The sequence below is a fragment of the Telmatherina bonti genome (assembly GCF_933228915.1).
Source record: "Telmatherina bonti genome assembly, chromosome: 6".
NCBI lineage: Eukaryota > Metazoa > Chordata > Actinopteri > Atheriniformes > Telmatherinidae > Telmatherina > Telmatherina bonti.
In genome coordinates, this window is record NC_136624.1 from 19,371,631 (window position 1) to 19,505,277 (window position 133,647).

Genomic DNA, 133,647 nt, shown 5'->3' on the forward strand with positions numbered 1-133,647 from the left:
CTTGCCGCCAAGGAGCTTTTTGACCACCTCAGCGACTTCAGCCCCAGAGATAGGAGAGTCCACCCCTGAGTCCACCAGCTCTGCTCCCTCATGGGAAGACGTGTATGGTAGGATTGAGGAGGTCTTAGAAGTGTTCCCTCCACCGACCCACAACGTCCCGAGTTGAGGTCAGCAGCTCCCCACCTCCACTGTACACAGCATTGATGGAGCACTGCTTCCCCCTCCTGAGCCGCCGGATGGTGGACCAGAATCTCCTCGAAGCCGTCCGGAAGTCTTTCTCCATGGCCTCGCCAAACTCCTCCCATGCCCGAATTTTTGCCTCAGCAACAGCCGAAGCCGCATGCCGCTTAGCCCGCCGGTACCCATCAGCTGCCTCCAGAGTCCCACAGGCCAAGAAGGCTCGATAGGACTCCTTCTTCAGCTTGACGGCATCCCTCACTGCTGGTGTCCACCAACGAGTCCTGGGATTACCGCCACGACAGGCACCAACTACCTTACAGCCACAGCTCCGGCCGGCCGCCTCAGCAATAGAGGCACAGAACACAGCCCATTCGGACTCAATGTCCCCCGCCTCACTCGGGACATGTTCGAAGCTCTGCTGAAGGTGGGAGTTGAAGCTCGCTCTGACAGGGGACTCAGCCAGACGTTCCCAGCAGACCCTCACAACACGTTTGGGCCTGCCAGCTTTTTTTTCTTCCTTTCTTTATTTTTTCCCCCTGCAGTCAGCGTGGCTCTGCATGACAGTTTAACCCACTGGTCAGGAAGGAACTTGTTTCACAGTCGTAGGACTTCCGAAATGGAAAAGAATACAGGTGTTGCAATGGTTCAGTCCAGGCCTCAAAAGGTTGGTTTGGGGAAAATTAAGAGAGCTGTTCATAAACAAATGCCCATAAATCTAAATGAAAAGATGCAACCATAGTGAACATAACCGGCCAAAATTTCTCTTTAGTGATGAGACAGACTGATAATGCCATGAAAAAAAAAAACATTATCTGAAGCTTTTGTTTAATAAAAATAGCTCTACAAACTACAAAATTATTAAAAATTAAGGTTTTACAGTTTGATTGTAGTGTTGAAACCAAGACTGACTGAAGTTGATCCACTTTTCCCAAATAAAAGCAGGAAATTATTCTTTTTAATAACACAACCATTTTTGACAAAAACATCAATGTTTGCTATTATTTTTGATAAAGACAAAATAGCTGACATATATAAAGTGCAAGCACTTGCACACCTTTTAAAATGCTCTGAAATGTTTAAACGCATATGACCTTTGTTCCTGTCAGCAGCAGTGGGAATGACTGAATAAACTCCCACATATTTACATCTTGTCAACAAAGCATTTTTCAGGAATCATATGTACCAATCGTTACGGAAGACTGATTTTACATTCCTTATTTTTGCCATAACTTCCATAAATCTAGCTACGTGCTTTAGGCAGGAACCTGTCAGACACATTATGCAGCCAAACTACAGATGAAGCGCAAAACTTGACGACACAAACGTACGGCAATCATTAACATTCACATTATATTGACCTGTGTGATATAAACAAACAGGTAAAACCTACCTGGTAGTGCTTGGTAGCAACAGGCTAGCTTATCTTCGTTTGCTTTATAAGACTCTCACACAACCAGACACGAATTCATGAACCATCCTGAAATCCTCACCTCAAAGTCAGATCTCCCGTTGTAGTGAAGAGTCTCTCATTTCTCCCTGTCCCTGAAATCAAAAGTATTTTCCCCCAAAATAAGGAAGTACAGTGCGATATTGCTCCTGTGTTGCTGCTGTTTCTTCTACTTCTCAGGTGTTATTGGTTGTTTGTGCATTACACAACCTTTATGACCCAATACCGCCACCAACTGGTACGGAGTGTTAAGCTGCTCTGCTCTATTGGGAATCCATCTAGGCAGCTGTGTTTTATCCTATCTTTATATACAGTCTATGGTTTTATCCAGTCGTTTTGCAAAAACACTCCATAAAAACTTTTTTACGAACAGCACAACCATTCAGAATAGGTAAATTAGTTTAATTTACTCCATAGGGTTACTAAATGGAGAGCTATAGTAGCCATCTGGGCAAGGCCGGATTATCCAGTGGGCATTATAGGCACAGGCCCAGGGGCCCACCCCCACTTGGGGCCCATGTAGGACAAACACCAGTATTTTGGGCATGAAACAAAATGGACATAAAAGTCAAATAGTCACACCACAGTGTCTAGTGTATTGCTACTGGTACCATTAGTTGACAAATGTGAGAAATGTTGTTTCACAGTGTATCATTTCCACTTTTCACATTGTTGGGGTGGGGAAGGGGGCCAATGGAACATTCTGGGCCCAGAAGCCTGTGCATTTTTAATCCGGCCCTGCACCTGGGAGATGTAATAGTCGGCTCTTCTAAAGGAAATAAACCCCATATATTGAATATTTGAAAAAGCCAGTGATCTCATAGTTTGGCATATCCTTGGTTAAAGTGCATGGGTAACACAAACAACTTGCAAATAAACCTCATCAGCTCAGCACACCTCTTGCTGCACAGCCAACCGTGAAGCCTCAGCTGTTTCTGTGTCTAACTCCAAATTCAGGGCAGATTACTCAAACACATCTCTTATATGACTAAAGCGCAAGGAAAATTCATATAACCCAGAGGAAGCGCATGACACTGTACTTATACTGCAGTTTTCTGTTAATTTTCTTTGCAAGTGAGATGTTGTTTAAACATACTTTAATATTTACTTATTAACATCTAGTGCCTTCTCCCAAACTGTGTGAGACTGTAATGTAAACCTTTGAAATTACTGTTGCAAAATTAAATACTAAATATCAGAATAACCCAATATCAAAACAGAATATCTCTTCATAAACTGTAATCGGTGTATTTTACCTACAAGAACTGCGTAAATAAATTGCTGAATTCCGTCATTCCCATGTCATTCATCTCTGCAGAGGCCTGGGAATAAGACATTCATTAGGTTCAGGTGTGTTGGAAAAGTAATGCATCAAACTTGCAGGAGGTAGATGACTGGATTTGAGCATCCGGTATCTAGAGGAAGACTGGACAGATCTTATATGATCACACGTTTGTATTTAATTAAATTACGAAAAAACTCTTTATCCCGCCCCCAACTGGACCAAAACAATGAAGCTCGGCCTATGAGAGCGCACGATGTTCACCGGAAGTTGCGCTCCCTGCTTCCGATTATTGTGCAAGCATGAAAAAGCGTCGACATTGCTCAGTGTCAAGTTACACAATGTTTGAACAGCCGTGAGGTCGAAACAGGAAATTAAAACAGTAAAACAGAAAAATGTCCTGCGTAACGAGAGAAAAACAAGACAACTGAACCTCCAAATTTTATTTAAATAGTCATTGCCACTAGTTTTCATGGATAAACTCTACTTATGTTTTTTTTTCGAGCATATTATTCGATGTGTCTACATTTATGCCCAGCCAACCTTTGTTGAGTGTAGATTTTAGGATTGTTTTTTTCTGTTTGTGACAAATTCAACTTCAAGTACTTGATTAACTTTGATTAACGAGAAATAACTATATCCATGTTTCATCAAAGCATTTTAACCAATTACTTTAAAAATTACGTGATCATTTGTGCTTTTAAAAAAACGAATTGCTGTTTTTTTTTTTTTAAAGTCTTTTCTTCTGAAAGTCAATTCCAGAAAAGAGTACTGTTGCGTGAAAATTGACATTTGCTGACTGCTGCATCCTGTACGTAACAACCCATCACATTAACACATCAGAAAAGAAACTTCACTCGTGTCCAACTTTCCTTTAACACTGTGCATTTTATTAGATTTGATCCACTAGCTCTTAGCAGGTTTACCTGGACACATCGGCGTACGCTGGTGTTCTGGTTGCTGTCAACGTGTTCCTGTTGACGGAGGTCAGTCTTCAGCTGAAATCAGCCTACCGACCAGATGCTTTCCCCGGGAAGGACTGTCTCCTCCCGGCTGCTGAGGCCCGCCTCGTGGCTTCCCCCACGACTGGGCTCTGAGCGGACAGCTACCAGCTCTCCACAGAAAGGTAAACAGCAGCCCGGAGCTAATTACACAGTTTATTTCCTTTTGAGTGCTTAGCACACAGCTAATCCCAAAGTGACGCAGTTTAGTGTGGTGACAGTAAACTTCATTACTCCTATAAACTGATTAAAAATAATATTATTTTATGTATGTACGTATGTGTATGTATGTATAAAAACATAACTGGCTGATTTGCTCAAGCAAAATTTTAGCTTTAGTTCTTCACATTATATTGTGTTGTAAAATCAATGTCAATGTATGTCAATGTATGTATGTTTGTATGTAGGCTACCATTCAACAGTTTGGAGACGTTTTGGACACATTGGATTTAATGGAAAAGTGTGTCCAAACTTTTCACTGTAAATTTGGTTGTCTGGTTAATTTTGGTTTCGTTTTGCTATTTCTAATTTTACATAATGATGGTATACAGCTCTGGCTCAATTGCAAGAAAGAAATTGTTGATTTTTTTTTTTTGGCACTATACTAACTAAACGGAAAAAAAAAGTTAGCAATTTCTGCTAATGAAAGTGTTAGTTAAAAGTGAGGTGGATATAAAATCTGTTTTATTTGATTAAATGTATAAAAGAAATATACTTGAATCAGTGTTCATTTGTCTGTGTGATAGTTTGACCATACACAGCTGATAAATGGTTCAACAGCTATTGAGCTGCCTTCTGCACATTTCTGTTCCCGGGGCGTTGAGCCCTCAATCTTGGAGACCTGGATAAACTCTTTGATGAAAATGCCTGAATGATGTAATTTTTTTTTTTTAGTCTAATAGTGAGTTTTGCAGAATTTCGAATCAAATGAAATTAAATTAATTTCCTGTTTTGTTTTGTTTGTTTTTTTTCATGTTTTTTTTTTTTTTTTTTTTTTTTTGTAACTTGACTCCTTTTCTCTTCAGGCTTTACTTGGTTTTTATACTTTATTTATATTTAACAATAGCATGAATGACATACATTCCATGAGTTGCCGTACATTTTCAATAATTAGATGTATGAATGAACTTAAACATGGCTGAAATTCTATTTTCTTTTTCCTGCAGAGTTGATCAAGAAACGTGAATTGGAGAAAGATGAGCTCCGCCCCCTCTACATGGACTTCCAAGCTACCACACCGATGGTAGACATGATTGATATCTTTGCCTTGTTTTTGATTATGTTAAGTCTTGACTCTGCATTTGGTGTTAAGAGCTGTGTGTTGCAGACTTTAATGATTAGATAATGTGGTGATATTTGCCTCCTGTGAAGGTAGCAATTCTGTCATGCTGTCTACAAGGTACTTACTTCTGGTTAACATCATGTAAACAGCTAAATTTATTACCCTACAACTACTTTAATGTTTCTTTTTAATGTTTCTTTTTAATGTGGTCAACTTCTTTTTTGCATATGTATATTGCTCAGTGGCAACACATTTTGAATTGTGTAACTTAAAAGCAATGTTTTTGTGTCTTAGAAGCCTCTGTTAGAAGTTAATGTTGTATATAGACTTCGGTAATAGAAAGCATAATTGCTGATAGAGCCATTATAGTTTCAATCTGTGAAAAAAAAGATGTTTTGCACTGTGACTCACAGTGTGACTCACTTCACAAAAGACTTACCTGCACTTACCTTCACAACTTTTTGCTTGTATGTTTAGGACCCCAGAGTGTTGGATGCCATGCTGCCATACCAGGTGAATTACTATGGTAACCCTCATTCCAGGACACATGCCTATGGCTGGGAGAGTGAGACTGCCATGGAGACAGCCAGGAAGGTAAACAGGCACTCACTCTGAAATCTCTGCAACAGCAGCATATGGAAATTTCATGATTTTGTTGTGGCAACTTGCATTTCCAGAGATATGATAAAAATACTTCAACCTGGCAGCTTTGCCTTATAGGGTTAATATAAAAAGTTTCTTTTTTATTTTATTGACACTAGTTTCTGCATTTGCTTTCCATACTATTTATATGCAGAGGAGATATCGGTATAGCTGTCACACTCATCTGGATTTTGAAAGTAACAGCCTGATAAATAACTCAAGATCATCTGTTGTAATCTTATTTGCATTTTATTCCTTTTTTAGTTTTAAATTATCAGATTTGCAGTATTAGTGTCTTTTTCATCTTACAGCAAGTTAGTGAGCTCTGGACAGCTGAAAATATATAGTTTTCTGTTTGCTTCATCAGGCTACAAGGTTGAAATTCTAATAACAGGATGCAGACTGATTGGAATTTAAATGATTCCTATTAAGGTTTTATGTAATTAACGTGTCAGTTCAATTCAGTATGTGTAAAGAAGTGAGAAAAAAGCCAAAATTCCAATTTGAGCATTCTTGTCATGTTGCACATTCAGATGTTTCGCATGAATCCAACTCTAAGCCACATTGTATGCATGTGGTCCAGTCAGATTCAGTTGCTGAGAATAAACATAAAGTAACTAGATTTGTTTCTTCCAACGATTCTGAGTGAATGTAGTTGTTGATCCTGTGTTCTTTGTCTCTCTGAGCAGCAGGTGGCTGATCTGATTGGAGCAGATCCTAGAGAAATCATCTTCACCAGTGGAGCCACTGAGTCGAACAACATGGCTATCAAGGTCTCATTTAGCCACTTCCTCTCTTAAACATCATCATCACACAGCCATCTGGCCACCACTTCTCAGCATGTGTTGTTTTAGAACAGCAAAAGCTGTTACTTTTGACTTGTAGGGAAAAAAAAAAACATTGTTTCAGCAATCCAAAATACAAAATGAGAGCACAGTAACACCAGCATGGATTAAGCGCACCTTTTCTAAGTGATGGTTCCTATCCCACAGGGTGTTGCCAGGTTCTACCAGGCCAAGAAACGTCATGTGATCACCACCCAGACAGAACATAAGTGTGTTTTGGACTCTTGTCGAATTCTTGAGTCCGAAGGCTTTAAGGTCACCTACCTGCCTGTCCAGAAGAACGGGCTGCTGGATCTGGAGGTACACAAGAAGAACAGAAAAAATTTCATGTAATGTTTACGACATGAAGAAGTCAACTGTATAAACTCTGTTTCTGTAGCTGTTGGAGGCCTCCATCCGTCCCGACACCTCTCTGGTGTCAGTGATGACTGTGAACAATGAGATTGGAGTAAAGCAGCCCATTCAGGATATTGGTAACCATAACAACACAAGTTATTGTTATTTAAAGAAGCACTATATAACTAGCAGATTTTCTTTGTGAAGGACCTCTTAAAGACGGTTCAGCATCCATCTTGCATCCTACCAGTACTCTGATGTATCTCCAGCAAGTAAAAGTCAATCTGATCTGGACTCTTTTATCTCTTTTGTTCATTTGATTCATTGTTTTCCCTCTTCCTTCAGTAATGTCCTCGGTGTTTTATAATGAATCAGCCACAGTGCATGTTAAAAATTGACACTGTGATGATATCCACCGTGTGTCATAGTATGTAAAACGAAACTCATCTGTAACTTGATACTCCAGGCGGGAACACAAAGTTGTGAAGTGTGGTTTCTCAGCCATGCAACACTGCTAGGCAACGCAGCTCCAGGATTGCACCTAATAAATGTCACTGTGTCATCAATAAGTCAGAAACACATATTTTTAAGGTCAGTAAGTTACATAGTGCTACTTTAAATGCTGCCTCAAAGGGACTGAGCCATCTTTCACAGCTACAGTAATAATCACTCCATCTATGTTGAGCTTGATTTAAAAGTTCTGCTGGCGACTCATGTATGTTATCTCTTTATGTTCAAAGGCCAGCTTTGCCGGAGTAAAGGGGTCTTCCTCCACACTGATGCTGCTCAGGCTGTAGGAAAGGTTCCCATTAATGTCTCTGACTGGAAGGTGGATCTGATGTCCATTAGCGGCCACAAGATCTATGGGCCCAAAGGTTGGTGTTGGTAGCAGTAGTAAATTGTTACTGTGTCATTAACTGCTTGAAAAGCAGATAAAGGATTGTTTTTGTTTTTTAAGCCCATACTAGCTGGCTAAAGGGTGTTTTGATCTTTTTTTTTTCACCAGAATTTAGATTAGATTGCCAAGAAGTGTGTTTTTGTGTGTATGTGTACAGGTGTGGGGGCTTTGTATGTGCGCCGTAGGCCTCGGGTGCGTTTGGAGCCACTGCAGAATGGTGGCGGCCAGGAGAGGGGTCTCCGCTCTGGCACTGTCCCCACCCCGCTGGCTGTTGGGCTGGGAGCAGCCTGCAACATCGCCCAAAAGGAGATGGAGGTAAAATCAGCGTACTAAAATGTGGAAAGACTGAACAAATGCACCCATGTATCGTGGTACTTAATGTGCGGTTCTATGTGTAGTATGATCACCAGAGAGTGTCCATGCTGGCTAATCGTCTAGTCCAGAAGATCATGTCTGAGATTCCTGATGTCATCATGAATGGAGATCCAGAGCAACGCTACCCTGGTAAACAGACATCTGTTTGCAACAATTTCTTTGTCAGGTCGTTCAGGCTTTGCTGATTGTGTGTCACTTGGAACTGTGATTTAGATGCACTTATATACTTGTGCATGTGTGTTTTTATTTCTAGGCTGCATTAATCTTTCCTTTGCTTACGTGGAAGGAGAAAGTCTGTTGATGGCTCTGAAGGATGTTGCTCTATCATCTGGAAGGTCAGACACAAAACTGTTCTTGTTTAAGTGTGAATAAGTTTTTCTTTTTTCCTCTCATTTTTACACTTTTTAACAACAAAATGAACATTTAATGATGAATAAATAAAATCATGCGTTTCTGTGTGGGCTACAGTGCGTGTACATCAGCGTCTCTGGAACCATCATATGTCCTCAGAGCAATCGGAGCAGATGAAGACCTGGCTCACTCTTCCATCAGGTACAAAAATTTGACAAAATCGGTGTCATCAAAACAGGTTTTTGTTAAATTTATTTATCATTACCCCACCAAACAGAAGAAACTCACTGGAACAAAGATATTTCAGACTTGAGTAAATTTACTTGTAGATTAATATGCTGTGTTTCTGTCTTTTACAGGTTTGGCATTGGCAGGTTCACCACAGAAGAAGAAGTTGACTACACAGCAGAAAAATGCATCCATCAGGTCCGCAGACTCAGAGAGATGAGGTGAGTTCAACTGACTTTTAACTTTGGTCTGATGTTCGTGGTTTAGATTTTAATAAAGTAGGACAGATGTTGTATTGTGATTTGTGATTTTGTGTGACTATTTCAAAGCTGGTTTGAAGCATTTAAGGAGAAGATAGCTTCAGCCTTCTAGATGTTCTGCTGCATTTTGTGTTACGGGAAGGAAAGATGGTCAGAGTAGAAAAATGTGATGGTTCAAGGTAGCAAAATCCCAAATTGATTTAGTGTTTGTTTGGTTTTTGTGAGTGAATTTGTATGAACCACTTAAGAGTAGAAGACCACTCGTGAACCTCTCAGAATCATGTTGTTCAGCTAGGCAATCAAGTGAACTGCTGTTTTGACCAGGTCATTAGAAGAGGTCTTTTTTTAAGGTATTACTCTGTTTAAAAAGTTTGCTCCTCTGGTAGGCCCGGTTTGAATTAATTAATAATCAGGAATCCTTTCTGATGGAACTAACTGGCTACTAAGTACTTCTAAATTTGGACCACAATTTCCTGTGAGCGTGGGTTGGAAACTAGCATTTTACACAATAAGCTCATTTTAGAAGTCGTACATTACCAGTTAAGCGTTTGGACACACTTTCCCATTAAATTCAAAGGTAAAATGTGTCCAAACTTTTTACTTGTATTGTATATACTTAGGGACTATCACTCAGCAAAGTTTTTCGTAAACTTGTACAGTCAGTGAAGCAGAAACTTTTGGCTTCAATAAAGTTTTAGGCACTTTGTCTTTGTTTCAATAGTTTAGATCCAAATTGAGAAGCAAGACTACAAGCAGTAACATTAAAGAAGGTGGTATGCAGCAAAGGTTCATAACAGTCCACCTTGAAATGTTTGCTCACCACTTGGCAAAGAATGTGGCAGTTTTACTGTCTTTTTACTCCCTGGCCACTGCTGTACAGACCAGTTGCTAATTGTGATTTTTTTTTTTCCTATTTTTCTTCCATCAGCCCCCTGTGGGAGATGGTTCAGGAAGGTATTGACCTGAAGAGCATCAAGTGGACTCAGCACTAGACTCCTCCCACCTCCTGTCTACTTCCTAGTGGCCGAATAAGATTATGGTTCCCCAAAAAGTTCTGGGAACAGCATAGCTTTTTCTTCCTATACACAAACACGCACAAACTTCCTGTCCGACTTGAAGTCTGTTTGTAGCTGTAGCTGTTTGTTTTTGAAGAAGCGGCTCCAGTTGCTGTCTGGAAATGTTGCTCAGCGTTTTGCATTCATTCTCCACTGAAAACTTGTCAGAGGCTCTTAAACACGTTAGGCAGTCTTAAAATTGACATTTGCCCGAAAAACATAATAAAATGTTTGGCTGGGGTACTCGCTGTGATATCACCACCACCCAGTTTTGAGTTTGTCCAACAGAGACTGCCTGCAGAAAAAATGTAAACAGATTTTGGACCAAGTTCTCACAGTTTGACTAGTGCAACAAACCAGTCAGGATAAAACATGAAATTACAGTGAATACAAATGTTATATGTGCCATTTTTGAACAAAGTTTTCAGTTTAAATCATTTATATAAATAAAATTTTGTGGAGCAAAATTATTGACAAAAAAGACAAAAATAGACAAAAAAGAAAAAACAAACTCTTTGAAAGAGAACTTTGAAAGAGAAAAATCTTTGCCAAGCTGTTGGCACCCTTGTTCTTATGTGCTTTTTTTGTATCAACATCAGAATGCTGCAAATAAATATGCATCTCCTGTACAATCAATTATTCAAAGATTTTTAATAATCTCATTTTGTACAGGTCAACATTCAATAAATGCATCGAGTCTTTGCAGCACGGCTATCAGTCTGCCTCTGTTTAGGTAACCTGACCTTGCTGAGTCCAACTGAGTCTGATGGTTGGTGCAGTGGAGCTGGTGAAGAGTTTCTCAGTTAATTAATACAGCTCTGTATATGTGGGTTTTGTTTTTTTAATGAAACATTAACATCATCTTTAAAAGTGGAGTTACTGGTATGACAAGAAACTGAGAAACCATCAGGGAAGTTATATTACTAAGGCACCAATAAAAATTATTCCCATGGATAAAATGTTACAAGCATGTTCATACTGTGAGATCATGATACCGTTGATTGAAATCATGCATGCTAGTCTGGTGCATGTTTAAAAACAATGAAGAAAAAATGGTGTGACATAAGTTAAATGAGTGGTGGATGTTCTGATCTGTAAAATACACTGCCTGACCAAAAATAAAGTCACTCTAATATTTCATTAGACATCAACATATTTTCCATGACCATGGGATTTGCCTTTCTATGTTAAGCTCTTCACTTCAATTTGAATAGCTAGTTGCCAGCTGGAAGATAATCACCCATGCAGTAAGTATCCAATACAAGTCTTTTACAAATATGCGTAATTAAATTCAGGTGACTTTTTTTGGGTGGCCAGGTAGTGTATATATAGTTATTTGTCTTTGCATTTCATTTTATGCTGAGTATGTTCATCATCGGGCTGGTCTTGAGAATGATGGAGTTTATCCAGTCATATAATTGATCTTCAGTAGATGTTGATATGATGACATGCCATCGCTAAATATGACACCATGATACAAAGTGAAACTCAGAGATGTACTTTTCTAATGAACAAGTGAAATAAAACAGAATTTGGGGTGAAGTTGGAGCGAGCAGCTCAGGGTAGTAGGCATTATTTTACTCAGTCAACAAGATGTGATGACCTACCATAGAGTTCGAGTCTGATTTTTTCCTCTCTAGATATGGGGAGATATATTTCTCCCCATATCTAGAGCTCCCCCAGTTCTAATTTTCAAGACGTTTGGTAAATTTTTTCCAATATTGTACTAAAAATCTTGTCTTCAAATACTGAATACAAAGTAGTGAGATACAATGTATCAGAGAAAGAGACTTCATAATCTGGGAATATGTTTTTAAGTCTTGTACTGTGTTCTTGTATGTAGTCTGTGTCTACAGCTATTTGTGACTCTTGCTTCCTCTATCATCAAATTATTCTATACACACACTATTACCCAATAAAACTGCTGCTTTTTGATTATGCAATCAACATTTGTGTCCATTTTTATTTTATTTTATTGATGTGCAAATATTTGATCCTTGGATGTTAAGTGGAGCATTTTCTTTGTAGCTAGAGACAATATGATCTATAAAATATGCATTGACAGAAAATATGATTCCAACGAAAAGTTTTAGTAGCATTGTTTGGATGCATAATTGAACACTGTGGGCACCCCATGAAAATAAAAAATAATTAACACAAAAGTAAATAAAAAGACACCAATATGTTTTTGCTCATTTTACTTCCAGACTTGATTTATCCTCATTTAACCTTATTCAGCCAGTCGGGAGCAGCATCGCTCCAAGGTCGGGTTGGAAAAACGTCAGTAGCAGATTCTCGCGTCATGACCTCAGGTCTCGCGGTATTTGCGCCGACATTTCGTGCTGTGCTCCCTGCGAAGAGAAGAGTGAAGAGTGAAGAAAAGACCAATTTATGAGTTAAACTTCGGTGTATTTATTGGCAATTTTCTCGGTAAGAATCCACAAGCGACAGGACGCTTAGTTGTGTTATTACTGTTGGAGCTGAGCGCGAAAGGAGCTGCTGAAAGCACGCATCCTGCACGCTGTTTCGCTCCAAGACACACATACAAAGCAGCTAGGTTGCTAACAAGGGTGTTAGCCTGTGCTGATGCTAATCCTGACTAGTTACACCTAGTAAATCTTATGGGAACTAACTATTTGGTTAAGTCCTAGGTTCTCGTGTATAATTTTTGCGCAGTATACTTGCTGATTGTGTAAACAAATTTAGCTTTCAAAAAGGAAAAAGTATCGACTCGCTACTCATTACGTCAGCTGATGATGATTAAAATTATTACAATTTTCACTGCATTTGAATCAATAATCATATAGATTAGTCATTTTGTAGGAACTGGTAAGGAGAGCTTGATTTCTGAACAGATTAAGTATTACAGACCGCACTGCCATCACTGCACATAGGAAACCGTGAACACAAGCCACGCCCCTTGGTCAAGGCATCAGACACCACAACGGCACGAGCTGTTGATGAGAGCAGGTAGAAAGTTGTACAAGCTGGAGTAAGTCTGTTCAATCATGACAAAAAATGTGCTTGTGCCAGTTTATCTCTGTGGTGTAAAAACAAAACAAAGAAGCTGATACCTGTTTCAATCTCATAGTTTTTGTTTCAATGCACTGTAACATAATTTAATAATTTTCCATGTTAGTATTGTATGCCATCAAAAGATGGTGATATTGATTTGTCTAAAATCCTCATGTCTCCAAAGTTGTGGTCTGAATATTGGGCGGCAGGGCCTGCACGTTTTATAGGGCTCTTGGTCTGATCTGTGAACAAGCTTTTATTCTTTGAACTGGGTCCTGGATTTACAGAGAATAACCAGTGGATTACATTGCATTCATTATGAGAGGTCAGTGGAGCTCTCGAAGCGGAAGCGGAATTTTAGACAGTTCCTTTGATGTTTAATAGGGTGAAAACAAAAAAAGGAATGTGCCCTGGACTTCTTTATTTCTGTCAATACACTCCTTGGTTTGGGCTCTGCAGGCTGGCAAGTGAAGAGTTCCTCATCAATGTTATGGATTTAATTCAGTTTTGTCTCTGAGTTATTAAAGGATGTTCCACTATTTCTGATCAACTGTGCACTTTATTTTCTGTCTTCTTGACTGGGGTTTGAGATTGAGACTTGTCCCTGGAAAGCTAAGTATTCCTGTTTCTGAGTAAGCTTCATTGTTTTCCCTCTTTGATTCTGAATTTGCTGCATTAAACATTTCTTTCTGGTTGCTTTCTGTCTTCTTTCAGCTCCATTGTGTTTTCCTGTTCCTTGAGTGGAAAATGCAGCTTTTGTTGAACCTGCTCCTCTGCCTCTGGATACTAGTAAATGTAATTAGCTGTGAGTGCTTTACCTGGACTTTGCTGTTACTTTTGTTTTTTTAACTCTGTGGAAGTTTGCAATCAATAAGTGATTAATTGAGTTGATGTTTCCATTGAAGATTAATTAAAACTGTTTTGAATTGTTACATTGTGGTCAGCTGGAGTTGGGCATTTCCTTCATTGATGGTGATATTTTTATTATCAGGAATAAAGTTGTGGTTGCAATGTGTAATGTGCTGCAAGCTGGATTGTAATATTAAGACCTGAAGCATTCAATATTTTGAGTGTTTTATTGAAATTCAGAGACGGGAGTGTTGGAGTTTACTGACATATTCATCTCAGGTGGTTATATGGACTGTTGTGCGTACAGCAAAAATCATCTCAACTTCTGTTACTCAGCTGGAAAGATTTTTTTTTTTTAATCAGTTTTGGCTAAAATCTTGCTTTGCACCTTGGATGTTTTTTACTTTCTTCCATGATGAGCTGCTATCTTTGGCAATGTGCTGGTTATCAGTTGCTCAAGTTGCTGTGGTTTATATAATCCTAATGTTGCTCTGGTTGATTGATATCTTGCTAATGCTTTTCTGGATCTATGTATCTGACTGCTTTTTCAAAGAGGTTGATCACGATTCTCCGGCTGCTCTTATCGATGCGTTTATGCTGTTATATTATTAATGTTTCCTTTTTGATGCATTGCATATTTTGACTGACATGCTGTGCTTTGGTGTTTTCAAAGGAGGTGCTTAAGTTCTGTCTGATGACTTTGTGATATATGAGCATCCAGTTCTGTGTGGTTTGCTGACCACCGCCTGATAAATCCTATGTTGTTGATTGGTGTTTGCTGAGTCTTTTATACTGGTTGCCACAGTAGCTGGTTGTTGAGTTGAAACCAAATCTCTGTAGCTCAGCCTGGCTTTCACATTTCTTGTTTTGAAGAGAATTTGAGTTGAATGTGAAGTATGTTATGCGTATAGTCTTGAGTATTGGCTTTGGGCAAGTATGTGTCTTTGGTTGTCTGGTACAAGAAGAAAGCTCAAAAATCCATCCTTTTAGATTCTTGTGTTTGGTTTTTGTGTTGTTTTTATGTTTAATGTTCATGTTGCGGAGCTAAAATCATCTGTAGCTTATTAATCACTTTTTAAGTGTGATTGAAAACTAGACACTGAAACAGCACTACGCCTGTCACTGGAAGTTAATGTAACACATCATGTCACTTTATTTGAAAATGTTTTGAACAGGAATGTTTGTTTCTCTGACCTTTTCACCAGGTTTCAGTGTCCAGCAGAAATCTTCTGTTACTCAGTGAAACTAGACACACTGCTTAGTTGCATTGGTGAGTTGCAAGTTGCATGAGATTTATGAAGGTTTACTGTTGCACAAAATATACCACATTGCTGAATACAAAGATTTTCTGTTGACTGCATGGTAGAAAACGATAAAGCTTTCTTTGATGAAATTATTTTAAATCACTTTTGAGTTATTGAGAGGGCTCAGTAACATGGCCCCCAAATATGACAAATCCACTTCAGGTTAGGGCTGTGGCGACATGCTTTTGTCCCGATTCGATACCATTCCGATTTTTTGGGTGCCGATTCGATTTAAATTGCGATTTTCATGATTCCTCAATATTGCTGATTTTTGTAGACTTAAAAACAAAAACAAATGTACAAAACTTTTTTTGCGCGTCATTTTTCTTGATTAGTAGCCAAACCATCATTCTGTAATGCCCAAGAAGACAAGTAAAAAGATCAATAAAAAAAATTTAAATGACAAAAATTTATAATGTATTTTTATTTGTTTGAAATAAAAATTTTAAAAAAAATTCAACAAAAAATTGAATTTAAAATTGTGAAGCAAAAAATCCTGATATTCGATTTTTCAATTCGATTGTCCCACCCCTACTTTAAGTGATTATTTGGACCAGATGATTATTCTGAGAACCAGCCGTTTGTTTTGATAACCAAAATTACTCTCATCAGATAAAACAGTCCCAAGGCCAGGACTTTGTTGGTCAAGAAGCAATCGCCGCTTTTGACTGAGGCAGGGTTATTCTGATAATAGGACTAACTAAGAGTACAGGCACTGATAATATTTTAATATACTAGAAGATTCTCAGTGAATTTCAAATTCATTCAGATTGTATTTACATCATCTAAGAGCTGTACAGCTGCTTTAAACAGCATTCAGAGATCTGATCTTCATTAATATTATTATTATTATTATTATTATTATTATTATTCAGGCATTAACACGCATCACATTTTCCTGATTTGCATTTATTATGTGTTTTAAGTTGCATAACGTAACCTGCAAATAATAATAAAATGAATGAATGGAAAAATATACTGTATGTTAACAATAAACTATGGAATTATTTACCAGTTATCGTTCAGGATGGGCTTTGTTATAAATGACAAATTAGAGTTTTTGTGCAGCACTCAGATGGGTTTCGTTCAGTGTTACGGCAGAAATTAACACAAAATATGAACGGGGGGGGGGTTTCTGTCAATAATAAAGGAAAATAAAAGCGCAACATCTGAGCACTGTCTGAACAATTGGATTTAAAATTAAAGTTGACTTACCTTTTTTTTTTTTTTTTTTTTTTTTTTTTTTGCGTTAATGAATCACAAGCATCAGCATAGATTTAATACCTAATTCCTGGCAATTTTTAAATATTGTTTGAACCAAATTTGGATGTTTTGGGTGACATAAAAAGATTATCATTGATTTTTATTGGTGATTTCCGCCGAAAAGCAAGAAAATACTCTAGGGAAAATTTTGTGCCGAGTATGTTACCACTGTGACCTGATTAGGTTAAAAGGTATAAACTGTAGTAAATGATGATTAGTTGATTGGAGTTGAGAAATGTGTTACTTACTAAATATTTAGGGCATGTCCCCTTGATGGAAGACTCCCATCCAAGTGCTTTCCCTTCTGCTTACATGAGGTCACGTAAAATTTGTTGATGGTCCTTCAATAGCCTTATTTCTACCAACAGGTCTGGGTTGTGCATTGTTTTGATCATAGTGTCATAGTATTTGATCTGACCTGTCTTACTATTTTTGTCACAGGTCCCAATTTTACTGATGTGACCCAAAAAAGTTTGCAATTTGTTGGTTACTCAAAAGAATCATTTCCTGTGTGAGTCAGTGGTAAGAATAAAGTGGCAACAGCAGCACATATAAATATACTGTGCACTTTATGTTGTTTAAAGCCATATTCCAAGAAGACAGAATTGAAACGGCTAGATGTCCAACATTCTCATCCTTTGTTTTTGAGACACACTCTTTTAAGGTAACCATTGAAGGACTGAAGGATCAGGACTTAATGAAACAAACTGAACCATACCGACCTCGACCTGATGGTGGATGGGGGCTAAATTTTTGCATTTGGTTGTATAACCCCTAGTGTTCTAGATCACCAATGAATGCATCCAGAGTGTCTACAGACAAATCTTTTGTGCTGTCCACGTGTTATCTAATCGTCCGATATGCATGCTAGCAAGCGGTATGAACAGGTCTAAAGACAAGTTTGCAGAGACATAACTATGTAACTCTGCGGTGGCTCTTTAGCCTTTTGATAAGCAAACGCGTTTAGCATGCAGAAGTCTAGCATGCAATTTACCACAGAATTAACTCCTAATTAGTTCTTAAACAAACATACTTGGTTGAAAATGGATAACATAGCACCTCTACAGAGTTGTCATATTTTTTTCAAATTGCCAGATAAAGTTTGTTGCATGACAATGTACTTTTCTAGTGTTTTTTTTTAAATTTCTTTTATGAAGTTCAGGTTATAAAATTAATTTCAGATACTGTTAGATGATTTATTCTTCAATCTATTTTAAATATAAACCAAGACTTGCTGGATATTAGTGGTCTCAGTGCATGCTTGCTTCAGAATAAAGATATAAAGCACATTTAGCTTGAAAAATGTTTGGCAAGACCAGCCAAATGTAAAATTTTGGCATGTCAAACCAAAGCTTTCATTAGATTACTTTAAAACTGATTTGTTTTATCTTTTGAAGAGAAAATGTGTAGTGCGGCATCAACTCTGTCTGGAGTATTTTTGTTCCTGTGAAAGCTTTCTTTTCTCCATGTGGCCTTGTCGACCTATGTGCTACTGCTTTTACACAAATGTCTTTTGTTGTCTAACACAAAAAAATATATATATATTTAGGGTGATAATCACGTAATTTTCTCACTTGATGATTAAGTTAGTCCAGCTTATTAAAGTTGCATAATGTGTGTTAGTGTTGTCTCCATTTATCTTTTAAGTTCCATACAAATTGTGCTAAGTTCTCTCCCTTTTTCACTCTAAACCCTTCAAAACACCTGTGGTTTCCAATGTCAAGACTCAACAATTATTTTAAGTTATTGATAATACATAAAACAAAGAACCAAAAAAACCTGACATGTAATCAGTGTTGGTTATATCTTTTCATATGCTTGCAAAGTCCAGTCTGAGAAACATCTGGAAACCAATGGTCTTGTTACTTCTGCTCTTCTGATGGTAGTGTTGCTTTCTCCCCAGGTTGTAGGGCTGTTGTTTAGCAGTCAGTATGGCGGTAGTCATCAGGCTGCAGGGTCTGCCCATAGTGGCTGGCACCATGGACATCAGACACTTCTTCTCTGGCCTCACGATTCCTGATGGGGGAGTGCACATCGTGGGGGGTGAACATGGTGAAGCCTTCATCGTTTTTGCCACAGATGAGGATGCTCGACTAGGGATGATGCGAACAGGCGGGTCAATCAAAGGCTCCAAGGTGTCACTGTTACTAAGTAGCAAGACAGAAATGCAAAACATGATTGAACTTAGCCGCCGTAGATTTGAAGCTGGTGCAGGAGCTGTGGAGATGGCTGCACCAACAGCAGGAAGTGGTAATCGACAGTCAAGCGCAGCTACTATTCCCACAGTGCAGTCAGCAACAGGTGGAAGATCTGGTGGCCATGGTAACCAGAGTTTCAGTAATACCCAAGCTTCTGTGACAGCAGCAAGCTCTTCTCAGGAACAACCGAGTAACAAGGCAGTAGCCAGCCTTGCCACTGTGGTACCAAGCTTTCCCAACAGCTACAGTTCTGCTCCAACAATGACCACAGCTTTGGCATCTCTCAGTGCTGGTCCCCCACCCATTCCTCCACTTCCCAGCATGCCTTCTATGCCCCCGATGCCTACACTGCCCACAATTCCAGTACCTCCTCCAGGTTCTTCCCTCCCCCCTGTCCCTACTGTCTCTCCCCTATCCCAAGGACCTCCAGTGCCACCCATGTCCCACCTCCCTCACATGTCTTCTCTACCTCCCTTCAACCCGTCTCTCCCTCCCCCTGGAGGGCTGGGCTCTGGACTTCCACTTGGAACCCCTAACCCTATGCTGTTCAATCCTCTCTCGCCACTGGCCTCACTTGGCCTTCAAGCCCATATGAAGGCTGCTGCTGTTGTAGCCACTGGGGCAGGAGCAATCAATCCCGACGAATTGTTTATTGTTTTGCAAAACATCCCATTTTCCTGCTCAGAAATGGAAATTAGGGATTTTTTTCGAGGTCTAGGGGTGGATGGGGTTCGTCTACAGAGAGATGGGCAGGGCCGGCCCAATGGCAGGGCTGTGGTTAAGTTCTTTTCTCCCCAGGACAGTTTTGAAGCTTTGAAGCGTGGAGGTGGCATGATGGGTCAAAGATTCATTGAGATCACCCCAGGCTCTGAACATCAGTGGGTCAGCTTTGGTGACAGTGGGACAAGCCATGCTCATCACATCAGCAACAAATCAAATAACAGCAATGAGTTGCTAGATCATCACCACCGACGTGGTCATTTTGGGACAGGAGGCAGAGATCAGCGAGAAAGATCCCGATCTCCCCACAGGCAAGAGTTTTGTGTTTATCTAAAAGGTCTACCATATGAAGCTGACAAAAAACAGATTAAAGAGTTTTTTAAGAGTTTGGCCATGGTGGAAGACAGCATCTACATAGCCTATGGGCCAAATGGACGTGCTACAGGAGAGGGCTTCCTTGAATTTAAATCTGAGCAGGACCACAAGAGTGCTCTTGGTGCTCACATGCAGTATATGGGCTCACGCTTTATCCAGGTTCACCCAATCAGCCGAAAGGGAATGTTGGAAAAGATTGATTCCATTCGCAAACGTGAAGCAGCACTGGGTGATGGTAAAAACCAGGACAGTTTGAAAGCTCCTAGGAATTGCGCCCACATTACCAATATCCCTTACAACATATCCAAGAAGGATGTTCGTGCCTTCCTGGAAGGTGTAGGACTCTATGAGGACACCCTTAAAGTCCTGACTGATAGCCATGGTAATGGTTTAGGGCAAGCCATCTTCCAGCTCCGAACCGAGGAAGATGCCCGTAAAGCTGAAAGGCTGCATCGGCAAAAGCTCAATGGCCGTGATGCCTTTGTTCATCTGGTTACTTTTGAACAAATGAAGGAAATTGAGAGAAATCCTCCACCACAAAACAAGAGGGGTCAGCGGAATCAAAACCAGCTGAACCAAAATCAGAACCAGCACCAGCAAGCCCAGCCTAACCCCCAGCAACCTCAAATCAATCCTTTTGCTGGTATTAGTGGCGAGGAGTTTAATTTTCTCAGAAACACCATGGGGAACCTCAATAGTGCTCCCTTTGTAACTCCATTCCCAGCCCCAGGAAATGGACTGGCGGGCCCTCCTCCTCTTCCTCCGTTAGCAGCAGGCCTTGGAGATGTTAGTCTTGGTGTTGGTCCCCCACTAGTTGCAGGAATTCCTGGAGCACCAATCTTGGAGCCACCAGGCTTTCGTCCTGGAGCTCCAGGAGGAGCTCCATTCGGCCAGGATGGACTGAGAGGCTTGGTGCCTTATGATAATGCCAACAGAAAAGGAAGTGGAGGTGGACAAAATCGAGGAGGAGGGGCTAATAACAGCCAGGGGCGTCAAGGTAGTGGAGCAACTGGTGGACAGCAGGTTTTCACTCCAGGGACTGAAGGTCTACACAACCAACCAACTCCCGGAGGATCTACCAATCCCAGCAATCAGCGTGGTGCTGTTGGCCCAACAATTGTTAAGCTTCAGAACATGCCATTCACTGTAACGGTTGATGAGATAATGGACTTCTTCTACGGCTACCAGGTTTTACCAGGCTCAGTTTGCTTGCAGTTCAGTGAGAAAGGCATGCCAACTGGTGAGGCCATGGTGGCTTTTCAGAACCATGAAGAGGCCTCTGCTGCAGTCATGGATCTCAATGATAGACCTATTGGAGCACGCAAGGTTAAAATAAGCCTGGGTTAAAACTTCACCTTAAACATAGTAACTGTATAGTTATATACAATTTTACATTTGTTGGATCATCAGAGTTGGAGCAAACCCAACTTAAACCACACCTGACTGTTTGATGAACTCTGTCAGACGTCCCATTAGGACCTTACCCTGTACAGTGACTACACTTCATTACCAAAACCCTTAGATATCTACAGGTAAGCCCCATCCCTTGCCGTCAGTCCACAAAAGACTGTAATCAAGACTTTGTTTTCTCTGCAGCTGCTTATGTGACTTTGCTTGAAGAAAAAAATTATGATAGTGATTATCATGATGGTTATGATGATGTTGGAAGAATTTTGGTCCTTTTCTACCCAGTTGATGCAACTTTTTATCATGCCATGCCCACAGCTGACTCAATACATTCACCTGTTTTGTTGCTTTGGTAATGTGATGAATGTCAAGGCTGATGAACATTGTTGCTGTACACGCTAAAAAATGCTCTGCTGCTGTGGTTTGAAATTTACATGCTCTGTTGCTATGGTAATATCTTAACATGCTCTGTTGCTACAGTAAAGTGATAAGTAGCTGCAATCTGTTGCCATGACACAATGTTTATTCTGTTGCTTTGGTAAAATCTTAATATTCATAGTTGTTGCATTAAAATCTTTACATCTTCTGTTGGTATGATAAAATGTGTTGCTCTTATAAAGTCGTCACAATTCATGTTGCTATGGTAAAATCATGAAAAATGCTATTTTCCCATGATCAAATGTTTGTGATCTGTTGCTGTGGTGACTTAACATGTCCCTTTCCTGTGGTAAAAAATCTGACTTCAAGCTCTGTTGCTGTGATAAAGTATTGACACAGTTCTCTGTTGCCATGTAGATAATGTGGTATATGCTGATTGCTGACTCATGCTTAATTTTCTAATTTGGGGCTACTCAACTCTTTTTGTCTGTCATGTTTTTATGATATTGCTGTGTTTGAGTGATACCACCCACAAAATCCCCCTTTTTCCCCCACAGCACAAGCTTTGTAGGTGTTTGGCCTGTAGAGTGCTGAGATGAAGTCTGTAGTGTTTTCTTTCTTTAGTTTAGTAGTATCATGTTGTAAGTTCAATCATGATTTGGATGCTTCCATCTTAAAGATTTTTTTCTCGTTTTCTTTTTAATGTTAGTGTGAACAAACTTGTATAACCATAGATGATGGAATCTCCTTTGCTTTGGTTAATAAAAGGACATTCCTCACCTGCGATCAGCTCCCCCTGACTGTGTGCTTTTCACTTTCTGATTTCACACTTTTCCAGTTGTGGATTAACTTGTCCTTTGTGGATTTTTAGAAAAAGAAAAACTTTTTGCTTTCAGTAGTTGTTGCAGTTATAGCTTGTGCCTTTATCACAGATTAGAACCCAAGTTAAATATTATCTCTGCTAGCAGCAAGATCTAAAAAGAGTCATTGTTGAAGTACTTTCTTCTCCATAGGGTCATAAATCTGTAATCTAAGATGCATTTATTCCCAATAGGACTTTAAATGAGTCTGCCAATCCTGGTGTAAATGACCATTAACTGCCAAATAATCAGGTGAATGTTCTTGCAGTTGTTAAAACCTACACTTTTGCTCACAGTTAAGCTAGGGGGTGGAGGATATTTGTAGACGGTGTAATTTGATTTGGTGTTTTAGCAGCTGCACATAGGTCAAGATTTACCCAATGAGTTTATTTAAGAATAATTCATTTTAGGTTGGACTAAACGTTTGTTTCAACTCACTTTTATCAGACTGGCAATCTTTTTTCTGTTACCTGAATATGGGAAAAAGTTCAAAACAAGACAAATGGACTACTACATACAATGAAAATTATCAATTGTGCATTCCTACCTTTTAAATGAATTAGGACACGTTTTTTAAAATTAATTTTCCTCACAGATGCTCACAGCTTCTGTGGTGCGTGTGTGTTTTTACTGGATGCAAGCAATCTCATGAATTTCATAGTAATAAACTTAACTAGTTGAAGGCATCAGTGGAGGTAGTTTGGTCTGAAGAGGAATAATCTGCATTCAGGAAGTGGTTAACCCCCAACCAGGTACACAACTGAATGTGCATGTGTAGTTAAAATATGTGGGTCGAGATAAACTGGTTTTAATAAATTGATTTCAAACCCTGAGAAAAGAAAAGTGTGTTGGAAATGCAAATAAATTCAGATGATGGATGTGTATTCTGTGAGTCTGAATGATGTTTGTGATTGTGGGACTACTGAGCTGTGAGTCTTTCAACGTCAGAGATTCCCTCTTCTGATTATTATATTGAAAGCAGATCCTTCAGGTGAGTGATGGATACAATAATAGAGAACATAAAGTTTTGGTATTTTATTGATAACCAGTCAAGCTTTATCAGTTATCTAAAGTTAGCATTTGACTGACAAAAAGTGCTTATGGCTGGTAGATGGTATCTGATGATATAAGGTTTGTTTGACTCATTAGATGGTAAAGTGCCCTGTAGATGGCAGGATGCACATATTGGAGAGTTGTCTGTACCTTTTGGCCTGTGTGTACCTCCGGGTGGTGCACGAGAAGTGAAAATTGTTGACGTCTAGATCAATGATGGTCTAGTTGAGAGTTTCAGTGGTAGCCAGTCAGTAGTTTAAATGTTCAGAAGCTTATGATACAACATTCTCAAGTCCCTGTAAAAGTGATGGAATTTACATTTAATTAATGTGAAAAATTATTCATTTAACTTATTTGTATATGGGTTACCTATACATGAAATATTTCTCATTATTTTTTAAGCAGTTTTAAGGACACAACAAATGAATGTAGTATCTGGCCAGTCTAATCCTCTGCGATCATTGGTTTTTAAATACAGATTTTCAGAACAGTTTATAGTTACACTTACTTAATATCCCTAATTTTATAATGACAAAGTCTCAGTATGTTTTATAGGATGAGATTATCACTTGTCTTACCAAATCTCTTTTTTTTTTTTTCTCTCATTTTAGGTTTGTCAATGTTAACATCACTAAACTCTTAAGTCATTATTGGCCGGTGGTAGATATTATTTATATTGTAGGTTGCAGAATGTAGATGGTTGTGTTTGATAAAGATTTTAAAAATTTGCTAATTGTGATGAGGATCACAACTGCTTAACATTTTGGTACTTTCATGCGCATGTGCACAAAACTTAATATGACTTTTGCTTCTATACCACCACCTTCATCAGGTGCTTTAATTTACTTTTGTGAAGTGGGCTATGATGAGAATAAAATAAAAATACAGGACTAGTTACAGCTTATGTTTATAAAAATACTTTAGTAATCCCTAAAGGGACATTCAACATAATATAAATTACCTTTAATAAGATTACATTTATTTTATGTCCTCCTTTCTGTCAGACAGTACAGTAGCCTGTATTGTATAGCCCTTGTACAATATTTTTCATCTTGAAGACAAAACTTCAATGCAATGATGTTAAAGCTTGAAAATTACTGGTAAAGGTTGGGATGTTTTTTTTTTTATTACAGTGTTTGAAACAGGAGCTCAGTAAATATGTGTTTGAAAAAAAAGGTTTTTTTTTATAGAGCAAAGAAAAAGCAATAACGTCCCTCCCCAGGGTAACGTGTTTTTCTGTGTTTTAGCCTTACCCTTTCAATTTACCGTTGAAGAGAGGATTTTGTTCACAGCGATATTACAAGTGAGGATGAAAAAAACTGTATTCCTCTGCTGAATGGTTGATGTTTGAAACCAAACAGACTAAATATGGCTTACTCTGCTTTTACAGCTGATTATACGCTTTTTTTTTTTTGCTTTTTTTTGGCGACATCGGCGTCATCTGGCATGCAGACCTGAACCACTGCAGCAGCATTTCCGGTTTGAAAGTATCTTCAACATAAAAGCGCGAAGTACATACATTTTATTTGTGAGATATTTTGTACATTAACTGAAAGCAGTAGTTTGACAACTAATCGGCTGTGTACGACTTTCAGATTAAATCGATCTTGGCATAATATAACATATAATCATGACAGATTAAAGTATGATTTTAGTACTAAATTATAACACCAAAAGTGAACGTTAAAATGTAATTGCTGTTCTGCATTTAATCAACAGTTCCATTAAAGCAATGTTTCTCAACTACAGTCCGCAGCCCCCCCCCTGCATGTTTTAGACATGTTCCTCCCCCCCAAAGCGCCAGAGTCAGATTTTTTAACTTCCTTTTCAAGTTTAAGCCTGTTAACGAGCCCTTTATTTCAGTCAGGTGTGTTAAGGTAGGGTTGCCTAGAAAACATGCAGGGCATGGGGGGCCTGGGGACCGGAATTGAGAAACTGCATTAAAGTGTAGTGGAGGGATGGTCAACTCCAGCTCCTCGAGAGCCGCATTCCTGCAAGTGTTGGGAGTTTATCTTCTGCAAGGTCGCAACATACCCGACTCATATCAATAATTAGCAGACTGGTGCAGAGTTTGATATCAACACACACACACACACACACACAGCACACATCTACTAATTATGTCTGATGTGAGTCAGGTGTGTTGCAACAGGGAAATGCCCATCATTTGCAAGACTGCTGCTCTTATGGGCCGGAGTTGAACACCTCTGTTGCAGTGTTTTGGGAAATATTGTTACCTCTCAAAGCCAGGTGGGCCGGGCGGTGATAATTTTCAGATGAAGCAGCAGGCTATTCATCCATGATTTCATGTCCTAATTCGTTGTAGGATTTGATACAACAGTGTATTTTTAGAGAACAAAATGTATACTATGAATTTATATTACCAATGGACTGAAAATCATTTAAAGCTTTTCTGTGTACAAACCTACTTGCAAATAAGTTGGGATCTGGTGCAAAATTTAAAGTATAAAAAGAATGCAACTTGTGTCTTATAAAACCATGATGTCTTGATCCAGTTCAACATTGTACTGGTAAAATATGCAAGCAGAGAAATGCTGTTTGAATGGAAACATGCTGCTCTCGAAATTGAGACGTGTAAATGGCCCATGGTGCTAATGTGATCCCCTGTTGTAAGAGATTCAGTCTTTTTTACTTTCTACTAATAACAATCTGGGTGGAACCTGTCCTCTTTAGCCTGCCCTACATTGTGTCTGTGGTTTTCAAAAAGAATTTCTATACATGGTTCATCTAACCACAGAAAAGTTTTCCACTTCATCTCATTTTAAATTAGTTTTGGCCTGGAGATAATGGCTGCATTTCTGGATTGTGTCTCTTAACATGATGCTTTAATCTGCATTTGTGTTTTGGATTCAGAGCTGTGTTCAGACAGACTTCTGGAAGTTTTTCTGAGCCCAGACATGAAAAATCTGAAGGAGAATCATGTCTGTTTTTGTTGCAGTGCTACTTGGGGGGCCAAAAGAACACAAGTATTTGGTGTTTGACCTTAGGTGTTGTCCCATGCGCACAGAGATTCTTCCTGATTATTCGACTGTTTTTGTTTTTTGATAATTATGTCATAGATTGTAGATTATGTAGCCTTTAAAGGGTTAATAATTTAATGTTAAGGAAAATTTTTATAAAATTCTCCCACAATTTCTAGATGCAGTTTGTCACATACTGGTAAACCTGCCTTTTTCCATGAAATGTTAAAGGTCTCAGTTTCAACATCTGATATATTTTCTAAGTTCTGTTTGCAATCAAATTTGGGTTTATTGTACTGTGATTTAATTTACATTTATTTAAATTACATTTTACAAAGTCTTCCAAATACTTTGGAATTGGGGAATAGATTATGAGATTGTGTATAGTTTTCTCTCCTTCAAGCTTTTCTCTGTGGTAGTAACATTATAGGCCCTGCTAAAGTGATTGCTGTTGGTTGGCCCTTTTTTGTTATCGTCATATTATGTGTTCAAAACGCTCTTTTCAGAACCTACAGTGATACATTTTGGTCATTTTGGTTAAAGTGGTAGAAAACAGTACTTTTTCCACCGTCTTTGCATTTAATTGAAGTAGTCAGAATAATAGTCTTCTACTAGAGAATGTTAATTTTAGGAGCAATGTGATGGTATTGTGACGGTATTTTCGGGTTAAGGAAAGACTTTTATTGTGATCGAGTCTCGTGACGTCTTCCTGTACAGACTGACAGTCGTATCGTCCAATAGGGTTACAGATTGGTAACTTAGACGCCAATCAGAATCGTCCTTTTCCCAGGTCTTAACCTGTATTTTCTAAGTTGGTTACGTTCGTTAACTGAAAGCCCAAAAGTGTTTCTCATTTTCCGAGACTGGGTGTGATTGTCCTACGTCGTGGTGTTTGTTCGGGTGATTGAACGGAGAGAAAGAGGTGATTTTCGAAGTTTATGTTGACATAGCTCTGTGTTGAAATGTACGCCTGAGAGATGGTAGATCATACGAGTGTTTATATGGTGCAAACTTAATCGACTGAGTGTTTTTTTGTTTTTTTTTACAGTTTTAGTCCATGCTAACGTCAGTAAGCCCTGAAATGGTCTTGTTCACACACTTAACAAGTACTTGCTTGTTGACGCGAGCATGTCCAGTTCAACAAAAATGCATATGGTACCCAAAAACAGATTTTTCTGACTATTTTAAACTGTTTGGTTTTGGTGAATTTGCCGATCTTTTAAAAGTGTTTTCATTTATATCTCCTTTTATGTGGGTTCCCACATACCTTCCCTTTTACGCAAACAAATTCCTGAATCTTTTCTTTTGTAAAGGGAAGAAATGAATTGCATTATAACATAGACAGCTTTGTCTTGCACTCATTCACTGTAATACTATAAACCAGAGTCCCACCCACATAGATGGTCTGCCGAAGGAAATGGTGCAGTGTAACATTTTAGAAACTGGAAGCGTCCTTTGCATGTGGAAATGAAGCAATAAAGTTGTCATACAATGTTATCTCAAGAGGACTGAAGTAGAATTGTATTACAGCATGCTGAGTAGGCCGCAGGGAAAAGGTGGCGTCAACTTAGTATTATAATCATGCTAATAAAAGTCTATTTAAGTAGAAAAATAACTGTAGCATGAATTGTTTTAGTGCAGAATGATGTTTGTGGAATTACAAAAGAGCTTTAAGTCCAGTGGTATCTAGATGTGAATAATATTCATATCAATTGCAAGCCATATTTTTCCTACAAGGTTTTCAGCAAGTTCCTTGCATCTTTGACCATTTTTTGCAAGAATAAATAAAAAACAAACTAATCAACCAGGGTATGCAGGGGCCGCCCCAGGACCCTGCATACCATAGGCCCCTGAAAATGGTGGAACTGAAGACTGATTGCTGCAATGACAGAAAAATTATAAGCAATAATACATTTTATTTATATCGTGCTTTATATCAAGTGAATTGTCTGAAAGTGATACATTTTGGTCATTTTGGTCAAAGTGGTAGAAAACAGTACTTTTTCCACCGTCTTTGTATTTAATTGAAGTAGTCAGAATAATAGTCTTCTACTAGAGAATGTTAATTTTAGGAGCAATGTGATGGTATTGTGACGGTATTTTCGGGTTAAGGAAAGACTTTTATTGTGATCGAGTCTCGTGACGTCTTCCTGTACAGACTGACAGTCGTATCGTCCAATAGGGTTACAGATTGGTAACTTAGACGCCAATCAGAATCGTCCTTTTCCCAGGTCTTAACCTGTATTTTCTAAGTTGGTTACGTTCGTTAACTGAAAGCCCAAAAGTGTTTCTCATTTTCCGAGACTGGGTGTGATTGTCCTACGTCGTGGTGTTTGTTCGGGTGATTGAACGGAGAGAAAGAGGTGATTTTCGATTTTTTGAAGTTTATGTTGACATAGCTCTGTGTTGAAATGTACGCCTGAGAGATGGTAGATCATACGAGTGTTTATATGGTGCAAACTTAATCGACTGAGTGTTTTTTTGTTTTTTTTTTACAGTTTTAGTCCATGCTAACGTCAGTAAGCCCTGAAATGGTCTTGTTCACACACTTAACAAGTACTTGCTTGTTGACGCGAGCATGTCCAGTTCAACAAAAATGCATATGGTACCCAAAAACAGATTTTTCTGACTATTTTAAACTGTTTGGTTTTGGTGAATTTGCCGATCTTTTAAAAGTGTTTTCATTTATATCTCCTTTTATGTGGGTTCCCACATACCTTCCCTTTTACGCAAACAAATTCCTGAATCTTTTCTTTTGTAAAGGGAAGAAATGAATTGCATTACAACATAGACAGCTTTGTCTTGCACTCATTCACTGTAATACTATAAACCAGAGTCCCACCCACATAGATGGTCCGCCGAAGGAAATGGTGCAGTGTAACATTTTAGAAACTGGAAGCGTCCTTTGCATGTGGAAATGAAGCAATAAAGTTGTCATACAATGTTATCTCAAGAGGACTGAAGTAGAATTGTATTACAGCATGCTGAGTAGGCCGCAGGGAAAAGGTGGTGTCAACTTAGTATTATAATCATGCTAATAAAAGTCTATTTAAGTAGAAAAATAACTGTAGCATGAATTGTTTTAGTGCAGAATGATGTTTGTGGAATTACAAAAGAGCTTTAAGTCCAGTGGTATCTAGATGTGAATAATATTCATATCCATTGCAAGCCATATTTTTCCTACAAGGTTTTCAGCAAGTTCCTTGCATCTTTGACCATTTTTTGCAAGAATAAATAAAAAACAAACTAATCAACCAGGGTATGCAGGGGCCGCCCCAGGACCCTGCATACCATAGGCCCCTGAAAATGGTGGAACTGAAGACTGATTGCTGCAATGACAGAAAAATTATAAGCAATAATACATTTTATTTATATCGTGCTTTATATCAAGTGAATTTTCTGAAAGTGCTTTATAGTGGAGTGAAAGCATTAAAATCAGTTTGGCTGCTTATAAATGTGGTGTGAGAGGCAGGAAAAGAAAAGCTTTCCACTATGAGCATGCAGAGGATGATGTTTTTTTTTTGTTTTGACACCCTGGCTCCCATGGCTGTTGCAGGAGGAGTTCTCCAGTGATGAAACCATCAGAATACAAAATCTCACTGTTTCTGTGCTGGGGATGTGACAGAGGTGTCCGCATCCATCAGTACAAGTCTGCTGGCGCATTGGTTGCTGTGTTACCGTCGGTCTGCTTTAGGGCAGCTGTGGCTACACACAGGAATGGGTGGTAGTCCAGGACGGCCAGTGGCCGCCTGTCACATGAGGGTATAATGGCTGCGGATGTGACCCATTTTTTACCCTGACAACCTACTGCTTCAGGTGGCACCAAGAAACTTTTGACACTAAAACTCCTGGGCTGAAGTTAATCGATTAACGCTTTCTCGGAAAAGCTAACTGGGACTTCTACACAGTTGTAGCCTCACAGTAGTGTAGACTGTCATATTATAAATATTATTGCCTCTTTCTTCCACCTGCAGTTGTTTCACAAAGGAAAACAGCCTGATGGCAGCGTGCGTTTGACAAGACTGCAGTGCCGCAGGAACATTTCTGGTTCTTTATCTTTAACTGTGCTTGATGCTCTTATACAGAGCGTTTGGTTTTAGTGCACTTCTACAAGGTTCTGTAGCAGTTGCTGTGATTGGCCCTCTGAGTGGCTCATTTGCATATTTCCCATTGTGCTCTGTGGTGGTCCTGTTCTGTTCTTGAGTTAAGCTTATTTGTATCGAGTGTTTACTCTCCAGCAGTATGCCCATGGTTTTGTCGTGGTACTCATGAAATTTGTTGCCTTATTATAACAAATTAATAATTAATAATAGTTGATTAGAATATATTTACAACTCAGATTTTCATCAAGGCTGCTTGTAAGTTTCTGCCCCCTTTGCACAAGCTGGTCAGCTCCGCCACTGCCCCTTCTCTCGCAGGGGGTTCCAGGCATCAGAACATTATGCAGGTTTTCACGCCATCGCTATTCTTTACAAAGTTTAAACCTCCCTGTTTCTGCTTCTTTAAAGTTATTTTTCTCTTTGCCCTTCTCCAGATGGCAGACTGTGTCAGTAAGGTAGAGCTGACTGTTTCCTGCACTGACCTCTTGGATAAAGATGTCGGATCAAAGTCAGATCCCCTGTGTGTGCTGCTCCAGAACACAGGAGGAGACAAGTGGACAGAGGTAATACATCATTCCCGTGACATACTGTTTATTGTTATATCCCTGGTCAAACTTAGTTTTATCAAAGGAAAAGAACAAATCCATTCTCTCCATTTTTTTCCCCATCTCTGTGTCAGGTGGGTCGCACTGAGCGCTTGAAGAACACCTCCAATCCGGCCTTCAGTCAGCGTCTCAGACTGGATTATCACTTTGAGACGGTTCAGAATCTAAAGTTGGGGGTCTATGACATCGATAACTCCAGTTCTGACCTCAGTGATGACGACTACCTGGGAGGGGTGGAGCTGACCCTGGGACAGGTACATTTATGATAAACTTGTACTAATTGTTGTCACTATTCATGGTAGAGTTTGAGTCTGTAAGTTTTAGTGCACCAACTTGATTCACCATGGAATATAATGACTTGAATTTTAAGTTAATTTTATTGTTTCAGTTAACTGGAAATGTGAACTTTATGATAATCTGTTAAACATCATGTTTATATCGATATGTTCTGTAAACAGAAAAGAAAAGAAGTATGGTAGTCTCTCATAGCAACATAGAAAGAAACTCCAAAAGACAATGAATGATGTCTACATAGTTATTTCTGTTGGGCCAAATGCAGATGTAAGGATAACATGTAGTGCAAGACGGATAATCTAGAGACATTTCATTGGTACATTAAATTAATTTTTAAATGTCTGAAACAATCAAGTAACAAAGTTAAAACAGACTTTCAGTTATGTGTGCTCAGTTATGATTCTGCGTTTTTATCAGCTTTTCACAGTTAACTGAATTTATTAATGTTTTTACTACGAGTGAGTCTGATTATTTTACCAGCATTTCGTCATGTTTAATTTTGGATATAAGAAAATAAAAAGATTTTTTAACTTTTTTTTTTTTACATGTAATTATGGCGGTTCAGGTTCGTAACCATTTTAATAAATGTCTACTTATTTCCCCAGTGAATCTGGTGTTTTTCACTCTGTAGCTGCAGCTTCTAATGGAGTATAGTCTCCCCCTGGAGGTCATATGTTGTCATGACCCTTGCTGCTTCTATAATGAAAAAAGTTTGTCTCAAGGTTCTTTTTAAACTCACTGGATATAGAATAAAAATTATGCTTGTAGAGACAGAAAGTGGAGAATAAAACTGATTTTATTGATGTGTTTAAAAAAAACAAAACAATGAATTTTTGGATGAAATCATTCTGTCCTTCAGAAAATACAGAACGCCTATGTGACTCCCAGGTCCACTGTGAGTCATACTCACTCCCCATCGTCTCCTCTGGAGTGGAGAGTTTAATGGGGTCTGTTGTCATGAACTAGGCTGAAGACATCTCCTGTGCTATGTGCATTTCAGATAGTTGCCAGTAAAATTCTAACTCGACCTCTGCAGCTGAAGAAAGGCAAGCCTGCCGGGAAAGGGAGCATCACAGTATGTACACTTTATTGACCTATCGTTATTAATTATTTTTAGAAAATTACTTTCCTCTAAGCATGAAGGCTGATGTTTATTTCTGTAGATCACTGCAGAAGAGATGAAGGACAACAGAGCCATCGTGTTGGAATTGGAGGCTAAAAAGCTTGACAAGAAGGTAGCTGCCTCTACACCTTCCTTCCTTCTCTTGTTTACTGTCTCATTCTTTTCTGTGTTATCTTCTCAAAGTCTTCACCCCTTTTTTTAAAAATTAATTGTAGTGCAATATTTTCCTTATTTAGTTACAGTTACTTGAGCGGGTCTTTGATGACCTTTTGGTTTTATCTGACATGAGCATTGTGAAAAAAAGTTTAAATGACATACAGTCCTACTTAACTTCTCATTAACTAAGTTATCTCTTTGCTTGCAATTTCCTAGGTAATTGCTTTACTTAGCATGATTGTAGCATCAGAATTTTTTTCTGCTAATAATTTTTTATACAACAGGGTCTATTCCATGTAATGCTTTCTTTTTATCTACTTGTTCCACCTTTAACCCTCCTCTCATTAACTTCTGTTAAATCAGTGCAACAGAAAAAGTCAAACATGTTCTCTGATCACCCACAACCACCACCTAGGTCGAGATTGCAAACTGTTGTCTTTTTATATAGCAAAAAATGTTTCAGTGATCCTCAGACAAATGACCTCCTTTCTCTTCAGGATACATTTGGGAAGTCGGATCCTTTCCTGGAGATTTTTAAACAAGGAGCTGATGGAAAGTGGCAGCTGGTCCACAGAACAGAGGTATGCATTGGATATTTAACCTGTGTATTTGTGATAACATTTATAGCTATAATCCCTCTCATTCCAAATAATTTTTCTTTAAACCTATTTCTGAATAATTGCTGATTGTGGGACTGTATTATGGTGTGAACGTTTTCTTTTTTCTAAACTGGAATTTGGATCATTTCATAATTAAGTTTACTTTTGGTTGCTCCATCTGTCACGAAGAATTACAAGGAAAGTCATTGTTTGGTTTTGCTTTTAGACTTTAAGTCTTCCTCTAAACACAAAGTTTATCATTTAGACAAAGTTTATCATTTAGAAGATAATAAGCTTTTCTCAAACACCCACGTTTTACCATCACATGCCTCATGACTGTAGCCATCGCCTACTCCAGTCTCCTCTTCAGCTCTGCCAAACTTATCCCTGCTTATGATAATATAAACGTCACCATCTACTGAAATCATTTTGATCCATTTTCATAGTTTGTTTTGTTATGTGGCAGCAGCTGGCTACAGGAGCTTCATCTGAAAATCTTCCTATTCAGCCTGCCACACATGTTCACATATGAACTAAAGTCTAATACATGAATACATTTTGGATTTAAAAAGAAAATCTTTTGTCAAATGCTACTTATCATTTTACAACTAGCTCCTCTACTCTGTGTCATAACAGTGTTTTAGCTTGTTGTTTTTAAATGGAAAATTCAAAAGCCCTTAGCAGCATAATGCAGATTACAGTTAATAGGATTATATTATCAAATTTATTATGATCACATTTAATGCTTTCGACCAGAAATGAATGGGTTCTCTTTAGGTACTTCAGCTTCCTCCCACCGTCCAGAGACATGTATGTTAGGTTGATCTAAATTGTCCCTAGGAATGAGTGTGAGTAGTCTTTTGTCTCTCTGTGTTGGCCCTGTAATGGACTGGCAACCTGTACAGGGTGTCCCCTGCCTCTCGCCCAATGATGGCAGGGATCGGCTCCAGTTTCCTCCCAAGCGGTTAAGAAAACTAAGCGGTAAAGAAAATGGATGGATGGATGATTTGCATTATCTCAGAGAACTTCCATAAATCAGATCTATGAGGTCCATTGGGTGTTTCACCAATATAAGTCTTAAGTTGCAGCTCTTTTCATTGCTGAAACACATGTCGAGGAAAGTAATGGTAAATCTTATGAAGAAAATAATTGTGCTTTTGTGTTTAGGTTGTGAAGAACAATTTGAACCCTACCTGGAAGAAGTTCACCGTTCCTCTGCAGACGTTCTGCTCCAGTGACCTTGAAAAACCTCTGAAGGTTATTCCAATCATAATCCAGCTAAACTAATGACATCCAGTTGAATCGTCATTGGTAACCTTACATGTCTTCTTTCTGTAGGTGGATTGCTCTGATCATGACAGTGATGGATCTCATGATCTGATTGGTTCTTTTACCACTAAAGTCTCTGAGATGCAGAAAGCTGAACATGGCTCACCTGTGAGTCCACTGACCACAAAACTTTTGATGCAGTGTTATAATTTCTGGTGGCTGGTCAGTGATCCTTGAGCTGGATGCTGTACTGTCCTTTAGGTTGAATTTGATTGCATTCACCCTGAGAAACAGAAGAAGAAGAAAAGTTACAAGAACTCTGGAGTTGTTTCTGTAAAAAGCTGCAAGGTAAAGACTACAAAGAGTTGCCAATGATGAATTTCTGGTTTTGAAATGTTAAAGTTGTGATAAACTCTGACAAGTTCTTCCTCCAGCATCTAGTGATGGAGGAGTTTATTTTCTCCTTTTGACTTATGTATTAATCTTTAGTGATTTATTTATTGTGTTTATGTGCAGTTGATAACTCAGTACTCCTTCCTGGACTATGTGATGGGCGGCTGCCAGATCAACTTTACTGTATGTCCAAATCAACTAATGTATACATGATTTAAAAGCTTATTTATCCAGACAATCATATTTATGTGTAAAAGATAAATATTTTAGCAGAAACAGCTAATCTTTAAAGGTATATATACAAATGCTACTAACCATTGCCTCAAAACCTTTGAATGACCAGTTAAAAATAGATTTTTAATAGATTTACATTATTAAATACAGAAAATGATGAATTGTGAATCCTTTTAGGTTGGCATTGACTTCACTGGCTCCAATGGTGATCCACGCTCCCCTAACTCCCTCCACTACATGAGTCCAGACGGGCTGAACCAGTACCTGTCTGCCTTGTGGTCTGTGGGTCAAGTTATCAAGGACTATGACACGTTAGTAGACACTTAAATCCAAACTACATTCAAACAGATCCAAAACTTCACAAGCTAGACTAAAACTAGTAATCTTGAAGCCTGCTGTCCACAGCCAGTTCCCTGAACTCTAAGGCTTAACTGTCCACACATAATCTAAACCCTAAAATCAACATCATGCTTCCATCACCTTTGCTCTGTTTCCCTCTTACTAAACCTCACACTGTCTTCTGTGTGCCACAGTCTAAACCCAAAATCTAAAATGCACCATAAATATATTTGTGAGACTCTTAAAGATGCTGCTTCCCTGTTGCTTGTCTTGTACTTCCTCAGAAATGCAGCTATGTGCTGCAGCAGGGGTGACAACTGTAACTATTCCTCCGTTTTTGTGTTTACTTGGCAAACCATGAAGCGCTTTTACCTTTTGATGTGTGTCATGTCAGAGTATAGCAAATGTCCACTCAAGCTGGTGTGATAATTCCCATTTGAAGCTGTGTGCCCAAACTTCAGTAAATAGTCCCAACACTCAAATCTACGCCATCTGCTATGATTATTCTAAGTTCGAGGTGTTTTTGTATTATGTGGCAGTAACAACAGTTTTTTCTGTTTCCTGTTTCAGTGATAAACTCTTTCCAGCTTTCGGCTTTGGAGCTAAACTGCCTCCAGATTATCAGGTCAGCTCTCTAAACAACCATTTAAAACACAGCTCTGAACAAGCTTTTTGTTTCTGAAGCATGAAATGTTTCATTTTGTTCTCAGTGTAAAATGAATTTATAAAGCTCATGTCATTTGGCTGTTCTTGATGTTTGTTGTATGTTATTTGTTGTTATAAACTTATTGAACTTTTTTCGTGGCCCTACAGGCAGCACATCATGAGTTTGCTCTCAACTTCAACCCAACTAACCCTTACTGCCAAGGTATACACATAGACATACAAGTCCTGTGTCCGAATTGTTACTAATAAAGTGTTTGCTCTGTTGTTCATATACCGTTAGATCATTGTATATGGTCATTTCAGCATGCAAATGTTAATATGCTAATGTGTGAGTAGAATTTCGCTAGTATTATTAGCATAACAGTAAATAAATGTCATATTCTATTTATAACTGATCAAACATTCTTATTTATACAATACTTTTCATAAAGAAATATGTGGACAAATAACTCCGTTTAATTCATCTTTACATGTCGCACCAACTGCGGACAAAGTCATCTAAAGGCACTTAAACCCCTTGAATGACCCATTTACATCAAATCCATCAAATGATCCACTAGACCTGTGACAATATGCTTTCGTCCGATTCAATTACAATTTTTTGGGTGCCTATTTGATTTAAATAGCAATTCCTTAATATTGCTGATTTTTATAGACTAAGAACAAAAAAAATGTACAAAACTTTTTTTGCTCGTCATTTTTCTTAATTTCAATCAAGTAAAACAACACAGTAGCCAGATTGTCATTCTGTTGCTATAAAGCCCAAGAAGACAAGTAAAAAGATCAATAAAAATGGCAAAAATTTTAAGATGGGTTAATTTTATTTATTTGAAAAAAAAAAAAAGATTTTCTAACAAAAAAAAATAATTTCAAAATTGTGAAGCAAAAAATCCTGATATTCATTTTTTTTTTTTTTTTTTTAATTCAATTGCCCACTCCTATGATCCACATTAGGCCAGTTTACAGTTGTTGTATTCATATAAAATGAGCTGAAATTTACAAAAAGGATATAGAAAACAGATGTTTGCTCATAATTTTACAATCTGCATGAATATCAAGTTCCTGTATTAAAGCTGATGTGTCAAACTCCATAATTGTCTGAATTGCTGCAGCATCTTATCATATATGTATTTTTTTTGTTTTTTTTGTATTACCTCTGTCTCTCTCAGGCATTCAGGGGATTGTGGACGCCTACAGGATGGTATTGCCTCAGCTCAGACTCTCTGGACCCACAAACTTCTCTCCGATCATCAATCATGTCGCTTCCATTGCCTCCAGCGCTGCTCAGGCCAACACTGCTTCTGTGAGGTCACACATAAAAAGTTGATCTGACATGCAAAGACTTTTGGATTTTGATCTAATTCTGTTTCTGCAGCAATACTTTGTCCTCCTCATCCTCACTGATGGCGAGATCACAGATTTTGACCAGACAAGGGACGCCATAGTCCAGGCATCTCGCCTACCCCTGTCAATCATCATTGTGGGGGTGGGGCCAGCTGACTTTAAGGCCATGGAGCTTCTGGATGGAGACGATGGTGTGCTCAGGTCCACTTTGGGAGAGGCTGTAGCCAGAGACATCGTCCAATTCGTCCCATTCAGGCAGTTCAGTGATGTAAGGCTCTGTGTGTTCAAAGATAAAAGTTGTACAAGTTTTAAAGGTGTGGATGTGAGTGGTAAAGAACTGAAACTGGGAGTCCTCAAAATCTGGTTTCTCTGGAAAAAAAAAAGCTAGAAATTTCTCAGATACTGTCCTCTTGGAATGATGACATATTTTTGTTTAATCTACGACATAAGAGAGCATAGATGAGATGGTAGTCCACTCTATAGAGCTGTACAGTCCTCATGCACCTGTTTGGTTGTTTTCTTACTTGTGAGAGATCTAGGTCTACAGAGACACCAAAAGAACTTGAAATGGTTTAACTTGTCTGTGGCAGGAAAATGCCCTTATTGGACTGAGCTATGTTAACAAATTTCTCATTTTTAAGTCTTGTATGATGTACATTCTTTGAAAAGATATCTAAAACATCAGATGTGGATCTGGGATAAAGTTTTCATTTGACATTTTTGGTTTCTCAGCATCAGCCGTCTGTTGATATATCCTGCCAATCAAAAGCTTGGACACACTTTTCCATTAAACCCTGTGGGAAAGTGTGTCCAAATTTTTGACTGGTTAGAGTAAATATTTAAGCTTCAAATAAATAAATAAACTGAATATTCTTTTGCACATTTAGGAGTGTTGGCCTTCAAGCCAAGTCCAGTAAGACTTGGTGTAGTAAGGGCTGTAAGACGCAGCTGCTTTAGATGCATTTTATTATGCCGTGTGTATTGTTAGAAATTGGATTTGATGTGCATTAACATCACATATGTCTCTGTCTAGGCTCCCGCGTCAGCTCTGGCTCAGTCTGTCCTTGCTGAGGTCCCCAACCAGCTGGTGTCTTACTTCAAAATGAGAGGCCTTGATCCTCCAAAACAGCAACCTGCTTCCAAATCCTAAATGCTGCGTCACAACAAGCTGTTTTCTCTTTCCCCAACCCCTACCCTCATCTCATTCCAGGACAACCATCTCTGCTCAACGACAGCAAACAAAACCTCCTATCCTCAAGCATCTGTGTGATTTATCAGCAAATTACAATCAGTGCTTAGCTTTTATTATATTATTGTGCCAGGGTAAACAGCCCTAGATTTTTAAATTAGCCCTATATTCACTTTTTTTCTACTTAAAGTTGAGGGATTATGATTCATTATTCGTTATAGGTTTATTCCTTTTGCTGCTTTCACCATAACTATGCAGATGACATGTATGAAAGTATGTTTAGCAATCACAGAGCCAGTGTCTCACACACATGCACACAGAAAACTCCCTGTTGGGCATTTCTCGCTCTACATTCCCTTGCATTACTGTTGCCATAGTAACAGCCAAAACTAATTCAGTAGCTGTTAGGAGAAGGTTCTCTATCAGTAAACATTCTAATGAGTAAAGTGTATTGGTTTGCCTAAAACACTGCTCCTCTATGCATTCCTTGTCTTTCCAGAGCACTTTGCTATTCCCGAATTTGCATCTTTAAACTCCTCTCAAAAGATGCTGGTGTCATAAAGAGTAGCTTTATTTTGAGGCAGACAGTCATGTGCTAGATGGTTATTGATCTAAAATAGTCTTCTAAAATGAAAATGACCCCCAGTTTTTCTTGCAGGTGACAGAAGGTTAACAAGAGCTCTGTTGGACTAATCATTTTCCTGAACTTTAAAGTGGAACTATTATGTGCATTTCAGGCTAATTTATTTTTATTTCTGAGCCCAGAAGGGCTGGAATTGATCGAGTTATTGTCACAAATCGCTTTATTTACTTCAGACCGACCCTCTCCGTAGGCTGTCAGATCAGCCTGTGGGCAAAACGAGTGGATTGAGACTCTTCCGCATTAAGCCCCACCTCCAGTGCGCACCGCACCTGCTTTCGCCGTCATTGTAACATCTCATAAACAGAAGGATTAGGCTAATATGAACTCAATAAAAAAAACAAAATACAATGTCAACACATAGCATACAGCTTTACATATTGGAACCTGAATCAGACCCTGAAAACGAAGTGGAAAACAGCAACCCACAGCAACGAAGGCAGCAGGATTTCTCTCTTTGGTAAACTCACCAGCCATCGTTGGAAATAACTTGATCCGAAGTTTTCCACCCACCTGATGTATTTGTACATGCCCTTGTTAACCAGTAGAAGATAACCAATCACCGAACCTTATCCCCCGGGACGTCACAAGGATTTCGAAGTAGAAAAAACTCTAAAACGACGCGTTTTTCGTCGCCATGGAAACCGAACGGAGAGCGTGCTGGAACTCAAACTCAAACATGCGTTTAGGTGATTTAAAAAAACTGTGCCGTTCACATGTCTGATGAGGATTCAACACTAACACTGTGGAAAGCTCAGAAAACTTGAAATACCATAATAGCACCCCTTTAAATATTACACAACTGATATTCTTCAAATAACAGCTCTTGCACAACAATGTCCCTTCTACTGCTGATTTCTATTTGAGTTGAGCTTTGACAGGCTTATCTACTGACAATATGAAAGCAAGCTTTCTCCATTTGGTGCTCATGATGGAAAGTGTTTTAGTAAACTAAATGAATTGCCACATGTAAAACTTAAAGATGTACTGTTAAGATCCTGTTGTCATAAAAATAGGTGCGGGGCGGTGACAGCTTAGTGTGAACACGGATCTTTAGAGAAACTGCAGTTGCATGTACACCGTCAAAACTAGAGGCTTGCTTGTTGCCATAGTAACACTGTTTACCTTGACAATCTGTGTGTATGTGTGTGCACGCACAGGGGGACTCTGATTATCTTTATTGATCAAGTGCCAATATTTTTCTCTTTGCTTTTGCATTAAATGCTGGAAAATTATATAAAAGATGATTTTATATACTCTTGCACGCAGCTTTATTCCTGCAGCCTTATTAGAAACTTAAGTGATGCCTTAATGCCTCCTCTAGTGCCACCAGTATGATGCTCAGCCATGTAGACTCAAATGTTGAATCACAACTCTTCCATTGATGCTGCCATCTTTGTTCTCTGCACAGACCTTGCCAAATTGTTTCACTGATCATGTCCATTTTGCCCACAGCCAGGTCATCACCAGTTTATACTGGGCACAGATTGTATTCCTTCAGAGCCCCAAAAACTTATAATAAAACTTATACTCACATATAACTATTGATCATTAAAAATGTTTCCACTCTATGGTCTTTCCAGCCTGTATGTCCTCTGGATTTAATTTGAGAGTAGAATAATTTACCAGTAAATTCAAATAGTCAGACATGATATAGTCTTGTAGATCCACAGCTGGATTAGATCATGCAACATGAGGTTCTATAAAAGACCTTCAAGTTTGTTTTTGTAAAAAAAGTTCCATCAGCTTTCTCCATATTGATGTGTCTTCAGTAGTCAGAGATAAGACAATGACCTGAACTCAGAGATGGTATTAAATATGTCAAAGCTCTAGTTTTTCATTGTCAGATTAGCAAAAAATGAAAACAAAAGCATTTATTTTTGTTTATGTTCTGGCAGCAGCATATTTAACCACTTTAAATCACAAATAATGTTTGCTTTGTGCCATTATATCAGACAGCAAAGACGTGAAGGGCTGGGGATGTCCGGGCACTAAACTTGAACCTAGTGGTTTCTCGTACGAAAACGTAGCAAGCTACATGTATCATTGAAGTAAAAATTATATTTTTTGTTTGTTTTCGCCATATCACACAACCGTTGTTTCTTATTGAAATGTTTGTATTTTCTGTTGCTTTTAAATTTTTATGAGCAGTTTCTCTAAATCTCAGCCAATCTCACAGCTGGCTGACGATGCAAGCTGATGGACAGAAATTCTGCTCTGAAAGGTCTGAAACAAGCTAATCTTTTTTTGTCACAATGTTTCTCAGAAGTTTTCTTTGTTACACTTTTAAATGGGAGAATTTATCAAATGTTCTTTTCCCCCCCAGTTTTTCTTTACACATATATGTCAGTCTAAATGATTAAAACATTCTCATTTGAGTCTGCATTCGGGAATGTAACATTACCACTGTTTAATACATTCCTCCATATCAGCATGTGTATCCTCTGCATCAACATCTTTGACCACTTTCATCAAAGTCATTCAATAAAAATGCTGTGGCTTGCAGAAAACTTTAAGGGCCAAAGCAAATATAGCTGGTCTCTTGTTTATTTTTACTATCTCATGGTTAGATGCACCATCAATGTTCTCATAAGAAGCCCAAACATTTACCTACACAAATAAGCAGAAACGTCCAAAAGTTTTTAACGACATTTTCAAGTGTAAACTGTATAAATTCAAGTGCTTTGGCATCGTTTCGCAATAAATTGTACGAACGGACTGAAGATCATCCATAGACGACATATATACGTATATATAATGTCTATGAGATCATCCATCACTTATCACGTCACCAGCACCACGTGGCTGGCGTAAAAATCGCCACTTGTGAGACTCTGTGGTCGACATGGCGAGAACTTGTGTCGCGGGTTGCAATGTCCGCTCTCACGATCGACAAGGGAAAAAATAGCAAACTGGCTGTCTTTTCATTCTTTTCCCACGTGGAAACAAAATCAAGGGAGTTTTGTGTCCGATGTAACAAGGAGAAGACTGATGGCGTGGATCCGCCATAAGTTGTGTTACTTAGTCCCTGTCAACATTGCAAACAGACTAACAAACTTCGTTCAAACAATAAACATCATTATAGACAGTATATGAAGGAGGGATGGAGCCTCCGGCAGTTAAAAGTGAAGCCTATGCGGAAGTGTATAAAACTGCAGTTCCCCCCTTCATCCGATAGGGGCTGGCTGCAAAACGGAGCAAATCCCCATAGACTCCCATGTTGAAAAGACCAACTTCACAGCAGAAATAAACATGTTTACAGCCTGGTTCAAAAATCAATTTTCGGTTCAATAGGTCAAGTTTACCTTCATGACAACTGTGGGAGGAGTGAATTTTTTTTTCTAACTTGCCTGTTGAAAAGTAATTTTATCTCGAAGTTCGCTTATTTAGGGGCGTGTCCTTTTGATTGACAGGTACCCGACCTCCGGCTTCAAGTCAGAAGAATGTAAAACAACCGTGGTTTTTAAACGGTTAACAACGTGATTTAGCTTTACTCCGCTTACCTTCGTTAGCTGGTTTGCTCCTGTTATCGCCGAGTTAGCTCGGTAAGCTCTTAGCTACAGAAAGCTTGGAGTTTGCTTGATGTTAATCATCCACCATGAAGCTCACAGCCCCCCTCTCAGCTCTATACTCTTTGCCCATACATGTATTTTCTGGGCGAAACGTTCCGCATACCCCTGCCAAGATGGCGATTGTAGGAACTGCCCACCGAGCTTCAATTCAGCTCTTCAGAAACCTATGAGTGACGTCACAGAGGCTACGCTGCGTCTTTCGAAATTGTTTATTAAACATGCTGTCACGTTCTGAATATTTACAACCACTTTGCAGGATTCAGCTTGGGGCCACTGTTCATGTCCTCGGCCACCATAAATAATAGTTTATTCATCAAGCCACCACTTTCAGAATGGACTTTGAAGTTGGAGGATTTGGTTCAAGGCCACTGTGGGACTGGTCCATTCTTCGTTTTTGCAACCACTCTTGTCAGTATTTGTGTCCACTGTCAAAACAGCAGCACACTGGCAGATTTCAATTTCCCCACTGAGGGACTGAAAGGCTTTCTTCTTATTTTGAATACAAGTCTTTTGAAGCCATCACTTGTCTTCTATGACAGCATTTGTTTATCCTGGTCCTGGGGGCCTACTGCCTTGCATGTTTTAGTTCCTACCAACTCCAGTACACCTGATGCAGATTAACTTAACTGATTGCCAAGTTCTATGAAAACCTGATAATAAGCCATTGATTTGAGCCAGTTGTGTTAAAGTGGGGCTATCTATAACATGGGAGCTCAGTGGGCCAAGAGGACCAGAATTAACAAACATTGTTCCATGATGTACATGCAGAGACATGTACACTAGTACCCGCTGTGGTCACAGATTCTGATGGGTCACAGATTTTCGTGTAATACCAGCTTTGATATGAAGCCTTTGCGCCCATCCATTTCTGAACTGCACAGGCCTCTCATGACTTAAAACACAGGTGTCAAACTCCAGTCCTCGAGGGCCGGTATCCTGCAGGTTTTTGTTGTCTCCATGCTTCAACACACCTTACAAGTTCATAATTAGATTGACAAGAAACTGCTGGGTCCATTTGATTTGAATCAGCTGTGTTGAAAGAGGGAAACAACAAAAACCTGCCGGATACCGGCCCTCGAGGACCGGAGTTTGACACCTCTGACTTAAAACTACAGAAGTGTTCTCTATTGTAGCCACTCGCACTGCACACAAGGTAGCCAAAGATGTTGGTTGTGCAGAAATGTGACAGCAAGTCCCCATCCATGCTCCGGAAAATGTTATGTGGATCCAAACCGTTGGTGTTTATCTTCTCCATATAGTGGTCCCTGTCTTCCGTTTTTAACATATCCCGACAAATTCCAGTTTCTTTTTGGCATTTTAATATCTTTCTTGTTTTTTTTTTCTCTCCCTTGTTCTTTGTCAAGTTGGTGTTGGTATGCTGTTGTTTGTTTACATGTGTGAGACCATCAACATGGCTGCCAGGTCCCAGAATGTAACACGGCACCTAAGCCCTATAGAATGTATAGTCTAATGCATGCACAAGTGATTGTAATGATTTATCTTTCATGTGGATATTTTGCAACCCCAAAGGTAAACCAGCATACGAGATGGAGGAGTTGCATCTAGACTGGGCTCCAACTCTGCATCTGGTTCACCCTAAAGTAGCAGTCAAATATCTGCATGCTTGCAGACAACACATATAGCTGTAGAAAGAGAGGAATATAGAGAAAGAGCAGACATGGATGAACGAGCTGCTAAGACAGACAGAACAGAACTGTGAGCAAAACGCTGCAGGCATAACTTGTCTTTTGCAGGAAAATATGGAGCTTAGATCTGAATTAAACAAGGAGAAGATTGATGAGGAGTATTTCAGAGACAACACAGAGAAAGTACAGTATTATACAGGACTCCCATGTTTTACTGTTTTGTTGTCAGTTTTTACCACCGTTAAGCCATTTCTGCCAGTTGTGAAAAAGCTGTCACAATTTCAAATGATTTTATTGACACTCATTCATCTGAAGCTTGATCTTCCAGTGCAGCATCTTTTCCACATTTTTAATGTGTAATCTAAAACTCTTTCCACTACTTTTGCTGACACCATAGATGTGTTGCATGCACGTCTTACACCCTTGCACTGGCCTGAGAGACACTGTTTACAGGCCGCAGTGCCACATCAGTTTTTGCAAGCTTTTGGAAATATATATATGTATACACTGCTCAAAAAAATAAAGTGAATACTTGTAACAACACAATGTAATTCCAAGTCAACCACACTTCTGTGAAATCAAACTGTCCACTTAGGAAGCAACACTGTTTGACAATCAATTTCACATGCTGTTGTGCAAATGGAATAGACAACAGGTGGAAATTATAGGCAATTGGCACCCAATAAAGGAGTGCTTCTGCAGGTGGTGACCACAGACCACTTCTCAGTTCCGATGCTTCCTGGCTGATGGTTTGGTCACTTTTGAATGCTGGCGGTGCTTTCACTCTCGTGGTAGCATGAGATGGAGTCTACAACCCACACAAGTGGATCAGGTAGTGCAGCTCATCCAGGATGGCACATCAATATGAGCTGTGGCAAGAAGATTTGCTGTGTCTTGTCATTTCTTTTAATTAAAAGGTGCTTATTTGTGGGTTTAATGTTTCCAAACCTCTCCCCATTTTCTCTGGGGTTTTGGCTTGGAAGTTTGTAACAACAACTGAGGAGGTGTTGTTCTTACTTTCTTTTTTTGGGGGGGGAATCTTTAAATTGGAGGGCAATGCCCAGTATGGTGGGACATATGTGAGTCTTTTTTCCCATGGATAAATTGCCTCTAAACAAAACAAGAGAGCACCTACAAGTGTGTAGGTCTCAGCTGTTCCTGCCATGCATGCGCAGTGACCACACTACAGCTTCCCAGCACTGCCCTTAATGCCCCAAGGCCCAGAAGTAAGCCCATTCAGTCAATGAGTGCATAGCCTGTGAAGACACAAAACAACAGTATATGGAAAGAGCAAGGAACACAATTAACTCCAAAATTTCACTGTTTTATGTGGGCTTATGTTCAAAATTATTCTATGTCAATGCATATTTCACTAATCACAGGTAGGTAAACCAGATGGTGTACAAACCTAAAATACAATTATGATTGTGTGGTCATGCTGTTTTCAGTATTACAGATGCTCCAGATTTTGTTGTGAGATGTTTGCGGCAAAGCACCATAAGTGTCATCTCACTTGTACTTTAAATACTTTATTCTCTATTTCATTTTGAGAATTTATTTTTAAAATATAAGCCTAAATATTGTCTTTGTTTATGATCGAGTAAATTGTTTTAATCCATAAGACCTATGATACAGTTTTTGAGACATTTGGCAGCACTTCATGGTAAAAACTAAAAATCCTTTTGAACATAATCTGATACTTCTCATTTGACCCTTAATGAACACCTGAAAGCAGAAGATTACACTAAGAGCTTTGACACATACTGGTAAAAATCCCTGAAATATTGTGACTTCCTTTTTTTCTTTATTACATTTTGTTAACAGGATGAAAATGACTTCACATAAAAAAAGGGCTTTTATTTAAAACAATTTCTTCATGGATCAGATCTGAAAGGGTTTGTGTTTTTGGGAATCTTTTTTTTTTTTCACTTTTGTTTCTACACTAACAGTAAAAAGTTTGAACCTATTTTCCCAGTTGTCTGGTAGTATACATAAAGCCAGTGGATTTTCCCATATTGCACTGAGGATGATCAATAAATATGTTTACATGGACAAATGTTTCTTCTGACTGAAATCGATCTGATCAAAAATTCCAGCTGACATGTTTGTATGGACAAAAAATGTATTTATTCATAATCCTAACCGCTTTGTCCGATGAAGGGTCGCGGGGAGGCTGGAGCCTATCTCAGCAGTCTTTGGGCAAAAGGCGGGTTATACCCTGGACAGCTCACCAGTCTATTGCAGGGCCACACAGAGACAAACAACCACTCACACAATTTAGAGGAACCAATTAACCTAACATGCATGTCTGTGGACAGTGGAAGCCAGAGAGAACCCACGCATACACAGGGAGAACATGCAAATTCCACACAAAGGCCACTGTGCAATCCATCCCCCAGCCAAGGATCAAACCCACGACCTTCTTGCTGTGAGGCCACAGTGCTAACAACTATTCCACCGTGCAGCCCGGACAAAAAATTGATCTGATAAATTGTGTGTTAACAAGATGGAAAAGTTTTGTATGATCATAAATCTGAATGTGTACTGATTTGGAAGAAGAAATAAAGACAACAAAAAAGGAACAAATTTGATCCAATTTCTGCATGAAAAAACTAATTTAGTCTTTTGACTGTTAAGATGGTGAATAATCTGTTACTCTTTCAGAGTTTCTGACTAAAATCCACTCCTCAGCTCAGTTCTGTTTTGTTGACACCATTTCCCAAATCTTTCCTGAAGTGCATCATGTCGTCTCAGCCCCATGCGGTTCCTACAAGTGCAGAAAGAACAAACATCACAGACACCACCAAAATGAGTGCAGACATTCTTATTTTTTCTTGTTGATAAGATCACAGAACAATTGGTCTTGGTCAATATTAGTCACATATCATATTAATGTAGTAATACTGTTTTATGTTTGGCAGCCATCTAATGGCTGTGAAGCCAGAGTACTTTTCAGTAATTTGTCTGGGTCCTGTTAATGTTGATTGACAGGATTGTGCAGTAGTAGAAAGCTGGGAAATAGACACAAGTTTACAAACCCATGCACTTCATAAATAATTGTCAGCATAAATAAATTTCTAGACTGGCTCAATAGTTAAAAGGGTTCATGTGGTTTCTTTCTCGTTCTGTCTGTATGCATGTCCTTTCAAAGAAGGAAACTAGTTAAGCAACTCTATTTGCTTTATCAAACATTCGAAAGACCTGCCCTAAGACACACACACACACACACACACACACACTTTAACAAGCCGACATGTTCACTTACACGCAGAGAACAACTATAGCAGTCAGGTCCCACCTGCTGAAGAAAGCGGATAGTAGACATCAGCTGAGGGACATGGTGTAGACACAGACTGACAGAGGGGAACTGACAGCTGTTGGCTAACATGTCCATTAGCGTAGATCTGAAGAGGATCTCCAACCTGCCAGGACGATCTGACAGGAAGGTCGAGCTGTGCTTCAGAGGTAACCTGTCCAAACACACATGTGAATTCTTCTTTGTCCTCTCTATGAGGGTGTATCTGCTGCATTTTCTAGCTTTTTTTCCTTTACACTGAACGGAAAACTTGAATCTAACAGCACAGAATAAGAATTAAAACAGTGATTGGAACAGAAATACTCCATATTTTGAGCAATATTAGGATGTAGTGACAGGATGCATCGGGTGATAAGAAATTCTTGAATAAACTTACCTCAAGAAAATTTGTTCTCAAACACTTCTGGCATGAGGAATAATAATAGAATATCATGGTATCAATTCTTTGTATTTTAACATAGTTAAAAATACTGTTTGATTTTTTACCTGTGTTCTCATTAATATGTAAGTCGCTTTGGATAAAAGTATCTACTAAATGAGATTAGAATAGAATAGAATAGAATAGAATAGAATAGAATAGAATAGAATAGAATAGCTGAAATAAAATAAGAATCTACTATAGCTTTTATTAAAACAAAAAAAGCAATCAAGATCAGAGGTTTGATTTTATTTAACTATCACATAGTGAACAGAAGCTACAAGTACCAGTTAAAAATTTGTCCACTAAATCTAATGACAAGCATGTCCAAACCTTTCACTTGTAGTGTATCTTTTAAATCTGTCGTTTACTTAATTAGGTACTTTTTCTTCCATGTTTATTTTTGAGCCATACAAAGTATGGCAGGGCCCTATTGTTTTTTTTATTCTTCTTATTGTTTTTAGGTTTATTTTGATCTTGCTTTTACTTTTTAACCCTTTGAAGCCTCATGTCCATCACAGTGGACACATATTTAAAAGTTTTTTTCTAGTATATTCATAAGTAAGGCTGGTATATTTGCAACATTCCCACTTCAGTGGACATTAGGAGAGTCACCCAATACACTGCTACTCACAGAGAATTACCAACATTACTTCAGTGATAAACGAGATAAGAAAATTATACTTGTGCAATTTTTAGAAAATATTTCTATTATATAAATATGACAATATATTATTTGATAAATATTTCTACAGAATAAATAAAATAAACTAAATAAAAAGTAAAAAATATTAAATACAAAGATAAGTGTCTCTGTACATGTCTGTAGAAAAAAAAAAATTACATGTAAAATATGTGTGTGTGTTTTTTTTTTGTTTTTTAAAAAAAATAATTCATGCATCAGGGGGTTTACTCCAGCATATTCCTCAAGGGGATCCTCTACAGTGGGAGCTATGCCTACTTGGTCTGCAGGTTCATTGCCATGGCATGTCGGCCCTGTTCAGGGGGGTTGGTGGAGTCTGCACTACAGCCCCTGGCTGCGGAGTGGACACCTACCTGCCCGGATTATTTAGGTGGTTCCCATGGTGACACCCTCTGCAGTCCTTTGATATTTAATATTTAGGTTAACTTTGTTATGTTTGCAACTCTCCTATGTCTTATCAAGAGGAAGAGAAATTAAATGACAATCTGTCAACACTTGCTCAAAAATGAACTTCAGATTTATCATATCAGCCATGTTTTGGTTTGTTAAACAATAACAGACAGGCAGATGTGAAGCAGTGGCAATTTATGGAACAACTATTTATTATAAATGTGGTTTTATGCTGCATTATTAAAATGCTCTTGTCCTTTCTCTGGGTAATTGTACAGATTAACTTTTAAATAGTTCTTCACATGCGGAAAGTCATGTGAAAATGTTACTCAGTAGTTAATGACGAGGCCAATGTACTTAAAGTGCAGTCTGTGAATAATTTAGTCTCTAAATATAGCAAGCAAGAACTGGGCATGTACAAAACATCTAAGCTCAAACCAGTGAAATCTGATGTTTGGAAGTAGTTAGAGATTAGGTATGCACTAAATGAGAAATAAATGTATGAACTTGATTCTATAATTGGACTAAATTCATTAATCCTTTACAAATGGAAAGAAAATTAGTAAATAGCTCAGAAAGTACTTCATCAATAGTGAATGAGCCCCCCCCCCCCTCCCACACACAAACATACAAAAAGCAGCAAAATACACATTTTAATGAAAGACACATAGGATTATCAGTTGTTTAATCAACCAATGTTTCAGTACACATAGGTGTCAGAGTTGTTATCTAACACTATAAATTAAGCCCTTGTCAGTTTAATAAATGGTTTGTTTACTTTCACCAGGTAGATAACTAACACAAGCTTCCATTGTTGCCATGATTACCACTGCCTTTGTCCTCTAGGTTTCACCCATAAGACCAGAGTTCTTCAGTGTGAAAATTTGGCCATCTTCAATGAGGTAAGTCACCCCACTCAAGCTGCATATGTAAAGAGATGATAAACCTTGATCTTGGAGTGCTGCTGTCCTGAAAGTTTGATGTTTCCCTGTTCCAACACATCTATATGAATATTCAGTCAGCAAAACTTGATTGGCTGTTGGATTCATTTGAACAAGGCGTTGGAGGAAGGAAACCTCTGAAACTTGCAAGAAAGCAGCCCTCCGGGACCAAGATTGTTAAGACCAATCCGTTAAGAAAATTCCCAAGTACATCCTCTCAGAAACTGTTACTCAGAAAACAAGAATGTTGTGAAAGCAGAGCCAATCAGTGTGCCACACAGCAGTGGCTCAGCGCTCATGATGTGCATTTGAATGAACTGATAAGCAAGTTCATTTGCCCCAAACTGTGCTTGAACAGGACTCAGACTGGAGAGTTATGGATTTTGTAGCAGTTTGCCTTTTTTTTTGGCAGAAAGAGCCGAACAGCAGTCACAAAATGAAAATGTGTTAAGGTGGAGTTAATTAATTTTTCACCAGTTGTTGCTGTAAAAACAAGACAAAAGTTTTAATAGTGTTGGAGATTTTCTTGAATTTCATTTATGTATACTCAACAAAGTTTTTAATATTTTCAGCTTGAAATGAGAGAGTGTGGTGTGGTGTTTTTTTTTCTATTAATTTATGTAAACTTACTTACATTTTAGGCCAAAATAAATGAATAACTGAGAGGGCATTTGTAAGAAAATGTCGGTTTGTATCATTAAACTTGGATTTAAGGTTACAAATAGAGTTTGGGGGGATGAAAGAAATTAAATCAATGGGGTCTTCACTAGGATGTGGTGTGTGTGAGTACTAAAGCAGGTAGCTGCAACTGTTTGTCTACTTCAGAGTGAAACTATTTTAATTGAGCTGACAGGAGACTGCTCCCTTCCTACAGAACAAACCAACACAAATATACATGACTGCTCCTTAAACACACAGACAAACACACCTACAGCTGATGGGTTTCTAGTCTACTGCATGCACGTTGTTGAAGCACAGACCAGGGAGAAAATGATAGTGATGATCGCTGCATAGTCCAATATCATTCAGGTGGTCCATCCACCATGTTGGTAATAGTACGGAAAGTTATTTTTTTGCAGGAAGATTAAATGTTTTACTTTGTTTTTCTTATCTGAGAGGTAATGCTTAAAGTTCCTACAGGCCCACTACCCAAGGGGGGTTACATTGAGGTTAGATGCAATGTGAGTTGAGCGGTGGCCAAAGGTGGGGACCCTAACAGTTCTATACTCAGCAGCCAAAGCAGGCCTTAAGGATTTGGAATCTCCAGCTGGGATGGAGATAATGCTCAAGGCTGAGCAGGTCTGGCTTGATATAGTTGGACTTCCCTCGATGCACAGCTTGGGCTCTGGAACCTGCCTTCTCAAGAAGGGCTGGACACTCTTCCCTAAAGGAGTTGCTCCCGGTGAGAGGTGCAGGTGTGGGCTGTTTCTATTTGTTATGTCCTCCAATGACTACAAACAGGATGTTTGAGCAATTCCCCTGCTCACGGGAAAACCTTTATTTTTCAACGTCTCTCATACTGTGTGTGTCACCTTAATCCGTCCGGGTAGGAACAACAACAACAAAGCAATTCCTATTGCTACATGGGCACACTGATTGCACCTCAGCTTGGTGCCCGCAAGTTGGTATGGTACAGGTTCCTGTGGATGTGACGGTAAACCTCCTTCCACTTTCAGATGGGGGGACAGGTCCTGACTATTGTTTGCTGCCTACACATAGGCAATTCAGAGTACCCACCTTTTCTTGAGTCCTTAAATGGAGTGCTGGAGAGCGCTCCCTCTGGGGACTCCCTGCTTTGCTGAGAGACTTTAATGCTAATGTGGGCAATGAGACCTGGAGACCTTAGTGAGAGGAGCAGCCTGATGGCACCAGGACACTCTGGCAACAGTTCGATCATCAACGTTGTAGTTGTATCATTAAACTTGCAGCCACATGACTTAAACACTCTGGTGAAGAGAGGTTCAGAGCTGTCAGCTGATCCTGGAATTGGCTCAGATGGTGGGGGAAGATTTTGGTCAGACCTGGCATGCCCAAATGTGTTGTGAGGATCTGCTGAGAATGTCTGGCAGAATTCCCAGTCAGAAAGAGCTTCAAATGTGTCCTGGCTGAGGCGTGGGGCATATAGTTTGAATAGATTATTCCAACTACAGGGGAATCACACTTCTGAGACCCTCTGGTAAGGTCTATTCAGGGGTTGTGGAGAGGATGGTTAGTCGGATAGTTGAAGCCTGGATGAGGAGGTGCAGTTTGCTTTTTGTTTCAGCCATTTAACAATGGAACAGCTCCTCACCTTCCACAAGGTCCTGGTGGGGGCATGGGAATTTGCCCAACCAGTCTACATGTGCTTTGTAGACTGTGTTCCCCGGAGCGAGTCCTGTGTGGGGTGCTCCTGGAGTATGGAACACCAGAACCCGTGTGCGTGCTTGACACATGCTGGAGGGATGCCTCTGGATCCCTGGATGAGCTAGCAGAAGTGGCTGGGGAGAGGGAAGCCTGGTTTCCCCTGCTGCTCCTGAGACCCAACCCATGATAAGTGGAGGAAAATGAATGTCAACACTTAAAGAAAACTGTAGTCCCTCACAAGGACTGATGCATCATAGCCAGTTTTTAGTTTGTTTTAGAAATATAAGATCTTCCTCATCAGTCTAATGAAATGAAATGAATGAAATGAAATGAAAAATACTTTATTAATCCTCAAAGGAAAATTCAATATTGTATTATATAATAATAATTAACTAGAGGAGGTCTTGTTCCGGAGGCTGATGTCTGCTGGCAGGAATGATCTTCTGTATCTTTCAGTCTTACATCAGAACTGAAGAAGCCTCTTGCTGAACACACTTTGTTGTTTCTTCACTAAGTTGTGGAGAGGGTGTGAAGAATCCTCCATCATCTTCATCAGCTTGTGCAGCATTCTTCTTTTGACAATCAGCTCCAGCGGCTCCAGAGTTACTCCAAGCACAGAACCAGCATTCTTCATCAATTTGTTGATTCTCTTCAAGTCTCTGGTTCTGATGCTACTACCCCAGCAGATGGCTGCAAAGCTGATTGCACTCTCCACAACAGACTTATAGAAGAAATGCAACATCTTGGAGCAGACGTTAAACGATCTCAGCTTCCTGAAGAAGTAGAGTCTGCTCTGACCTTTCTTATAGATGTATTTGGTGTTGCATTTCCAGCCCAGTTTGTTGTCCAGTTGAATACTTGTATTCCTCCACCACCTCCACCTCCTCTTCCAGGATGGAAACAGTGCTTTGTTTATTCTTGTTCCTCCTGAAGTCAACAATCATCTGAACAGCATAATGAATCTTATTCTATAATAATAATAAAAAAAAAACTACCATACCGAGTGAGTCAGTGTCATTCAGAAATATTATGTAGCTCTAAAAGGAAGCCTTTCAAAATGACCACTGAAGCTCACAAGTTCTGTCACTTTTGGAGTCATTCCACTGATGTAAACATGTTGTCCTTTTGGTCAGAGGAGAGCCTGACTCTGCCTGTGTGGTTCCTCTGAAAGCAAATGTTATTATCTTACAGTATCAGAGAAAATATTTGTTGAACCCAAGCAACTTCCTGCTTCATTACATCACTACCTCTTTGTTGACATAAACACGGCAGAGAGCAACAGAAATGTAAAACAATAACTGGTGTGTGACGTGAACAGGCGTTGGGTTTTTCAGTAGCTGAGTCAGGTGTTTGTTCTTCAGGTGTGACCAGCTCTCTCTCTCTCTCTCTCTCTCTGTGCATACCGCTCATATTTAGTGGTTCAAGATTGTATGGGAAAATTACCAACATAAAACAAGACGTTGCCTTCCTTCATACCTTCTTTCACTTTTACTTGATTTTAATACTGTATAAGCAGTTATTCATGTGTTGTTACTAATTTAACTGAATTAATACTTTTTAAGCACCTGTGCTTAAAATAATTATTAAAACTGACGCAGTTTTTCAGGATAATCTTCTGTTTTAACAACATGGTTATTGGGGATTTATGTTCTATGCTGCTACTAGAGATTTAACTACAACTAAAAGATCTAAACACATCACAGTTTTAAAATATTTCCAATGGTTTTCAGCTAGTCATAGAATATATTTAAAAACCCTGCTGATGATATACGAATCACAGAACAGTATAGGCCCAGAATATATTTGTGATATATGTTCAGAGAATATAAACCAGCAGAGCTTTTAGATCCATAGACTCAGGTCAACTAGTCCAGACCAGAGTCCCGACTAAACAAATGGAACAAACTGCCAGTGGAGATTAAACTTTCACCAAATGTAGAAACTTCTAAATTCTGGTTAGAAACATTTCTTATCTCATGTGCTTATGCAGGAAACGTGCACAGTAACTTTTAATTAATCTTGCTTTTAATAATTGTTTGCTTATTTATGATTTCAAAAGGATTTTTTCAAAATATTTTTTGTTCATTTTTCATTCTTTTTAATGCTTTATTTGCACAATCTGTAATACTTTCAATGATTTTTGCAAGGCACTTTGTCTTGCACATGAAATGTGCTATACAAAAAAACTTGCCTGGCTTTGCCTTTATTCATTAGAAATTCTTGTTTTATTTCATTTGTGATGAGTAAAATTAAATTAGGTTAGATTAAGATAAATTCAATAATAACTCAATTAACACAAAACTAACTAAATAAATAAATACATAAAATGCCAATTAAATGAATAGTCAATTAATCTATTCATATGAATTTATTCAGAGGCTGTTTTTAGATTCTGGGTGAATTTAACAAGACTGTAACACAAATCTTGATTCTGACATAGTAATCCCTCTTCTTAGTTTCTTTTAGACCAATATTATGCATACATTCCTTGTAATTGTGATGATATAACTTATTTAATTAGGGTATGTCATTTTGCACAGGGGGCAGAAAGAATAGGAGAGGGTATATTTAACTGCGTGCATTGATACAAAGTCAAGGATATCATTGAAAAGTTCTTGAAGCTCGAAAAAATTGCAATATGGAACTTTGACACACACCTTTATATTGATGGTCAACATGTTCTGTATAAGGTACCACAAAGTTGGCCACATTCCCTTTGTAATTTCATTTTAATCTGTATTTGTGTGCCCTTGCAGCATTTCCAGTGGCCACATTTTGGTAAAGTCATCACTGATGAAGTGCTGTCCATCACTGTATACAACTCCAGTAAATTTTTTTCCAACAGGTAAAACACACACACATGCAGATACATTCACACACAAGTTTAATATTTCCTTCATACCTGATGTTGTCCATCTTGCTTCCTTCTCTACATAAACCTGAACCTTCACTGTAATGAAATCAGAGTTGCTAATTTGATCATAACAGTAACATTTTTATGAAACATGCATTTCTTTCAATGACATGCCAACAGTCTAAAATTAAACTTGAAGCCGTTAACTCAAATATATCTTACAATAAAATGCAAACTTACAGAGTTAAATACATGTTTTTTGTGTGTATTCAAACAACCAAAGTTGTTGTAAACAAAAAATATTAGACCAAAATGAACATGACATTTTGGTAAACAAGGGTGGTTTAATAATTCTTTTCTCTGATTGTACAATGCCAAGTGTCTGTGTTGTGAATCTGTGTGCAGACTGCTTGGGCGACTGGTTATTAGTCTCCAGCATGTTGTTAACTCGGGCAGGTTGTTGATACGGGAACGGCTCACCGATGCCAACTACAGCCTGACTGACGTAAGGACACACAAACACACAGCGTGCTTACCAGTAGATCAGCAAGTCTTTGTCTAGGCTGCAGCCACTGTGGTTATTACTCTGTCTCTGCAGATCATAATCGAGCTTGATGTTCGCTTCCATCCTCTGGAGGGGGCAGCAGGCAACTGGGAGGACCTTGAATTTCTGCATGTTGAAGACAGGAATGAGTAAGAGCATGTCTACACTGAAGCAGAGAAAAACATCAGATGAGAAAATGTAATCGTTAAAAAAAAAACATAGTTAAAGTTTTCATCTCAGGTTTGACAGATGATCAGAAAAACAACATAATTTGGAGGGCAAAAAAAAAAAAAAAAAAAAAAAATTATGTGGAGACAGCCTCGACAAAGGAAAGTGATATAACAGACAGTTACTCTCTGGACTGAGCAGTTTGAGCAGCGGACTGGTCAGCCATATTTCCCAGCATGTAAAATGTTTTCAGTTGACTTTGAATTGTTGAATTCAGAAACCTTTATGAAATCTGTATTGAAATTAAACCCCTAGATGATTAAATGAAAAAAAAAAGAAGAAAGAGTAAAAACAAATTTAAATATATGTGCGTAAGATATATGAACTGTGATATATTAACTTATGATATAGGCTCTTTCTGCCTTTTTGAGTTTTTACTGACCTGATTTTAAGTTTTATGCTCTAGAGTTACCAAACCAAAATAAAACATTAATTTTTTATTGTTCGTTCATTTATTCATTCATTCGTTCATTTAGATGTAGCGATGCTGTTAGGTATATTATGTTGCCATGGAAACTTGTATTCATGTTTTAAAATCCACGTTTGTTATTTCTGGGCAAATAACCACCATAAAAAATGCCAAATGGCGTGAATAAGTTTTTTTTTTTTTTTTTTCCAAAAAAAGTTTTGTTTTTTTTCTTTCATTTATTCAGTAGTCATTGAATCCCCTATTTATGACTTTGAGAGGAATTTTGAAGTAGGCCTACCTTGACTGTAAAAGGATTTCAGGCATCAAAATAACAACTTTAACACAGTTAGTAAAAATAGCATCAGTATAAAACAAACAGCCTGTGTGTACAGGAAGCCGTTTTCAGATACAATTGGTAGAGAATTTGATTCTGTAACAAGTGAAGCTTCTTCCATTAAATAATGGAAATTTTGCTCAACAATGATGGTCTACTAATGTTTTACTCAATTTTATGTATGATTTTTATACAGTCTCGGGTTTTCTGTAAGGTACCTGCAACTTGTTGTGCTTTTTGGATTACATCTAAAGAAGTGGTGTCAGGTAGATCAGATAACCAACAAAAGACTCTGCTGGTTCTGTTTGGGGTGATTTAACACATAGACTTGAAGTAGAAGGAAACCGCAAGCTCAGCTTTTTTTTAAAATGGGGGTTTTGAACAGAATCAGTGCTTCCAGCCGAGCCGATGCAGGGTTAATGATGTCTTCATGTAATTTTGTCTCCTTTTGTTAACCCTCAGATCAGACCTGGTGATCCAAAATGTGGGATTTGATGATCCTGAAAGGTGAGAAACGACACACATTTATTCTCTTTGCAAACTGGTAAAAAATTATTGTAAGAAACAGTTAAAGCAACTGAAGTAAACAAACCATTCCTTAAAATCAGTAAACTGATTCCAGGGAATGGGATCTTGTCATCTGATCCGACCAACAAATGTAATTCAGACATGAGTTCTGTAATAACAGAAATTGAATACAGCTAAATGAAAATCCAGAATAATTCTAAATATTTAATCACACCTATGCTCCCCAGAAATCCAGACTACTTGTCTAATTTAATTTGAATGTGCATCATCAATAACACTGCTGGATTTTTTACTCTCCAACACCTACTTCATAATGTTGTTCAGAACCATGGCTGTTTCCTGACACATAATTTCCTGGTCTACTCCACACAGATATGTATTTAGCTGCATTCTGGAGTCATTTTTCCTGTAACATGTGGCAGAGGTAGACCCCTCTACCTCTGAAGGATGAGTCAAGTAGACGAATGAATATTTCTAATTTTTCTCAGAGGCCCGATGGTTGCTCGCCCAGATCAGTTGGAGAGAGAGGCACGTCGTTTGGGTAGGAGTCTTATTAGAACAGGGGGTGAAGATGAGGATGATGAGGATGATGATGATTATGATGATGAAGTAGTGGATTTGGAGGCATCTGATGTTATCTTCAAACCTCTTCGAAGGTCAGTGTGACTCTCTGTCAGTGCATCTAACCCAACTGGATGCTGTAAAACTAATCTGCTCATGTGCGTGTATGTTTGTGTGAGTAGTCGATACCGGCCGCTGTCCAGAAGTGCCATTTCAGCAATGCCCCGAGTCCAGAGTTTCCAGGTGAGTTAATTCAGCATTATGGTTTGGATGAATCAGCAAACAGAACATTTTACAAGCATACCTAAAGTCATTTCAGGAGGATCCAGTGCAGTCACTGCAAGTAATCCTCATTTCATGATCTGGGGTTCATCCCATTCTGATGTCCTTGAAAAATCTCAGTTCAATTCCACATTGTCACTGATGTGACGAATATCCGATAAATCTACGGCTCCCATCACGCTGTTAGAGCTAATAGCTGGTTGAAGCTCATATTTATCAGTAATGTGAACTGTATGTGTGTGACTATGTGTGGATGCAGGTGAATGTGAACATCCTGGAGGCCCAGAAGCTTGTCGGTGTAAACATAAACCCAGCAGTTTTCATCAGGGTTGGAGACCAGAAAAAAAACACAGCGACGCAAAAATCCACCAACTGCCCTTTCTACAATGAGGTACAGCAGAGTGAAGAGTCTGGCACAAAGTTGAGGAACAGAATCAGAATTAGAACAGGGCGAAGAGCAGAAATCCTTGATGTACTAGAATGCAGAGTGGAATAAACTGGTATGTAATGTTTAGTTACGAGAGTTGTTTCTCTTCTCTTTTGTTCTTTCAGACTTTCCAGTTTGAGTTTCAGGATGCTCCACAGATCTTCTTTGATAAAGTCATAGAAATAAAGGTTAGTTCTACTTTATATTTTCACTTCTGTAAAAACCAGATCAAAACAAACTTTATTTATAAAGCCCTTTGCATACAAAGCAGTGCAAAGTGCTCTACATATTAAGAACAAATTTTGAATGTATAAATAAAACCTAATTACACTATAGTCTACAAAACATCAAAGTTCAATAATGATCATAGTTTCTTTCTCACACACGCGTCATCACATTCACACACGGACAGCACACATGTACAACCACCAACCTTCTTTGCACACACAAACTCTGGCTTCCAGTTTCTGTCTCTTTAACGGAAACCTCAAAATAAAAACGAATATGAGGATAAACTACTGTTACCATGGTGAAAGACCTCAGGGTCTTGGCATTCATGATAACCTATAATGTTACTTCTCCTCAGGTTTTCCACAGGCGGGCTCTTGCCTTCCTGATGACCCACATTGGAACCTTTAAGATTGACATCTCCACCATATACAGCCAGCCAGGTACCAGTACTGCTCCGTCGGCAATTACTCTGATCTAAATATCGCAGTACCTACTGACCTCTTTGCTTCTCCAGACCACAACTTCTACCAGAAGTGGGCTCCACTCACTGACCCAGCAGATACCAGATCAGGGGTGAAAGGATATGTCAAAGCCAGCCTCAGTGTGCTGATGAAGGGAGACACTCTGCGTATGCCCTGTCTGCCACCAGCCTCTTCTGCAGGCAGCGAGGACATAGAAAAGTCAGTATAAGGAAACATTACCAAAACCAGATTAACTCAGGTGGCCCAAAATGTGAGGTGTAGAACCTAAACAGACTTTTTTTCTGCATATTTTTGTCAAATGGAGCCATGTGTAAGTTGAATAAAAGGGGACTGAGCCTTGTAGGATGCCAGAGATCAAACCACTCTGCTTGGAATAAAAAGCAAACAGAAAAATGGTGTCTTCTGATAATGTAGGCTATTTAGGGCAAATAGTTTCACATGATGTGGCCTTAGAGTTTTCTTTTCTTTTAAGTTACCAATTTGGTTCCTTTAAGAAAATCAAAGTACAGAATCTCAATATAGGTTTGACAAGACTCTAGTTTTTATGAAGTATTTTTCTTGCAGAAACCTGCTGCTTCCTCGAGGCATGCCTTCTGAACGTCCGTGGGCTCGGTTTCGTATTCGAATCTACAGAGCTGAGGGTTTGCCCACCATGGAGGCGGGGCTCATGGCAAAGATGTCCGTCACAGACCGGGCAATATTTATTGACCCATATGTACAGGTTACCTTTGCTGGACAGCAGGTATTCAGACACATGCAGTATGTATAAATAAAATTATAGTTTGACTGTCCAAGAACATTGATAATTAATCCTGATTTATAATGAAGTTTAACAGGTTACTTTGCAGCAGTGGATGAATTTAGCATTAAAAATGTGAGGGGGATTATTTTAATGTTTATTAATTTAATTAATTCATATAATTAAGTTTTTTCAGCAGAACTGACTTTCTCGTCACTTTTATCCGCTACTATGTAAAATGTTCAGATCAATCTGTTTGGGTGTTTTTAGGGAGAAACTTCAGTTGCCAATGCCACCAATTGTCCAGTTTGGAATGAGGAGATCTCCTTCATTGAGCAGTTTCCTCCTCTGGCTCAGAGAATCAAAGTCCAGGTCCTTGATGATGCTAAGATGGGAGATGTTGCCCTGGCAACACACTTCCTGGATCTGCAGCAAATATCTGACCCCACCAGGAATGGTATGACCCTGAAAGTGGACACAATACTTTACTGACATTTTAATGATACTTTTTAATAGCTACCTATTTCACCTTCTCAAGAGAGACAGAGCTGTCTTTTATTATGTCCATAAATGAATTCAGCTATACCTGCCTCCTGTTCTGTCCTCTTAAAAGAGTAACAAATGCTATCTTCACTACATCACAGATAATTAGACTGATCAATTTTCTATGAAAAGACTAATTTAATATGCAATAAATTAGCTGTATTTATATGTTATTGCAGAGTGATTGATGTCAAAATATCTTAGTACCTCATGCTGTTTTAATTAAAACAAACAGATAACATACAGCTGCAATCCCTGAATACCTATAAATACAAACCATCTCATTTTTTCCGGGCTGATAGTGTTTGATTTAAATATTTGTTTGTCTCTTGTCTGCAGGGTTCAATCCCACCTTCGGCCCAAGCTGGGTTAATCTTTATGGCTCTCCACAGAATTCCACCCTCGGAGATGTCCACCAGGTCAGCAAATATTCAAAGACTGAGTGTGATAGACACACACTTGTTTGTTGAATTAATGTATAGATATTGAGGTCTGAGTCAGGCATGTTTTGATTGAAATAGGGAAAATAATATCCTCAATTAATGAATTTGTTCTTTCAATTTTTTCAGGCACTTAATGAGGGCCTGGGTGAAGGAATCTTCTATCGAGGGAGAATCCTCATTGCTCTTTCCATGGAGGTCTACTCTTCCCCCTCTGTCATCACTGTGGAAACAGGATCTAGGGCAACGACAAAGGTACCTCTCAGAGTCGGTCTGTTGGAACACCCAGTGTTCAATGACCTCTTTCATATTATTTGAATCCAATTCTTGTTTGTCCCTGAAGGTGAAAGGAGCACTGGGGAAATTTGGACGGAAAAAGAAGAAAAAAAGCCGCAAAGAGATGAAGGAAGGTTAGTTGCTAAGGGTGAAGAAATTTACTTAATTCACATGTGTATTTTCTTAATAATCTAAGAACCCTATCAATGCCTTACTGCAGACATTTCTGGAGGCAAATTTTAAGCACCAATTAATAAACACAACTTGCAACAATTACTGGAAAACTTTTTGACTCACTTGGTTCTAAAAGCCAAATAAATGGAAGAAATTAACTATTTTTTTCAACTTGATGACATTGTAGAGTCGCCAGCTGTAGGTGGATTGGCTGATGATTCTGGGGAGGCAGGAGTTGAGGTACCAGAGTCTGTTACTGTGGAAACTGAAGATATCCATCCTCTCCCTGAGGTCAGTATAATCACCACTTCTCTAACATAATTGGAAATCATATTAAAGAAACTGCATGATGTCTGGTTTTGCTATATTTCAGTAATTAAATAATTTGTTCATCATGTCTGTTTTCATTGAAAAGTTAAGAGGATTTGTTTTGGCCTTTTGTTGAATTTATCTTTTTATATTCTGTGCCTGTTTGCACATCTTATAGCTATTTTAGCCATCCCATGTGTCAGATATTATCCTACCTTTGTTTTATGTAGAAGGGCAGTTGTACAGTATAATGGCGCCAAACAGTCAGTGCAGACATATAAATGTTAAATAGTTAAGAGAAAATGGGCAGCAAAACTAGTGTAAGGAACTTCCTAAGCCAAAATATAAAAAGGGAACAGATAAGTCTGTCAAAATTACATTAGTATAGGACTTAAAATTTGTTGTTTTGTGTTCAAAGTCACAGTAGATAAATGTTAATTCTGGTGGTTAAGCTATTCCAGGAAAAAGGTTTGACAAATGCTTAATGTTTCTGAATCCTCTGACATCTTAATCGGCACTGTTGGTTAAAAAACACCAGCTATGAATTAGCTATCATAGCCCTGTGTTGGTTAAACCAGAATACGTGCATTTATTGCAAACCTAGAGAAGGCCTTATCCACTGACCCTTGAAATTATGATGAAAATGGCACCTTATTTTTCCCAGGCTGAATGTAAAAATCTTCAGAGTGGAAGGAATTTATCATCATTTATCAATAATTTTCATAGATATTGCCATAGGCTCACCGCAAAAGGTTAGATGCTCACAGCCAATAAAAAGACAGTGGAGGGGAGAAGACAAGTTCAGGGTGGCCAGAACAACACCTCAACCCCGCTGAGAGACTCATAATGAGTATTATCTGGGACTGCCAGATAAATCATCAGAACCAGGGTCAGAACTCAGTAAAGTCCACCTGCAACACAAGATCACAAATGTGGTCTGGAAACAGAATATTTAAAATTAAAGATAGAAGTAAGAAATACATGAAGCCATAAGCTGACACGAACAGCCTATCAGTGAATGATGACACTGTGTAAGGAAGTGTTTCTTTTATCAGGGAAGAGCATGTAAGGGTTAAGTTGCCTACAATATTGCATCTATTTTTCCTGTGTTTTGTCCTCAGGGTTTCTTGGGACAAAGGGAGGAGTTTCTGCTGTTTGCATCTCTATTTGAAGTTACTATGATTGATCCATATGTCGGAACAAAACCATTAACCTTTGAACTTTCAATAGGTAACCAACATTTTCTATTTTTTTTTAACTGTTTATACGAGAAAGTAAACCAAAAATGTATAAATCTTATAGTAAGACAAGCCTACCGCTGGTTCGGAAATAAAAAATAGGTTCTGGTCATGTAGGTTTTATGGCTCCAGAATCAAATTATTCATTACAGAAATCAATCGTCAACAGCAGCACTTGGACATGAGCATATGCTGTAGGCCATTCCTGAACTTGAGTATTTTGTCTGCCTGGAATTCGGGTGTCACATTTTGATACCTACAGCAAACCCCAGAATCCCTTTATCTTTTTTTGTGGCTGGTAGGGAATCATGGAAAGGCAGCTGGAATTGGCAAATCCAAGAAAAACCAGAGTAGAGATGACCTAAGAAAAAGCAGAGAAGAGCTGAGGAGGAGCCGGGAGGATCTGACTGAAGACACACAGGGTCTGCTGGAGTCAGAGGATGATTTGGACAGAGAAGAGATGCAGAATCCTGAAGCTGATAACAGGTCTCTGTCTGCTCCGATGAGACCTCAGCCCACTGAGTATGAGAGGTAAATAGCCTTTTATTAAACTATCCTAACATTTTGATTAACCTTTCCCATAAAGAGACATCAACATGTATAGAATATACATTTCTGATTTACTTTTAGTCTGGCTAAAGGATGAGGATGGTTGTTGCCCAATCACCAAGTTGCATCTAGAAACATGAGTAGTTTCCACAGAGACAGTGAGAACCCATAATAATGACCTAGAAGACAGAAATCTTTTTATATGGGCAAATCTGCATGATCACATGTTGATATTTATTTGAATTAAATGAGTCCCAATTGTCTCTAGCCAATATGGCAGCTCACTACTATCAGCCTGTGCTGCAGAAAAGATCTTATGAAATGACAAAATAGTAAGGTTGAAATGATGTAAACAGGTCTTAGCAAAAGAAAAAATGCTTAATTTAGCTAATCATAGGTGCTGATCTAATTTTTATCTGTATTTTACAGAGCTGTTAACTTTAGCTGGTATTAAAAGGTTGTTGTCCAAATTCACAAAGATTACATGCATTTTTTTTTAAATCAAATGTGAATTGCTCTAAATGCAAATGTGTAAAAGTTTGGCCAGTGGCTTTATCTAGATGATTTTCAGGAAAAAAAATCCTTCTTCACCTGTGTAGTTTGATATATATTCCAGGTGAGAATACAAGTTCCTCCATTGTTTGATCTGTCCATATGTTAAATTGTTTTTCCTCTGATCTTAGCTCATACCAGTGCCTTCAACTCCAGCCCCCGTCAGTGAAACTGAAGCCTTGTCTGTTTCTCTGGAGTCAGTTTGAAGATCACAGCTTTCGTCTTTATCAGGCTAACTGGCTAAGCAAGATGGCTGACCGGCTGGTCAGTCAAAATGTTTTTGTTGACTTTACAAATAACTATGTGAATCAGGCAATGCTTAAAACGTCTTGGACATAACTTTTTTCCTACCTTAGGAAATTGGTCTTGATGAGGTAGAAATTCTGTTGAGAAGGCCAAAGAGCAAAGTGAAGGATCGTTTGGTTGAAGTGCTGCTGCAGCTGGTGGCCTCCTGCAAGTCTGTATCCTTCTTCTTAAAATTAAATCTTAGAAGTTTCTCTTTGGTTTAATTTATTCTCTATTTGTTGTTTTGGCTGACTTTGCTTCTTTGTGTCCATTGTTCTCTTTCTCCCCAGGCAGTTCAGTGCTTTCTCAGAGAGGAGATCTCAGTTTCGCCCCAACAGTCTGGACAAATGCAGAAAGGAATTTATCAAAAAGACTTTGGTGAGTTCTCAGCTTTTTCCTTTTTTTTTCGTCTGTGACATGTTTATTCTCTTTCACTGTCTGATTGAAAGTTTGATGGTCTCCAGATCCTGCTCGCCAGACAGGCAGTCAGGGCCAGGCGGAGGATCACCAGAAAGACGGCCAAACAGCGGTTGGCTGAAAGCAGAAAACTGTTGAAGAAGCTCCGCCTACTGGCTGCAGAGGTCAGATGTCATACAGAGGGTACATGAGTGCAGGCCACAACAATAAACTGCATGTAATTTGACAGACATATTGCTATTTTTTTTTTCTCTCAAATCCACTTCTCTGCAGCCCCAGAGTACCATTCCAGATGTTTTCCTATGGTTGCTTAGTGGAAGCAAGCGACTGGCATATGTCAGGATTCCTGCCCACTCCGTCCTGTTCTCACTGGTGGAGGAGCAGAAGGGACGAGATTGTGGCCGGCTCACAACACTGTACATGAAGGTTACCTTTCAATATCTAAATTAAATATCTACAATTAAATAATTGTGTTTAATGCTTGAAGTTTTGGGGATAAATGACAACAAAGCGAACCAAACAACAGAACAGAACAGAACAGAACCAGAACCAGAACCAGAACCAGAACCAGAACCAGAACCAGAACCAGAACCAGAACCAGAACCAGAACCAGAACCAGAACCAGAACCAGAACCAGAACCAGAAGGTGCCATGCCTGCACACAACCAGGGGGATCTCCCAGCCCAAGCCTGGAAGACACGCTGAGCTCAGGCTTGGTGAAACTATTAAAAGGTGGCAGAGCGCACCGGGCCCAGGTGTGGCTAATGCCACTGATTAGGACGGCACCTGCAAACACTCAACAGAAAGTCAAAACAGTGGTGGAGCCGTCACACTCTAAAACCCTTATTGATGCTGTTTAAAGTGATTGATAATTGGTGTTCCCTGAAATCCTTAGCAACGCATACCTTCTGACCTAATCATCATATAGGCCAATTTATTTCTGTTATGTCCATATCTATAGGAAGTTACAGAATTTGCTGACATTAATTAACTTATCTGATGTCTACCAGTCGGGTTTCCACAACACACAACACTATGACTGCTCTAGTGCAGGTCTTAAATAATAACTGCTTGAGCGCAGATAGCAGCAACATTTCAGTCTTCGCACAACTGAATCTCAAGACTGCATTTGACATAGTTCACCGTAACATCTTACTAGAGTGGCTGAAATACTAGGTTGAACTTTTTGGCACAGAAATTCATTGGTTTCAGACCTATTTAAAAGACAGGACGACTATAAGTAACTGGAAATCTGAGTGAACTAAAATGATTTATGGAGTTCCCCGAGGCTTCATTTTAAGGCAACGGGTGTTCAACACATTGCTCCCAGTCACTCTACTTATAAAACCCCCAAAAAATGTTACCATTATTATGCTGATGGCCAAGGGCGTAGCCATCATTTTAGAAGTGAGGGGGACAAATTGCTTAGATCTATAGAATGATTTATCATCCTCCGCTATTCAATCAATCAATCAAAACCTTATTCATGGAGCACTTTCACATACCACGAGGTGACCAAAGTGTTGTACAGGTAAAATAAAATAAATCAACATTAATAGCATAAAAATAAAAACATTTGAAAGACAATAAAATAGTTCAAAGACAAAATAAGACAGAAAAGACCTAGTGGTCCTGCTTTCTGGAGTTAAAAGTCAATGTAAAAAGATGAGTTTTTAACTATAAACATCACAGGACCAGGGAACCAACTTTAGTTCTTTAAAATGATAAACTATCAAACTCTAAAACCAAAATCTAAAATCTAAAGCTGCTAAACTGGTTGAGTTGACAGAGAATGACCCTGGAGCGTCTACAGGGTGAGTAGTCAGATGAATATGTGCCAGATGACGACACTGAAAACAAAAAGTTCTGTAAAACACCGTTCCTGTTTAAATATATCAGCGCTAAAATGACATGGAAGTGACACTGCAACAGGCTAATAAAGCCACGTGATTTAATATAAAGGAAAAAGTGACGAGTGAAAGTGACACAATAAACATGTCAACATTAAGATGCTGCTATTTTATCATTTATTTTTATCACCAATGATGACAGCACAGATGTGTAAAATTATTCAGTTAAACAGAATACCATGAGCAATGCCTGGTGCCTGATACAGTAGTCAGATTATATTTGCAAATAAATGAATTATAAACAAATATTGTCTTGTAAATGACAGATAAACTACATCTGTTTATCTGTCAGATGTAAAAAGGAAATACTCCTTTTTGAAGGAAATCAAAGAGTACGGGGGGGGGGGGGGGGGGGGGGGGGGGGGGGCTATACCTAAATAAATTAAAAATGAATTAACTAAACATACGGTAGTAAAAGTGAAATTGTTGTAGAATTTAATCCCAAAATCCTTTTGATGCGATCAATATTTCTTCGCAGTCAGTTATAACACAGACTTTCTAAAGCAGGACTTTAGTTATAATTTCTTCTGGTGTGAAGACTATCCATGTCCATCCCTGCTGCTGGTCTCTGGACCACTGTTTCCACCCTCATCTTGCTCCTTCTGTTGGATAAAATATGTGCAAAACAACAGTAGGAACAACTTCTGTGCAGAAATGAAGAAGGAATGGGTTTATTCCTGGGAGGTAAATTAGCAAAAATTCAAGCAAGGATATTGTTTCTTTAGAACAATGTTACTTCCATAGAAGTAAAAAGTACTCATCCAACTTATTACCTGAGAAAGAATAAAAATTATCTAGAAAAAATAAACTACTGAAATCCTGTGTAGTCCGACATCTGATTTTATTCATCAAATAACATTCTAACTGTCATCTTTATAATCCACATGGTGCCATAAACAATACAGAACATCTGTTTCAGCTCAACAGCGTCGACATTCAGCAGCATGAATCATCTGACGCGTTTTTTTGGTCTCTTAGCTGGTTTGGTGAACATGTTAGAAGATGGGAATAATGCCAAAGACAGACTCCCCTGTTACCACAAGGCGTTTGTTATTAGCCGCAGTAGCTTCGCCTGAAGCTAAATTATAGTAGTTATATTAAACCAGTTGTGAGGTCAGTCTTTTCTCACCTAAAGAACATATCGAGAATTAAAGAACTGATGCCTCAGCAAAATTTAAAAAAACAAACAAACATAAAAAACTTGTCCATTCATTTATCCTTGGTAGATAAGCCCACTGTAACACTCCTCATACAGGTCTCTCAGACACAGGAATTAGTCCAGAACACTGCTGCTTAATTCCTCACGAAGATCAAGAAAGTGGACAATTTATGCCTCAGATCTTTACAGACTTCCTGTCTGTCAAACAACTGGCATGAAAATCCTGTTAGTTTACAAACCACTGAATGGTTTAGGACCAAATTACATTCATGATCTCTTGGTTTTGTAGTCACCCAACCAATCCCTCAGGTCATCAGGGTTAATGTACTTTCTGTTCCCAAAGTCAGAACTAAACGGGAAGAGGTAACTTTCAGTTTTTATGCTCTTCACATGTGGAACAAACTCCCAGAAAACTGCAGCTCTGCTGACACTGTCAGCTGTCTTAAATCAAAGTTAAAAACTTTACTATTTGTTGCTTTCTATCAAAACAACAGTTAACGCCTCACACTTTAACTTTTCTGTCATGTGTTTCATGAATTTTTTCTAATTAATTTTAGATTTTTATTTTTATTTCTTTTTTTTTTTTCTTTTATTTTATTCTTCTAGTCCCCAGGATGTTCAGCCAATGAGGTGTTTGCAAAATTGGAAGTCTACCTGTGGCTTGGTCCTGTCAAGTACAGTAAGGAGGCCATTAACAGCCTGCCAGAGGAGTTTATGCCTAAATACAAGGAAGAGGAGGAGGAGGAGCAAAGGAGGGTAGTCTCTGTGGATGAGAAGATGAAGATTCCTCTTAGTCTTTCCTGTCAAGGTAAGTCATCTGGCCTATCCAAGTGGAGGGCGTTCATTGTAGAATTTACGCAGTCAAGTCAGGTGAAGATAGATCTGTCTGTATCTCTCTGCAGACAGCAGGTACTTCCAGCTTCGATGTCACCTGTACCAGGGGCGTGGCCTGTTGGCTGCCGATGATGATGGTCTATCGGATCCTTTTGCAAGGGTGGTCTTCTCTACACAGTGTCAGGTCACCCGGGTAGGTATAGCCATCTAATGGATTTATTGTTCAATTAAAATTTTACAACATTAACTTCGGTTGACAGTAAATTTACATCATAATGTATCACACTTATTTCACTGTATTCTTTCAGTTTTTCTCAGACTGTCATTATTACTTTTCTGTAGCCCAGAGAAGACATCATAAAACCTATTTACTCCTACCAATATGAATAAACTGACTTGTATTTGTTTATTTAGGTGTTGTCAGACACCCTCTCCCCCTCCTGGTGTGAGTGTTTGTTGTTTGACAGAGTTCTGTTGGAAGGAACACAAGAGCAACTCCAAGAAGACCCACCACTCATCATCATCAACATCTACGATCATGACACTATGGTAACCTTGTGACACTCTTTTACTTCTTCCTATTCACTTTCTATCTATTCATGTGTTGTCTTGTCCCTATTCGGAGTCGGGTAGCAGGGGTACCTGCTTAAGCAGAGAAGGTTAGATTTCTCTCTCCCTGGCAATATTTGCCAGCTTGTCAGGGGCCTCCCGAGTCAAGAAATATAGTCTCTCCATCATCTCTGTTGTCTTCCCCAAGGTCTCCGCCTTGTAGAATGTACCAAAAACAACTCAGCAGGGAGGGGTCAAGGAGGCATCCTTACAGCTACTTGTATATGTAATCTAATTCTTTCGGTCACTACCTGTAACTTGTCACTATAGGTAAGGGTTGGAATCTAGATCGACCAACCGAGAGCTTTCCCATTTGGTTCAGCTCCTTCTTTATTTCAACAGACAATGCAGTCTGCAGATACCACACTTATCTGTCTATCGATATTCCGCTCCATCCTTCCTTCACATCTGAACAAGTCACTGAGATACACTTGGGGCAGGACCTTATTCCTGACTGGGAAAGGACATTCCACACTTTTCCAGTTAAGGATCATGGTGTTGGATTTGGAGGTGCTTCAAATTTTGCTGCAAGTCACTCCAGTGAAAATGGAGATCACGGCCCAAAGCTAATAGCACCACATCATCTGCAAAATATTCCCGACACCCCGGCTGTGCTTAGAAATTCTATCCAAGTAATGAGCAAAATATGTGAAAAAGGGTAGCTTTGGCCGAGTCCCACCCTAACTGGAAATAACATTGCTTCATCCTGCTCTGTCCTTTTCAGACACTATAATAATTGCTACTTTTTTAACCAGTTGATTAAATTGTGTTATTTTGTTTGAAATAAAGTAATATCTATCTATCTATCTATCTATCTATCTATCTATCTATCTATCTATCTATCTATCTATCTATCTATCTATCTATCTATCTATCTATCTATCTATCTATCTATCTATCTATCTATCTATCTATCTATCTATCTATCTATCTATGACTAATAAGATGATCATCAAACTGATCATCTGACTGTACTGGTACCAAGTATACACATGAACACTCATATGCTTGAACATGATGTTAATTAAGGACAATATGAGATGAGCACATAAATCCATCAATGAAACACCACTCAAATTCGGATGGGGGGGCGCTCCTCCCAGTCACATTCCTCCAGGTCTCACTTTACTGCCCATGTTAGCACCAAAGTCCCCAAACGGAGCAAAGGAGTCAAAGGAGGATTCAACCATGAGTCCTTTTTTATTTATTTTATTTAAATTTTTTATATTTATGTTTTATTCAAACCACGAGTCTAAATGAACAACAACTTCACACCATACTATCTGGTTATTAATTTAAAAAATGCAAGTTGTGAGAAAAAAGAATAGCGAATTCACACTCCAGAGTTGTATTTTGATAAATTTAGGTAAAGAAGTGCTATAAATGAAAGACTGAAAACATAATCTGCAGGTTAAGTTGATTTTTTCTTAAACTCTGACTAAATATCATTCAAATAAATGGGAGAAGGAAGATGAAAAACATTTATGAACCATGTAACAGTCCACTGTGTGCGTGTGTGTGTGTGTGTTTCTAGGGAAGTCCAAAGCTTCTGGGTCGAGCTTTTGCCGAGGCAGAGTTTAAAACCGTGGAGCATCTTTATGAAAAGCCCCGTCTGCGTTTCTATGACATCAGTAGAGGAAGGGCTCCTGCTGGGGAGCTGCTGGCTGCCTTTGAGCTCATTGAACTCGACTACTCTGGATTTGGAGAGGTGACATCTGTCAATCAATCAATAATAAGAAGCAGTGTTTGTACTTTTGATTTAGTTTCTGGTAAATAAGTTGAGGTCATCACGGAAGCAGGTTTGAGAGAACAATTGCTGTCATTCTTACCTTTTCTATAATCTTGTGACGTTGCTGCCAGTCTCTATTGTTTAGATCTGAGTGGAGGCTGAATAAAATTAGGTGGTGACATATAGCACAAACAGAGAGATGTGCAATGATTTATTTTTGTACACTGAATACACTTATTAATTTAGCTGCAAACTACTGCCATTTTAGAAGCAGGTAGCTGGTTGTATGGAGATAATCAGGATTTTAGCAACAGAAAAGAAACTTGCTATAAGTTACTTTCCACAGTAATCTCTGCAATGGAAGACATATTTACAAGGAATAAAAGCTGTTTGGATAGAAAGAAGAGTAGAAAGAGAAAACAGAAGAAAGCAAATAATAATTTAACTTCCTTCGATAGATTTTTATGATATGCATCGTTGTGTAAACACTATTTTTGTAGGCCCTACTGGTATCTCAGCTGAAATAATTTATAGTTTAACCCAAAGCTTTGAATAATCTAGGTGAATTTTTGGCTTGTTTATTATAAAGAAAATTAAAAACAACAGAACAAACAAGCAAAATACTTAAATATGAAATATGCTTTACATTAAATCCACACAAGCCACAATCCAACACTTCCTCTGAACATTTATGCCAAAATAAAAACAAATATTTTCAGTATTCTGTCTCTATATCTGGCTTCTATGTCTGGCTCTATGTCTATTTAGACAAAATACTAAATGAGAGCACACATGAAATAATCCAACATAAGTCTTTGAAAATATAATCTCCTCTCTGCAGCCATGTCTCCCCATCACTGTAGACCCTCAGGAATTGACGTATCTGGAAGAGCAGAGATGTTACATCATCCCAGAGGGAGTCCGACCTGTTCTTAAAACCTTCAGGATTGAGGTACCACTTACTCTGACAAACACTCTGTTGCCATTTTGCTGGTGTGTTTTGGGGATTCGTGTCTCAGTGACAGCTCCTGTGTCTCATAAAGAATGTCCATGTGACAACTTCACGGGTTTCTCTGCCATTTTGGGGGTACCTGATTATTGTACACTTCTGCACTTTCAGGTTTCTCACTAGTAAACCGTGTTAAAAACATGTCTAAAACACACTGAAAAGAAACATTCTTACTGTGATAAACTTAAAAGTCACATGACATGTCATTACAATACAGAAACACAAGTTATTAAAAACTTAAATCATTATAATCTGCAGAACAATGAGTGAAGCTCTGATTTAGATACAGTCACTTTCCAATTGGATTGAATGGGAAAGTGTGTTAAATGTTCTTGTAGCCATTTTACAAATGGATAGCATAAAACCCGCAAGTGCAGAGTGTCAGTTGCAACTACACCATCACAGTCATCATGTTAATTGTATTAATTTATGTTAATTAAACATTTATTGATCTGATACTTTCATTCTGAAATTAAACAAATTGTCTGTTCTTCTGTGTGGATCTATTTCTGATAGATTAATATATCCTGTGTGTTTTAGAAGGAAAAGTCATGTCTAAACCAAGATGAATTAATTATACATTTCGCCTCAGCAAAGGGAGGAGTAAAAATATGAAAGCAGTGATAACTACAACAGTACTCGGAGAGCATAGAGCTCATTAAAAAAAAAAATTCCTGTGCCCACAATACCTTCCAGAGCCTTCCCAAAATTAAATGATATCTAAACTGGACCAAGACCTGCTCTAAAAAAAATTGTCAGAAGTTTTTGCATGATATCACTAACAAACTGACAAACAGATAAAAGTAGGGAAACACACAATCTCCTTGGCTTAGGTAAATATTTGAAAGTATGAGTTGTTATTACAAGAACTTAAAACATACAAACAACTTTACTGAATCAGAAGGCTGATTTACTCTCAAAGGTCTGAAAAGACTGAACACTCCTTAATGCTGTGACTGAATGTCTGACAGAACAGCACTGGGACTCATAATCAGAAAACAGCATACATCATTATCTGCTAGAGGAAAGTGATGTTCTCATCTTTATGTGGGATTGTCATCAGATCAGTGCTGCTGCATTTAAAATCAAGTACCTAATGCTTCTTTAGCTAGTAACTCTTTCTACATGAATTATCAGATATACCACCTCTCATGTACTTCTCACCCACTTTATTGAGCTGAGATTTAAATGCAGCCATCTTTACTTCTGCACACAAAAAGCCCAAATTGACCTTAAACATCCAAGCTGGTTGGAATCCAATGTATTCATTGGACTGCACCAAGACAGAAACAGAGGATAAAAATCTGCTGGTTAATTTCCTTTTTGTGCACTTTTCATGATGCTGCGGCTGCAGCTGAGTACATAAATGATGAGCTGAATTACACATCAGATATTTGAAATCAGAAGGAGATTAAAAAGACGAGAGCTGCTGCTGAATCTATGTAATCAGACTGCGGGTTCCTCTGAAATGGCAAATTGCTCACAACATTTTGTACTTTGATAATGTCTATACTGTGTATTGCTTGTGTCTTCAGGTGCTGTTCTGGGGTCTGCGGGAGCTGAAGAGGGTGCAATTGTTTGAGGTGGAGCGCCCCATGGTGAGGGTGGAGTGTGCAGGGCGACATCTGGAGTCTGAAGAGATCCAAAGCTACAAGACCAACCCGAACTTCAAAGAGGTGGTCCGCTACATTGATGTGGTCAGTTTCTGTCATTAGTTACTGAGATGTCGTTTAGATGCATTTAGAATGCAAACTTGTACCATCTGCATATGGACCAGAGACAAAGCTAACAACCTCTGAAATGTTTTTATTTTGTCTACATTTGATTTAATCAGGAGCTGCCAGAGCAGTCCTACCTGCATCCTCCTCTAACAGTTTTTGTGGTGGAGCATCGGGCGTTCGGACACCTTGCTCTGGTCGGGTCCCATGTGGTCCAGAACCTCATGGACTATGATCTTGAAAGGGAAGCACATGAGGAAGAGGAGGAGCCAAAACTCAAAGGTATCAGAAATGTTTAACTTAATGAAGCCTCGACCCCCTTGGTTACTGTTTGCACGGCAGTTTCAGTAACGCAAAAGTACCCACGTGTTGGGATAATACGGATATTGGCATATTACAACTCAATTCTAGACGTTTAGTGGCCTTGACTGGGGAAACTGGTCTTTGCCAAAGACAAACTGCTGAGATACATCAACTTGTCTGCTATACTGATTATTGCAAGAGAGCTTCTGAAGACTGTTGGGACAGTTGTTTTGCTGAAACAGGAATATATATTAGGAGTTTATAAATTTTGCACCTGAATATTTTTTTTTAAAATAAATGTTCAAATTTATGGTGAAAACAAGTTTGAAACTTTAACAGGAAGTAATTATCTAACAACAGACAATGACAGAGGCTCAAGGAGGGTGTGAATAAATTAAAGGCTGGAAAAAATCTTGTCAAAGGGAGAAACAAAACTCTAAAGGCCTAGAAAGTAATAAAATTTAGTTTAATGTACATCCGTGCTCCTATAAGTAGATCTATGTGTGAGAAAAATCAAATATTAGCAATTTTAGCCAATATGAGTGAAACAGTTGTCATTACTTTAATACTTGTGAAATACTATAAATTAGACATATATAATATTATCATATGAATGAAAATGATCCCCAACGCACAATTTCAAGTGTTACACCAATGCAATATTTATATGAAAAATCCAATTATAAATTTAGTCAAACTATAGCTAAATAATTGTACACAATGTAGATTTTATAGTTAAAGTAAAAAGAGAAATTAAATACTAAAACAATGTACAGTATGATGTAGTGAAATAAAGCCAAGATAAATACCCTGGTTGGCATACACATATAATTCAGCATCTCATTTTACATTTCCCGGTGTTATAATCTTTCTCTGATGCAACATTTTTTGTTGTCACATGTTACTGCAACAACGCAGACAGTTTCTGAGTCTGGAGAAGTGATACAAACTGACTGAACATTGATAATCTTTTATGGATCTAATAGGTAAATGTGGGGAAACTACAGTTTTCTCCTGCATCCATGTGTTTAGTTAAGTGCAAGGAGCTACAGTAAATGTTATTTATCTGAGCTGATTAATATCAGCAAGTAAAAAGTGATTGAGTGAAAAGATGTTTTACACAACAGACAAATCAAAAAGGCAGATCTTGCTACATAGAGAGCATCCAAGGTGTGGGATGAATTGTACAATCCCAGTCAGGAGGGAGTATGGTTGTTGCCTGTTGTCTGGCAAACCTGGATAAAACAGGTCATTTAGCCGCCTATAAGACATGTCACATTAACACTCTGAGGAAGGCTACAGAAGTAGTCGAAACATGTCAAGCTGTCTGACCTAAAAAAAACAAAACAAAAGAGAAACTTGTTAGCTTGAGTAGACAGTATGAATCTGATCCAGCTGAGTTAAGTTCCAAAAAAAAAAAATTACACATTCATGACTTTATCCACTGAGTTATTTAAAAGTCTTTTCTACATCACTGCACCATCAAACAGTTGAGTCTGACTCTGCTCTGGTTTTGTAATGGGCCGTTTCTCTGGGATTCACAGCTGTTTCCTCTCCTGAAGCTTTTTATAACCACACTTTTCATGTGTCTCTCCAGCAAGGAAGAAGTCAGTGAAGATTAACCCTCTGACATCAGTGAAGAACATGGGACTCAGTGGCCTGACAGTCACACAGTCAAAAATTCCCATCAACCCCATGAGGATGGTAAATGTCAGCATCATAATTTCATTTCATGAACATACCATAAAACCATAAACCGATGCAGACACTAATCAACATGATTTAATGCATTTAGGTGCCCCTGAAGAAGCTAAAAAAGAGAGGGGATGAGCTGGAGGAGGAAGCACCTGAGAAGGAAGAGTTGGATTGGTGGTCTAAGTACTACGCTTCACTAGAGGAGCTGGAGAAGCAGGTGAGATGTAGGCTTAATTGTGACTTAGTTGCAAAGTTCTGTTTTAATCCAAGATGAAATGAATAACTATAATGATTTGGATGTTTTTGTGTGCAGCAGGAGGAGGAGATGGAAGAGCATGCAGAGACAGGTACTGTCTAGCTTCTGCTGCATGTTTATTTATAATTCTGTGTTTGATGTGAAAGAAATACAGTTTGTCTCAGTGAAAAAAAAAACCAATTGAACTATTCATTTTGTGTCTGAATTCATTGGTCAGGGTTGTGTCCATGCAGATAACTGAGGGAGTGTTTGTAAAGAAAAGCACTACTTTACCCAAAGTGTAGGGTGCTAAATGGAGTGATGATAATACTCTTAGATTCCAGCGTGAAAGATCAAATATTTAGAAGCTTTGGTTTATGCAAAAGGGCAATGCAGATGATAACACTGAGCTGGAAACAGAATATTTAAGAAATTATTCTGCAGTATTATGCAACTCAGATATGAAATGAAATTACACGTAAACTTTGGATGTGGGCACTTCATCAGAAAGTGATAGGAGGAATAGAATGATGAAACAAATCATGTGAATATTTTAGTGGTTTTTATGGTGTTGGTGGGAGCTTTTCCAGCATGGACACAGACTTTCAAAGGACATATAGTGCTTTGTAGTATGGGGTAAAATGCAGTTTTTGTGGATTTTGGGTTTGACTATCCAGAGAGGATGGAGATCAGTTTCAGTGAAGACAGCATCTTACTAACAAAAGTTGAGCAAGCAATAATATCAGGATTTACAACAACAACAACAACAACAACCGCAACAACAAAATGTAAAGCATCTCAGCTGGGTTGTATTGATCAGCTGCAATCTACTTTGTACAGATGGAGTAAATCTGACCATGGCAAACATTGAGGAGGAAGAGGAGGAAGAAGAAGTTATGGTAGTTGAGGTTGAGCCTCCCAAACGCAAGAAGATCGCTACACTGAAGGTACAAAATCACAGCACCATGACCCCAGACTTGAAGTGGGCCTCTATGAAATGTAATTAGTCGAATTCCGATTACAAATAAGTATTACATGATTAACCAACGTGTTATGATTGTTTATGAGTAACTTTGTGTACTGTCAAATATCAGCAAACAGATATAAAGTAACCTGAAGAAATGTGAAATAATTCTACACTTGCCTACATTACCAGCTAAAATCTCAATCATAACACCAGCACGACCTGCCGTTTTGTCCTATTCTAAACTGTGATGTTGGTACATTCAGTTTTGACCAGGCTACTACCTCTCAGTTTACATAGATCACCTGAAGCTTCTGTTTTCATTGAATGTCTCACAAATGCATATAGTCACAGATACAAAAATTACAGACCAGAAAAGTAATTGTACATATAAGTTCTATTATATTCTGCCAAAAAAAAACATTCTTCCCACTTTAAAATACCTACAAAGAGAGAAAACATTTGAATGATAAGAAGGCACCTAAACTCAGCATCTATTTGTAGCATGTGAGAAGCTGCAATGGCATGAAATGAGTCTTAAGACTCCACTTGCACATGCAAGTTGATCCATTGATCTGTGCACAAATTAAATCTGATCTAGAAATGTTTTGAAACAAAAACATTTGAAGGAAAAAAATCATTTAAATGTAAAGTAATATTGTTTATGCCATTTGTAATGAGGGTCCTGTGACATTTATTCAAGTTACTTTTATTTGTAGGTGAATTCATAATCAAAAATCAAGATTTTACTAAGAAGACATAAAGTTTTGAGGTTTTTCTCAGACTTAACTGTGTTGAACTGATTTAATTGGTGATAGTTTATAAGTTTATAAGAATGATGTGTGTATATGTAGTTATTTATTTACACTATTTAAACGAAAAAACTAAACAAACCAAAACTCAAACAAATCTTTTATTTAATAATGCATCACATTTCACTGTATTTAGAGCCAGTCATGAATCTGTTGGTCAGAGAAAAGTAAACTGATCAGCAGCTGTTGGTTTTAGGGAACATTAGTCTTATTGTTACCCTGTGTTTTTGTTTAGATATATAACGGTGATCTGGAATCAGAGTTCAGTCAGTTTCAGGACTGGCTGCAGACCTTCCCTCTTTATAAAGGCAGAGCAAGCACTGAGGAAGATGAGGAGAATGATGAAGAGAGGCTTATGGGAAAATACAAGGTAATGCTGATAGAGCTCTGTGTGTCGGTTTGTTTGTCTGAGATTTTGTGTTCATCGGTTCCTACTCTTCATCCTCAGGGCTCCTTCCTGATTTATCCAGTCAATCCAGAAGACCAAGAAGATACCCAGTGTCAGATTACCAATGGAATCCCCCAAAACTCACCGATCAAGGTGTTAATCCGAGTCTACATCATCAAGGTGCTTGTCTGCTTCTAGTTTCTTTCATCGGTAGATTTAACCTACAAAACCAAATATATAATATTTGATACATACAGTTTCTGAGAACTTTTGCTTCACTTTATGGTAGAAACTTTACCAAAAACCCTGGTGTACACAGTCTGATACTTGTGCCCTGCCGCTACATGATACCAAAAAGCAGAAGACTACACTTCAATAATTTTACCTTTCACACAGTAATGAATGGTAAAGATACATTTTTGTAAAAAAGCCAAAATAAAGACTTAAGATTTTTTTTAAAAAAATGACTTTTCTTCGAAGTTTTTCTTAGGTTGAGCTTTAAGGCTGTAAAGCAATTGGCACTTGACACAGACATTTATGATATTGACTTCAGCTGTATTATGTCAGACTTTTCTTTGTTTACTTGACAAAGTTTTTGTGTTCTGCAGCAGAAGTTTACAACTAGTGATCCTAGTTGTGCATGTTATTGTATTTGAGTATTATCACCAAGAAACATGTAAAACTCACTGGCGCCTCTATATCTGAAAAGACATCTACCACCCATGCAATATCTGTACCTGCTTATTCAGATGCAAGGTCAAGGGTGTCCTTAAAGCCAATGTTTGTAATATAATTATTTTAATACATACATAAGTTTTACAAATTGTGTGCACTTATCAGCTTTCACATAATGATTGTCAAATTAGATATAAATTTAAAATATTTATTTTGATTTCAGAGCATCTGAATCTTGGGGAACTTAGCTTGTAATTATTTCATGTAGTTGCATTTTTTATTATTCATTAAATACTTTCCTGTTAACTTATTTTTTTTAAAAATCTGCCTTGTATTTTACTGTATTTTTAAATCACTGTATTTTTCTTTTAATGTTGATTATTTTATCCAGAAATTACCCTACCTAATCAAAAAGTTTAAAAAATGTTGAAGGGTAAAATTATTTTTTTTACTAGCATAACTTGCATAGTTATGCAACTAATGAGGAACAATTTATGAGGTAGTGATTCATTAAGGATCACATAAGCTTCATAATCCCCTGAAATCAGAAAAAATAGGTAATGATTACTAAACCATTGCTTAATGTTCAGTTAGTCATGATTACAGTAAAGCTAAACAGACACTAATTGCTAATGAATAATCAAATAGGTAATTATTAATGATTCCTTTATGATGACTATCTTACTTCTTTTCCAGTGAGTTGTTCATATTAACCCTCATTAGCTAATTTATCTGATTTCACAGAAATGAATCAATAGTTTTTGATTTGTTCCTCATAGTTACTGAGTAACTTAGGAAATTGTGGGACCCTTACTGTGAAGTATTATCATTTAGCTCCTGAATATAAGTAAAGTTTTGTCCATACGTGTCCTGCAGGCTATTAATTTGGCTCCGGCAGACCCAAATGGTAAGGCCGACCCATACCTTGTGGTCAAGGTAGGAAACCAATGTCTGGACACCAAAGATCGCTATATCCCCAAACAACTCAACCCAACATTTGGAGAGTCAGTACTTTTCCACAAGTCAGTCCAGCTTCCTCGGTGTCCGCCATCTTTCTGACTGACTCTGTCTTTCAGGGTGTTTGAACTCACAGTGTCTTTCCCGCTGGAGACAGAGCTGGTCATCATGATCCTGGACCATGATCTTGTGGGATCTGATGATGTTATCGGCGAGACTCGGATTGACTTGGAGAACCGCTTCTATAGCCGCCACCGGGCATCCTGCAGCTTGTCCCTTTACTACGACATGTTCGTACCTCTGCTTGTCCTAGTTTCGGCACTATGAGTGCAATATTATGTTGGTACAAAATAAAAATGTTCGTACCGGATCTAAAGATAGTACTAACATACTAGTGTCAAAACCACTTATAATGTCACTGTTGTTTTGGTTCTAATATCAACAACATAATAGTACCAGTGCTTTTAGTACCAGTAATTAAAATCTTTAACACACTGGATCTGTGGAAAGTACTTGCACCAGTGCTTTGATGTAGCATTATCACATTTGTTTGATTATTCATTTATTTTATTCAATGAATAATCTTTTAGTGAGACAACACATCAGTGATACTAGATGTATGTACTGTATGTCCTTATCTCTGTGCACCGTTCTAAGTGTACTTGACTGTCTTTCTCTGTTTGCAGTGATGGCTACAATAAGTGGCGTGATGCAAAGAAGCCATCAGCGATTTTGGCTGAGCTGTGCAAGAAGAATTGCATCCCTTCTCCAGAGTACAGAACATCTGAAGTCAAAATACTCAACAAGATCTTCAAAATTCCTCCAGATGCAGTACCTGAAGGTAGGAGAGAATAAGCACACAGCAATGAAGGCAGAGAAAAATATGGGCATTCTGATATTAATAATGAACAAAGTAGAAGTGAACAGTTCTTAATCTTCCCTTTGCGATTTCTAAAAGCAATGCCATGTACTACAGCTAGTGTTGAGCGTAACACGTCTGCCATCCTGTGACAACCTGTTAAAGGTTAAGGGGAGTCACAGCTCCAATAAAAATGTTTTTGTTGTCAGGTCTGCTGAAGAAGAACCAGCGTTCTCCAGAGGAGGAGGCAGAGATGGAGGAGCATGCAGCTCTGAATGTGCTGCATCGATGGGGTGAAATGAGCGAGTTTCTCCCGGGAGCTGTTCCTCTGGTGCCGGAACATGTGGAAATGCGGTCACTGTTAAATCCGGACAATCCTGGACTTCCACAGGTAACAGCAACACAAGCAATACAGACAATTGCTGCTAGGAAGCTGCTGATGGGCACCAACAGTGTGTATTTGTGCATGTTGCAGGGTCATCTTCATATGTGGGTCGACATGTTTCCTGCTGATGTCCCAGCCCCGCCCTCTGTTGACATAAAGCCCCGCCTACCAGAACAGTACATCACATCAGAGTCAAATCTAGAATAAAAAAAAAAAAAAATTTTCTTTAAAATTAAAGTACTTTTTCTTGTTGTTTTATTTTAACAGGTACGAACTGCGCGTTATTATCTGGAATACCGATGACGTGTTTCTGGATGATGTGAACCCGTTCACAGGCGTTCCTTCCTCTGACATCTATGTTAAAGGGTTAGATTTATTCAAACTAGTCTTTACATGTCTATTTATATGACTTGAACAGACTGATTTCAACTCGGTCCACTCAATCATTGTCCAGACTTAATTTGAATCATAAACATTATCAAGTTCAGTGGTCATTTACCGAATCCTCTCTGTGAAGGCTCAGTGATGTGTTGTGCTTTCTGTGCAGCTGGATTAAAGGACTGGATGGAGACAAGCAGGAGACTGATGTCCACTTTAACTCTCTAACAGGAGAGGGAAACTTTAACTGGAGATTTGTTTTCCGCTTCGACTACCTTCCAACTGAGGTACAGACATGATGGTACCTGGACTTGCTGACATTCCCAGTAGCACTCTTATTTTATTTCAAGGTCTATGATTGTTTTCCAGTTTTGCTTTTATTCTGATGAAAGGATTAAAGGTTTAACCAAAAAAGGTCAAATAAATAAATAAATGAATACACAACAATGTCTATTGAATCTAAAGCACTTAATATATTAACTAAAAACAGTAACATTAGGTGCTCAACAATATTTGTTGTATACAAAAATACTCACCAAATATCATTTAATCAAAATATACCATAAATCTGCTGATCTTTACAGTGTGATAAAAACTAACTCATTGTGTTCAGAACACCATTTCACAATGAGAGCTTAATGTTTGTGTTTTGCAACTTTTGCTGTTAAAATGACAGGAAGCTATGAATGTAAAGAGAACATAAAAGTTTTGTATACATACAAACAACCTTCACAAAACTGTCAACACCAGACAGACCAATCTTTCTTCTTTCCTTTTTTAGTTGTTTTATCAGTTACAGTGTTGCAATGTGCATATTTACAAAAGCTGGATGCAAAAAGGCTGCCATTGTTGTGGGGAAATTTCTATCCATCTGAAATTGAACTCATTTCCTTACACTGAACAAAGTGCTTATATCAAACAGAATTATGGATCAAACACACCTAGTGTATGTGGAAATAAGACATTAGACTGAATCTGTGAATCAGAAATCCCTCCTCTTGTAGAAAGAAGTGGTGTATAAAAAGAAGGAATCCATCTTCTCTCTGGAGGAGTCTGAGTTTCGCCAGCCGGCTGTTCTGATGCTGCAGGTTTGGGACTATGACCGCATCGCAGCCAATGACTTTCTGGGTGAGACACACAAAGCCAGTACTTATTGAGGTACAGATACTGTAAATTCAGTAAAATGTTTAAATATTTGGCCAATTTCTTTCACTTGCCAAGAATGTGTTGTTTGCTTCAGTCAGGTTTGCACCTAAAAACCATTTAGAAATTTAGAAAATGCAAAACCTCACCATCACTTTATGTTTCCACTTGAGTTACTTATTGATACAAAATACATTATTTTGTGAGTTAAAACAATCTCAAGTATACCACCATTTGTGCTAAAATGTTTTCTTTTTTTCCCCTCTTCTTTCAGGCTCCATAGAGCTACATCTCAGTAGCATGGTGCGCCCAGCGAAGTCATCCAGCAAGTGTACAATTGAGATGGCAAAGGACCGGGCCAGCCCTCGAGTCTCCATCTTTCGGGCCAAGAAGACAAAGGGCTGGTGGCCGCTGATCCGTATGAAGACAGCAGAGGACTTTGAGAGGGAAGAGAAGGAGAAGGAGGAAGCCAAGAAGAAGGGAGGCAAGAAGAAAAAGAGCAAGAACAACAGGAGCAAATTGAGACAGGAGGACATCCAGTACACTGACAGCTCAGGCAACATATTTCTGTTGATGGTAAATAAGTACACAGTAAAATAAAATTTCAAGTACTTGTCTTAGAGTTTAACAAGATTCTAATAAAAAAAAAAGGATTTAAATAGACAGACACTACAAAAGCAAACTAAAAGTCAAACTACTCCAGAAACTTGTCAATAATACACTTGTGTATTATTCCAATATACAGTACATGGTAAATAATACTGCTATAAATTACCCCAAAAATGATACATATCATTATTATCCCTGCATGGGGAAAAAAAAATCAAGAAAAAATTTCCTTTTTGTTTTCTTTTTATTAAATATGATTTAATATGATTGAAAACAAAAGTAAAGGGTTTTCTCTCTTCAAAAGCTTGTCTTTCCAGCCCAAAAGACTGACCTTCATTTGTGTCTTGTAACTGGGCTTAAAGAAATTGTTTGAGAACACACACCTCAAATGCAAACACATACATGAATTTGTACATGTGAACAGTTGTGATACTAAATCTTTATATGAAGGGAAAAGTGGAGGCCGAGCTTCAGCTTGTGGCTTTGGAGCAGGCAGAGACAAACCCTGTGGGGCGTGGGCGCAAAGAGCCAGAGCCTCTGGACAAACCAAAGTAACTCACACACAAACACACACACACACACACACACACACACACACACACACACACACACACACAAAACTATATATATGTATATATATATATATATGTCTTAGAGGTGGGGAAATTATGGACATTTCTGTGTTAAACACACAAAGCGGCAGAAAGACATGTCTGCCTATGCCTGTCATTCTAAATGACATACTTGAAGAGCTTGTATATATTTTTTTTAAATAATCCTGTTAGCTAATACTACATTACATTTATATATGCTGGTCACCCAGCTCATTGCGTCTCCAGACCTTCTCTGTGATGTGAGGTGGACTGTATATGAATAATAAGTCATAGCACAGTGTTTTGTTTTTTTTTAGTTTTTTTTTAATGTTCCTAGAAAATAAAATAGTTTTAAGCATAGTTTTTGTTGTCATGACAAATGTTGTACTCAATCTAAAACATACAACAAACTCATAAAAACCTCTTTTCTCTCTTTAATGAGCTGATTTTACACTGAAAGTTTGCATATTTAAGTGTGGCGTGACTGAAATTATTAAGATGCAAACACATAACAGCTGTCTTTTTTTCTTTCCAGTCGTCCCACCACCAGCTTCAACTGGTTCGTCAATCCGTTAAAGACCTTTATCTTCCTAATTTGGAAGAACTACAAGAAGTATATCATAGCTCTGGTGATCCTCGCCATCCTCACACTCTTCCTTGTCCTCATCGTTTACACATTGCCACAACAAATCAGCTCCCTGATCGTCAACGGGTAAAGAAACCAGATGGGAAACTCTCTGTTACTGACTCTCTCAGGTTTCTGGTAAATGGTTCACTTTCATTTCTACTATGCAGCCTGATTCATATGGAGCTAAATATGTAACATTTCTAGTATACTATGCCTGACTGGACAACATTTCCCAGAATCCCCATCATTGTCAGCCCAGTTGGGAATAAGCAATGATGTACTTTTTGTATTGACTTCAAATAAGACAAATGATTATGATACATATTTACACTGTTTTACTGTAATACCTTCACTATGCAAAAGGGATCAATCTTCATCTTTCTTATGCTGAAATATAGCCATTAATAACTACTGTTTGATTATACTTCTGTTTTTATTTTAATTTTTTTTTTGTTTTAAATTAATTAAATGTGTATTCATATTTTTAGTTCAAAACACTAACTCAGAACAAATTCTTATTATTGTCTTTGCAAGTTTTTATATAACCATATAAATATGCTTTTTGCGAGTTGGGAAACAATTCATACATTCATAAAGTAGTGAACTGCAGGGAATAAAACTAGAGCTCGTCAGTTGTTTAGTAACTTCCCTTATCAAACTACACTTGGAGTGTCCTTATGTAACAGATTTTATTTTTCTTTATTTAATCTTTAATAACCACATATAAGTGTTTTTTTCTTTTCCCATGTCAAAAATCCAAAACTGATATTACTGCTAGCTGACGGTTGGAGGAAGTTCAAGAATAACTTATGCCATAAAACACACAAATACAATTTCACCTGGTTTTGATCGTTTTTATGTGACTGTAGACTCTGTTATCTACTAATTGATATTAAAAAAGAAATACACCAAGTTTTCAATACTTTGCTTCAACATAAGTGAGGAAGGTTGCCCTAGGGATGAACCAAAAAAAAAGTCATTTTAAAATTTGAAGATGGTAACTAAAGATGACTAAGGTAACCAAAAAACATTCAATCCCAAACTGGGGACTATTACAGAAAACTAACATAAGAGATTAATCTGGAATACTGTTGGTCATTCTGGCTCAACTCTTCTGTTAACCGGTTACACAAAAGCAGGCATAGGTTACCATGGAGATGTGTTTTGTGGAGCTAGCCTGCTCCAGAGCAGGCTAAATTGCAGGATCTGTTTTATTTAATTTCATCCCTTATTACAGCAGCAGTCACCACAAATAAAAACCAGCATTTTTATTTATTCCACTGTATGTTCTGCATGATCACATTCAACTAGAACCCCCAATCTGTATTACTTGTGATCATTAATTGCAATAATTTTAGATGTGTTTTAAGTGTTTTTGATGTCATAAGAAATTTATTTGGAATATATGAACTTTTGGGTAACATAAATGAAATTAATCATCACTCTTAATCACTCTAAATCATCATCTTACTCCTTTTTTAAAGACAACCAATAAGCAACAACAATTTTTGATTATGATGATTTCCTTGCAGTTTAGATTTTTTCCAGATATTTGAGCTATTTTTTTAAAAGAAGCTACCACACAATTTTGTTCAATTGGGCACTCCATTTAGTCACTAATGCTGCTGAGACTATAGTGACTGAATGGAGCGTTTATATTTCAGTGGGGTGCTTTTTATGAACTTGTGGGGAAGTTCAATGTGTTTGATATAAAACTATGAGAAGAATTAAATAAAAAGAGAGACTGCAGTCAGACTCTATCCTAATCTGTTGTCTTTGTACAAGGAAGTTACAAATGGTTTGTTTACTGTGCAGACATTTTCTCTGATTGTTTCCTCTGAGACTGTAATGTTGGGTTATTCAGAGGCAAATTTAGGCTCAATGTCTCAGATACAGGAAGGAAAATTATGTCAGAGGTAAGTGTGAGGCTGACTACTGAGGTGCAAAATGAAATATCTGAAATTTATTTTGTGATAACCACTACCTTCTTTCCCAGAAGACAAAAACTATGTGAACCTTAGATCTTTCTACTCTAGTGCCGCTGAGAGGTTTACGTTTATTGTTTTGAATGAAATGCCTCACAAACTGTAGCTTTGTGTTGTTTCTGTGCTGTGATATCTTAAAATCCTAAGTGATGCAGAAAATAAAAAAGAATCTTTCCAAAAGGTATAAAATGTAAAAATTTCAACAGCTTTTTCTAATGAGAATACTTTAATGGCACCATGGGAGCAAAGCTGGAGGACCAGAGCAATAGTTGCCAAGATCTACCACACCAGGCAGGATCACTGGTGCAGGGTGTGCAAAGAGAAACCTGAAACAATTCAGCACCTCACAGCAGAGTGTAAGGTACTGGCAGGACAATATTACATGAATTACCAAGACCTAGTAGCCAGAACAGTGTACAGCAGGAGTTGGCAACTCCGGTCCTCAAGTGCTGCAGTCCTGCAAATGTTAGGAGTCTCTCTGCTGCCTGGCACACACCTGGCACACATCAGAGCTAAATAGCAGACTTGTGCAGAGCTTGAGCATCAAATGCTGCACAAGTCTGCTAATTAGCCATTGATTTGAATCAGGTATGTTGCAGCAGGGAAACTCCTAACATTTATAGGAATGTGGCATTCCAGGACCGGAGTTGCCCACCCCAGAAACATCTGTGCAGAATGACTCAAGATAGATCACAATGACCAACACCTCACAAGGTGGTGGAGAATGAGACAGTCAAAATAACGTGCGACTTTCACATAGAAACTGATAAAACATTTAATGCCAACATTTGGATCATGGTTAAGCAGCAGAGAATTGCCACATCTTGAACGATGGCAACATCAGGAAAAAATGAACACAAGAAAATGGAAACATACCAAAAGTTTATGAAAGAGCAGGGGAAAGCCTAGAAACGGTCATGTTTGTGGTCAGTGGAGTGTAGTACTGGGGGCTGTGTCCCCCCACAATGGGGAAGTGGCTCCAACAGATACCTGGAGAAACAGCAGACATCTCTGCCAAGGAGCGCGCAGACCTGTAGGAACAGCTTTACAGAGCAGGAACCTCAAGCTCCCAGGCCCCTGGTGGGGGACCCGAGCTTGAGATTAAGTGCCTCCCACCCCACTCAGGGGGGATTTGGAGTTGGTGAGGGAATAGAATCTTTTCAAAATATAAATATTTAATATGATCATGAAAGCTGAAATGAAAGCGTTGTGTGTCAGTCCAAATTCAGACCTATAAAGAAACGTTGAGTTGTGGAAGAACAAATATCACGCCTGCATGTTTCAAACCTCTTTACACTGGGTATAAGAAGCTTTGTCAGAGCCAGTGTGATGGTGCGGGTGGTTCCAGTCTACCCAGTGTACCTCTGGGCTCGGTCAGCAGTGCGCGCCACCGCAGCAGAGGGCTCCACCGCTGCTCGCCGTGAACGCGCCTCTCCATGCGGTTTAATAAAGAATCAAAAGCAGCAAAAAGAAACGAGGTTGTGGTGAAAAGACATGAGACTGAAGCTTACAGGAAAGCAGAAACCGTTTCCATCATCTCATCTGAACCTGCTCCCGGTGTCCCGGTGTCCCGGTGGCTTCCGTTATCCGAGCAGCACCTCCGCTCTTTGTCAGCCGGTTGTTGGATTTTTATTTTTATTTTTTCTGAATGAAGACGCTCACCCAACTGAGGCTCGTTAGTTTTAATTAATCAGTGAGCTGTATTTTTTCTTTTAGGGAGGTTTTTGTGAAGTTTTTTTCTGCTGGGGTTTAATTTACTGCTGGATTAAATCAGCTTTTGTTCGGAGAAAAAAGGCGTTTAGATGCAGCAGTTCACTTCCACTGACGGAAGATTGACTGAGCAGCTCTTTAATTACAGCATCCTACATCTGTTTTCTCACTCATCTTTCTCTATGTTGATGTGGAGGAAAGGACACAACGTTGAAGGGATTATTTAACCTTTTATGGAGTATATTTAAATTATTATTATTATTATATATTTTTTTTATGCATCACACAAACTGGTGGCTCCGCTGGTGTCCTCGGTCTTTTGTGTGGAGCTGAACTGCTTGTCCCAGACTATATTTCACTGTCACGGATCCACCCCCGGTCCTGTCCACGGTGTACCGGGGTTGAGAGGAGCACCATGCCGGAGAGCGTTTCGGTTTCGGACTTCGTGCAGGAGGTTCAGGAGGACTGGAGCTCCCCAACCACCTCCTCCTTCACCTCCAAGATGACCAGCTGCAGGAACACCGTCTACCTGCTGGAGGAGGTCAGTCCTTACAGAGGGAGGTGTGTGGTGTGATGATGGAAGGGGTCTTATTTCAGCACCTTGCAATCTGACAGATGTTAAAGTCCAGAAAAGCTTTTAACGATTCCCATGTTTAATGAATGAGATGACCATAGGGCTCATTTTCATGCTTGTATCCAGAAGTCATTGTGGTCAAACTGTCAAGGGACCTGAGTGAAATGAACTACCCCCCTCATTCAGTCCTCATATTGTACCTGTCCCCTCACTTTCTTTGTGCACGGATAAGCCATGTCCAATTTAGTGCCTTTATCAGCATTTTTCACCCTTTTCTCTAGCAAACCACATTACTGGTATGCAACTTCAATGCCCTACACATCTGTAAAACAGTGGTGATAACATCTAATTACATTTCTGTTCTGCACTATTGCATCTGTCAGAGTGTAAAAAAAAACCTGCAGTTGTATTATTTTTTCTTGGTGCATGGTGTATGGTGACATCATGCAACAGCTTATGACAGCTCTGCGAACATGTGCTGAGACCTAATCAGTTAACGATCAGTGTCAGCATCTGCTTGGATGTGCTGGGCCATTGATGGACATCTGCATGGCTAAAGGGTGAAAGTGAATATACCTGCAGAATGCTCTCTGCACAAGTGCACAGGTCAAAATGTGATTTACAGACTGTTTATAAGTCCAGGTTGATGGTTGTGCATTGGGAACAGGCATTTCAGTGTCACTTTTCAGACTAGAATGATTATTTATTTATTCATTTTATTTTATTTATTCCATTTTAGAAAAGGATGAGGTGTATATTACCCCAATCACCCATAAAAAAACAATCAGGAATTGATAAATTGTGATATCTTGTTAAACTGAAGTGTAAAATTGCAATTTGAATTGATTTTAATAGGAAATTCAAGTCCTTGTTTGGGGTTTTCTGTGTGCTGTTAACTGTGAAATGTTGTATTGATTTGTCTATTTGTTTGTTTGATATAATATATCATCCACTAAAAATCTTAAATATACTAAGATGTGGACTATTGTTTTACAATGGATTAATCTAAATCCATTGTTTTTGACATATGTAGCATTTTAGAATTTGCCATTTACTAGGAAAAAAAAGGTAGATGATTCATCCTGCCCACTAGGAGGTCAGTTATTTTAGCTAATGAAAATCCTTTTTGAATTTAAGCCAGGCAGATGTGGAATGGTGGGAAGAGCCTACTCAGGCCAGCAGAGCTGACAATCAGATAAGATGGTTTTTTTTTTTTTTTGTGGGAGAACGGATTGTATGACTGTTTTTTCTAAGCTTTTTTTTTTAATCTTATAGAAAATGATGAAGGGCAAACTATAAATGCTTTAGAGTGAGTTTCTGACCCCAGTTACAGTAAACTATGATGCATGTCCATAGCACCTGCAGATCTTCAAGAAATATGCTTTAAAAAGTGTTCAAGGTAATATATACTGCGGCTTCCTGCAGTTGTTTTTATATTGAGGCAGTTCAATGTCTCTGCTGAATATCAGTATGACAGTTCATAGCAGTTTATTGTATTACATAGTTTGAATGCGTACTGGAAGACTTTCCACACTGAAAATTATGGTTACACGTAGTAGTGGATCTCACAAGCTGCTGCAATTATGGTACCTTTGCATGAAGTGTGATCACTGCATTCACAACATGACTTCATATGAATGCTCTCCATATGTAATAGTAATATTCTTATAAATCAAAACGGTGTTAAAGAGTTGAGCTAATATGTCATGGGCATAAGATTTATTTGAAAACCACAAGTTCTGTTTGAAATGAAACACTAAACATTTCCCACCTGTGGCTATTTTGACAAGTTGGTGATGGATATTGATTATTAGTGACAGAATATGTTGTTAATATATAATGCATCTAACATTCACTTCCCTTGATGAATGCTAGCTAGGTAACAATGGTATATTTTGAAAAGTGGTTGTTACTATGTTTGTGCCATACACGCAAGGCTGTCTTAATGCACGGGCTCACCTGAAGCCCAGAGGCCCACTGAACCTATCATTTTTGGTACAAAATTACCCAAAAATCCAATTGGTATGTAACTTGTACGTTCTCCTGTCAATCGATGTCTTATTCAAATTTCAGACTGCTGATTGATCAAAATGAACCTGTTGCCGAATTTCTTCCCCCAATGTGTCAGTCGTGTCATGTGTTACCACTTTAATGGAGTGACAGGTGGAAGATGTCTGCCAAAAAAAGGCTGAGAGTGGTGCTTCCTAAAGAAAATCAACTAATGACAAACTGAACTAGGAGAAAAATTTTACTGAAGAGCATCAGGAATCTCAGATTCCTTTTAGTCACACAGGAGGGACAAAGAAGGAACTGGCCATCCAACCCACCTGAGAAAGCAGCAGGACCTGAGCCTCCAGGAGAGGAAGGCAGAGGCAGAGGGGAGTAGGAGCGGCAGGAAAACAAACATCAGAGCTTGTTGTCAAACATTTACAGCTGATGTTTATTAAATATGCCTGAATGTATATGTGTATTATATTTTTGGCAATGAACCCTGCCATAGAAGTGATTTAAATGTTGCTGTAGCAGTAAAATATTAATCAGAAAAAAAAAGATTTTGTCCAAATGGAGCAAAAAATATGACTAAATTGCATTTATTTATTTATTTAGATATTGAATGTTTACTTAGATAAATACCTTGGAGACCTAGTTAAACTTCAAATGGGCCAGTGGGAATTATGTCAAGGAAACCTGATGGTAACAAAATATCTGGGAAAAGATCCAAGCTATGACTCAGAAACCTTACCTCAAAAAACATCACAGGAGAAAAATCTGATTTGATAGAGCAAACTCAGAATGTGTGAGCTCTTTGGAGCCACTGGGAAGATCCAGGACATTTCTTCCTCTGGGGGGGATGTTAATTTGCTGGTGGAATTTGACTATATATGGGCATATGTCTCAAAAGATTCTTCTATTATCTGTGATTCTATACAAATGGATTAAGGAACTTATTGTTACTGTTAATTTAAGTGAAGCTTTTTTTTTTTTTTTTTTTAACAAGGCACAGAATTAAATAATCTCCTGGAATTTAAAGTGACAAGGTGAACATTGCTTTAATTATATTCTGCACACTTTGCCAAAGTCTGTCAAGCACCTCTTTGTGGATTTTGGCTATATTTATGTCAGCAGACAGTGAAATTTAATATGTGAAGAAAGAAAAAAAAAAAAGGATTTACTTGGGCATAAGAGGTCTGAGTTAGGTAGAACAAGGTTGTTATATTTCCTCTGGTTTGTTATCTGTTAACCAATTCATTTAAAATAATTTGAGTAGCAGCTCCTAACGCTGTGTGACGTCTGTGTTTTTGGATGGGGAAGCACTTTAAATCAGCAGACAGTAGGAACCTCCCTCCCTACCACCCCACTGGAGTTATTGACCCGAAGAATAGCCTGAAAAACAGACTCAAACTGCCCCCCTTCATGAACCCCTAACAGATTTGGCATATGTTACTGTGGCAACAGATTACACACCATTATTTTCTTTCTATTGTTATTTTGTAATAGTACAGTAAAGCCAGAGAGATGATTATGAATGGAGATTCTAGTTAATTTACAACAAACAATTTGGTCCTACATCTGTGTTAAACTGCAAAGTTGTAAAATATAAGTTTTATGAGAAAATGTTTTATTATTGAATCTAGTTTATGTTACATAAAATCATATCTGCTGGAATGTTTATTTCTAATAAATGTTTTAAAATAATCAACATTTTTTTTGCAACATTTGGGGGTATACAAGCAGCTTGTATTTAAATAAATGAACATGTGAGCAAGTAAAACAACACATACTTGTATGTGACAGAGACATGGTTTATACATTTAGTTAATGTTGCTTTTCTTGATATTACAAACCATCCTCTGATGCATTTATAGTATATGTAGTGATTATGTCTTGATCAAGCAAACTTCCATGTCATAGAAAACTAAACAATGTCATAGCCTTCACAAACAGATCTTAAGACATCCAGTTACTCATTTAATTACATTTAAACAATAGTGACCACTTAATTAAATGTTGTTTTCAGCGTTACTCAGAATACAGGGATGCACTTTTGAAGAGATGCAGATTATTTTTATGTCTCTTTTTTTTATGTGGCTGCAGTAATCTTTCCACTTATTGTTTTATGTTTGTCATAATGAGACTTAGGTGTGTGTTCTGACACACAAATAAACACAAACAACTTTTCAGTATGAACTACTTCATATCAAATATTATCTTTATATCCTTATAATGGAGTGAAGTTGTAGTTTACAACAGCAGCATCCATACTGAGCTGCCTCATGTGGAGCATTTAACTGATGAAATGATGGTTCACACACAAAGGAATGTAGCAGTCCTTTGTCACAAAACAAAGCTCGTCCTCTGTGTGTGTGTTGAGTCAGCAGGTGAGTCTTTATGCATAGATACATGCATACACACACTTTATTCACATAGTTATCCTTAATGTCTGTGTTTTTCAGGCTCTGGACAGTGACCGTTTGGTGTTGCAGAAAATGAAGAAAGCTGCAAAAGCCAAGTACACATCAGGACAAGGTACAGATAAATGCATGCACGTAGAAATGCACACACACACACACACACACACACACACACACACACACACACACACACACACACACACAGTCATTCATTAACTATCAATGTTTCAGACCACGTGTCTCACTTGGAGCAGTACATCAACTCAATGGAGAAGCTCTCCGTCAACTGTCACTCAAATGGAGAGACGGAGGTTGGCTCCGCCTTCTGCCGCTTGGCAGACTTTTCTAAAGAACTTGTGTCTCCCATGAAAAACCTGGTGAGTGACAGCAGCTCAACATCACAGAGGTCAAAGGTTATAACAACGTTATCGGATAAGTTATAGGCTTGTTTTATTCCAGTGCAATCTACAACTTAGCCACTAGATGTCACTTTAACCCGCTCACTGCTTCTTTAACTCCGTCAAAAAGCAAAACTAAATTAAAAAAAAAAAAAAAGTTTATTGCTTAACAAGCAAATTCCAAGCTCTACTAAAATACTTTGTCAAACAAGTGATTACAAACCGGCAGAAAAACACTCAGTCTGAGAAGAATTTTGATTTTGTTTTGAATCTGAAAAGGTTGAAAAAACATTCAACAATTCTTGTGTTGAAAAATTCCCCTTTAACCTCATACATTGCCTGGTTGGCACACCAGACCTTTTCACTTGTATGTAGCTTAGAAACTCTCAAACAAAGAACAAACACCTTATTACACAATTTTTAACAAATCAGCTGATCAGTCACAGAAATGAGGGCTGTTTCTTTGGATGTCTTAAAGAGACAGCAGCTAAAACAAAATCCTTTTAGACATATAAAATAAAAAGGGCTGCAACAGTGTCTGATATAAAAAGTCTATATATTTTAAAATATCTATAAATGCATGCAGATTTCAGGGACTTTCATTCAGCATGTGTGTTCCAAAATCCACTGGATATACTTCCATTACTGTTCTTGTTCCTTTACCCTTCTGCCATCTATTGTTGTACTTTTTTGACTGAACCTTTTTTTTATTCATAGTAGAAATCCCTTCAATATTCTTTCTGAAGTAGACCCACAACATTTTGAAAAGTAAAAATTACATTTGGTATATTTAATATAAAAGAAATATCCAGCCATAGGTTCTACATCATGTCCCTCAAACCTTTCAACAGCTGAATTATCTCACAGGACAAAAAGTCCAACCTGTGTTTGTGTGGGTTTGTGTGTGTGCAGTTAAAAAGCATGCTCCACAACATCAACTTCTTCCTGGACTCTTTGGTTAAAGGAGACCTGAGGGAGGTGAAAGGGGTGAGGACTGCTTTCATATCAGCTTGATTATATTTATTATTTAAATTATGAGTGTTTACAATGTGTCCATGAGGAGCAGAACGAGATAATCAGAACTAAGGTTTTGTCCTTTGCCTCTGTAGGACCTGAAGAAGCCTTTTGACAGAGCATGGAGGGACTATGAGAGCAGATTGTGAGCGATGAACACACTGAATCTTCAAAGGAAGTTTACATGTGCATAAACATTAGGCTTCCAGGCTGTCCTTCCATGTTTTAGAATGTAAAAATCATATCCTGCATAATTCAGAAACCTGGATAAGCTCTTGTCAGCAGGAGGGAGGTGATAAAACTCCCAGAAGTCATTATTGATAATTTAACTTGTGTGTGTTCAGTAAGCAGGTAGAGAAGGAGAAGAGGGAGTTGGCACGACAATACGGGATGGTGAGGAGCGAGGTGAGTGGAGGGGAAATTGCAGAGGAACTTGAGAAGGAGAGGCGGTCCTTCCAACTGAGCATGTGCGAGGTTAGAGGCTTTCTCTGCTATTTGTATTTCTTCCTGTTTTGTCTATCCTTTTCCTTCACATTTTCAACTTCCACCCTTTTGCTCATCAGCAACTTACCCTTGCAAAACGTTTAGTCCTCTGTGTCTACACATACCTCATCAATTCCTCTGTCTTTCTCTCTGAACCAGTATCTCATTAAGGTAAACGAGATAAAGACAAAGAGAGGAGTTGACCTGCTGCAGAACCTCATCAAACACTACCACAGTCACAACAAGTAGGAGCTCTCTCACAAAGGACAAGCATACTTGATGGCAATGACTCATGCAATTCATGTAGCTACATTCACTGTATCTGTGTGTGTGTGTAGTTTCCTGCAGGAGTGTGTTTCCACTACACAGAGGTTGAAGCAGTATATGGAGGAGCTGAATGGAGTGCTGACCACGGTACATTTACAGCAAGTTCCACTAGCAGACTGCTGGCATCTTGTTTGTGTACAATATGTATTACAGTAAACGTATTTTGATGACAACCTAAGCTTAAACGATTGATGAAATGACACATTGAAAGAAAATGCACATAAAATACTTTCATTACCTTTATGGGCTTCTTATTTTCATGAAACTCATGCCAGTGAAGTTTTAGAACATATTAATGTTACATATGTTAAAAAAAAATCTGGCATATTATTAACTCTTCTTTTTATTCTCTTGTGTTGCTGATTTGAGGAATAGTCCATAAAACATAATTAAAGCACAGTGATTAAAATGATGGAGAACAGGTCTTTAAATTGGAAAACATTGAGAATATAAATATGTAATTCTCAGGCTGAGCATTGAAATTTAATGTAATGCCAGTATTTGTTTTGTGAAGCATATAAGTGTGTATGTTTGTGCAGGTGAAGCAGTGTCAGGAAGAGGAGAAGAGACAACTGTGTGTTCTCAGAGATCAGCTGAGGCCAGTTGTTCACACAGAGCAGGTCAGAAACAAAAGTGGTAACAGTGACTGACATTATGACTGTTTCACAACTCATTAATATGTTTGTGTGTGTGCACGGATGTGTGTAGGAATCTGTACCTAAGCAGGTGTACAATATGCATCAGCTCCTGGGAGACAAACAATATGGAACTGAGAGATCAGGATTCCTCTACAAAAAGAGTGATGGGTAAACACACATATTCATAAACTAGTTTATAATGTTTATAATTTATTGCAAACCCTAATTAATATCAACAACTGAAGTAGCTGCTTGATGCTACACCTCATTTCTTAAATCTTACATTTAGTTATACTGTTGAAAAAATAAGAGATGAACAGATGGAAATTCTGTTGTTTTATTACCAAATATGTGAATAGATAAAAATAAATGACTCAATTAAGCCAACTTTAGCATTAAAATACTACCTCCATCTTTGTCCATCAGAGGAAAGTAAGTTCAAGACTTACATGTGGTTTTGATTTTAGAAATGCTTTTATTTGATGTTTCTGTAATTTCATAAGTACAAGCTGTACTCATAATGGTGTTCTCTGGAATTTAGTTGATCTACTTCGATTCTTAATGCATATTTTGCTACAACTCAACAAACAACATCTAAGCAACAAAGATCTTTAAAAAAATGATAAAATAAATAAATAAAAACAACATCTGCATGATTAATGGTGTTATTTGACCTCATATTTTTCATCTTGTGGAGAAACATCTCCTTCTGGCTCATAGCAGTCATCTTACTTAAAGGCAACATAAGTTTTATTATACAGACACTGCTTAAAAAGCTAAAATAAGGAATCAAAATAATCAACAGAATTTACACAGGTCTGCTGTAAAACATTTTTCCAAAGGTGTCTGCAGGACACAAGGAAAGTGTCTCTGCATGTCTTGTCTTGTGTAAATTTGGGTCTCATCTAAGTTCTAACACCACGACACAAAGTTACCTCTAAAATCACAGACAAGCAGAAAGTCAAGTCTGGTCAAAATATATTTTTTCTTTTCAAAAAATTACTTCATGACAATTGATCTTCATTAAAAAAAGATCTTCTACAATAACAGTCAGTACTGTAAACAACAAACTTTGTCTCCTTGTGTTCCAGGTTGAGGAAAATGTGGCAGAAGAGGAAATGTTCAGTTCACAACTGTTACCTGACCATTGCACATGCTACTGTGAGTCTGTATCTAACTTGCTGTAACACTGAAGTCACAGTATTAAAATGGTAATGTTGAAGAATTTAAGAAATGTGGATTTATGTTGAGGAATATTCAAAAGTCAGTGATTTGCAAACGCAGTTACTTCATTTTTATTTTCAATTCAGCTTCAAAACTTTGAGTTTGCCTGTTTTAGTCTTTCCTCAGGCAGCTTTCGATAAAATCATCTGCTAAATGACTATAGAATAGAATAGAATAGAATAGAATAGAATAGAATAGAATAGAATAGAAAGAATAGAATAAAGTCACATGAAGGCTGCAGAAGGACAGAGACATTATGTTTAAAATAAATTTAAAAAAGTTGGATGGCATCTGCATCGAGAAACAAGAAAATATACCTGTTGGAAATTGTTATATTTTGTACAGTGATTTGGGTCAACAAGGCAACTGTTTACAAAGTGACCCACGGTACAAATGAAAACATTTAAAATATCTTGATATTAAGAATTCAAATCTCAGGGAAATTTGAATAGAAACAGGAGGCAGAGTGGGACACAAGATTAAACACATAAATGTTGTTTGAAAATGTTCTTTAATGTACTTAATAACCAATAGATTAAGTTAAGAACCAATCACCTCTGACTGACAAGTTGTCTTTCCTATTTCTCATTTAAAATCTGATTGAAAAAGAATCATGCCTCACACTTCTGAGATCTGAGATTATCTCTGACGGCTTTTAACATTTTATTAAAGAATAAAATTGTTGTCCATACCTACATGGTACTGTGCAACAATCAAATGAAACAGGTTAGTATTTTAATGATGACAAAATGCTTCTTATTTTCATATTTTTATAGTAAGTCAGTTAATGTATAATATCACATGGACTATGAATGGGCTTCTGTCTTTATTTTATTTGATTTATTTTCTTAATTTCTGTCTAAGTTGCTGCTTTTTAGGTATTTGTTTTTTTAAAAATGAAAGACATCTTCCTCTTTTATTTTTTTTTCTTGAATTTTGGGGCATTTTTGATTGGTTATTGCTCGAATCAGTTTTTACCTTCCAGTTTTTCAGTCCATCTCTGATCTGCATGAATGGTTTGATTGACTTCACCTTACCAAGCGCCCTCTCTTCCTCTGTCTCAGCCTAACAAACCTCCAACCAGACTCAACCTGCTCACCTGTCAGGTTAAACCTAGTGTTGAGGACAAGAAATGCTTCGACCTCATCTCTCGTAAGCAGAAATATACACTCAGTCATTAGACAAATATTGGGTAACTTGAGAATAGCCTGCATAAAGAAATGACGTGCAAACAAAAATAAAAGAACGTTTGTGGAATTCTTGATTAAATTGCAAGTTAAGGTTGTTTATAATGGATAAATTAACAATATAAACTTTGATATTCACATGTTTACCTTGGAAGTTTAAGTTAAATTTTACAATTATTATGTATTCATACTTGAGTTACATGAAATTTACTGTGTCCCCCAGATAATCGGACTTACCATTTCCTGGCTGAGGATGAGTCAGAGTGTGTGGCGTAAGTCAGAAATTTCTTTCTTGGACTCAAAAAAAACCCATCTTCACTGATTTCACACATCTAATTTTTTCTGCATGCCATGAGAATTTATTATTAAATGTAAAAATAAAAGGTGAGAAAATTTAATTAAAATACAGATTGGCTCAAGATGTCTCTTCGACTGTCTTGGTTTGTATTTGCCAAACTTCCAGCTGCTAGATGCCCCTTAACTCCGGTTCAAACTGGACATCTCAGCCGACAATAAACTCTCACTTTGATCTTTCCCAATAAACATGTTCTGGATCTTGATCAGGATCTGTCCAGAGTTCTTGGACCTGAGATACTTTGTAGCCATCAAGCCTTCATGGAAAATGCAGAATAAGTGCTCAGCATGAGTCAAAAATAATTTTTCAAACCAAAACAAAACAAAACCCTCTCCATAGTTTAGTTAAAGGGGGTATGACTCACTGGACTTGGTTGAAAGGTATAATGGGTCACATAGGCCTGATTTTGACAAAGAAAATATCTCAGGAAAGACAAAGGAAGATATTTGTTAATAGGCTGTTTTTTCTGAGTCATGCATTTTTCCATAGTTTTTTTTTTTAAAGAAAAGATTTTAAACATCTGTGTAATGATAAATTTAATGATATGTTCAGATGGATCTCCGTGCTCAGTAACAGTAAACAGGAGGCTCTAAGCATGGCTCTGGACGGGGTGGGAAAAGGGAATGGAGGTGGTGAAAGTAGCGTGGAAGATCTGACCCGAGCCATTACTGAAGACATCCGCCGCATGCCAGGAAACAATAACTGCTGTGATTGCGGAGCTCCAGGTAATCACCTTTAAATTACATTTTTTCATCTTCACTCTTGACCTCGTGCATTTGACCAATTTCAACAGCCCCAACAGATGGGGTCTTGACATGAGTATTAGATTTAGTCACCATCCAGCTGACAGAAAACAAAATAAGCAATAATTTGATAATGCATTTGCAGCAGACATGGGAAACCATGTTTTATTATTGTTTTTATGTTTCAGCATATATCTACAAGATCAAAGGAAATACGTTTCTGCACTGAAACCTTTAACGTGACAATTCTCTCTGTCTGAAGATCCTGGATGGCTGTCCACAAACCTGGGGATCTTGACCTGCATCGAGTGTTCAGGGATCCACAGGGAGATGGGGGTCCATGTCTCCAGAATCCAGTCTTTGAGTCTGGACAGTTTGGGGACCTCAGACCTGCTGGTAAGAAGCTGTTTTATCTTGTAAGCTAAATTATCTTGTGGTCAGCGGGAAAGAGCTATGAGCTGATTTCCTTTGTGAGGTAGTGCTCACTGCTGGTGCCTTGAAAGGGAAAAAAATGTTACATTGTTCGACAGTACGCATATTTAGATAATGAATTGTTAAATTTTTCTGCTAATTAACTAAGATGTAGATTTTCTGTAACTTGGCTCAGTTATATTTCCAGGCCTGACTCCACTTAACTGAATTCAGGCTGCTGATTAATTAAGCTTAAATTGTGTAATTCAGAAATATTTGAGATGCCTGTCATTATGGAATTAGATGATTAGTTTTCTCTTTATGTCCTCTATAATAGTTATTTTCGCAATTTTGATATTTATTTTAAAAAGACATAAGTACAAGTAAAACATAAATAAAATTCTATTACATTATTTTTCTTTTGGGTGAACAATAAATAATGTAATGATAAGCTGTAGTTCTCTGTCTTCCAGTTGGCCAGAAATGTTGGCAACTCTGGTTTTAATGAAATACTGGAGGCGAACCTACTAAGTCCGTCACTGAAGCCTTCGCAGTACAGCCACATGTGAGACACACATTTTACAGCTTGTTTCTCCTAATAAGTGTTTTTGATTATTTTTAACAAGTGTGATATTTTTGTACATGTACGGCATGCAGGGGGGAACGCAAAGACTTCATCCTGTCAAAATATCAAGATGTTTATTTTGTGAGGCGGAGCAACAGCTCTGCTGCAGTGCTGCGACTCGGCCTGCAGGAGGCGACCAAGAGCTGCGACATCTTCACTCTGATTCAACTGTATGCACAGAAGGCGGAGCTTAGCCAGCCGCTACACACACATATACAGGTATAGAAAGTAGTCCATACCACTTTCTTTTACTTCATTGGTGCGTCAAAACCTTTTGAATGGTAAAACATTTCACATACAAGTCTATACACACTTACTAAAAGATTTGCACAGAGCCACATACACACACAGAAGAATAAACAAGTCGAGACGTGGCTAATATATATTTAATACTCACATAAACACTCATATGCAGGTATCTACATGTAGTGATACACAGACAAGTATATACTCAGGTATAGTACAAAAGGTTACAAAGACCTGTGCTCACATGCATGTATATACTGTGTGTTTTGTACATACTTGCAGTCAGAAGGAATGCTCATGTACAATCCACTTATAAGGGATTGTATACAGTTGTATTTGTTCATACAAATAATTAAACGGAGTTAGAGACATAAAAGTACAACACACATATTGTAGGTACACACACAATAATAAACATACACACAGAAAAGAATATGCATATATATCGAAATAATAAGAAATGGATATATGCTTTTGAACCTACAGACACAGGTGCACAAACAGCGCAACACACATGGGTATAATACATGAATAAATTCAGGTCGTGATACAGATACACACATGTTCATACAATAGTAAATATCTTAAACACAACAAAATGTAATCAGTGTTTTTTTTTTCATACCAACAGGAGAAAGGAGAGACAGCGCTCCATTTAGCAGTTCTATTGGCCGACAGGACGTCACTACACATCCTGGACTTCTTGGCTCAGAATTGGTCTGTCTACTGTGAGTTTTTACAGCTCAGTGTGTGTTCATGTTCACACTTGCGTGTTTACCTGCATGTTTGTTTCTTTTTCAGCTCCAATGTGGATGTACAAACGTCGGCAGGAAACACAGCGCTGCACTACAGTTGCCTGCACAACAAGAGTGATTGTGTGAAACTGCTGCTAAGAGCCCGAGCCAATATGCACATCAGTAATACACACACACAGACACACAGACACACAGACACACACACACACACACACACACACACACACACACACACACACACACACACACACACACACACACACACTGCATTTCTAAACTCATTCTTTAAATTTTCACCTTCAAAAACTACTACATATAAAAAAAAATGTCTACACCTCAGACTTTTTTTTTGCTGTTGGTACGGACACCATGCCAGACATTGGGGACATTTTTGAAAGCAATCTTTTTTTTTATCCTATTGTTCTTTCATTTATGCATTTTTATTGTCATTTGAAAACATTACTACAGAAATGCACTGCAGAATGATATTGTGTGGTAACAAGCCATTATAACACAACACATGGATTAAAAGCATTCTAAGAAAAGTAACCAGAAGGGGTTAATTAATACAAAGTAATCACAAAATGAGATGTTTGGCAGAATTAAAACACATCCATAGGATTTTTTGTGTTGCCTGTTACGATGATGTCTCTGTGAATTGGTGATTAATATCATACTTGTTTCTATGTTGCAGAGAACGAGTTAGGAGAAACTGCACTTGATGTAAGCCGCCGGTTGAAGCACAGCCACTGTGAGGCGCTGGTGAGATCCTCACTATGATAATTGATCAATTTTGGTGCCTGAAGTAAATTCAACTACTTTACCATACACTGTATATGAAAGATGGACGGAGCCTCCGGCGGTAAAAAGTGAAGCCTATGCGGAAATGCATAAAAGTGCAGTTCCCCCTTCATCCACTAGGGGCTGGCTGTAAAACATAGCGAATCCCCATAGACTCCCATGTTAAAAAAAGCCAACTTCACGACAGAAATAAACATGTTTACAGCCTGGTTCAAAAATCCATTTTCGGTTCAGTAGGTCAAGTTTACATTCATGAAAACTCTGGGGGCAGTGAATTTTTTCTGACTTTAATGTCGAAATTCAGCATATTTAGGGGCGTGTTCTTTTGATTGACAGGTACCCGATCTCAAGCTTCAAGTTAGATAAACGTAGAACAACCGCGGTTTTTAGCCGGTTAACAATGTGACTTAGCTTTAGCCCGCTTAACTCCATTAGCTGGTTAGCTCCTGTTATCTCCGGATTAGCTCTTAGCGACAGACAGCTCAGAGTGCGCTCGATGTCAATCATCCACCATGACGCTCACATCCCCCCCTCTCAGCTCCACCTCTTTGTCCATGTTTGTAATTTCCGGGCGAGACGACACGGATGCCCCTGCCAAGATGGCGATGGTAGGAACCGCCCACCGAGCTTCATTTCAGTTCTTCAGAAACCTATGGGTGACGTCACAGAGGCCCCGTCCATCTTTTTATATACAGTCTATGTAATTTACATCTGATTGACAGAATTCAATATGTTCTGCTGTAAAGAGTAAAGTAATTTGAAATGAGGCATTTGAGAAAAAAAAAGACAGTTGTGATAGTAATGAATTAAACTAAACTTGTTAAAATATTAATTGTATCAATTTGTGAATATATTTTTTGATCGGTATGTAGCTGCAGCAAGCTCAGTCCAACCAGTTTGACCATCACATCCATGTGGAATATGAATGGAGGCTCCGTCATGATGATCTGTATGACAGTGACGACGACTTTGATGACAAGGTAGCCTTGACAATCAAGTGCCTGAATAAAATGGTTTCATTAACATTAGATTCTTTATCAGGCAAATCATCAACATTTGGCTGTTACACGTCATCTCTGCTCTGCCATCACCTTTTGTCTGATTTCTGACTTAAAATTAAGATTCTCAACTAATGTGCTGGGAGGAAATTATGTAAAAATTGTGGTAGTAATTGCCTGCTACAAAGTGTCCTGTCTTGTCACAGCAATAGATTTATCTTTATTTCTGTTCACATTGTGCCTCTGAAAAATTGTCATTTGTGGCTGAATGAATTGAGCTTATTAATATAATGTACAAGTTTTAGATTCTAAATTAACCATATCACTTAATTTTCTTTCATCACAATGATACTGTTTATGTGATGTGGACTGGCTTTTACTTTTTTCGTTTTACGTCACATTATTTTCTTTTTGTCTCTGAATGTCTACATTCAGTACCAAACACATTTTATTTTGAAGGCTCTTGTAGATTTTAAAACTCCTTGAAGTCAGATTTAATGTTTAAAAGTATTTATGGGTTTGGTCTGTCAGTGTGCAGGCATAAATAATTTATTTTGTTTATTTTACAACCCTAAATCCCAACTTGCAGGGAATACAATTTCTATGTGATCCACCAAAAGCTGAAAATTGTGTAGCTGCACAATTCAACCATATTATCATCTTTGCTGACCCATAATTATCAATACAGCTAAATTAACATTTTAAAGAAGAGTTAAAGATGCATTTAATTTATGATACAAAATGGATGTTCTGTAAATTCAGAAGTTCAGTAAGTAGACTGGTCATTAGCCAGATTGTTGTGGTTTGGTCACCAACTTCTCTGTTCTACATAAATAAATAATCCTTTTTCAAAACACTGAACAGCTCCTTGCCTTGGATTTAATTTGTGTGACAGCCTAAAATCTGACAAAGGATGTGTTTTTTTTTTTTTTTTTTTTTTTTTTTTGTGGAAATCAAAATATGTAAAGGTATCAGGCATAAAAATAACTTGGAATGCATAATCTTAATGCAAAGTTGTTTTCTTCTTCGTGTGCTAAACATGTGTATACCAGTCACTTTTGGAGTCTTTCATTTCTTTAAAATTCAAAGAAATTATTATAATGTCAAACTGTTATTATGCAGAAGTAAACAGCAATATGCTGTCTCTTTCACTGGGAATTTAGAGAATTTACAGCAACGGTTTATTGGTGTGACTAACTTGTGAATTATCATCACATTTCAGAACGGTCCAGTGAAGAAGGAACGCTCCACGTCATCATCTTCTGCATTCACCCCATCCTTCTCATTCTCATCCCGTCCTTTCAGCTTCAATCAGTCCACCTCCTCATCCTCATCTGTCACCCCACCCTCCTCTGGAGCAGCAGGTGGAGGTCTTCTCAGTGTGGGGAGGAGGCTGGCCATGGCCATGGAGCTACACAACCGTCCATCTGGCTCTGCCCCCAGCCCTCCTCCACCTCCCCCGTCCTCCCCTGCTCCACCGCTGCCGCCACGAGTCAAAGGTGAGTTCACACCTCGATTATTTTACAATATTATCTATCAGCTTTCGGTTTTAGTCCGTCTTTCCCCATCTCCCATCCTGCCAGTTGTCAAAAGGAGAAGAAAATATAAAATGTTTTAATGGAATTACTTGTTGCTCTGCATGGGGAAACAAATTTTCTTATAATTACTAAATAATATTTGGAGATAAAAGGTTTTTTTCTCCCATGGTTGTCAGACAGGCTCCTGTGCCAGCATGTTGCAGCTCATCTAAAACAGTTATATGTCCAACTACTGATTTCCTGGTGTTACTAACATTTGTCTCTACAATATGTTAGTTGGTACTAATGCAAATTGTCATAAAATGAAAACAGGAAGTAAAAGGAAAACTCACATACGTTTTCAAGTGTGAAAATAAGAATAATTTTTCATTTGACCCTTTCCCTCACCTCCTAGCTCCCAGTGTTCCTCCTCCTCCTCCTCCTGCTGGAGGAGATGGAGTGAAAGAAGAAGAGGAGGAAGAGGGCGAGGTTTTCTTTCCCATGACAGGAAATAGAAAGACAACCCCTCCCCCTCCCATTGCCATCAGACACAAGAGGACCTGCTCCGAGTCTAATAAGCATGGTAACATCTAAGGGACATACTCTAATTAATCTGTCAAAGTACTGTGTTGTTAACGCTGTGTGAGTGTTTTTGTAGATTTTGGGTTGCCAACCAGTCCCAGGATCTACAGCGGTCCAGACTCCTCCTTTAAGAAGTGTGTGTGAGTATCTCGGGTATAATCACACAGTATTTTAGCAGAAACACATACAACAGAAAGCTAAACACATTACTTCTAGGTTGGTTTGTGCCTCAGTGATGTCTTGTCAATTCTGGTAACAAACACAATGGACTTGGTATTTTATTTCCAAAGTCTGCAAACTAGATGCTATGAAGCATCTTCTCTACTTGAGATTGTGGTTTCCTTTCTATTAGTGAAGTCAGACGCTTGAGAATGTGTTGCGGCAAAGATAACATCGATCAGTCATCATGCAGACTCAAAATGTGAAAGGCCAGATAAACACAAGACAGAACAACAATGTCACATAACAGTATTATGTAGAGCAAAATTTAAACATGATGAGATGTGACAGGTATTTTAGAAGTTCTAACATAGATTTTTATAGACGAATACATGAATGAATACAGTAATACAGTACAATCTAAATAATCTATTTATTCAGTCATAAATAAAACACCATAATCTGTGCTCATTTTGATGACAACCTTTTTAAAAATATTTATCATAGTTACATTGCTGAAGTTTTGATAGTAGGATTCTTTTAAATGATAAAAAAGGCACAAACCCATGTTTGCAAGAGGTTTTATCTTTTCTTTTCCAAAGAGTTGGGTTCCTTCTTAACTTATTCTTATTAAAAATTAATACAACAAATTAATATATTTATGTGGTGATAGTATGTTAATTAGTGTTTGGTGTAAACATTTCAGTTGTGAATATATATACAGGAGTTATAGAAGCGATTAGTTTGGAGTCTTTTTTTTCTTACTTTTACATACAGCATTGAACAGACCTGAAACTGCACTGACCTCTACTGGTGAGAAGCTAAATTACAAGTTAAAGAGTTAAAATATATTAAAAATGGACTCTCTCTCTTTCCATGTCTTTCTGTGTTTGTGTGTGTCTTTCCAGTCCAGCCTCTCCTCTCAGTTCATTGACTGAGCAACCAGACAGAGGTACTTCCTGCTCAGAAACATCCTCTCACATCTGTAGAAACACTCTGCTAAACATATGATAAATGTTTTCTGCAATGGAGAGTCCTCACTCTTAAAGGAGTCAGCAGTGAAAAATGACAGGACTCTAATTATATTAGGGTTAGAAAACAAGGTAATTGCCAAAAGTTTTTGTCACTTGTATGCTAATATACCAAAGATGTAACACTTTAAGTCTCTTTGATGTGAGATATCCAGATTCTTGCCTGTTTAAAAATAACTGTAAATGAGTTACATTTTGGGTTTATAAACAGGAAAATGTTACGGCTTGGCTTTTCTAGTTGTTTATTACTGAAGAATTTTTTACAACATTCTGTACACATTCCTCTCTTTATTTTCATCTAATAAACAACTGACCAAACTAAAACATTTTTTAGGTTTAAAGTTATGTTTCACTAGAATTTTGGTTTCGGTCTAAACTTCTGCTGCTGTAGGGGCACATAGTGCTTATCTGAAGTAAATGGACTTGTACTTATATAGCGCTTTTCTAGTCATGCAGACCACTCAAAGCGCTTTACATTAGTCACATTCACCCATTCACACACACACTCATTCAACACACTCATACCCTGAAAGGCACATCGGGGGGCAGCTTGGGGTTCAGTGTCTTGCCCTAGGACACTTTGGCATTTTAGTCAGCCTGGAATCAATCCCCCAACTTTCCAGTTGAAGGACGACTGCTCTTTCTCCTGAGCTCCTCCTCCTCCTGCACTCAATTTTTTAAAAAAGTTGGGAAGTTGTGTAAAATGTGTACAACATAAATTATTTGCAAATGTCAAACCTAAATTTTATTCCCAATAGAACATAAACAATATATCAGATGTTAAAACTGGGACATTTTGTCGTTTCATGAATATATGAGCTTATTTTTAATTTGATGACACTAATAAATTTGAAAAATTAAAAAAAAATTAATTCCACCTTCTTGATGTCCTATTTCACTTAAATTGTTAAAAATTATGAAAAAAATTCTTACTTTTTTATTTTTAAAAACTCTGTGAGGAAGACCCCCTTCCTATGTGATAACTTACAAGTTTGTTATTTTGATTTTGACTTGCAGGTTTTCGAAGAGCTGAAAGTGACAGTAGCTCCTCTTACATACTGAATCCAGCCAGTAAAGCTCCGCCCAATGGATCCCCCACCAATCACCGATCTCAGAGCTTTGAGAGTGACAGCAGAGGTCCCGCCCCTCAGCCACTCCCTCGCAGATCATTGGTGAGATTTTTAACTCTGAAGCGTCCATCAAACATGAAAGAATTTCAAAAAAAAAAAAAAAACACAACCCGCAGACCATGTCTGTGAAGATATAATGCAAATGTAAAGATAATATGCAGCTATGATGCATATACATGAATAAAGTAAGTTGATAAATAGTAAACTGAAAGTGGTCAAATGTACCTTTTAGTACCAAAGTTTACATTTGTATTATCCATGAAAAATAAGAACAAAAAGGTTTCAGCAATGCTACTTAATATTCTTTATGTCCTTGTTTAATTAGTTGTTAAAAATAATCTAAATATTGATAAAAATAACATTTAGTCCTTAAGCTTCATGCAATCATTGTGTCCACCAGCCTCGGGGGGCTGCCAGTCGGAGGGCTCAGGCGTTGTATGACTGCCAGGCTGATCATCATGATGAGTTAAGCTTCTCTGAGGGCCAAATGTTAGTGGTTCTGGGACAGGAAGACAGCGATTGGTTGGTACGTATCATCATGCTGAACTCTGATTGGTGCTCCAGCTGATGGGATGTAAAAATATTTACAATGAGGATTAAGCCACTGACTTAATTACAGCCATTAATTTATTCTAGATTATTGTGATTATTATTATGAATGAATTTGTAGTTGTTCATCAAGAAATGAATGTAGCAGTCTGCATACAGTATATAGCAAAACTGTAATTACATTATACGTACTAATTTTAAAATTCCTGCAGTACAAAATATGAATGTAATTATGTGTTCATTCTTTCTGTGTGTAGCATGGTTACGTAGAGGATGAACCGGACCAGAGAGGCTTGTTTCCATCCTCCTTTGTCCAGTTACTCTCTGACTGATGCCTGGACCATACCAGGAACCAACATGACTTTAGGTCAGCACAAATCCACATCACATCTGAGCCTGTGAAGTCAGAACATAGACCTTAGTAGAACACGTGATGTCTCATTGCAGGATCAGACTTTCTGGCCTTATCTGGTCTGACTCCAGCTCTCAGGATCAGATGGAGCACCTCTGGCATGATACAAGTTCATATGAGTTTGGTCTAACCAGTGTTGTCACAGCAACCAGCGTTCCTCTTGCCTTCTGTTACCATGGAAATATTATGAATGACCTTCGAATGCAGACTCAAGGCCACATATTATTTTTATGTGGTTCGGGTTGGGTAATGTTGTTGAGGAGAGAGCCTCATGCAAACAGATCGGCTAAGAGTGAAGGTTTATATTTCCATTGCATTTATTTATTTATTTCAAATGAAAAATTATACTTAAATAAGCACAAAGAGGACAGACAGTCAACGTATGTTACAGCCAGATTCATCAATTTTCCCATTTTATTATATTTATTTATTTATTTATTTTAATTTATTCCATGGAATACATCACCAGGAAATGCATTTCAAGCTTGTCTTTAAAGGGTTTCTGGGATACTTAAGACCAAAGCTATAAATTCAGGTAAACATCCTTCTTCAGAGAAGTGATGGACACCAAAAGGGACAGAGACTGGGCTTAAAAAGAGGTGAAACCAGAGATGAGGCACATCTGATGCCTTTGTGTCCCAACATATTACAACACGCTCAGTGAGTAAGCACAGCAGCCCGTTGCTGCCGCTGTCATAAAACTCATTTACCCAGTGTCTTTTTGATATATCAAAATACTCCTTCATATTACGACTTTTTCCTCATAAACACATTTGTGTTTGGTAAAATTTTTTTCAACAATGTTTTTGGAAAGTCTGTTCTTTAAATGGTGCCACATTTGCAATTGAAATGCATTTGTGTGATAAGCAGCCTGCAATAGACTGGTGACCTGTCCAGGGTGTATTCTGGCTCTCACCTAATGCAGTCTTCAAATTTAAAGCCAAGTTCTGTTTACCAAAATGCCAGGCTGCAAAGGGGGGCATTTCTGCTCTCACAAGGGTTTCCAAGAGGCCTGCCATGGCTGACTTACGAAATTAGGTCTGTTTGCACTGAAAATATGACATGTTTTAGAAGCACAAGCCACATAATCTATTGCTTATCCTACAAAAGCATTTTTCTTAAAGAAAAAAAGCAGTGGCGACATTTCAAAGAGACATAAACAGACTCTTTATTACAACAAAGAAATAAACACAAATTTTATTCATTTCAAAACAAGTTTAACTTACCCCAGATGGAAAGAGGATTGTAAATTATTCTCGGGTAAACTTGCTCTAAAAGAAAGTTTACTCACTTAAAAAGATCCAATGCAAAGTTCCTGGAGTATTAGTTATCTATATTTTTCATAGGATGTTTATTGATGTTCAGCGCAACATGCATGAAGAATGTTCAGTGTTTCTTTCCATCTCTGCAGCCTGTCTGCACAAATGATTTAAAGTAAGAATTATTATTGTTAAACCAAATTAACAATCAGTAAACTACAGCAAGTTACAAAAGACCCTGTGTTGCAAAATGACTCATCACAAAAGAAAACTTACATGAACGGGCATGTAGCTGCAGAGGTGGTGCCTGACAGAAAACAAGTTGATGTGGTAGGACCATAGGATGTTAGAATATGCTTAAGAAGTTTTAACTAAAAAAAAAACCACATCTGTGATTGTATTTTCATATTAATAATAAGAAAAACAAACAAAAAACTCTTGACGGTTAAAATGCTTCATGTTTCTCATGATTAATAGTCTCAAGATTTGTTTAAAACCAAATTTACCCATCACCCAGTGAACAGTTGTATATTGACTTTTGTGAGTCTGAAATTTTGTTTATTGTGAGAAGAAAATCTTTTTAATTGCATCATTACAAGCCGTTTTTGGTTATAGTAGCACAAAATGCTCCACTGTATGTTTTACCAAAGTAAAACTTCCCATTAGAATTTTTTTTACCAACTTTCTTTTAGACTGTTTTAGTATTACCCTGCTGAATATTTTCAGCTTTTCAAAAAAGAAAACACAAGCCATCATGTATGTTTAAAATTCATAACTTTATTCAAAGTAACAAATTCATTTAATTTGCTGTGGTTTTAGTTAAAACATTAAGGTGCTCCTGTCTGTTTGGCATCTACACAAGAACTAATGAGTGAGTTAAACTAAAACTGTGACCGTTTTCCCAGCCGCAGTCTAAACGCGATGACCTGCATTGAAGCTGAATATACATCAATCGTACATTATGTGACACTTATTTGATCTGAATGTATAGCTCACACACAGATGGCATTAAAAATAATGCGGAATTAGAAGCAGCAGATTGGTTCTTGTATATTAATCTGCACTTTCCTGCATCCCTGATTTCCATAAACTTTACAATCAAATCTGATGAGCACAACTTTGGATTTAAAGTCACAGCAAATAACTTTTTAAGTGTGAAAAGGAAAAAAAAAACTGTTTACAAACAACTAAGCCTTGCCAAGTGTAAAAGCTTGCATGCAGATGTTCAATCCAGCTCAGGTCTAAGCAGGGCTGCTGCACTGTCATTAAGTGGCTGAAACCAGGTTTACGTGGCACACACAAATAGTAGACTGGATCATTTCCTATTTTGCTGGCAGGAGTTTTCCAGGATAAAGTAGTGCTAAAGTGGAGGAAAACATAAAGAGAAAAACCAGCAGATGTTTCCCATTAGACTAAGGCCTCTGGCAACATACCAACTAAATTCAAGAAACCATGTGACTTTTTCCACAGTTAGCCGAGCTAATGACAGAGCAACAACCTCCAGATGACTATCCAGCACATATGATCATTCTTATGTGAGATCTTAGTCTGCTTCAAACAAAGTGGTCACTGAATTGTTCTTTTTAAATCTTTTCTGATGGTATGTCTTATCATTTTTTTTCAACTTTTTGAAATTTCTGGTGTATGGATCACAGCATCTTAACACAAGGATCAGCCAGATGTGTGGGGCTGTGCATTTCTCTCAAAGAAAATGTTTCTTTATAAGAAAGAAAACCTGCTTCTTTATAGGAACAAGTGAGTGACTTTGAATCTCCTTCAGCCATGGTATTGATCACAGAAATGATAAAATAAAAAGAAAAAAGGTTGTTTGAAGCAGACAGGCTTCTCCTTGAATGTCAGTCTCAGGACAGTTTCACACAAGCATGCCGGTTTGCTAAAATTTGGTTAAAACATTAGCAAAAGTCTGACCAGATTTAACCCAAATGTTAGTCTCGGTTCAAGATAATCAGATGCATTGTCGTCCAACTAGATTATCTTCCTTCATACACATCGGTAAGGATAACTAACATTTCTGGTCTGTAATATCTCAAGTGTTTGTTTAATTCCCAGTGCTGCTATTGTGTTTTTCCTTTTTTTTTTTTTTTTTTTTTTTGAACATGTAACCTTTATGAAAGGCACAAATGAAACTTTAAAGGTGCATTACGTAACTTTCTGACCTTAAAACTCTGAATTCTGGACTTGTTTAATATGAGCAACATCTTTTATGTGCATTTCTGAGCCGTCGCTGCCCAGCAGTGTCACAACAAGACTTTAAAAAAAAAAAACAGAAAAAACAGAAAAAAACCACAGCACAACTTTTTCATCCAGTACATAATGTGACATTGCCGCAGAGTGTCGTTGTATGCCAGGGGTCACCAGCCCCGGTTCTCGAGAGCCATCATCCTGCAGGTTTTAGTGCTTCCCCGCTGTAACACACTTGACCCAAATCAATGGCTCATTATCAGGCAGGTACAGAAGATGACACACTAAAACCTGCAGGATAGTAGCCCACGAGGACTGGAGTTGGTGATGTCTGCTTTATGCACAGTCACACACTAGCAAACTGATATAAATACACAGGCTATTTTAAAACACCCACCATAGCTGATTCAGCAATTACATGCAAAAAGACATTATCAGAGGAATAAAGAAAAACTAGACAGAGATTGAATCAGAGAAAAGACAAGAGTCAAGATAAAACTGTTTCTTTTTAGCCGGACATAGCTCACAGTACAGGTAGGATGTAAGATGCATGCCCAGTTAGGAGTGGATGGGGAGAAAACTTGCAATAACACAATTGCAATAAAAATTTAAAAAGCACTGTATAGCACTGTGAAGTATATCAGCACTGAAGGATTTCTAAAAAAAACCCTGTGTGAAAATGTCCTGAAACTGCTCATAATGTAAACCGCGACACAACATTCAGATCCCTGTAACTGACAATCATCAACAGTTTTTTTTCTTTGTACATTCACAGTGCGGGTGAGACAGCTTTAATAGCCACCTGCTGAAACGGTCACTCTCTCCCATTTGTGGTTATTTTTGGTTGAACCTAACCACCGTGCTACATCTTCCACTGGTCATGTTTACAGATTGTTGACTTGTCCGTGTAAAATTTTAATAAATCTTTTAAGTTGTATTTGTCTCTTTCATATTTGTCACTTCCATCAGCTGAGATGTGTTTCAGAAGATTAAATGATGTTTCCATCTGTAATTCAACAGTCTTCAGCTTTTACAGTACATATGTATATATATGTGTGTATATATATATGTGTGTATATATATATATATATATATATATATATATATATATATATATGTATATATAAACACACATATACACTAGTACTGTATGAAATGCACATATGTATATGTATGATATTGTTATTAATGCTGTTTGCCATGATGGCTGGTTTGAAAACATTACAGGTAGAATAGCAGATCCTGGAAACAGTTGCAGTGTGAAGGAAATTTCAAGCTATGCTCCTGCCCTACCTTCAAATCATGATTCTCTCAAAACAAATACTTTGTTCCTGTTGTGTTTAATTGCTGCAAACTGTTGTTTGACAAAACCCATGTTCCTCTCACCCTCTGCCTCCTTATTCATATGTGGTTGAGACAGAATAATATTAATTAATGCTCAAAAAAACTTTCATCTTGATCCCAAATTCCTGTCAGGATCCTCCAGCTTAGGACGGCTTATGTTAGGATTCGATTACAGGAAAGAGATGCATTACGAATGAAAGAAAACACAACAAGTCTAATGTGGTTGCAAAGCTAAATTGACAGTATGATCACATCCTTCCATTTTCTAAAAAAAAAAGTGCTTTTATTAAAAAATAAAGGTTATCTGTGTACAATGTCAACAAACTCCAATAAAAAAGGATACAAAAAGTCTGTGGTTGTTCCTTGCTCAGAGCAAAAGTTATTGTGGTCAATCCCTTCAGTTGCAGACGGCAGGACGGTCAGTGGAGGGTCCCAAAAACAGACGCTTTAGGCTTAGCTAAAGCTTATTTAAACCGTCACTGGGAACAGATAGGTGCCCTGTTAGGCTATTCAATCTTCCAAACTTCTGTCCACAGACATCTAAAAAAAATGCCCAAACAAAGGTGCATCATCGATCAAGCATGTCTGGAGGCTTGACTCAAGGCAAATGCGGTGTTTGATAAAAAGAATCTTGAAGACTGACTCCTGTCCAACCCTCCACCCAAAAATGAAAAAGATGAAAATACAAAGCAGGGGTGGCTCAGATTTGGTTTGGTGCCAGAGGACTGACAAATGTGCAGACAATCAGTCATCCCAGCTTGAAGTCAGCTGAGTAACACATGCCAGTCTATTGGCTGGTCTCTGGGACTGCTTGCTGATTTATTAGTAAGTCAGTCGGTAAATCTGAAAGTATGTATCAGACAGCAGGTCTAAACTTCTGTCAGTGGTTCATTACAGATCCTTCAGTCATCAAGTGAGTGGTGGTATCACAGGTATAAACTTATTTTGCCTTCTTTGGCGAGTTGGCGGATGATTTGTGTCTCAAAGTCGGCATTATGGACTCCGGTCTTCCTGAAGGCACCGGCATAGCGGTTCTCTTCCCAATAGTGATGCCAGTTCCCCTGCTGGTCAGCACCATAACCAAACACAGACACCTGAACAAAGACAAAAGGAAATAAAGTACAACATTACATCTCATCACAAAAAGCTACTAAAACATTGGAGACAACAGCTGGACTTGACAATCCAATGATTTTTACCCTTTGATTGCGTCATAAACCAAAGGCTGAAGTAGCACAACTCTGTAAGAAAAGTCACCTCAGACTGTCCCATACATTTCTATAAATGTGGGTTTGTGACACCTTAAACATAGGGAGGTTGTAGAAATATGTGCAAAGCTCAAGAAAAAAACACAAAGAGCTGTGAAAGATAGGGTTAACTACTGTAGATAAAGATAGATAAAGATAAAGATGGTGTTACCACTATCGTTACCACACATAACATATGTGGCAGCAGCTATAAAAAGAAACTACAGTCAGTTCGGAGCACAAGAGCACAGTGAAAGGATGATGTACAGCTACAGATCTGAAGTTCTGAGCTGAAAATAAGCAATTTCCCCCACCTGATCACAGGTGTGCAGAGCAAAGATGATGGCCAGCATGCCGGTGGACGGATAGCGACCATGATGCTCAGTCCAACGATCATGAACATACTTAAAAAATACTGGATTTACCACCAGAACCTGAACAACACACACACACACACACACACACACACACACACACACACACACACACACACACACACACACACACACACACACACACACACACACACACACACAGTTAATCAGAAAAATGAAGAAGTCGGAACAATTGTACAGAAATAAACAAGATGTGAACTAACAGCCAGGATACAAGGCTGGTAGCAGAAAAAGCACTAATGTTGCAATGGGAAGATAAGTTTTTTTTTTTTTTTTTTACCTTATCTTTATCTGCCACCACTCTCTCCTTAACCCTCATGTAGGTCCTAAAAACACAAACTTGCAGTTACTAGTTGTAGAGATTATACAGCAAATGAAATCAACCTCTGTCTATATGCATTTATCTGCATGTGAGGAAACATGTGTAACATAAAGAATATGTTAATATCCTAAATCAGGTAATGTGTCACAGTTTGTGCATGTTGATATTATAGTAGCGACACATGAACGTTTCAAATGACCATAAAATGTCAGGTCTTTTATGGCATACTTTATTTATTAAATATGTATTCATACTTAATTATAATTGTATTTCTTTAATACACACTCTAAACATATTTTTTTTATTTATTTCATATATGAAGTATGGATAAGTCTTACCTACTTCCAAGTTATTATATTTTTGACTGTTTGTTATAAATCTAATTAATCTTAAGTACGTGTACATATGAATGATGAGTCGTACATTTTGATCTGGCCAGTTGACAAAGCGCTGGTGAGCCATTCCAGGTCTCTTAGCTTGAACGGCAGAAGGACGAGACTGACGCCGGGACTCATGTCCACTGCACTCTCCGGGTACAGGAAGTGATGCGTAGTCCGATTACCTACATCTTTTTCAAAACCTTGAGTCACCGCCCGGTTCATCCTAACAGGGAAGAAAAGAAGGAAGGTATGAGAAGTGTGTGCATTTGCATGTGTCTGTATGTATTTTCACAGATTTAGACGCACATACCGAATAACAGAGCTGTGAGAGTCAATTAATTTGCCATGGCCAGACTTACGCAGGTTGCCGGAGTTACCGACAACTGCACATCTACGGCAACGGGAGGGGAGGGGGCTGGTGTCCACTATGGGACGGGGAATGACCTTGAACATCTGTGTCATCACTTCCTCTAACATCTGGTCATTACCAGAGCGCTGAAGACCCTATAAAGCACATGAAATAATGAATCACTGTAAAGAATTTAATGGCTTCTCGTGTTGATGTTAAAGACTGAAATCAACTCAGAACACATGGTCATTTCCTGAACTATAACAGAAGCTGTAAACACAAAAAATACAAGAAAGCTTTCTCTGAATGAATACAGTACAGCTCTACCCAGAAACCTGCAGAGCATATACTGCATATTGTAAACTAAAGCTGTGATGTTTGGAGCATTACCACCCCTCCTCCTTTTAATTTACTAATGGTTTCTGCAGCAGGACTTAATCTATAAATGCAGGAAAAAGACTTGCTCATTTGTCTCCTCATGCAAACTGCTGACGGTTTTGATAAAAAGGACAAATCGGAGATCTTTCAGTTTTCTGAAACTGTCTGAAGACTTTGAAGACATTTTTTATAGTCTTCAAAGAAAAACAAATCTCTGACTTGTGTTTTAGCTAGTTTGTGTTGGCTAATGACTGTAAAGGGATGGGGGGGCTGGGGCTTCAACGGACTGCAACGTTTCTTCTGAAAGATGAGTCAGAACTTTGTGATTACACCCTATTCAAATTTAGCAACTAAAGAAATTACATAAAAAAAAGACAACTTCTTTAGTGGTTTGCTGAACTGCCACAGTACCAAACCTAATTAAGATTAAGCCCAGTTTGATCTCTGATGATGTTTTTCACTGTAGATAGTGATTATTTTAAGTGAGTAGAGGATTCCTGCAGAAAAGCTGCTTCTTATGATAAAAATCTCTGGTTGCTGATTTATGGACTTTATAAGATCATGCAAAGTTAAAACAGCTTCACAAATATGGAGCGCGTGAGCTGCCAGTGGACTGTAAAAATATTTTCATCTTGCAAAATGTTGGAAATAATCCAGTTTAACTTTCTAATTTGAATGTCAAACATTAGACTAAAAGTTCAACTGCAGCATTTACAGAAAATGTGCTGCGGTTTGTTCTTACCAGCCACCAGGCGAGTGCGTCAGGATCAAAGTTGTTGGTGTCTCGGAGTATGGGCTCTTGATCTGGGTCGTAGCGTTGACTAAACCAGTCCCACCCATTCAGGTCTGAAATACAGGACTTTGAGCAACCACACGTCCTGAAAAAGGACAACACAGAGGAGTCAGACATCGGCTGAATAGAGAATAATGTAACACTGAGTCAATGACTTCCAGTGCATCACCTCTGGTCGGACTTCATGTCCTTAACAGCCTGCTCTTCCTCCTCTTCCCACTTGTCCTCATCATCCTCTTCAGTTTCAAACTGGGTGGTACTGGGAGGAGGAGGGGTCAGGACAGCAGGAGGCCTTGTGGGTTTGACCACTGCAAACACAGAGTAGGAGAAAAGTGAATCACGGGGAGGGCTTTCCTGATGACTGATCCGCTATAAACATCAACCAGTGACCTAAAATAACTCTGATTATGATGCAATAACCTGTTGGGAAACATTACGTTTCACAAACCCTCCCACTCCCACAAATGGAAGAGTAAAGGAACATGTTAAGGAACACAGCAGAGGCTATGACCTGGCACACAAACTTGCCAGATCACAATGTGATTGAGCGCGTGCCAGATGAATCAGAACAAGCCGAACTAACATATCTGCTGCCAACACCCCAGTGCCAGACTCCAGAAGACACTGCCAGATGTATCTTTTCCAAGCTCTCACTGGTCAGAGGCATTTTGAAGACCTACACATTATCAGGCCTGCGATTGGCAACTGAATGACCACATTACTTATTCTAATACTGCTTTTTTACCTTATAAGTGTTTAATATTATAAACTTTGCTACCAACACTACTGCTAAAGGTACTTTAACTCTTTAACTACAACAATTAGAAGGTAATAATAAAAGATAATAGTTAGTCAACCTGTTTTATTTTACTATCATCCCAGTATAATCATTACTCCTGTTACATATAACCATAATTTATCTGTCTGTAGTACCAATGCTACTGCTTTTGAAACAACTTTACATGGTTAATGGCTACATTCCTTGGTGCCAAAAGCCTCATTTCCCCCAACAGGTGGAATACGTTTGGTGTGTTTTGCCACCATCTTACCTGTCTCCCTGCTGGGAGGTGTGGCCTGGCTGTCGAGATGGGCTAAGGGCGGTGGCTGGAAATGCCTTCTATGAATGCTGTGGCTTGCAAGCATGAGGAGGAGGACAGCAGCAAACACCACAACAGCACACAGCTTCCGCCTTAGCAACATGGCTGGATGGAAATACAGGGGGGGATACAGCAGGAGGAAGGAAGTATAGTTGAGCTGTCAGTTGACGAGCTATGCCAGCATAGCTGCTGTCATCTGGACATTTTCCTGGGTTCTGTCCTCTCTTTGTTCAGTTTCATTTCCATGAAGCTGAAGCCCAGCGGCGCTCCCTCGCTGATAAGGCCAAGATTTGTTGTGACAGACAGACAGAAAATAGAACAAAAACACTTATTTTAAGCTAATCATAAACAAATATGTTGTGCATCATTAATTTGGATAACAGAACTAACAGAGTCACTACTGTGTAAAAAAAACTCATAAAATACTTCAAGGCTTGTGGCCTTTAGTGCAGTAGTTCTCAAACTTGGGATTGTGAGATAATCTCAGGGGGTTGACAGAGGATTGTAAAAAAAAAAAACAACAAAAAACACACACATAGCCTACATTTATCAAATAAATTTGGGATTTTTTTTTACCAGGGCAGTGTAAATTAAACATAAATGCAGAGATAAATTTGTGAAATTATTGCCTTCGTTTTCAAACACTATAACAAAAAGTTAGAAAACATGTCATGGTAAAAATCTGAATTTGACATTATCTCCCTGCAAGAGCAGCTGATTTTGGGCATATAGGTGCATTGACACGGCGGTGAACCACCAAAAACCATTTTATTCTCCTTATTTATGAAAATTCTTGCATTTTCCAGCCTTTCATTTACAGGATGGCTGCAAGACGACCCATTTGATATGTCACACAATTAATCACTGGCTCGTTGCATCGGGGTCGCTCACACCAATTCATGTTGTTTTGGGGGTCATCATGGCTCAAATGTTTGAAAACCACTGCCTTAGTGTACTGCTAAATACAAATGTGCATTCATAGATTATTCATTATAGACATCTGTGTAAAGCAGATTTAGCTGGATAAACAGATTTTTATATAATGATCTGTAACTATGTAAGAGGAAACAACTCTGAATCAGAAGAACTGTCAACCATAAATATTTTCTAATAACAGCAACCATAAATCATGTTTGCATTTTTATAACCTCTCCATAACCAAAAACATAAAAGCCGTTTATCAACCGGACTGTTTGTAAGAATGATGATGATGATGATGACAGAAAGGTGATGTCATTGTATGCAGCAACCAACAAACACACCGGCCTTTACCTTGTAAAATACAAGAAGGAAAACAGAGCCCCAGCTCTTGATCTTTAGTGAAGAATGAAGTCACTCTTTTCTTTTTCCTCCTCCTCCTCCTTCTCCTCCTCTTCCTCCACATCACCTCCCTTTTGCTCCTGCAGGAATGTCTCCCTGCAGACAAACTCAGTCTCTGAATACCAATCAGATCTGGATTTGGTTCAGCTTCTCTCATGTCAGATCTCCTGTCTGCTTCAATGTTTCTCCCTTACTGTGTGTGTGTGTGTGTGTGTGTATGTGTGTGTGTGTGTGTGTGTGCGTGTGTGTATTTGTAGCTTGGCATGTCAGCTATATTGTATGTGTGTTTCTTCCTTAAAATTGTGTGACTGCGTATGACACTTCAGTCCACAATATGTGTTTTAAATGGTCAAATATCCACACAAAGCCAGCCAGTCGTATTTTCATCACTTCATGGGGATTTACAGTGACTTACATCAATTTCCTAAAAGCTTGCCATAACCATCAACATAACCACTACTTGTCTAATCCTTATGCAAGCCCGAACAGAATTTACCTAAAACAATCATTAACATTTTCAGAACTTCTCCCAAGAAGTGAGATGAAATCCTCTCATTGTGACTGAATGAACAAGTCTATGTTCCAAAAACATGAGGGTTACAAGTGTACAAATACAGTTCTAATAATAAACACTTTATCACCACTACAGCTCCCACATAACATTACAGTGTTAGTTATAAGTTCCAAGCAAACCATAACAGTGTTTTTTTTTTTTCTTCTTCACTGATATGATTCATTGGTTCTTTGAAATCCTTTGGTTTCTGACTCATTTTGATGGAGTGGTGACATTTATTATTTATATTCCTGGAGCTTTCATTGTCCAGCAGTGTCCTGAGGCTGGGAAATCACACTTCACAACTTGCTATCCCCATCCCTGAGCATCACTTTCCTGCAGCATTGCACTTTTTAAAGCATCACTGGACATTAACACACTTTCTGTTCAGACTGAAAGAAGAAACAGAGCAAGAAATAAGAATGAACATCGGACTGAGGTTTACTGACTGGAGAGAGCTCAGGAATACAGACAGGCTGTGAAATGGATGCCGGATTTGCCGTCACTAGTGGGTGCCTCATTTAAAAAAATCTGACAAAATTTAGTATCACTTCTTTAAGTAAAGGGGTCTGATTTCCACCTTTAAATAATTGTGATGGCTGCTTTGCTACAGAGTTGGGACTTGTTACATATCTCTTACTTAACCATTAATATGACCATGGCAATTTAAAGTGTAACAATATTAAAGAAAATAAACACTATACTTATATAATACTTAAAATGAAAAAGAGAATATTTATTGGTTGTTTTTTTTTTACATCAATGCAAGAACTAGTTCACAAGAAAATAAAATCAGATCATTCTCAGTTTGACAAAATCTGTAATTCTATAGGTGGATAACAAGGTAAAAAAGGTAATAAGGCTTCATGCAAAACCTAAGTTCCTGAATTTAGCACGTGCTATCATGTTAAAACAGCTATTGACTGCGTGTCATATTGACTGTGCAAACATGTCCTGGTACAAAGGCCTTTAACACAAAAGCAGCTCAGAGAGAATTACTCAGCATGATATTTGCCTGGTCCTGAATGTCTAAAAGTCCACACAGAAAGAAGGGGACACACCAGTGTATTACATTAAAAAAAAACTGGAGAGGAAAATTTGGTAATAATCAACATTAATAATTTAACTTTCATAAAGTACAATTTCATAACAGTAATCACATGTCTGTTTGGAGGGTGAATAATGGTTTTTGAATATGTTACTGACATGAACCTCTGCCACCAGAATGATCAGGGCAATTGATAAACAACTAGCAAATGTTTTGCTCTTTTATAAAGTCAGCTTAAACTAAATACATAATTTTTAACCAATTAAGCAGAACACATATCTTAAAAATGCCTTCTCAGAATTTATTAATCAATCAATCCACTTTACCGTCATTACACTGTACAACAAACTCATGTAGCAGCTCTCGTGTTAAATTAAAGAGACACCAAGCAACACGATAAGAACATACGATACTGACTAAATAAAATAATACGTAAACAATATATTTCAGACATAAAATGTAACATTCAATCAATCAGGTAAATATGATAATGACTTTTGGTGACATTGCGTATCATGATATCTGCCTTTAAATCTGCAACCTTGGACGCTCAATGCAGCCAATCACACATGGTGGAATTCTCCTGTATTAACAGCATCAGTAAATCTCACTAACCATGAGTTTAATGAACAGATCATCAAGGTTCCAGCTAAATTAAGCAGTTTTAATCAGATCACTTGGTCAGGTTGTATAAATTTAGAAACAACTGCAAAGAACAGGTCAAACTGTGAATTCAGTCAAGACAGGTTTAATTTAAAGCACCGTCAGGATGAAGAGGAAAACAGCCTGGAAGGCATTCCCTTTCATTGTATTAGCCTCATTGTAAATAAACCTGCTGTTAATCACATCAGATTGCCTTTTTTTCTCTGTGATGAGCCGCGCCATTTACAGAACAACCTTTAAAAGCTTAAATTAGATCCTGAATCTTGCTTAGAAGCAGCAGGTTGGACTGAAAACCGAAACTTTCTTGTTTTGGTAGTCAAGAGAAAAGAAAAAAGGTTCCAAATATGACTGAAATTATTGGCTCATGCAAAAGACAAGAGAAAGTAACTTATACCAGAGAGAAGAACAATTAAATAGAGACACTTCAATAAATCCTGAATGTGCAGCTGTGCTCCAAGTATTAACTGGTATGATATGTACTAGGAGTGTGACGATATGCCTTTGTCCCAATTCGATTTAAATTGCGATTCTTACAATTCTCCGATATTGCGAATTTTTGTCGATTAAAAACAAAAAAATGTATAAAACTTTTTTCTTTATCATTTTTCTTCATTTCAATGAGGAAAAAACAACGCAGTCGCCAGACCATCCTTCTGCTGCTATAATGCCCAAGAAAACAAGTATAAAGATCAATTAAAAACAATAAAAATGACAAAAATTTGACAGTGCATTCATTTTATTCAGTTGAGAAAAAAAGAAAGTTTTTTTAAACAAAAAAAAAAAGATTTTAAAATTGTGAAGAAAAAAAAATCCCGATTTCCGAATTTTCTATTCGATTTTCCCACCCCTAATATGTACAGATATTCAGCTTAACAATAAGAACATTTGAGTTTTTGGATAATTTCATCCTGTCTTTTTCCGAATAAATTACAAATTTCTAAATACAGACACAAAATGTTTGGTCCAGTTTTAGTTTGTACTCATTAAATACACAATGAAATGTCATGAAACAATCTTTTCTCATCCATAAAATACGCTATTGCTTTCTCTGCTTGGAACCTTGTCTATGCACATGTGCTACAGCTTACTGGAAACCTGGTTGGCTGTATTAAGGCAGAAAAAACTCTACATCAGAGCCTGAAAACCCGACCAGCAAATAGAGTTAAAAGGACAACTGGTGTTTAACGATTATCAGCTGAGTTACAGTCTGTATGTTATTTTAGGGTTTGCAGGGAGGGGGTTGGGGCAACAGGGTGAGAGGTCACATGGTTTCCTGTGCTGGAAAACTTGTGACAACACTTCTTCCTGTCTCCTTCTGTCTTTCTTTGTAGACTTTGCTCTCTGCTTTGATACCAAGACGGAAAGCAGCTGCTCTGCTGATGAAGAATGCAGACCAGCTGGATAATTGTGACACCAAATTGGTAAGATGGGTTCTCAGAGTGTCAAACTGATAAACACTAAAAGCTATGTCACTCAGCTTTATGTGTTGTCCACTTTTTTCGCTATTTTTTCAGTATTTTAGGGATTTCTGTATTTCAGAATGGACAAGTAATTGTAGGGACCTGGAAAGTTTCACAGGATTGTTATTATGGGAGAACATGACAGGAACTATAGGTAAATAAACTAAAGAAAGAAGCAGAAAAAACAAGCCAATATCTCCTTGAATTTCTAGAACTCCAAATATTTTAATAACATGTTTTAAAATGCTTAGTTAAATCAAATGGAAAACCAAATCAGGGAAAATCCAATCCAAGTGAAAATAGAAAATGCAACAACAAATAGAGGCCAGCTCTTTCTTTAAAAGAAACAGGGGTTTACAGGGGCCTTTCTGTGTGGTGTTTGCGTGTTCTTCCTATGTATGCGTGGATTCTCTTGGGGCACTTCTTCCAACCCACAAGACAGGCATGTTAGGTAACATGCTATGGTTAATTGATCACATGTAAGATGCTTTGGTTAAAAGTGTCTGCAAACTGACTGCTGAATAGAATATTATTCATTCAGGATTTGTTGGTCCTTTCCACAAGAACTACACTTTGTCTTAGGTCCTTAAATCAGAACATGCTCTGAAGCTCCATGTTGTATCTAAGTAAACAAAAACAAAGTTAACTTATTTCCTTTTGCCCAGTGACCATGAATTCTCAGGTGGAAACACAGCTAGAGGAACTACAGGTATTAAATAGTTGCTAACAGACTGATTTGTTGTAGATTAATAATTTTATCTGTTTATTAACTGATAGAAATGAACCAACAGGCTTGTAATAGAAACCACTCTTTATTTATGATTCATTGTGTGATAGGCTACTACAAATCTACTAATTTACGTACAAAGTAAGTAACAGATCAGCATAAGTGAAAGGAGATCTGTGAATGCGGCAAAAAAAGCTCAACTCTTGTGAACTTAAGGTATTATTTTATTCAGATTGTCCAACTAATTTTAAGGAAGAAGGGGAAAAAAAAGTCAGTTTCAGTCCTGCAGCTTCTTCTGTGCATTTGTGTTGGCTTGGCAGTCTCTGCAAAAAGCCATTAACGTGGTGGCCATGGCACTTCATCCAACATTTTGCATCAAGCAGAAATTTGATTCTCACTATGCTGCTGGCCATTAGCAAAGTTAGCTGATAGCACTGACCTTTGATGGAAGACAGATCCAAAGTCCAGAAAATGCACAAGTGTATGGGTTCAGTAACTGTGTAGCACCCTCTGGATTTATTTAACTTCCTGTTATCTGAAAAGAAACTGCTCCACAAAATGTATGCACCTGTATTGCAAATCTGTTTGAAATTGTGTGTTTTACATCAGTGACTCTGATGTGTCAAGTGGAAATATGTTCAGCTCAGAGAAGTTAATGTGTGTTAAAAAAATAAGCAAATAAATAATAATAACAAAAAAAAAACAAAACAAAACAAAAACCTTACTATCTTTGAGAGGACACATACTAACATAATGTGTTGACCTGCACCATAGCTGTGAACCCAGCATCATGGTTTCTGTTCACAACTGGGGTCTGCTGTGCCAAGTATTTGAGGCATGCACATTAAATCAATAAACAGTTTCAAAGCCTGTCTGATAGGTGGATTAACTGTAAACCTCCTCAAAATCATCATCCATTTTGTTAAAATCATTCTGCTTGCCATCTTTTTTACTTTGTATTGTAAAACTGAGTTTGGACTGAAGACTGTGCGAAGCTGACACACAAAAGACAGTTTGTGAGGGCTTGGACCACAAAAGAGTCCTGGATTTGGTTCATTCAGTAAAATTTGGCCAAAAGTAAAAAGATAAATAAGGAAAAAATATCCACATCAACAAGGGCTGTATGATAGGAAAAACATACAATATTATTCCTAACTGTCCAGAAGGATCCTGCACTACAAAAGAACTTGATCTTCGTGGAATGCCGGCCTCTATTTGTGGAAAAACAAAAAAAACAAAAACAAGAAACCTATTATTAGCAGTCCAAGAAATGCTAAAATTAATGTGATAGTGGTGAATTTTCAGTATGTTTTAGCTCTAAGTCCAAACTCTCAAGCAGTTTTGCAAACTGAGGTCCCCATAAAGCAAAGATGCTTTAGCAACACACAATAACAAATATTTTACAGCTGACCTGAAAACAAAATCTTAAATGTCTATTGATCTCCCAGTAAACAATGACATTTTTACTGGATATTATCATTATCCTCATGGTTTGTCTGTAAACTATATAAAATATTACCTATTTCCACTCCCTTCAGATTTTCTTTGTGTCTCTCAGTCAAGGATAAAATTGTTCAGACCTCCAAAAGTAATCTGTGATTCTAGGACATAGAAATGGCATGGACTAGAAGCAGACAGCCAGTCTGTAACAATCCATTTAAAGCTGTAGTTCAGCTTTAGTACTGGCTCTATAATTACATCTGACTCAGACCACACAACCTGCTTCTCTAAATATAATTATGTGAAGTGTTTTAGAGTCCGGTTTCAGACACACACACGTCAAACGCAGGACCTTTACATACACACTCAATAAGTCTTCAAAGAATACTATAAACACTCTCAAACAGCTAAGAAGTGTTTGATGTGATACCAGAAATAGGATTTTCACACAACCTACTATAACAATAGTGTTTCACTGGCATAATATCTGATGAGGTTAAACAAAATACATGAAGTACTCATTACTAAGAACTAGAGTTGTGACGAAATGCTTTCACTGTGATTCCAATTAAATTGCGATTCTCACAATTCTTTGATATTGCTCATTTTTGTAGACTAAAAACAAAAATATGCGAAACTTTTTTTGCTCGTCATTTTCTTGATATCAATAAGGAAAAAAACAACACAGTAGCCAGACCATTATTCTGCTGCTATAATGCCCAAGAAGACAAGTGAAAAGATCAATAAAAACCCTAAAAATGACAAAAAAAATAATAAATTATTTTTATTTTTTAATGATTTTTTACAAATAAAAATTTGACTTTAAAATTGTGAAGCAAAAAATCCAGATATTCAATTTTTTTTTTTATTCCCCACCCCTACTAAGAACTCAGAAAGTACCACAAGTACATACAGGAGTTATTAAAGACAAATTCAAGCCCAGTGAAGTCAGATATATTCATCGAAGTGCAACATAAACATTGTTAATGTATCAGAAATATATTTTGCAGCAATAAAGAATGCTTCAAAGTAAGGGACTGCACAAGCTAATGTGTATCATAGCAGTTATAAATATAAAAAGCACAGGCTTAACAGATTTACTGATACAGAAACACTCTTGATTATTTAGATTTTCAGAAATAAGTATAATCAATAACTGCGCACAGCACAATGCAAAACATTTTGCACCTGATTTTGTGTTTTGTATTGCCGTTAATGGTAGAAAGCACGGAATTTCTAAAGCCACACAACAAAGCACGTCAGCATGTTTTACAGAAAGACTAATACATTTCTTCTGAAGTAGACGTTTAAAAGGCAAAAGGGAAGGAAAAGCATTTCATTGAGGGCTCAGATCTCACTTTTCCCATTCATTTCCAATTAAGGCCACCATTGCCCACAAAAACCACTACATGAGAAAACCCTAAAGTAACAGTGTCCTCGGATTGTAAAAGTTATTTGACCTTTAGGGATCATTACAGTTGTCTTACGTTTTCAAACAAAGGTTAGCAGGAATGGCAAAAGTTTAGATGGGCTTTCATTTCACAAACTATTTTACAAATCATCACTACATCGACACTGAATATTGTAAGAAGAATTAGATTCCACACTTCCTTTTCTGCTGCTTTTTACACACGCACCCTGCCGTGAGAGGTTCTCGCTGTAAAATACTCAGAAGACATAATGGAAAAGTAAATAAACATAAAACTGCACAGAAGTCAGGGGTTTGTATACATAACATAAAATTGTGCAAGTGGGGAGTAACATACAGACCAGCAGATAAAGAGTAAGAGGATGCACAGAAAGTTATTTTCTGTCCAAATTTAACATTTCCTACAAAGGTTCCACCAGAATATTTTTTTAAAGTAACAAGGCTCCACTGTATTAGCAGAAACAGCTAAAATAAATAAATAAATGACTCCTAGAAAACAGCTTGCAGGATTACTGGAGAGGCAAAATGAAATCTCCATTTGACTGCAACAGGGAAAAAACAGTCTACAACGGATAACCACACCTCACAATGTACAACATCAACAAGGGAAAGTTGAGGGTTTTGCAATGACTGTCAGTCTCTGACCTCAGATGACCTGAGAATCTCACAGAAATAGCAGCTTTTAGAACAGAAGAATGGGAGAAAATCCCCCAAACAGGAGCTGTAAGGCTCTCAGCTGGCCACAAAAGCATTACAAGCTGTGGAAGTTGTCAAATGGGGTGTTATTAAGTATCGACAGCGAAGACTGACCAAAGTTTCCTTTCAGAGGCCTTAAACACAGAAGTTTTGACCCAGTATGCATATTTCTGCAGGTCAACGTATGTAAAAATAAACAGCAGTCCATTTAAAGTGATGCTAAAATGCCTTAATAACCTCTTGCTAACTAAAAGGTAATAAACTCCTTTATAAGAGTGTCAGATGAACTTCCAGATTGTTATATTGCAGAATCACCAAGACAAAATGACAAAGTACAACACTGAAAGTTATAAAGAGTCAATAAAATAACTACAAACTACCCTCAATGGTTATTACAAGATTTACATTGGAGCAAATAATACAGTGCACATAAAGTCCAAACTGACCCTAAAGTGAGCAAAAGATTGGAAAACTGTTGTATGGATATGTTGTGAAAGGCCCTCTTGCTCAATTTCCTCCTATGTGAAATGAGAACTTCCTCCAAAAGATAAAAATAATAAAAGTAAAACAGACGCAACCCCTAGAAAGAGTCCGGTCCAAGGTGCTGAAGATGTCTCATGACAACATAACAAGTAAAAATCATCATAAAAGTTAATTATCATCTTGTTTTAATCCACTATGAGTCTAATGTATACATTATTTCGGTTGTATGTTACCTATTAATGTACGTAAGCTACAAAGTATCTCAGCTAAGACTGTGAGCAACGCTGTCAGCCAGTAAGGCTAGAGAAACCAGACCATATTTTCCAATTTATCATCCCAGACACTGACGCGCATTTTTCTCCATGCAACGGCGAAGAACACCCGAAGTTTCCTCTTTTAGTACAAATGCACACACACACACACACACACACACACACACACACACACACACACACACACACACACACACACACACACATTGGGTAAAACATGAAAACTACCTAAATTTACCACAAAATAAATACGTTGCTTAATAGGAAAGTAATGCTGATGTTGTGTTTAAAAGGATCTCTCGGCATCATGCACACCTAATATCTTATGATATAAAATAATATATCATAGACAGAATGCTGAACAAATGGAAATGGGGGGGTTTTCAACTGTTTACTGATCTCTGACGGTAAAACACAAAGTTCCCACCAGCTAACGGGTTTTATAAAGAAACTTGTGGGCTATGAGACCAAGTCTGGATGCATTTTGTCCTCCCGCAGCCTCTTCCCCAGTCTCCCCATTTTCCATCGTCATTTTCTCCATTTTTAGGCCGCACAGATACGTAAAATTACCAGTTAATACAGTAGAAGGGATGCCCTGAGCAACAACAAGCCGCGATAAAAATCTAAAAGTTTGCGAAACTTTGCGAAGTTGCTCGCTCGAGTCTTCGCCGTTCACTGCGGCATACACACACTACACACACACGCACTTTCACACACAGACAAGTACCCGGGTCCAGACGTACTCCGATCCCGTAAGCAGGCTGTACAATCGCACCAAATTCCGTTAAGAACATAAAAGATGAAAGCCTTACATGAGTCAGCAGCAGCAGGACCTGGGTGGGGGATTTCTCCGTTTCTTTGTGAAGCTGCTGCGCCGTGAGCATTATGATGCAGCAATAAGCCCCGCCCACCGCAAGGGTGGGGGCGGGGTAGAAGATTTCATTTTATTTTATTGTATTCAAACTGTTTTTAAAATCTTATTTATTTATTTTAACAATATTTGTTTTAATTTGTGTGCCAAATTGATCTATTTATGCATTTTAGATAAAAAAAAAATCAAATAAGAAAAATAAAATGAAATAAAATAAACATTTTGCTAAACATCATAATTCTGATTTTAAATTGCAACTGGTTGATGTAGTTTTTCCTTGTGCCTTTTCCTCTCAGTTTGACTTGTTCATGTGTGGGTATTTAGTGTAATTTGTTATTTAAAATTAGGGTGGTGTGCATCACATATTTTTTTAAAAGTATCTTTAGGTTGTATCAGTGAGGGGTTTTCATTGGGAATTTTCCAAGTTAATGTATTTTTGTCTAAGCCTTATATAATCCGCTGTGGATAAATTAAAGTCATTTTATTTACTTCTACTAAATAATTGCCTAATGAACTAATGTTTCCTCAATGAGTGGCCAATATTCTGCGGAGGGATTTTTTACCATTCTTACTGACTTTCCATGCAGGTTGCATGCCATACATTAGAAGAGATGATATTTAATCTCAAGGATGCATACAAGATTTAAGAGTGAAAGCATATTACACTTCAGGGTATTTGGAAGATTATCAAGCCAGAAGGAGGAATCAAGGACTGATGCATGTAATCTCATATAATCCCATATATAGTCACAAGGATGCAAAAATGGGAAACAATACAGAGACTACTGCACAAATATTTGTTGTTGTATTGGTAACACTGTTTGAGGTCAAAACTTGAAGAAAGACTTTAAACCATATTCGGTGTAAGAATTGTTTAAAATAGGCTGTGTAATTCAGTGAGAACTGTCTTTTACTGTAAGCGCTAATACCTCTAGGTGAAATTATATGTGAAGACTTTAAAGGGCTGAAATGACTAAATATATACTTCATTGTTTCTTGCCTGCTGTTATCAGGGGCATAGATATTGTTAGGAACATAAAAGCTGATCTCAGAGGTCACTGCACTTTTATATATTTTTAACATTAACTCATTTAAAGTGGACAAAAAATCTGAACAAAAACTTGAATAATAGTTTATGATCAAAATATTCCCTTGATTTTTTTTCCATATTGAATACAAGATTATTTTCATTAATGCTTTTGGTCATGTCATGAGTTAAAGACACAATGAAGTTTGACTCATTTACTAAAGTGCAAAGATAAATATCACAGAAATGTTCTTCAATTACAGTACAAGAAAATCCAGTTGACCAACTAGCAGAAGCAGCATCAAATAATGCACCAGTTTACAGGATGTGTAGATGCTCGTGGTTTTTGCATTCAGAGTAAAGCTTTGCATCCAGATTAACTGAAAGTAGCAACTGCTAGAAATAAAGTCAGGCAGAGCAGCGAGATGCTGTTGTATATAATGAAAGACAGCAGAGACTTAGCTCAGGTTTTAACCTTCCTTTTGTTCCCTTTGTGTGAAAATGATTTTATAACATATTCTACTTTGCTGCAATCTTCCCTACATTTTTTAATAAATCACTTTGACACAATAAGTGGTCTTTTTTTCAAATCCTTACATTGCAAAATGAAAACTATCACAACATGTGTCACAATATGAACTTTGTTTCACTTATTATATTTTGGTCTTCATTATACAAGAGAAAGCACACACATTTCAAGACCAGAACCTGCAGTAAATGCACATTTTATAAAACAAACAAGCAAACAAAAAACAGTCTCCAGTATTCAACCGTCTACAAAAAAAAGAAAAAAGAAAAAAAGATAACACATAGGCTGAAGTGAAAGCATATTGGACTTATTGAGCTATTATTATGGGAAAGAACATTTCTGCCTGTCTGGTCTGCCACTTTGTCCAATCATGTTTCTGCATGGCAGGAACAATTCTTCAATGGTGTTGAAGGATGGGGTGTTAGGGGGAAAAGGAAAATGATACCATCCTGGGATGAGCTGTGGACTGCTCTGTGACTGAGAGCAGACAGTGAAAAACCTCATTGTCCAAGAGGACTGGCACAAAGCTTTCACAAAGATTGTTGGGAAATAAAAACAGGCGGTCCAAGTTGTGAGTTGCAGCTCTTTCCCTCTATGTGACATCGAGTCGTAGGCTTTCATTTATCATGTGAAAAGATCATTCTGCATGGTGGTCAGCAGTTCTGTCAACCAGCAGCTGGTCTTTGGCTTCCTCTGGTATTTTTTACAATGCCCTTCTGTACCTTTGTCATGTATTGATCCATGTGTCCACTTATCTTAGCCATTGCAATTCCTGACAGGATTTTCTATGTCATGGAGACACAGGTTATTGGGACTGTTCTCCTCTGGGGATATTTCAGTATCAGGACTTTGGCCCTAGTCAGCCATTCAGGGTGGATCCCATCTCTCAGCAGTTGGTTCATTTTGTGATGCTAGCGGTTTCTTATTAAACCCTAACTGATGCAGTGAGAAGTTTTTCATTTCCTAAACAACCATGCTATAAGACACATCCTGTGCGTGTGGAAAATATGGTATCCCTTTCAGGAGGATACACTATTGGCATCAGGCAGAGAAATCATCTGAAGAGATTACTGAAACAACTAAAACCAGGAAAGAAACTGCCCAAACTGTTATCAAAAACTGGAAGTACATCTAGAAACCATCACTTTCCACATAGAAATTTGGTCATAAAAAATCTTGTATGATTATCAGCAATCACTTAAACCTTTGGTGAAATCAAATAATGAAAAAAGCAACCGTAGAACCATGTTTCATAGTCAAAGTAAGATCATTTTCATGTGCAGAATATGAAAGGAGCTTGAAGGATTGGGAGTAAATAACTGTGTAGCCTAAAGAAAACCGCATAAGTGAGACAAAATTCAACAATTTGCTAGGAAGGATAAATATTGGACTGAGGACCTATGAAACAAGATCATGTGGTTCAATAAGTTCAGCTGTACCCAGATTGATGGGTGTGTCAAGGTAAGAAGAGAGGCAGATGAAATGATGCAACAACCATCATCCCTGAGAACTGCACAATTCTTTGGGGGTAGTGCTATTATCCAGGGTTGCTGGCATTGGTCAGGTCCATGTTCAACAACATTACATGTCCAAAGGACAGGGCCGGATTAAAAGTGCACAGGCCCCTGGGCCCAGAGTGTTCCAGGTCCCCCCTTCCCCACCACAACATTGGGAAAATTGTGAATGATACGCTGTGAAGCTAAATGTCTAACATCTCTCATTTGAACCAATAGCAATACACTAGACACTGTGGTGTAACTATCTGGCTTTTATGTACATTTTGTTTCATGTCCAAACTGCTGGTGTATATGCCGTACGTGGGCCCCAAGTGGGTATGGCCCCGTGGGCCTGTGCCCATAATACCCATTGGATAATCCAGCCTTGCCAAAGGATGAAGTCAGCTGACCTGAATATACTGAATGACGGTTGTTTCATCAATAAGCTTTTTGTTTACTGATGAATTTCCTCTGTATTAGAGTTACAAGTTTAGTTTACCTGAAATGTTTAAATGGAATTCAGTCAAAAGCTTAAAGGGTCAAATAAAACTGTAGAATAAAATTCAGCTATTATCTAACAAGGTTTGTTTACCAGGGTGACAATTATTTCAAGTTCTTCAGTTTCCTGAAGGCAGGTTTCTAATACACCATGTGCAGCCTAAACTTTCTCTCTCAAAGAAATACAAAAGGTACAATAGAAAAGCTTGCATAACATGCATTTATTGACTGACCTCAATGCATT

The 133,647-nt window shown here is 38.0% G+C and overlaps 6 protein-coding genes across 11 annotated transcripts in view; 4 read left to right on the forward strand and 2 right to left on the reverse strand.

Annotated features, from left to right (window-relative positions):
• Window positions 1-1,807, reverse strand: part of cUnh6orf89 (chromosome Un C6orf89 homolog) — an 8,702-nt gene extending 6,895 nt beyond the window's left edge. The window contains exon 1 of one of the 2 annotated variants that reach the window (XM_079241591.1): window positions 1,671-1,807. The gene's annotated coding sequence lies outside the window, so the exon portion shown is untranslated. Of the gene's footprint in view, window positions 1-1,570 lie in introns of both variants that reach the window. The other variant, XM_079241592.1, reaches the window with a different exon arrangement.
• A 1,923-nt stretch (window positions 1,808-3,730) lies between these two features.
• On the forward strand, window positions 3,731-12,101 carry nfs1 (NFS1 cysteine desulfurase). Its single transcript, XM_079242911.1, has 13 exons — window positions 3,731-4,035; window positions 5,077-5,153; window positions 5,670-5,786; window positions 6,524-6,607; window positions 6,827-6,979; window positions 7,059-7,152; window positions 7,756-7,890; window positions 8,071-8,228; window positions 8,312-8,417; window positions 8,542-8,623; window positions 8,757-8,840; window positions 8,999-9,088; window positions 10,056-12,101. Exons 1-13 carry the CDS (start codon window positions 3,930-3,932, stop codon window positions 10,117-10,119), a joined length of 1,350 nt encoding a protein of 449 aa, XP_079099037.1. The 5' UTR covers window positions 3,731-3,929; the 3' UTR covers window positions 10,120-12,101.
• Window positions 12,102-12,504: 403 nt separating this feature from the next.
• On the forward strand, window positions 12,505-41,993 carry cpne1 (copine I). Of its 5 annotated transcripts, XM_079242241.1 has the most exons (17): window positions 12,518-12,612; window positions 15,252-15,316; window positions 31,120-31,248; window positions 31,365-31,544; window positions 32,585-32,659; window positions 32,748-32,819; window positions 33,361-33,444; window positions 34,630-34,719; window positions 34,801-34,899; window positions 34,993-35,079; window positions 35,248-35,307; window positions 35,536-35,669; window positions 36,268-36,322; window positions 36,511-36,565; window positions 37,533-37,666; window positions 37,739-37,975; window positions 38,741-41,993. In XM_079242241.1, the coding sequence occupies exons 3-17, from the start codon at window positions 31,120-31,122 to the stop codon at window positions 38,855-38,857; spliced, it is 1,608 nt and encodes a 535-aa protein (XP_079098367.1). In that variant the 5' UTR covers window positions 12,518-12,612; window positions 15,252-15,316; the 3' UTR covers window positions 38,858-41,993. The 5 variants fall into 5 exon arrangements, with proteins under 5 accessions (XP_079098366.1, XP_079098367.1, XP_079098363.1 ...); XM_079242240.1 differs by lacking the exon at window positions 15,252-15,316 and having other exon boundaries at window positions 12,505-12,612; XM_079242239.1 differs by lacking the exons at window positions 12,518-12,612; window positions 15,252-15,316 and adding an exon at window positions 28,867-28,948.
• Window positions 41,994-48,140: 6,147 nt separating this feature from the next.
• On the forward strand, window positions 48,141-84,947 carry fer1l4 (fer-1 like family member 4; the record flags this gene model as incomplete). Its single annotated transcript, XM_079242790.1, has 49 exons — window positions 48,141-48,219; window positions 50,428-50,483; window positions 55,622-55,710; window positions 56,125-56,224; window positions 56,318-56,412; window positions 57,697-57,741; window positions 58,251-58,418; window positions 58,506-58,566; window positions 58,865-58,996; window positions 59,158-59,220; window positions 59,619-59,703; window positions 59,778-59,943; window positions 60,310-60,487; window positions 60,755-60,941; window positions 61,367-61,446; window positions 61,597-61,722; window positions 61,811-61,877; window positions 62,105-62,208; window positions 63,348-63,456; window positions 63,767-63,995; window positions 64,697-64,829; window positions 64,922-65,026; window positions 65,145-65,228; window positions 65,315-65,431; window positions 65,541-65,693; window positions 68,943-69,144; window positions 69,239-69,363; window positions 69,585-69,719; window positions 71,314-71,487; window positions 72,350-72,460; window positions 74,053-74,214; window positions 74,352-74,517; window positions 76,136-76,248; window positions 76,334-76,450; window positions 76,547-76,580; window positions 77,309-77,415; window positions 78,480-78,614; window positions 78,693-78,812; window positions 80,184-80,311; window positions 80,384-80,554; window positions 80,951-81,105; window positions 81,333-81,514; window positions 81,599-81,684; window positions 81,776-81,874; window positions 82,056-82,173; window positions 82,891-83,014; window positions 83,304-83,605; window positions 84,089-84,189; window positions 84,767-84,947. 49 exons carry the CDS (start codon window positions 48,141-48,143, stop codon window positions 84,945-84,947), a joined length of 6,159 nt encoding a protein of 2,052 aa, XP_079098916.1.
• A 4,022-nt stretch (window positions 84,948-88,969) lies between these two features.
• Window positions 88,970-109,045, forward strand: unm_sa1614 (un-named sa1614; the record flags this gene model as incomplete). The annotated part of the gene is made up of 28 exons (XM_079242578.1): window positions 88,970-89,095; window positions 93,583-93,655; window positions 93,772-93,917; window positions 94,851-94,925; window positions 95,048-95,097; window positions 95,297-95,426; window positions 95,595-95,680; window positions 95,774-95,849; window positions 96,302-96,382; window positions 96,471-96,568; window positions 97,492-97,561; window positions 98,689-98,776; window positions 99,035-99,083; window positions 99,719-99,891; window positions 100,172-100,305; window positions 100,794-100,885; window positions 100,978-101,164; window positions 101,823-101,908; window positions 101,993-102,108; window positions 102,641-102,708; window positions 103,620-103,727; window positions 104,968-105,244; window positions 105,678-105,845; window positions 105,921-105,984; window positions 106,912-106,955; window positions 108,052-108,206; window positions 108,565-108,690; window positions 108,971-109,045. The coding sequence occupies 28 exons, from the start codon at window positions 88,970-88,972 to the stop codon at window positions 109,043-109,045; spliced, it is 3,021 nt and encodes a 1,006-aa protein (XP_079098704.1).
• Window positions 109,046-111,141: 2,096 nt separating this feature from the next.
• On the reverse strand, window positions 111,142-129,840 carry st3gal8 (ST3 beta-galactoside alpha-2,3-sialyltransferase 8). The gene is made up of 9 exons (XM_079241880.1): window positions 129,795-129,840; window positions 118,844-119,165; window positions 117,964-118,102; window positions 117,744-117,879; window positions 116,585-116,778; window positions 116,318-116,497; window positions 115,853-115,898; window positions 115,492-115,611; window positions 111,142-115,024 (listed from the first exon to the last, which is right to left on the reverse strand). Exons 2-9 carry the CDS (start codon window positions 118,992-118,994, stop codon window positions 114,857-114,859), a joined length of 1,134 nt encoding a protein of 377 aa, XP_079098006.1. The 5' UTR covers window positions 118,995-119,165; window positions 129,795-129,840; the 3' UTR covers window positions 111,142-114,856.
• Window positions 129,841-133,647: the final 3,807 nt, after the last annotated feature.

Excerpts from the sequence above, each read along its gene's own strand:
- nfs1 (XM_079242911.1), top strand. The coding sequence starts at position 3,930 with ATGCTTTCCCCGGGAAGGACTGTCTCCTCCCGGCTGCTGAGGCCCGCC. Across the intron at positions 5,154-5,669 it reads TCCAAGCTACCACACCGATG|GACCCCAGAGTGTTGGATGC; the intron begins GTAGACATGATT and ends TTGTATGTTTAG. Across the intron at positions 8,229-8,311 it reads TCGCCCAAAAGGAGATGGAG|TATGATCACCAGAGAGTGTC; the intron begins GTAAAATCAGCG and ends TTCTATGTGTAG.
- cpne1 (XM_079242237.1), top strand. The coding sequence starts at position 18,545 with ATGGCGGTAGTCATCAGGCTGCAGGGTCTGCCCATAGTGGCTGGCACC.
- st3gal8 (XM_079241880.1), bottom strand. The coding sequence starts at position 118,994 with ATGTTGCTAAGGCGGAAGCTGTGTGCTGTTGTGGTGTTTGCTGCTGTC. Across the intron at positions 118,103-118,843 it reads ACCTCCCAGCAGGGAGACAG|TGGTCAAACCCACAAGGCCT; the intron begins GTAAGATGGTGG and ends CTGTGTTTGCAG. Across the intron at positions 117,880-117,963 it reads GACATGAAGTCCGACCAGAG|GACGTGTGGTTGCTCAAAGT; the intron begins GTGATGCACTGG and ends GTCCTTTTTCAG.